General features: G+C 46.6%; 1 long non-coding RNA gene and 4 other non-coding genes across 6 annotated transcripts; 4 read left to right on the top strand and 1 right to left on the bottom strand.

Moving 5' to 3' along the window:
- The first annotated feature begins 7,631 nt into the window (after positions 1-7,631).
- On the top strand, positions 7,632-7,704 carry trnav-aac (transfer RNA valine (anticodon AAC)). The gene has a single exon. It is a non-coding gene; the product is annotated as a tRNA-Val (tRNA).
- Positions 7,705-12,558: 4,854 nt separating this feature from the next.
- trnae-cuc (transfer RNA glutamic acid (anticodon CUC)) lies at positions 12,559-12,640 on the top strand. The gene has a single exon. It is a non-coding gene; the product is annotated as a tRNA-Glu (tRNA).
- Positions 12,641-14,150: 1,510 nt separating this feature from the next.
- Positions 14,151-14,223, top strand: trnav-cac (transfer RNA valine (anticodon CAC)). The gene has a single exon. It is a non-coding gene; the product is annotated as a tRNA-Val (tRNA).
- Positions 14,224-29,271: 15,048 nt separating this feature from the next.
- On the top strand, positions 29,272-29,435 carry LOC132813650 (U1 spliceosomal RNA). Its single transcript, XR_009644119.1, has one exon. It is a non-coding gene; the product is annotated as a U1 spliceosomal RNA (small nuclear RNA).
- A 661-nt stretch (positions 29,436-30,096) lies between these two features.
- LOC132813649 (uncharacterized) lies at positions 30,097-106,997 on the bottom strand. Of its 2 annotated transcripts, none has more exons than XR_009644118.1 (4): positions 106,938-106,997; positions 54,156-54,264; positions 49,780-49,886; positions 30,097-30,665 (listed from the first exon to the last, which is right to left on the bottom strand). It is a non-coding gene; the product is annotated as an uncharacterized LOC132813649 (long non-coding RNA). The 2 variants fall into 2 exon arrangements; XR_009644117.1 differs by lacking the exon at positions 30,097-30,665 and adding an exon at positions 32,236-32,662 and having other exon boundaries at positions 106,938-106,995.
- Positions 106,998-131,377: the final 24,380 nt, after the last annotated feature.

Genomic DNA, 131,377 nt, shown 5'->3' with positions numbered 1-131,377 from the left:
GGCGTGAGGGTAATGGCTGACTGAGCTCGGTTCAAATACTCCCAGAGTCTATCACCCAAACCCCATCTACTCCCGCCCTAGTTCATCCTGTCAGCTCCCATCTTCCTCTACATGGAACACACACTCCCCCAGGTGTGGGATACACCAACAATCACCTCAGACTTTGGTACAGATCGTCAGGGAGGATATGATGGAGAAATGTTATGCAGTGTTGATAATGACTGAGGATGCAACACTCAAACGCCCAATTATTTCCAGTATCTGATTAATCGATTGATCATGTCAAATTTTGATTAAATGCTTTTTTGGCGTTTCCTGTCTGTGATTTTCTTCAAATATTCAAAGAAGTTTAATAAAGGCAGTGTCCAGTCCAGGCGGAGAAATCAGACAGACAAATAATTCCCTTTGTTTGATACTTTTGTGTATATATTTCCTTCTTGAAATTCTCAGAGGAAAGAAGCTTACAAGATCCATCACTATCCATCACAGAGAGAAAAAATAATCAAAATAAAGTAAGAAATTGTCTCTCAACATGAACATTATTTCTCTCTCCCTAAAGGTGTCAGTCCTATTGGGGTCCTCCTGCACCCTCTCTATAATTTCAGAAACTCACATTATCCCTCCTTCAGGTCGAGGGTGATCAGTATACTCACAACAGAGATCATCATACATTGTGAAGGTTGGGAGGGTCCAGAAAGGGGATAGCTCATTCATTTCCCAGAAAGTTTCAGGAGTGATTTATGATGCAATGGAGCAACTGGAGTTGAAGCGAGATGCGACGGAGCTTATTGGCTTATACTTGGTACAGATAAGGAAGAAGATGAAAACAAGATGTGTTCACATTAGCTGGGGGAAAAGGACGAAGAAATACAAAAATTAAGTTTGTGGATAGATTGACAGGGAGGATTTGATGAAGTGCTTATATGGAAGAGATACAATATCCACTGTATCTTAAGGGATTGCTTTTGGACTGAGCAGCCTGACGTTCTGTATTTAATTTCAGATTCTGTCAAGCCGTGGGCTTGAATTATCCCAGTACCAGAGTCAGAGTGATGTAGCTCAGGCAGTCACAATGAAGGGTCTAGGTAACTTCCAATTTGTGATGGTTCCTTTCTCTCTGGGTGTTTGCAGACCCCTCACGCTCTCGATGATGAAAGCATGGAAAATCGGTGACAGACTCTGAAAACAGTGAGAGCTCCTAGCTGTTCCAACGCCCTTCAGATCCCCGCTAACCTTCCTGCTTTAGGGAAATCGGCACGCCTGGTTGGTGACAGGCTGTGTGACTCAAATGGGCAGCAGGAGGCTGCAAGATAATGGTTGGTAGTTTGAGACCTTGGTTTTTCTAGATCAGACGATGGGAATACCACCCTACCTCCATTTAAACCGGAAAATCCATGGCAAGGTTGAATTGCAGCCCAAACCATTGATGATTCTGTGTTCCGTGACCCCACATGGAGTAAAACAGGGACAAACATTGTTCTCTCCCAGACCCCCGCTGTCAACAGAAAGTGGCCACTGCAGCTCCCTGCACAGCCCTGGGACACAGCTTACAGAAACCCCGCCCCCCTCACCCCCTCATGAATGGTGCTTCTCATGTGAAAGTCTTTACATTTAATACGGTAACGCCTGCAATCCAACCTCTGTCCCCAAGATTAGAAGCTGCAGGATTTTGTGATGAGAACAGTGTTATGAAGTTGAAGACCTGTCCTCCAACCTCTAAATGAGAGTGAATGCTGTTCGGAACTGAGAGCTGACAAATACCTGTGAATGACCAGCTCGCAGTCTCAGCGTGGACTGGAAAATTGGAAAGATGTAACGGTTGGCTGTGAAACAAGCCAGTTTTGTTTGTTAATTAAGAAACAATTCCAATTTTACCAATCAATTTAAATTATGCTTTTGAATACTAAAATCCAACCGCGCTTTGACTTAGTGTTTAGAAACACTGCAGAACCGAGGACTTCCATAATGTTGCCCCCACTGACTATTCCCCATGAAACAGGCCCAGGTTCTCAGCTGAGGATTCCTGCTGGGAACCTTTGCTCCTTGGCTTTGATCCGGGCCGCCTGCCCAAGGAAAGCAAATGTGGTACTGGTTTAAGTGGAAGGATCAGAGCACGGTAACCCCACTCTGAAACAGAATGGCTATCAGTGCTGTCCACATCTGTGCATATTCAGAACCAGGTTGGGAAAACCGTAACAATGTTTCACACAGTAATGAAACTGGATTGTATTCCTTTTCACCACTCCAGCGTGTATGAGCGAGCAAATTCAAAGCCAGGTTTGTTGATATGAACAGATTTTATAAAACTCTGCTCGTGTCAGTCTGAAAGGCTGCCATCGGGATTAAGGGCTGTTCTTGACGGATTTTGAAGCGGGGAGTTTTCGTGTATGAGGAGACTCCAATCCACAATACAATACAGGAAGCATCCCCGCGAGCAGCTGGTGTTCAGAGTCGGCCAGCACTAAAATTTACAGAGTTCAAACTTCACCTTTCCGTTTCCAGGAGCTGGTTATTCTCCAGCGTAATTGGCATCATTGAAAAATTAAGAAAATCATGTGAAATTGTTCACAAAAATTAGATAAAGATGCTGTCAGGGGGGCACAGTTTGGAATATAGGGCAAGTCTGAACGTGGGCATGACCTTAAGGAAGTTTCATAAAATGAGTACTTAAGTTTTTGTTTTCGGCCATGTGGGGTGAGTTGAAAGCTGGAGAGCATAGCATTGGTGTAAGGTGAGATGGGTAAAATATAAAAGGGATTGAGGCACCTTTCCCACACAGAAAAGTTGTGCGCGGATGGAAATCAGCGACCAGAGGAAGTGGAGGAGGCTCGTACACTCAGAAGATTTCAAAGGCAACCGGATGAGTTTCTGGATAGGAAGGGTTTAGTGAGATAGGGGCCAGATGCTGGAAATGGGAGTTTGTTTAAAATGCATTTCCAGACATTTCGAAGCATAAATGCTGTTGGGTGCAGTCCGGGGCAATAAGCCATAAACGGTTCCCAGATCCTTCAGCAGAACAATTCCAAACTGCGCTCCCAAACATATGTTGAACAGGAAAATTCGACGTTTCGGGCATAAGCCCTTCATCAGGAATCTAGTTCATGCCCGAAACGTCGAATTTCCTGTTCCTTGGATGCTGCCTGACCTGCTGCGCTTTAACCAGCAACACATTTTCAGCTCTGATCTCCAGCATCTACAGAACTCACTTTTTACTCCCAACATATCGTGGAAACTTAGTGTACCTCCACCTCCCGAAAAACTCTGAAATGAGGGAAAACAAAGAACCGAACATGAACGAGCCATGAAAATTGAAGATTCCCAAACACAGTTTCGATTACATTAGTTTGCTCGTCCGATCAACAATGCGGCAATGCTTGCAGCTCACGTTTCCAGGACAGAAGTGAAGGAAATTAGAGAATTTAAGACCATATGACATTGCAATTAACTGGAATTATTTTTCCATTCACTAGAACACCAAATAATGATAACTAAAGTCACTGCAGGATTTTGTTTCACACCAGCGATGAAATCCCAATCTCCGTTCGGCTTCAGTGGAAATAGTGAACAACACAACTTGGCCGGAACATGATGCAGCAGTGGAACCGCTTGAGGTTCGGGCTTTTCGTGTGTGGGAGGCGAATGTGATCACTCCAGCATGGACACTGGCACATTGGAGAGGGTGCATTCTCTCAAATCGAAGATACATTTGCTATAAGCAAAGTAAGATGGTCGGGTTGGAATTTAAACACTGAACATTAACACTGCAGTAAAACCAGCAAAGCACACAAATGGTGAAATTCGAACACAACCCTCATTAGAATTTAAACACAACACAGTGCCTCCGACAACTCGGCCACAAGACAAGCCTCTGCAGTTGGGTTTTTTTTACACTTTCAATGGCGCGTCTACAAAACAACAGCATCAAAGTCCCGGGGAAAGAGTTCCAGATCCCTGCCCTGTTCGCACTGCTGCTGGGATCTGCCCAGCTACAATATCAATTTTGCAGCAGATAATGATACCGCTTCAATCCACACAAAAATCAATGGGAAGCTGATCTACCTTCTGAGACTCGTTTGAGCCACAAATCTAAGGTCTGTGCGAGAGAATGGAAATTCGATTCTGATTCAACGTGACATGACTGGGATTGCGATACTTGCCTTGGTAAATGATTGCACCTGTTGCTCGGTACAGAACAGTTTTCACGTTTACACGGAACATGAAACACACGGACTACAGGAAAATGCACAAAGCCGAACAGATCGTGTTCCACATCAGACCGTGCAGCATACTTACGGCTTCGACGTCTGTTTTGAAGATTAAACGTCCAAAGAATGTTCTCGACGTGAAAAGTGGAAGGTAGCATTACTATCCAAGAAGGACAGATCACATTGTGAGGATGCACACACCTCGGTGCCAGTACGAGTTGGCGTTTTCCTTGTCTTTGACCTGAACCATGCGGCTTGCTGCAGAGATGTCTACACCTGTGCATGAACCAAACGGCGGCCAGCTGAGGTGGACACCAGTGTGGGAATGGATGGGAAGCGACTCAGAAAGTTTATGAAATTCTCTCCTCCTTATTAGAGATGCAGTTTCTGTTTACTTCAATCTAAAAGGCAGTTTCAGAGTGTATTAACAGATGTCAAAAGGTGATTCCGCCCCCCCCTACAAACCAGAAGACGTCAAAGAGGTGCTAACTGTATCTGAGTGCTCTTTGTTCTCGATGCTAAACGTGAGACAGTCCGAGGGCATGAGTTATCAAGTAATCTCACAACCAATAGCAGGGCAATTCCAACCTACTCTTTCAAACATGCTGCAGCCTTAGAGCACCAGCACAGACATTTTGAGAAGCTCGGCACTTTCCCACACCACAGTTAATTTTCCGGGAACCAAACACATTTTCCATTTGCGTTGAACATCAACATAACGGGGATCAAACCAGCATTTCAACAAGCTGTTGGAGGTGACCAGCAGAAACGGCAGCAGCGGGACACAAAACCACGCCACTGTCGAAACGGTAACCTGGATGTAGCGCGATAGACTGCTCGATCACACTTTTCCGGCGTCAGCAATTGTCTGCTGCATAACAAAAGGTGCAAAGTCACATGGGGTGAGTTGGAAACTCGAGATCATAAGTTTAAGGTGAGTGATCTGAAATTGACAAAGGACCGAGGCACATTTCTCACAGACAAGGTTGTGGGTGTATGGAATGAGCTACCAGAGGAAGTGGAGGAGGCTATGGCACTCAGAAAACTGCAATGGTAATCGGATGAGTTTCTGGATAGGATGGGTTCAGAGGGACTGAGGCCAAATGCTGGGGAACGGGACTTGCTTAATTTTGGCTATGTGGTGAGCATGGATGAGATACACAGAAATATCACTTTTCCACGCGGTGTACCCCAATTGCGTTGTGTTGCTTACACCGGTTTTAAAGGATTAAGTTTTAGCAGAGTTTGCCGTCGCAGTCTGTAGCACAATCATTTAGTCTGTTCGACTGCTCACGGGAAAGGTAGTATTGTGAAACACTGCAGAAACGAACGACTTCCTTACTTTTGCTCCGACTGACCATACTTGGTGAAATTTTCCCAGATCCTCAGCTGAGGATATTTGCTGCTGGAAGTGACACAGTGATTGAAACGATGCTGCACGGTATAATGTGGAATACGGCCTGCTCAGCTTTGTGCATTTTCCCTGTAGTCCGGTGTGTTTCATGTTCCGTGTAAACGTGAAAGTTGCCCTGTTTCCAGCAATGGGTGAAATCATTCAGCAAAGCAAGAAGCGAAATTGCAGTCATGTCAAGCAGCTCATGGTGATTTGACCAAATCATTACCGAACATATATTCTCACGCAGTCAAAGATACATTTCTGGTTTAAAAGAGTCTGAGAAGATAGACTCAGCTTACCATTGATTTTTGTCTGGATTGATGGGCTTTCATGATCTGCTGCGAAATTGTCATTGTAGCTGGGCACATCCCAGCAGCTGTGCGAGTCGGAGTGGGACCATGGAACCCTTTTCATGTGACTTAGCATGTGTGGTTATGCAGGAGCACAATTCAAAATGCAAGAAAATGCGCGGCAGCGCTGTCTAGTAGTGTGGCCGAGCGGTCTAAGGCGCAGGATCCAGGTTCCTGTCCTGTAAGTGGCGAGTTCGAATCCCACCACTGCCATTTCAGCCGGTCAGCCGCAGCGCCGTTAAAATGCTGCTTTGATCCCCGCTGCGCTGATGTTCCAGGGAAATTTAGTGATGTCTCTCTGCTGTCATGATGGTGCTCGCCCCCCCTGCAAAAAATCGCAAACAGCTCAGCGCTTGGTTTACGTTCCAGGCAAGTTGAGTTTTTACTGGAACCGAATGGAGACTGTTATTTCATCGCTGTTGTGAAACAAAGTCCTGCGCTGAGTCGATTCATCGTTATTTGGCTTTCTGGCGAATGGGAAATTCTTTCCACTGAATATGTTATTGAATTTCTCCCATTTCCTTCATTTCCGTCTTGGAGACACCGGAAGGGAAAGGTAATCTAATCGAGACTGTGATTGGTGAAATTCACTTTTTTATGGCCCATACTTATTATATTCTTTCTTTCTCTCTTTTCAGCATTGTCTGGGAAGTGGTGGTGCACTAAGGCTGCGGTATGTTTGAAAGAGTAGTTTGGAATTGCCCAGTTGTTAGTTGTGAGGTTACTTTATGCCTCATGCCCTCGGACTGTCTCACATTTAGCATTCATGCTTCGCTGTGTCTGAACATGCATTAGGTATGCCAGTTTTGTTTGTGTTCCGTGTTAAATGCTTTCTGTTTGCTATTCGCTCAATACATTACGAGTTAACAGGGGTTCTGAGGTAACTTGCAGCAGCAAAAATCCTCAACTGAGGATCTGGGAAAACTTCACGAAGTATGGTCAGTCACAGCAAAAGTAAGGAAGTCGTTCGTTTCTGCAGTGTTTCACAATACTACCTTTCCCGTGAGCAGTCGAACAGTCTAAATGATTGTGCTACAGACTGCGATGGCAAGCTCCGCTAAAAAGTAATCCTTTCAAACACAACGTTATTGGGGTACACCGCGTGGAAACAGATACTTTGGTGTATCTCATCCATGCTCACCACATATCCAAAGTTAAACAAGTCCCGTTCCCCAGCATTTGGCCTCAATCCCTCTGAACCCATTCTATCCAGAAACTCATCCGATTACCATTGCAGTTTTCTGAGTGCCATAGCCTCCTCCACTTCCTCTGGTAGCTCATTCCATACACGCACAACCTGTGTGTGGGAAATGTGCCTCAGTTCCTTTGTCAATTTCAGAGCACTCACCTTAAACCTATGCTCCCGAGTTTCCAACTCACCCTAGCATGGGTAAAACAAGTAAATACTCAGTTCAAAACCCTTCCATAAAATCATGTCGCAGCCGTTATGCTGCCGGGAAAGTTGTCCCAGCCTATTCCACCTCACTCTACAGTCCGAACATTGACCACATCCTTGTCTATATTTTGTCACCAATTTCACGTTTGTTTTTTTAAAAAATTTTCAAGATGTCAATTACCCTGGACAACAACGCGCTATTGGAAAAAGAAAGGTGAAACGTAGAATGGCTTCAACTTTCAGTGCTGGATGCCACAGAGCCGCAGCGCGGCTGGTATAGGCTTGTTTCTGTAGTGTAGTGGTCATCACATTCGCCTAACACGCGAACGGTCCCCAGTCCGAAACTGGGCAGAAACTGCTTTGTTCTTCAATTGCAGCCTTTTACACGGACAAGAACGCAGCTTTCTTGCTTGCTTTCCCATCTGCAAACCTGCCTTCGAAATCGCTCGAACAAATCTGCTCTCTTTGTGAAATGTAATGCAATTCCATTAAATTCGTTTGCAAAGCATTGTAAAGGTTTTCTCCAAGCTGGGTCTGATCATATGCCATTCTGTTTCAGAGTGTAGTTACCGCGTTCTGAATCTTCCACAAAAAAGCAGTACCGCATTTGCATTCCTTGCGCAGGCGGGCCGGTTCAAAGACAGGGAAGAAGCTGATGAGCTGATGTCACAGTGCACCACGGATTCCTCAACTGGTCTGTCTGACAAATGTACCCCAAAGTCGTCTCTGCAAGGCCTCATTTGGAAGCTGCCTGTCGTTATTCAACGTGCGAGAATTGGCAGCAGAGGTGCTGAATCATGGTTTGGATCAGTTCGCACGTTATAGTGACTCATTCAATCAGCAACAGCAATGAAAGAAATTACACTCTCAGAGGAACCTCTGGACTTGTGATTTCATAGCGTCGCTAGTATTAAGGTGAGCCCCGAGATCGAAGCCAAGTTGGAACTGAAACGGAGGAATTGACAGAGAGGCTACAGAATGACATCACAACCTTTTGGTTTTCTTTAAATCACTGACGAGCAGGAAAATGTAAACGGGAGGGCGAGTGGAAAGTGAGGCAGTTGCAGCTCTGGTGAAACTCCTTCTTTGTGAGTCACTCAGCAACAAGAGTCGTGAAGGTGACTCATGCGGGAGAGCTCTTCACATCGAGAACAAAAAGCACTCAAGGGCAGTTAGCAGCTCTTCCGCAGTGGGGGTGGGGTGAGTAGGACCTTCTGTTACTATGTTCAGAAACTGCCTTTTAAATTGACGTGAACAGAAACTGCATTTCTAATAAGCACCATGGAATTTAGCAAATTTATTGAGTCGCTTCTCTTCGATTCGCACACAGGTTTCCAACTCAGTTGGTATCCATGTGGCTCATGTCCAGGTATGAACATCCCTGCAGCCAATTGCACGGTTAAGGTAAAAGGCAAGGAAAGTGGCATCTCGAACTGGCCCCGAGGTCACAGCATCCTCCCAATGTGATCTGTCGTTCTCGGATTGTAATGCTACCTCCGGTTTTAGGATGGGAACATTCTTTGGGACTCTTATTCTGCAAAACAGACACAGTGACTGAAACGATGCTGCACGGTATAATGTGGAACACGGCCTGCTCAGCTTTGTGCATTTTCCCTGTAGTCCGGTGTGTTTCGTGTTCCGTGTAAACGTGAAAGTTGTCCTGTTTCGAGCAATCGGTGAAATCATTCAGCAAAGCAAGAATCGAAATTGAAGTAATGTCAAGCAGCTCATGGTGATTTGACCAAATCATAACCGAACATATATTCTCACGCAGTCAAAGATACATTTCTGGTTGAAAAGAGTCTGAGAAGATAGACTCAGCTTACCATTGATTTTTGTCTGGATTGATGGGCTTTCATGATCTGCTGCGAAATTGTCATTGTAGCTGGGCACATCCCAGCAGCTGTGCGAGTCGGAGAGGGATCATGGAACCCTTTTCATTTGACTTAGCATGTGTGGTTATGCAGGAGCACAATTCGAAATGCAAGTAAATGCGCTGCAGCGCTGCCTGGTAGAGTGGCCGAGCGGTCTAAGGCGCTGGATCCAGGTTCCCGTCCTGAAAGGGGCGTGGGTTTGAATCCCACCACTGCCATTTCAGCTGGTCAACTCCACCGCTGCAGCATTGTTAAAATCCCCGCTGCGTTGATGTTCCAGGGGAATTAACTGTGGTGAATATTGTGAAGTCTCTCTGCTGTCATGATGGTGCTCGCCTCCCCTGCCGAAAAATCGCAAACAGCTCAACGCTTGGTTTACGTTCCAGGCAAGTTGAATTTTTACTGGAACCGAATGGAGACTGTTATTTCATCGCTGTTGTGAAACAAAGTCCTGCGCTGAGTCGATTCATCGTTATTTGGCTTTCTGGCGAATGGGAAATTCTTTTCACTGAATGTGTTATTGAATTTCTCCCATTTCCTTCATTTCCGTCTTGGAGACACCGGAAGGGAAAGGTAATCTAATCGAGACTGTGATTGGTGAAATTCAATTTTTTTATGGCCCATACTTATTATATTATTTCTTTCTCTCTTTTCAGCATTGTCGGGAAGTGGTGGTGCACTAAGGCTGCAGTATGTTTGAAAGAGTAGTTTGGAATTGCCCAGTTGTTAGTTGTGAGGTTACTTTATGCCTCATGCCCTCGGACTGTCTCACATTTAGCATTCATGCTTCGCTGTGTCTGAACATGCATTAGGTATGCCAGTTTTGTTTGTGTTCCGTGTTAAATGCTTTCTGTTTGCGATTCGCTCAATACATTACGAGTTAACAGGGTTCTGAGGTAACTTCCAGCAGCAAAAATCCTCAACTGAGGATCTGGAAAAATTTCACGAAGTATGGTCAGTCACAGCAAAAGTAAGGAGTCGTTCGTTTCTGCAGTGTTTCACAATACTACCTTTCCCGTGAGCAGTCAAACAGTCTAAATGATTGTGCTACAGACTGCGACGGCAAGCTCCGCTAAAAAGTAATCCTTTCAAACACAACGTTATTGGGGTACACCGCGTGAAACAGATACTTCGGTGTATCTCATCCATGCTCACCACATATCCAAAATTAAACAAGTCCCGTTCCACAGCATTTCTCCTCAATCCCTCTAAACCCATCCTATCCAGAAACTCATCCGATTACCATTGCAATTTTCTGAGTGCAATAGCCTCCTCCACTTCCTCTGGTAGCTCATTCCATACACGCACAACCTTGTGTGTGGGAAATGTGCCTCAGGTCCTTTGTCAATTTCAGAGCACTCACCTTAAACCTATGCTCCCGAGTTTCCAACTCACCCCAGCTTGGGTAAAACACGTAAATACTCAGTTCAAAACCCTTCCATAAAATCATGTCGCAGCCGTTATGCTGCCGGGAAAGTTGTCCCAGCCTATTCCACCTCACTCTACAGTCCGAACATTGACCACATCCTTGTCTATATTTTGTCACCAATTTCACGTCTGTTTCTTTTTTAACTTTTTCAAGATGTCAATTACCCTGGACAACAACGCGCTATTGGAAAAAGAAAGGTGAAACGTAGAATGGCTTCAACTTTCAGTGCTGGATGCCACAGAGCCGCGGCGCGGCCGGAACAGGCTTGTTTCTGTAGTGTAGTGGTCATCACATTCGCCTAACAACGCGAAAAGTCCCCATTTCGAAACTGGGCAGAAACTGCTTTGTTCTTCAATTGCAGCCTTTTACACGGACAAGAACGGAGCTTTCTTGCTTGCTTTCCCATCTGCAAACCTGCCTTCGAAATCGCTCGAACAAATCTGCTCTCTTTGTGAAATGTAATGCAATTCCATTAAATTCGTTTGCAAAGCATTGTTAAGGTTTTCTCCAAGCTGGGTCTGATCATATGCCATTCTGTTTCAGAGTGTAGTTACCGCGTTCTGAATCTTCCACAAAAAGCAGTACCGCATTTGCATTCCTTGCGCAGGCGGGCCGGTTCAAAGACAGGGAAGAAGCTGATGAGCTGGTGTCACAGTACGCCACGGATTCCTCAACTGGTCTGTCTGACAAATGTACCCCAAAGTCGTCTCTGCAAGGCCTCATTTGGAAGCTGCCTGTCGTTATTCAACGTGCGAGAATTGGCAGCAGAGGTGCTGAATCATGGTTTGGATCAGTTCGCACGTTATAGTGACTCATTCAATCAGCAACAGCAATGAAAGAAATTACACTCTCTACAAAGTGTACAGGCTACAGAATGACATCGCAACCTTTTGGTTTTCTTTAAATCACTGACGAGCAGGAAAATGTAAACGGGAGGGCGAGTGGGAAAGTGAGGCAGTTGCAGCTCTGGTGAAACTCCTTCTTTGTGAGTCACTCAGCAACAAGAGACGTGAAGGTGACTCATGCGGAGAGCTCTTCACATTGAGAACAAAAAGCACTCAAGGGCAGTTAGCACCTCTTCCGCAGTGGGGGTGGGGTGGGTTTCTATGTTCTGTTACTATGTTCAGAAACTGCCTTTTAAATTGACGTGAACAGAAACTGCATTTCTAATAAGCAACATGGAATTTAGCAAAATTTATTGAGTCGCTTCTCGTCGATTCGCACACAGGTTTCCAACTCAGTTGGTATCCATGTGGCTCATGCCCAGGTATGAACATTCCTGCAGCCAATTGCACGGTTAAGGTAAAAGGCAAGGAAAGTGGCATCTCGAACTGGCCCCGAGGTCAGAGCATCCTCACAACCTGATCTGTCGTTCTCGGGTTGTAATGCTACCTCCGGTTTTAGGGTGGAGAACATTCTTTGGGACTCTTATTCTGCAAAACAGACACAGTGACTGAAACGATGCTGCACGGTATAATGTGGAACACGGCCTGCTCAGCTTTGTGCATTTTCCCTGTAGTCCGGTGTGTTTCATGTTCCGTGTAAACGTGAAAGTTGTCCTCTTTCGAGCAATCGGTGAAATCATTCAGCAAAGCAAGAATCGAAATTGAAGTAATGTCAAGCAGCTCATGGTGATTTGACCAAATCATAACCGAACATATATTCTCACGCAGTCAAAGATACATTTCTGGTTGAAAAGAGTCTGAGAAGATAGACTCAGCTTACCATTGATTTTTGCCTGGATTGATGGGCTTTCATGATCTGCTGCGAAATTGTCATTGTAGCTGGGCACATCCAGCAGCTGTGCGAGTCGGAGTGGGACCATGGAACCCTTTTCATGTGACTTAGCATGTGTGGTTATGCAGGAGCACAATCCGAAATGCAAGAAAATGCGCGGCAGCGCGGTCGGGTAGTGTGGCCGAGCGGTCTAAGGCGCTGGATCCTCGTTCCAGACGTGCAAGGGGCGTGGGTTCGAATCCCACCACTGCCATTTCAGCTGGTCAGCTCCAACGCCGCAGCATCGTTAAAATTCTGCTTCGATCCCCGCTGCGTTTATGTTCCAGGGGAATTAACTGTGGAAAGGTGCCGAGTATTGCCAGGTCTCTCAGCTGCCATGATGTTATTCACCTCCCCTGCAGAAAATCGCAAGCAGCTCAGCGATTGGTTTATGTTCCAGGCAAGTTGAGGTTTTACTGGAACCGAATGGAGACTGTTATTTCATCGCTGTTGTGAAACAAAGTCCGGCGGTGAGTCGATTCATCGTTATTTGGCTTTCTGGCGAATGGGAAAATCTTTCCAATGCATATGTTATTGAATTTCTCCCATTTCCTGCATTTCCGTCCTGGAGACACCGGAAGGGAAAGGTAATCTAATCGAGACTGTGATTGGTGAAATTCACTTTTTTATGGCCCATACTTATTATATTCTTTCTTTCTCTCTTTTCAGCATTGTCTGGGAAGTGGTGGTGCACTAAGGCTGCAGTATGTTTGAAAGAGTAGTTTGGAATTGCCCTGTTGTTAGTTGTGAGATTACTTTATGCCTCATGCCCTCGGACTGTCTCACATTTAGCATTCATGCTTCGCTGTGTCTGAACATGCATTAGGTATGCCAGTTTTGTTTGTGTTCCGTGTTAAATGCTTTCTGTTTGCGATTCGCTCAATACATTACGAGTTAACAGGGGTTCTGAGGTAACTTGCAGCAGCAAAAATCCTCAACTGAGGATCTGGGAAAGTTTCACGAAGCATGGTCAGTCGGAGCAAAAGTAAGGAAGTCGTTCGTTTCTGCAGTGTTTCACAATACTACCTTTCCCGTGAGCAGTCGAACAGATTAAATGATTGTGCTACAGACTGCGACGGCAAGCTCCGCTGAAAAGTAATCCTTTAAAACCGGTGTAAGCAACGCAAGGTTATTGGGGTACACCGCGTGGAAACAGAGACTTCGGTGTATCTCATCCATGCTCACCACATCACCAAAATTAAACAAGTCCCGTTCCACAGCATTTCTCCTCAATCCCTCTAAACCCATCCTATCCAGAAACTCATCCGATTACCATTGCAATTTTCTGAGTGCAATAGCCTCCTCCACTCCCTCTGGTAGCTCATTCCATACACCCACAACCTTGTGAGTGGAAAATGTGCGTCGGGGTCCTTTGTCAATTTCAGACCACTCACCTTAAACCTATGCTCTCGAGTTTCCAACTCACCCTAGCTTGTGTAAAACACGTAAATACTCAGTTTACAACCCTTCCATAAATCCATGTCGCAGCCGTTATGCTGCCGGGAAAGTTGTCCCAGCTTATTCCACTTCACACTCCAGTCCAAACATTGACGACATCCTTGTCTATATTTTGTCACTAATTTCAGTCTATATTTTTTGACTTTTTCAAGATGTCAATTTCCCTGGATAACAACGAGCTATTGGAAAAAGAAAGGTGAAACGTAGAATGGCTTCAACTTTCAGTGCTGGATGCCACAGAGCCGCAACGCGCTCGGCTGAAGCTCGTTTCTGTAGTGTAGTGGTCATCACGTTCGCCTCACACGCGAAAGGTCCCCAGTTCGAAGCTGGGCAGAAACTGCTTTGTTCTTCAATTGCAGCCTTTTACACGGACAAGAACGGAGCTTTCTTGCTTGCTCTCCCATCTGCAAATCTGCCTTCGAAAATGCTCGAACAAATCTGCTCTCTTTGTGAAATGTGATGCACTTCCATTTAATTAGTGAGCAAAGCATTGTAAAGGCTTGTTCTGATCAGAACCATTGTAAAACCTGGTTCTGATCATAAGTCATTCTGTTTGAGAGTGTAGTTACCGCGTTCTGATCCCTTCCACGAAAAACTGTCCCGCATTTGCATTCCTTGCGCAGGCGGACCGGTTCAAAGACAGGGAAGAAGCTGATGCGCTGGTGCTACTGATCAGCGCACCACTGATTCCTGAACTAGTCTGTCTGTCAAATGTAAACCAAAGTCGTCTCTGCAAGGCCTCATTTGGAAACTCTCTGTCGTTATTCAACGTGCGAGAATTGGCAGCAGAGGTGCTGAATCATGGTTTGGATCAGTTCGCACGTTAGTGACTCATTCAATCAGCAACAGCAATGAAAGAAATTGCACTCCCAGAGGAACCTCTGGACTTGTGGTTTCATAGCGTCGCTAGTATTAAGGTGAGCCCGAGATCTAAGCCATGTTGGAACTGAAACGGAGGAATTGACAGAGAGGCTGCAGAATAACATCGCAACCTTTTGGTTTTCTTTAAATCACTGACGAGCAGGAAACTGTAAACGGGCAGGGCGAGTGGGAAAGTGAGGCAGTTGCAGCTCTGGTGAAACTCCTTCTTTGTAAGTCACTCAGCACCAAGAGACGTGAAGGTGACTCATGCCTGAGAACTCTTCACATCGAGAACAAAAAGCAATCAAGTGCAGTTAGCACCTCTCCCGGAATTGGGGTGGGGTGAGATAATTACCTTTTGACTTCAGTTACTATGTTCAGAAACTGCCTTTTAAATTGAGGTGAACAGAAACTGCATTTCTAATGAGCACCATGGAATTTAGCAAGATTTATTGAGTCGCTTCTCGTCGCTTCCCACACAGGTTTCCAAGTCAGTCGGTATCGATGTGGCTCATGTCCAGGTGTGAATATCCCTGCAGCCAATTGCACGGTTAAGGTAAAAGGCAAGGAAAGTGGCATCTCGAACTGGCCCCGAGGTCATATCATCCTCACAATGTGATCTGTCGTTCTCGGATTGTAATGCTACCTCCGGTTTTAGGGTGGAGAACATTCTATGGGACCCTTATGCTGCAAAACAGACACAGTGACTGAAACTATGCTGCACGGTATAATGTGGAACACGGCCTGCTCAGCTTTGTGCATTTTCCCTGTTGTCCGGTGTGTTTCATGTTCCATGTAAACGTGAAAGTTGTCCTGTTTCGAGCAATCATTGAGCAAAGCAAGAATCGAAATTGAAGTAATGTCAAAAGCTCATGGTGATTTGACCAAATCGTAACCGAACATATACTCTCACGCACTCACAGAAACATTTGTAGCTGAAAAGAGTCTGAGTAGGTAGACTCAGCTTACCATTGATTTTTGTCTGGATTGAGGGGCTCCTTCTTTGTGTTTCACACAGCAACCAGAGACATGAAGGTGACTCTGGCAGAGAGCTCTTCACATCGAGAACAAAGAGCACTCAAGGGCAGTTAGCACCTCTTTGACATCTTCTGGGGTGGGGTGGGGCAATCACCTTTTGACTTCTGTTAAGATCCTCAAAAACTGAAAGTTGTCCTGTTTCGAGCAGAGGACGAAATCATTTACCAAAGCAACAATCCAAATACCAGCAATATCATGCAGCTCATGGTTACTTTGCCCAATCATATCCGAATATACAGTCTCTCATACAGACATTACATTTGTGGCTTTAGCAAATCTCAGAAGCTTGATTCCAGCTATCAAATGATTTTTGGCTGGATTGAATGTTTGTTGCGAGATTGATATTGTAGTTGGGCATATCCCTGCAGCTGTGCCAGCAGGAGAGGGATCACAGAACTGTTTCCCTGTGACTTTGCTTCTAATGTTTCACAGGAGCACCATGGAAGGTGTAAGACAATACACTGCAGCTGTGGCTGGTTTCGTGGCCAAGTGACCGAAGGAACTGCTTTCTCACTACAAACTCTCAGGTGACTCGAGTTCAGATCCAACCGCTGCCCTTTGTGGGTGTGCTGTTTGTTTTACTGCAGCCTGTTAAATGCTGCTGTGTTTAAATTCCAACACAACCATGTGGTTTTGCTTTTGGAAATGTACCTCTGATTTGGGAGAGTGCACACTCTCTATCCTGTCAGTGTTTATGCTGTTATGATCACGTTTGCGTCCCACATGAAATGTCCCCGTTCTCAAGCGGTTCTACTGCTGCATCATGTTCCGGCCAAGTTGTGTTATTCACTGTTTTCACTGAAACAGAACGGAGATTGGTATTGCATCGCTGTTGTGAAACAAAATCCTGCAGTGACTTTACTTCCCATTATTTGGTGTTCTGGCGAATGGGAAAATAATTCCACTACATTGTGATGTCATATGGTCTTAAATTTCTTTTATTTCCTTCCCTTCTGCCCTGGAGATGGAGGAAGCAGGCACTGCCGCATTGTTGATCGGATGGGCAAATTAATCTAAACGAGACTGTGTTTGGCAATCTCTTAACTTTTCATGGTCCGTTCATGTTCAGTTCTTTCTTTTCCCTCATTTCGGAGCTTTTCGGGAGGTGGCGGTGCACCAAGTTTCCAATACATTTTGGGAGTGCAGTTTGGAATTGCTCTGAAGGATCTGGGAGATGTTTATGGCTGATTGCCCTCGCACTGTCCCCAGAACAGCATTCATGCTTCAATGTCTCTTAAAATGTATTTTAAACAAACTCCCATTTCCCAGCATCTGGCCCCTATCCCACTAAACCTTTCCGATCCAGAAGCTCAGCCGGTTGCCTTTGAAATCTTCTGAGTGTACGAGCCTCCTCCACTTCCTCTGGTCGCTGATTCCATACACGCACAACCTTCTCTGTGGGATAGGTGCCTCATTCCGTTTTATATTTTACCCGTCTCACCTTAAACCTATGCTCTCCAGTTTTTAACTCGCCCCATATTGCAGAGATCAATAACTCAAATTTTTCTGTTGACAAACCTTCCTTAAGGTCATGCCTGACGATGAAGGGTAAGACGTCCCAGTATGTTCAGGCTCGCCCGACATTCCAAACTGTGCATCCTTGACACCATCTTTGTTTATATTTTGTGAGCAATTTCACGTGATTTTCTTATTTTTTAAATGATGCCAATTACGCTGGAGAATAACCAGCTCCTGGAAACAGAAAGATGAAGCGTTGAGCCGCTGTAAATTTTAGTGCTGGCCGACTCTGAACACCAGCTGCTCGCGGGGATATTTCCTGTAGTGTAGTGGCTGTTAGAGTCACCTCATACACGAAAACTCCCCGCTTCAAAATCGGGCAAGAATAGCCTTATTCCCGATGGCAGCCTTTCAGACTGACATGAGCAGAGATTTGTAACTTGCTGTTCACGTCAGCAAACCTGGCTTTGAATTTGCTCGCTCATACATGTTTGCGTGATGAAACGGAATACAATCCCATTTCATTTCTGTGTGAAACATTTTCACAGTGTTCGCCAAACTGGTTTTGAATATGCACAGATGTGTACAGCACTGATGGCCATTCTGTGTCACAGTGGAGTTCCTGGACTCTGATCCTTCCACTAAAAACAGTACCACATTTGCTTTCCTTGGGCAGGCGGCCTGGTTCAAAGCCAAGGGGCAAAGGTTCCCAGCAAAAATCCTCAACTGAGAACCTGGGCATGTTTCATGGGGAATGGTCAGTGGGAGTAACATCGTGGAAGCACCCGGTTCTGCAGTGTTTCTAAACACTAAATTCAAGAGCGATTGGATTTTAGTATTCTGAAGCATAATTTAAATTGATTGGTAAAATTGGAATTGTTTCTTAATTACCAAACAAAACTGACTTGTTCCACAGCCAACCGTTACATCTTTCCAATTTTCCAGTACAGGCTGAGACTGCGAGCTGGTCATCACAGGTATTTGTCAGCGCTCAGTTCCGAACAGCATTCACTCTCATTTGAAGGTGGAGGGCACGTCTTCAACTTCATAACACTGTTCTCATCACAAAATCCTGCAGCTTCTCATCATGGGGACAGGGGTTGGATTGCAACCGTTCCCGTATTAAATGTAAAGATTTTCACACGGGAAGCGCCATTCATGAGGTGGGAGTGGGGATGGGGGAGTTTCTGTAAGCTGTGTCCCAGGGCTGTGCAGGGAGCTGCAGTGGCCACTGTCTGTTGACAGCAGGGGTCTGGAGAGAGCAGTGTTTGTCCCTATCTTACTCCATGTGGAGCCAGGGAACACAGAATCATCAATGGTTTGGGCTGCAATTCCACCTTGCCATGGATTTTCCGGTTTAAATGGAGCTAGGGTAGTATTCCCATAGTCTGATCTGGAACAACCAAAGCTCCATACCTGGATGGTGTCAAACTACCAACCTTTATCTTTCAGCCCACTGCTGACCATTGGAGTCATACAGCCTGTCACCAACCAGGCGTGCCGATTTCCCTAAAGCAGGAAGGTTAGCGGGGATCTGAAGGGCGGTGGAACAACTGGAGCTCTCACTGTTTTCAGAGTCTGTCACCAATTTTCCTGCTTTCATTACCAAAAGTGTCAGAGAGCTTGAGGGGTCTGCAAACACCCAGAGGGAAAGGAACTGGGAATTAGAAGATACCCAGATCGTTCAAAATGACTGCCTGAGCTACATCACTATGACTCTGGTACTGGGATAATTCAAGCACATGGCTTGACAGAATCTGAAAATTAAATACAGAACTTCAGGCTGTTCAGTCCAAATGAGATCCATTAAGATACAGTGGACATTGAATCTCTTCCATATAGCGACTTCATCAAATCCTCCCTGTCAATCTATCCACAATCTTAATTTTTGTATTGCTTCGTCCATTTCCCCCAGCTAATGTGAACATCTTGTTTTCATCTTCCTTATCTATACCAATTATAAGCCAATAAGCTCTATTGCATCTCGCTTCAACTCCAGTTGCTCCATTGCATCCTAAATCACTCCTTAATCTTACTGGTAAATGAATGAGTCTATCCCCTCTCTGGACCCTCCCATCCTTCACAATGTATGATGATCTCTGTTGTGATTATACTGATCACCCTCGACCTGGAGGAGGGATCATGCGAGTTTCTGAAATTATCGAGAGGGTGCAGGAGGAACCCAATAGGACTGGCACCTTTTGGGAGAGAGAAATAATGTTAATGTTTAGAGACAATTTCTTACTTTATTTTGATTATTCTTTTCTCTCTGCCCTAATAGTGATGGATCTTTGAAGCTTCTTTCTCCAAGGATTTCAAGGAAGGATATATACACAAAAGTATCAAACAAAGGGAATTATTTGTCTCTGATTTCTCACCTGGACAGACACTGCCTTTATTAAACTTCTTTGAATATTTGAAGAAGATTCATAGACAGGAAACGCCAAAGAAACATTTACTCTAGATCTGACTTGATCAATCGATTCATCACAAACTGGAAATAATTGGCATTTGAGTGTTGCATCCTCAGTCATTACCAATCACTGCATACAATTTCTCCATCATATCCTCCCTGACGATCTGTACCAAAGTCTTAGGTGATTGTTGGTGTATCCCATACCTGGGGGAGGTGTGTTCCAGTTGGAGGTAGTTGGGAGCTGACAGGATGAACTAGGTTGGGGAGTAGATGGGGCTTGGGTAATAGATTCTGGGAGTATTTGAACATTGCTCAGTCAGCCATTATCCTCAAGCCATGCGGGCTGACAGGGGGAGTATTGACCTGTTACTGTCTCTGTCTGTCTGTGAGGAGAAAGTGAGGACTGCAGATGCTGGAGATCAGAGCTGAAAATGTGTTGTTGGAAAAGCGCAGCAGGTCAGGCAGCATCCAAGAAACAGGAGATTCGACATTTCAGGCATAAAGCCCTTCTTCAGGAATGAGGAAAGTGTGTCCAGCAGGCTAAGATAAAAGGTAGGGAGGAGGAACTTGTGGGAGGGGCATTGGTGATGCGATAGATGGAAGGAGGTCAAGGTGAGGGTAATAGGCCAGAGTGGGGTGAGGGCAGAGAGGTCACGAAGAAGATTGCAGAGGGAGTCCCTCCCTCGCTCACTGCACACCCCAGGTCATCTCCTCTGCACAGAAGCTCTTCAGCCACATTCTCAAACAGACTTGCTACCACAGCCACATCTCCTTCCTCAGCACCTGTCGACGGAACCGACCTCGAACTCAGCACTGCCTTCCTAACCTGTAATCTTCTTCCTGACCTCTCCACCCCCACCCCACTCCGGCCCATCACACTCACCTTGACCTCCTTCTACCTAGCGCATCTACAACGCCCCTTCTCCAAGTCCTTCCTCCCTACCTTTTATCTTAGCCTGCTGGACACACTTTCCTCATTCCTGAAGAAGGGCCTTATGCCTGAAATGTCGAATCTACTGTTCCTTGGATGTTGCCTGACCTGCTGCGATTTTCCAGCAACACATTTTCAGCTCTGTCTGAGTGTGACAGAGTGTGGGCTGGGGGTCACTTGTTCCCTTTTTGCCTTTTCTATCTCTCTCACTGTCGCTCTCTCTTTCGCTTCTCTCTCCTCTCTCGTTTTCTCTTTCACACTCTCATTCTTCTGCTCTCTTCTCCACCTCTTCTTCACCCCTCTTCTCCTCCTACCCTCTTCTCCCTCTCTCTCCTCCACTCTCTCTTCTCTCTCCCATCTCTTTTCGCTCTCCCCTCTCTCTTGCCTCACTCTTCTCTCCCCCTCTCAACTCTCTCTTCCCCCACTCTCACTTCATCTCTCTCTCTCTCTCTCTCATTACGGTCGCACGGTGGCTCAGTGGTTACCACTGCTGCCTCACACTGCCAGGGACCCAGTTCAAATCCTGCCCAAGGCAACCGTCTGTGTAGAGTGTGTACATTCTCCCCAGTGTCTGCATGGGTTTCCTCACTCGGTCCAATGGTGTGCAGGTCTGGGTGGACTGGCCATAGTGGAGTTGCCCAAAGGGTAAGGTGAACTGTTCAGACAGAGCAAGGTCTATGTGGGTTACTCTCCTAACCATCTTTCCACCCCTCTCTTTCCCCCAGTATCCTACTCCCCTCTCCTCTGCCACCCTGCCCTCACCTGTCTTCACGATTCCCTCCTCGTTTTCCGCCCCCACTTTCACTGTCCTACCCATCTGCACTTCTGTCTTTCACCCAATCTCCTCCTCCCCACCTTCAACCACTCTGTCCTCCCGAATTCTTCTCGCCACCTCCTTCTGTTCCCACGCCTCCTGCTGTCTATTCCCTCTTTCCATGCCACCACCTACTCCCCCTCACCTCTTCTCTCCCCGCTAACATCCCTCCGCTCTCCTCCTCCTCGCCCCCACACCTCACCCACTCTCTCCTCCCCCCCTCTGAAACCCTCCTTTGCCCCTGCTGCTGTCTGCCTCATTCTCCCTGCCCCTCTTTCCTCCACCTCTCTCTCCTCTCCCTCTCTCTCTTTCACCCCTATTTTCTGCGCCCTCTCTCCTCCCCTCTCTCTCCTCCCACTCTCTGTCCTTCCCCTCTCTCCTCCCACTCTCTCCCCTCCCCCTCTCTTCCCCCTCTCATTCCCCTCTCTCTCCTACATCTCTCTCTCCTCCCCCTCTTCGTACACCCCCTAACCTCCCCCCTCTCTCCTTCCCCGCTCCATCCACCTCTCCTCCCATTCTCTCTCCTCTCCCTCTCTCTCCTCTCCCTCTCTCCTCTCTCTCCTCCCCATCTTCCTCATCCCCCCTCTCCTCCCCATGCTCTCCCTCTCCCATCTCCCCCCTCCCACTCCCCTCTCTTATCCCACTCTCCTCCTCCTCCTTCTCTTCTTTCTCCTCTTCCCTCTCTCCTCTCCCCTCTCCTCTCATTCCTCACTACTCTCTCCTCTCACTCCTCATCACTGTCTCCTCTCCCCTTTCTTCTTCCCCTTTCCCCTCTCTCCTCACCGCTGTCTCATCTCCCCCTCCCGTCTCTCCTCTCTCCTGTCCCCCTCTCTTCTCTCTCCTCCCCTTCACCTCCCCTTCTCCTCTTTCTCCCCTCTCCCCCTCACCTCTCCACTCTCCCCTCTCTCCTCATTCCCTCTCCTCACCCCTTCTCTTCTTCCACCTCTCCTTTCTTCACCTCCCCTCCTCTCCCGCTTCCCTGCCCTCTCGTTCCCCTCTTCTCCACACTCACTTCTTCCCCTCTCCCATCCCTCTCTTCTTCACCCCTTCTCCTGAACTCCTTCCCTACCCCCTTGTATCCTCTCCTCCCACCTGTCCTCCCTTCTACTCTCCCATCTCTCCTGCCCCCTCCTCCCTGGCTCTCCTCCCTGTCTCTGCTCCATTTCCCTGTTCACCTTCCCCCTCCTTCCCCCACTTCCGCCTCTCCTCCCCTTCACCTCCCACTGTCCTCCCCTCCTCCTCATCTTCACCTCTTTCCTCCCCAATCCTCATGTCCCTCTCTCGTCTACCTCCCACCACCTATCTCCTACTCCACCCCAAACTCCCCCTCGCCTCACACCCCAAACGCCCCCTACGTCCTCACTTCCTCCTCTCTCCTAACCCCTCTCCTTCCCTTCTTCCCCATCACTCGTCCCCCCACTTCATTGGCTGTCTCCTCCCGTCCTCCACCTTCCACGTTCTCCCCACCTCTACTCCTCTCCTTCATTCCTCTCCTTCTCTCCTACAACCCCCTTCCCATACACCCTCCACCACTCTACTCCCCCTTACGCCATCCACTCCTTGCTCCTCACCCCCTGTCCTCCTGTTCCCTCTCCTCCCATCTCTCCTCCTACTCTCGCCCACCGTTCCCAGCTCTCTCCTACCCCCTCTCTCCTACAGCCCTCTCTCCACCCCTTCTTTCCTCTGCCATGCCTCTTTTCCCAATCCAATTATCCCCGCACCTCCCCTTCCTCCACCCTCTCTTCTCCCCCTCCCTCCTCACCTCTCCCTCCCGTCCCCTCCCCACTCTCCCTCCCCATCTCTCACATTGAAAGATGAGGCACACAAAGTGGTCAAAAACAGCATGAAACTGGAAGATTGGGAAAGCGTTAAAGATCAGAAGAAAGTCACAAAAAGAGTGAGAAAGAACCGTAGGAAAGAACAGGAGAGAAAAGATGTACCACATAATTTAAAGACAGATAGCAGAAGTTTCTATGAAAACTTTAAATGAAAAAGAGTGGCTAAGGTAAATGTTGGTCCTTCAGGGGATGAGGAGGGACATTTAGTTATGGGGTGTGATGAAATGGCGGAGGCACTGAACAGGTATTTTGTATCGGTCTTCACAGTGGAGGGCGCTAATAACATGCCAGAGATTGACAAAGAGATGGAGTTGGTGAGGACCTGGAAACAAATATTATTACGGAAAGCTAGTGTTGGGCAAGCCCATGGAGCTAATGATAGACAAGTCTTCTGTCCTGGTGGAATGCATCCCAGCGTGCTAAAAGAGACAGCGGGGGATAGAACAGTTGCACCGTCAGTAATTTTCCCAATTTGCTGGACTCTGGGGCAGTTCCAGCAGATTGGAAAACATTGGCGCCGCTGTTTAAAAAGGAAGGTAGACAAAAGATGGGGTAGTATAGATCAGTTAGTGCAACATCTGCCGTGGGGAAAATGCTTGAGTCTCTTATCAAGGAAGAAAGAGCAAGGCACTGCTGGATCCCCAAGTGAATACCTTCCCACACATGGAACAGCTGAACGACTTCTCCCCCATGTGAATAGGGTGATGTTAAATAAAGACCATTGAATTTAAGACATTTACAGATCTTAAAGTTTTTTTCCCCCACAGTCAGGGGAAAGCTCTCTTGTCAGTGTAAAGCCACTGGTGTGACATGAAGCTGGATGACAAAATAAATCTCTTCGCACAGAATGTCTGTGTCAATGAGTCTCCAGTAGGTCTGTGAATTTTCAATCCTTCTGACAATCCAGATATTTCCATGGTGCTGATCTCCTCGCATATCTCCAAGTTGGATGATCTGGTGAATCCTTTCCCATAAACACAACATATTTATGGCTTCTCTGTCTGTGAGTGTTTTTAGATTGTGAACTGGATAATGTTAAATAATTTCTGCAGTCAGTTCACTGGAACACTCATACACTTATGTGTGTGTGTGTATGTGTGTGTGTGTGTGTGTGTGTGTATGTGTCTGTGTGTGTGTATGTGTGTGTGTGTATGTGTGTGTGTGTGTATGTGTGTGTCTGTGTGTGTGTCTGTGTGTGTGTATGTGTGTGTGTGTATGTGTGTGTGTGTGTATGTGTGTGTCTGTGTGTGTGTCTGTGTGTGTGTGTATGTGTGTGTGTGTATGTGTGTGTGTGTGTATGTGTGTGTGTATGTGTGTGTGTGTGTATGTGTGTGTGTGTGTGTGTGTGTGTGTATGTGTGTGTGTGTGTGTGTATGTGTGTGTGTGTGTATGTGTGTGTGTGTGTGTATGTGTCTGTGTTGGTGCTTGACCACACACAATGTTGTTTGAAACCTTTGCTCACTGACATACAAGATAATCATGTTCCCTTTATGGCCAAATGTATTTAGTGACTCTGTTGGATCTTTATATCATGTCTGATTTCTCTCACTTCTGGCGAGAGGTGCAAGTGGAGTTCAATGCACCTAAATGTGAGGTGATGCACTTTGGGAAGAATAACAGGAAGGCAGAATACTGGGTCAATGGAAAGATTTTGGTAGTGTGGATGTGCAGAGGGATCTTGGAGTCCGTGTCCATAGATCCTTGAAAGTTGCCACCCAGGTGGATAGTGCTGTTAAGGGGGCATACGGTGTGTTAGGTTTCATTGGGAGAGGGATTGAGTTCTGGAACCACAATATCATACTGCAACGCTACAAAATGATGGTGCAGCCACAGTTGAAATATTGTTTACAGCTGTGGTCGCCCCGTTACAAATACGATGTGGAAGCATTGGAAAAGGTGCAGAGGAGATTTATCAGGATGGTGCCTGGTCTGGAGGGAAGGTCTTATGAGAAAAGCTGAGAAACCTGGGTCTTTTCTCATTGGAAAGAAGGCGGCTAAGGGAGGATTTAATAGAGACATACAAGATAGTCAGAGGATTAGATAGGGTAGACAGGGAAAGCCTTTTTCCTAGGATGAGGACGACAGCTTGTACGAGAGAGAACAACTATAAATTGAGGGGTGATAGATTTAAGACAGATGTCAGAGGCAAATTCTTTACAGAGAGAGTGGTAAGTGTGTGGAATGCCCTACCAGCTCAGGTGGTCAACTCAGCTCCATTAGGGAGTTTTAATTAGTCCTTAGATAAGCTCACAGATGATTTTGGGATAGTGTAGGGGGACGAGTTGAGAAAATTCCACAGGTCGATGCAACTTTGAGGGCTGAAGGGCCTGTTCTGCGCTTTATTGTTCTATGTTCTATAATCTGAATCTTTTTCCACGGTAGAAATGACAAATTCTAGAGGACATAGATTTCAGGGGATGGGGAAATTTAAAGAAAATAAAAACCGAAAGAACGGAAGATGCGGTTGATCAGAAACAAAAACAAAAGTTTCTGGAAATGTTCGACAAGTCTGGAAGCACCTGTGAAGAGAAATCAGAGTTCACGTTTCTGATGAAGGACCCGAAACATTAATGGATTTTTATTTTCTCAGATGCTGCAAGACCTGCTGAGCATTTCCAACAGCATGTGAAAGTTTCAAGAGAGTTATGTCAGGCAAGTTTTAATACAAAAGGTGATAGTTGAGTAGAATGTACTCTCCTGGGAGGTGATAAAAGCAGAAACAATCACAATGCTTAAGAGGCATTTGGGCAGGCACATAAGCAGGCAAGGGGTAGGCAGGGATATGGATCATGTGCAGGCAGGTGGAATTAGTTTGGAACGGCATCATGGTCTGCACAGACATGATGGGCCAATTATTCCGGTGCTGTAATGTTCTGTTTTCCAAGGGGCACAATGTGTGGAGCGAGAGTTAATGTTTTTTTTAGAACATACAGTGAGTTGATACATTTTGAGAGAAGCAATGTAGAAAAGAAATATATATTTGCATGGCACAGACACAAAGAGTAGAGACTGAGGGAAGGGGGGCAAGGTGTACAATTCTTTAAAGGAGAGAGGACATAATCAAAGTGTTTTGATCAAAACATATGGGATCCTGGGTTTCATTAAACAATTTCATTGACTAGTTAGGTCACAGTCAATCATTGTGTCCAATTCAGGTCAACAGATTCCTGATCTTCAGGGTGTGGAGTACAGACATATTGGTGTGGTGCACTGATGAAGAAAATGCAGTCACTGGATTGATTTGGAAAAAATGCTATTTTCTTTGAAGAAATCAAGTTGAAAAAATCATGATAGAATAAAATGGATATGATTATAACACATCTAGATAGAGCAGACAATAAAATAAATTGCACTTGATAGGTGATGGCTCAAAATTTAAGATTAGGTATAACGTTTTGAGAAAGTGGGAGATGAGCAAGTGTTCCACTGGCTGGAAATATGCAGAACATGCTGCCTATTATGGTGGTGCAAGTAGAGGTGATCCATGATTAATGAATACAATTATATCAGATATGAGAGAAATAAACTTTCAGGGTTTTGGGAACAGCTGGAGAATGAGAATAATGGATTCTGCTACAGAGAGCCAGCTTGGATTTGATGGGCCCCTTTCTGTGCCATAACATGTTTTTTTTGTACTTGCTTAACTTGTTCCGGTTGTTTGTCTTCAGGGGTTAGATTATCATCAAGGTAAATCTACTCTGTGTTCATGCTCAGACCAACACAGGTTGTCCTTCCACAGCAGGAGATAATGTTTACTGTTTTATACTGGGTTCTGGAGGAGTCCCTAGGTAGTGTACACAGAACTGAAAATCTGCTCTAGGGTGTTTTAACCAGGACTGTGAATATCTTGGAACATCTAATGCCACACCAATGCCTGGAATGCTTTCTAACTGACTGACTAAATGAAATATGTTCCTTCCACAGCATGTTGCTGGCTGGAGTTCTGTGGTCAGTGTTATTACACAAGGATCAGAATTGGATAATCTATTGTCTGTAACATATACCAATGATTAGCATGGAAATGTAAATGATTTAATTAGCAAGTTTCTAGATGGTACAAATTGATGAAGTTGTGAATCGTGAAAAATGGTGTCAATGGATACAGCAAGAAAGAGATCCGTTGGTAAACCCATACGGAGATAGATTTTAATCCAGACAAGTGTGAGGTGATGTATTTTGGGAGGCTCATTGCAAGAGGAATGTATTCACTAAACCGAAGGCCTCTCAGCAGCATTGATGTACACAGGGATCTTCAGGGGCAAGTTCACAGCTCCCTGAAAGTGGTGAAGGAGGTGGATGGCAGGCTTGCCTTCTTCTGTCAGGGGAGTGATTATAAAACTGTCATTAGGCCACCTTTGGGGTATTGTGTGCTGTTTTGATCACCATATAAAAAGGAGGATGTGGAGGCTTAGTGCAGTGAGAGAAAAGGTTTACCAGGATGTTGCCTGGATTGGGAGAGGTTGGAAAGACTTGGATTTTTGTCTTGTGAAAGTCAGTGGCTGCGGGTGATCTGAAAGGCGCAGACAGAGTGAATAATCTGAATCCTTTTCCACGGTGAAAATGGCAAATTCTAGAGGCCATAGATTTAAGGGGAGTAGGGGCAAGTTTAAAGGAAATGAAAACTGAAACAACTGAAACAACTGCAGATGATGTAAACCAGAAACAAAAACATTTTCGGGAAATGTTCAGCAGGTCGAGCAGCTTCTATGAAGATAAATTAAAGTTAACGTTTCTGAGGAAGGGTGACCAGACCCGAAACATGAACTGATTTTTCTTCACAGATGCTGCATGATCTGCTGAGCATTTCCAATAACATGTGCAAGTTTAAAGGCAGTTGTGTTGGCAATTTTCTTGTGCAGAAGGTGGGTCAGTGACGGGAATGTATTTGCCTGAGAGTTGGGAAAAGCAGAAACAATCACAACATTTAAGAGGCATTTGGGCAGACACATAAGCAGACATGGGTTGGCAGAGATATGGATCATGTACAGGCAGATGGAATTAGTTTGGAATAGCATCATGATCCACACAGACATGGTGGGCCGATTATTCCGGTGCTACACTCTTCTGTTTTCCAGGCGGTAGAATGTGTGGAGGAGAGTTAATAATTTGAGTGGAATATGTCTCTTCATGAGAACACACAATAAGTTCATTCATTTTGAGAGAAGCAATGTAGAAAGTCAATATATATTTGAATGGCACAGACACAACGTGCAGGACAGCAGGAATGGGGGACAATGTGCACCACTTATTAAAGGAGAGAAAACATGAAGTGTTTTGGGTAAAACAAATGGGATGCTGGGCTTCATTAATGGGGGAATGATAACAAACTCATGGAAAAGATGCTGACCATTGACAAAGCTCTAGTTAGGTCACAGTCAATCATTGCATCCAATTCTGGTCAACAGATTCCTGGTCAGAACGAGGAAGTTAAATACCACAGAGGGGCCTGTTCCATACCTTTTGCTTCTCCTTCAGGACACTGTGGGGTCTCAAGGGTTAAACATTCCCTTGCCAAAGGCCATATTTCATCAACTGAATGCCTGTACTCTTTCAATACAGACAGAACACCTCAGAAGGGGGGAGGCTGACAGTATCTCAAAATAGAACCTCTTGCAGCCACACATGTGGATTCCCCCGTAACCCCAGACAGAGGAATTTGCCCTTTCCAGACAAGACTGAGAGCCCTGGGCACAACCCTGTTAAACTGCCTCCCGCTCCCATTGTCTTACCTCCCCTCCATATTAGCATAGGTAAGTGAATCCCCCATTTACAGAAGGAAGAACCCTCCAGCCTTAATCTCTTCCCATCAACACATAATCATGAACAATACGATAATCAGTTTCTGTAATCCATTCATACGTTAACGCAGGACATCGCCATTCATCAAACTTTGTAAGGTCATAATTACCAGCTTTAAACTATGTAATGACAATCGCCCATGTGACTGATATGTCTTTGTCTAATTCCTATTAAATATACTGTCTCTGTGGGTAAGGCAGAGATTCATGAAGAAGAGTCTCTACAAGTCTCTATACTAACCTGGCAGGGGAGATACCATGATCATTGCGGTGGCGCTCCCAGGACGAGGCTATCCCATTGCACTTCGGGTGTGCTGACGCCTGCGATGTCACCAAATGCGGGATACTCAACAGCAAAATTTGTGGTAGTGGGGGTCTGCGTTCGCGCTCTCCCCTTGTGGGCGGCATGGTGGCACAGTGGTTAGCACTGCTGCCTCACAGCGCCTGAGACCCAGGTTCAATCCCGAATCAGGCGACTGACTGCGTGGAGTTTGCATGTTCTCCCCGTGTCTGTGTGGGTTTGCTCCGGTCTCCTCCCACAGTCCAAAGATGTGCGGGTCAGGTGAATTGGCTGTGCTAAATTGCCCGTAGTGCTAGGTAAGGGGTAAATGTAGGGGTATGGGTGGGTTGCACTTTGGCGGGTCAGTGTGGACGTGTTGGGCCGGAGGGCCTGTTTCCACACTGTAAGTAATCTAATCTAAAGTCGACACTGGGGCACCTTAGAAACGCTTTGAAACTCTCGCCTGCTGCCCAATAATAAAGCTACTTGTGTCTTTAGGATTTGTGGAACAAAATAGGCATCAACAATGAAGGATATGAGTGATCTTCAGAGTGTGGAGTACAGACTGACTGGAATGGTTCACTGATGAAGAAAATGCAGTCACTGAATTGATTTGAAGAAATTGCTATTTTCTTTGAAGTAAACAAGCTAAATATATTGGTTGGTTTTTTTTCTCTTTTTCACACCAAGTAATGAACAACGGTTTTGGCAGTTCATAAAGTTTTGCATATCGAGAACTTAGCTTTGGAAATGTTCACAACATCATTGAACATGCAGATTCACACTGGGTAGAGACTTTTATTTTCCTTTATTCATTCACAAGATGAGGGTGTCGCTGGCCCGGCAGCATTTCCTGCCCATCCCTAATTGCCCAGGGGGCAGGTAAGAGTCGACCACATTGTTGTGGGTCTGAAGTCACAATGTAGGCCAGACCAGGTAAGGATGGCAGCTTCCTTCCTGAAAGGGCATTAGTGATCCAGATGGGTTTTTCGGAAAATCGATTAATGGTCATCATGAGACTCTTAAATTCCCGAGTTTTTAAAAATTTAATTCAAATTCACCCATCTGCAGCAGTAGGCTTTGAACTCAGGTCTCCAGAAGTTTATCTGGGGCTTTGGACTAACTGTCCAGCGACAATATCACTCGGCCAATACTTCCCCACATCACTGCCCATCTGCACAGAGTAAACAGCGATTTTCTGGTACATCAGGACTGATTAATCACACATACATTTGCTGAATAATTGCAGGAGTTGGATGTTGATGGGCTATTGACATCCATCTATGAACCATGTGTATTCTGAGGTTTGTTTCTGATCATGATTGGAAACAGCATCGGTCTTGTTATCTTTTGGGGATAAAAACAGTTTCAATTAGCTTTCTGTTAAATACCTAGCAATAAAGTCGATCCCTAACTCTCAGGCAGATTAGTTTCCTTTGAAGAGCTCCTCATCTCCCCAACCTCCTCCATCCTCACACCCAACAGTACAATAATCTCACAGAGTTTCTTTGTGACTATGAATGAGACAATCTGATCAGCTGCTTCTTTCCCTACTCCTATGTCAAGTTGGATCTTAAACTCCCCTTGCTGCAGTTGTGATCCTGCATCATTGTACAGTGTTGCTCGTATTTCATGTCTTGGACTGTCAGTGTTCATGATACTGCATGTAGCTTCTTGTACATCGGGTTTACAGTGCAAGAGTTTAGCTCTTGCCTTCCAACAACAGTAGAGTCGTACTCCAACAAAGCTTACAGAATCACGGCCCAGCATATTCCCCAACTTCCCTCCTTCCATCAAACCAGAGGATCAGCCCTCATTCAACTGAGAGAATTCAGGAGGGCATGGCAGTAACAGCAGCATGAATACCTAAAAATGGGGTGTTCACCTGATGAAGTTACCAAACAGCATAAGCAGCAAGTGATAGACAGAGCGAAGCAATCCAGTAAACAACGGAACAGATCTAAGATCTGTAGTCCAGCCACAACCAGTTGTGATTGAAGACAAAGGACAGCTGGAGTCCTGAAGACAGTTCTCTCCAAGATATTAATCAACAAGAATGTCAGACTGGATTAATCATCATAAAACTGAAGTCCATTTGATATTAATATGTTTACAATCAGTGTTCAATTCACCACGTGTAGCTGAAGGTAAAGATAATCTTCAAGTGATTGTAACAGTGAAGATACCTGAATACTTATTCAGCAAATTAAAGCCTGTTGTGTTAGTAATAATTTTAAAGAGATATTAAAAGTAAGGTGATTTGAGTATAATGGAAGAAATTTATTGGTGGGTATCTGATAATTCTGTTTTAATGTGAAGTTAATTTAGGATTAGTTAACAAATACACACACGGTAGGGAATCCCAGTCCCATGGAGTGCACATCCAGTTCCATGTGGGAAAACCAGGACACTTCTTGTATCAGCAACAACCACAAGAACACAGAAGTGACACTGGAACATTAGTTTGACCAAGGCGAAAGTACTGCACTCACTCATTGTCCCCACATTCCAGGATTGATGTGATCACACCAGAGAGGGGACAGAGAAGATTGATCAGAATGTTTCTCTGATTGGAGAATTTCTGCTCTGAGGAAAGATTGGATAGGTTGGGGGGTGGGGGGTTTCCAAGGAAGATGAACTGAGATTAAAATAATGTGATAAAATGCTGAGGAATCCAGGTAGAATGGATAGGAAGCAGCTATTCATTAACAGAGCCATCAGGAACTAGAAGTTTTAGATTGAAGATAATTCTCAGAAAAAAAGGGGAAAGGAGAATGTATTTCCCACAGAAATGGTGGAGAGCAGGATCTCACTGATGGGGTGACAGAGGCAGTTACCAGCATTACATTTGAATAAAAGTACGTGGATGGAACTGAAATGTTGGAACGTGCAGGGCGATGGACTAAGTTCTGCAGAATGGGATAAATGCGATTTATTTGACATTTCTCCAGAATATTAAACTCCAGTCCAATTTGAGAAGTTAAACATCACGAAACATACTTTAGCAGGACTTATACAGTTAATAGTAAGTTCCTAGGGAGTGCTGCTAAACAAAGAGTCCTTGGAGTGCAGGTTCATAGTTCCTTGAAAGTAGAGTAGCAAGTAGATAGAATAGTGAAGGGCGGCAGTTTGTCTGCTTGCCTTTATTGGTCACAGCATTGAGAGGTCATACTGAGGCTGTACAGGACATTGATTCGGCAACTTTTGTAATATTCCATGCAATTCTGGTCTCCTTCCGATCAGATGGATGTTCTCAAACTTGAAAGGGGTCAGAAAATAATTATAGGATGTTGCCAGGTTTGGATAGGCTGCTTTCCTTGGAGCATCAGAGGCTGAACGGTGACCTGAAAGAGATTTTTAAAATCAGGCCGGGCATGGATAGGATAAATAGAGAAGATATTTTCCCTGCAGTGGGGGAGTACGAAACTAGGGGACTGGGAGGGGGTGGGCGGAGGGACAGAGAGGGTGGGTGGATCGAGAGTGGTGGGACAGAAATGGGTGAGGACAGAAAGTGGGCTGAGAGGGGAGGGGAACAGATGGGGGGAACAGAGGGGGTGACTGACGGTTGGGGGGGCGACCAACAGAGAGGGGGAACAGACCAAGCGGGGTGCAACCGACGGAGGGAGGGGAGGGAAAAGATGGGTGTGCAACCGACGGGGGAGCGACTGACAGAGAGGGGGAAAAGACTGAGGGCGCGACAGACTGACAGATAGGGGGACAGATGATCGGGGGTGGGGAGAGAGGGGCGACAGGGATGGCGGTGACCAAGACAGGGCTGACCAATAGAGAGGGGGGAACAGACAGAGTGGGAGGAGACGGAGGAACACAGAGGGGGAAGATGGAGAGTTATTTTTTAGATCTACAACTCAACCCTTTTCCTGTTTTCTCCTCCTCAGCTTAATTCCATCTGAAGGTCACAGAACAACTGCATAGTTTCTGTAGAGTTTCAGGGAGATCAGGTGCTGAACATGGCATTTGTAACATGCTGATCAATAAATGGACTCTGGTTCGACTCCACTGTCTGTGTGGTGTTTGCACATTCTCCCTGTGTGTCTGCGTGGGCTTCCTCTGGGTGCTCTTAATTTCCTCCCACAAATCCAAAGACGTGCAGGTTAGCTGGATTAGCTTTGGGTAATGGTAGGTTACAGAGTTAGGGTGGAATGCTGTTCCGATGGTTGGTATGGGCCGAAAGGCCTGCTACCACACTGTAGGGATTCTGTCACTGAGTATAGGGGTTAGGAGGTCACGTTGTGGCTGAGTAGGGCACTGGTCAGGCCACTGTTAGAATACTGCATTCAATTGCAGTCTCCCTGATTTCAGAAAGATGTTACCAGAATAGGACTCAACCTCTTAATGACAAGTTCTTGGGAAGTGTTAACAAACAAACAGACCGTGCAGTGTAGGTTGATAGTTTCTTGAAAGGTGTGGTTGAAGGTAGACAGGTCGGTGAAGGTGGTGTGCGGTATGCTAGCTGTTATTGGGCAGTGCATTGAGTATAGGAGTTGGGAGATTATGTTTCGGTTGCACAGTTTATTGGCTCGGCCACTTTTGGAATGTCCACTGCTTTGAATTCCAGTCTCCCTGCTATAGGAAAGATGTTGGGAAATTGGCAAGAGTTCAGTAAGGTTTTACCAGGGTGTTGCCAGTATTGGAATATTTGAACCATAGGGAGAGGCTGAATAGGCTGAGGCTATTTCCCTGAATCACTGGACACTTTAGGTGGCTTTATCGAACTTTATAAAATTATGAGGAGCAGTGATCGGGTGACTAGTCATGGTTTATTTTTTCCCAGGGCAGGGGAGTCCAAACGAATAATGTGAAGTTTTTTCCCCAAGGTGGGAATGACAAATTCTAGAGGAGAGGGACAAAGTTTAAAGGATATGAAAACCAAAACAACTGCAGATGCTGTAAACCAGGAAGAGAATCAGAAGTTTCTAGAAAAGCTCAGCAGGTCTAGCAGCATCTGTGAAAAGAAATTAGAGTTAACATTTCTGAGGAAGGGTGCCCAGACCGGAAACTTTAACTGATTTTTCTTCACAGATGCTGTATGACCTGCTAAGCGTTTCCAACAACATCTGAGCAAGTTTAAAGGGAGTTGTGTCTGACAAGTGTCTTGTGCAGATGTCGATAAATGACTATAATGTATTCTCCTGGGAGATGGGAAAAGCAGAAACAATCACAGTTTAAGAGGCATTTGGACAGACACATAAGCAGGCATAGGTTATCAGGGATATGGATCATGTTACAGGCAGATGGAATTAGTTTGGAATGGCATCATGATCTACGCAGACACGGTGGGCTGATTACTCTGGTGCTGTAACTGTTATGTTTTCCAGGGGATAGAATGGTTTTTGAAGAAGTAACAAAAATGATTGATGAGAGCAGCCTGGTCGACATGATCAACGTGGACTTTAGTAAGGCGTTCAGCAAGCTTTCTCATGGGAGACTGGTTAGCAAGGTTAGATCTCATGGAATAAAGCGGAAACCAGCTATTTGAGTACAGACCAGGCTCAAAAGTAGAAGATAGAGAGTGGTGGCGGAGGGATGCTTTTCCGACTGGAGGCCTGTGGAGTGTCTCAAGGATTGGTTCTGTATCCACTATTTTTCATCATTTATATCAATGATTTGGATGTAAACATAGGAGGTATTAGTAATTCTGCAGATGACGCCAAAACTGGAGGTTTAGTGGACAGTGAAAAAGATGACCAAGGCTGCAATGTTTCCTGCAGGTGTCACCATTTCAGATGCTGCCCGTCCTGCTGGGGATCTCCAGCACTTCTTGGTTTTGTTGCAGATTTCCAGCATTTTGCTGAAGCACATGGAGACAGAGAGCTGTACAGCTCCAGATTTTGTTGACTCTGCAGGACTGATGGATGACGAGGGACTCAATCCTCGTTTAATCCTCCTTTCCTTTGGTTTTCGGAGTCGCTGACTACATCACTAATATTCTACGTCCCACTCCCTGACCTGAATCTGACCCATCTAACCCGACACTTCAGATCCCATCCCCCTGCCAGACTAGTTAATACCTCACCAATGGAACTGGCAATAGCGCTCCCCCCATCCCCACCCTCCAGGAGATTTGACCCAGCTCTGCACAGGGGTAACCAGTCAGGCTGGTACAGGTCCCAATTCCTTAAGAATCTAAGCCCTTCCATGGTACACCATTTCTCCAGCCACATATCCGGCTGATCTACCCTCTTATTCCTGCTCTCACTAGCATATGGCACTGGGAGCAAGTCTGACATCATTACATTTCAGGAGCTGCATTATAATGTGTCCCTGCTCTCCCAATATCCAGCTTTCAAACACTCATCCCTTTGTTTCATGCTGTCGTTGGTATTGATGTGTTCTCCAACCACGGGCTGTTTACCCTCCAGCTCCAGAATATCCTGTAGCTGCACCATGATATCGCGGATCCTATCACCAGGGAGATAACATACCATCCTGGATTCATGGCTGTGGCCATAGAAGTGCCTGTCTGTAACCCTGACTGTTGAATCCCCTGTCACTCTCTTTCTTCCCGTTCTGGGCAGCAGAGCTATCGACAGTGTCATGAACCTGGTTGTTGCTGATTTCCCCTGAGACCGACACACACACACACACACACACACACACACACACACACACACACACACACACACACACACACACACACGAATCCCAAGCGGGATACAGTATCTGTTTGGGAAGGGAATAACCACTGGGAACTCCTGCACTTCCTTCCTGAGCCTTTTACTTGATCTGATGGTCCCCCATTCCCTTTCTGCCTGTGTAACCCTCACCTGCAGTGTGACTAACTCACTGAACATGCTGTCCATAACATTCTCAGTATTGCAGATGCTCCACAGCGAGTCCACGCACAGCTCCAGGTCTGAAAAGCAGTTTCCCAGTAGCTGCTGATGGGCACATTTCCTGCACACACAGCCGTCAGGGACACTGGAAACATCCCTAATTTTCCCACATTGTACAAGAGGAGCACACCATGGGTCTGAGGTCTCCTGTCACACAGGCTCTCTAGATTCAGCTAGTTACTCCCATTTAGAGAATTTATATGACCAAGCAATCTTCCTCCCCTTCAAACATTGTAATAAAAATCCTGTATTCTTTACTTAAGCTGATATGTTATACCTTAAAAATGGTTACAAAATCTCCACAGGTATCGCTTACAAACTGGCTGTTCCCTTTGGGACCATGTGAATTTCTGAATGGGCTGAAACAAAACGGAGTTTCAGCTTCACCTTCTCCCTGTCCCACCTCGCTCTGTTTACACCCAACTCCAAAACACTCTCATTGAGCCAAGCAGCCCTCACAGTGCAGCCCTGTCATTGTCATTGTCTGCTCACCCCTACACTGCCCTCAGCCTCCTGTACTGTTCCAATACATCTCAATGGGAGCTCAGGGACAGCACCTCATCTTTCAATTCAATCCTTTGTAACCCCAGAGTCAACATGGACTTCAGCAGTTTCTGGGTGAACAGACAGTTTGAATCTGGAACATTCCACCTAAAAAGGTACTGGAATTTGACTTCATAAAGAGTTGCAGGGAATTGAAAATAAGGAGTTTACAGGTGAGCATCATGAAGTGGGTGATTGGGACTAAATCTGACAGTCCCTACAAAGAGACAAAGTGCAATCTGGACAAATCTGTGCTCCCTCTCAGACCAAAGCAGACCCTGAGCTTCCAGTTGCCTGCCACTTTAACACACGAGCCTGTTCCCTGGCCAACATCTGTCTCATTCTTAATGCAGTGTTCCAGGGAAGCTTGATGCCGAACACTCCAGAACACACCAAATGGCCCTGTATTTCAAGGACGGCAATTTCCCCTCCCATGTGGTCAACAATACCCTTCAGTGTATCTCCACCACTTCCTGCACCTCTGCCCTTGAACCCCACCTCTTCAACCGCAGCAAGGATAGAACCCCCAAGTCCTCAATTTTCAATCAGATACAACACATCATCCTCTGCCATTTCCACCACCGACAATCAGATCCCACCAACAGATATCTTTCCCTCCACACCCCTTTCAGCATTCCTCGAGATCATTCCCGTGACTTTCACATTAGATCCATGCTCCCCACCAACCCACCCTCCACTTCCAACACCTTTGCCTGCCATTGCAAGAGGTGTAAAACCTGTGCCCACACCTTCCCCTCACCTCCATCCAAGACACCAGAGGTCCCTTCCACATCCAGCAGAGATTGTCCTGTACATTGAATAACCTCATCTATTGTTTTCATTGCTTTCTACAACGGGGAGACAGGACGCTAACTTGCAGAATGTTTCAGGGAACTTTTCTGGGAGACATACACCAACCAACCCCACTGTTCTGTGGCTAACCATTTCAACTCCCCCTCCCACTCTGCCAAGAACATGCATGTCCTGGGCCACCTCCACCACTAAATCCTAGCTACATGACTCCTGGAGGAAGAAAACCTCATCTTCTATCTTGGGACCCTTTAACCACTGAATCAATGTTTCGTCATTTCCTCTCCCCCACCTTATCCCAGATCCAGCCCTCCAACTCAGCACCACCCTCTTGAACAGTCCCACCTGTCCATCTTCTTTCGCAATTACCCACTCCACCCTCTCAACATTACCCTCCACCAGCATCTTCCTATCGCCTTCCCAGCTACCTTCCCGCCAGCCCCACACACACATCCTATTATCTGTCAACCCTCTTCCCCACTCTCACATCCCTGCTGAAGGGCTTAGGCCCAATATGTCAATTCTCCTGCTCCTTGGATACTGTCTGACCTGCTGTGCTTCTCCTGCGCCAAACTTTAACATAAGCTGGAAGAACAACACCTCATTTTGTACTTGGGGACCCTTCAGGCCTCTGACCTTAAAATGGAACTCATTAATTTTAGGTCCTAAGTCTCCCATGTCCTCGCACCATAGTCCCCCACCCCACACACCAGGCCTTGTTATTACATCGCCTGCCATTACACATTACCTATGGTTAGTCACTAACAATCTCCATTAACATCTATTCACCCTCCCCCAGCCAGATCATTATCCATTCCTTTGTCCAATTGCTCCTGTATCTCATTTTGGACTATATCACCACCTATCACATTTACTCCTTAACCCCTACCTTCTGCATATAAACTGACATTTTTTCTCAGTCACATCAGTTCTGAGGAAGGGTCAGCGGATCCAAAATGTTAACTCTGATTTCTCTTCACAGATGCTGCCAGACCTGCTGAGCTATTCCAGTACCTTCTGGTTGTTGTTTCTGATTTAAGCATCCACAGTTCTTTTGGTTTTCATTTACTGGGAGTTTCTAATTCAGGTCTAGCAGCCTACATCATGAGTTTATAAACCCTCCCAGTCCACACTAACTCCATTTCTCTCCCACTCCCTTCACACTCACTGGGTCTCTTCCCAACCCCTGCCCAGTGACACTGCACCTGCACAGCTCATGGTCACATGCTGGCCTGTTGGCGACACCCCTCATTCACTCCCATTGGCTGGAGGATTACACCTAGTCTCCTAATGGTCTGAAGCTGCCGTCAATCAGCCAGGCCCCATTGTGACATGAGTGGTGGGATCCTCCCAGGAGTGTGGGAGGCTGAGGGGTAACCTCATAGAGAGGTTTATAAAATCATGGGAGGCATTGATGGGATAAATAGATAGATTAGATTAGACTTACAGTGTGGAAACAGGCCCTTCGGCCCAACAAGTCCACACCGACCCGCCGAAGCGAAACCCACCCATACCCCTACATTACCCCTTACCTAACACTATGGGCAATTTAGCATGGCCAATTCACCTGACCCGCACATCTTTGGACTGTGGGAGGAAACCGGAGCACCCGGAGGAAACCCACGCAGACACGGGGAGAACGTGCAAACTCCACACAGTCAGTCGCCTGAGTCGGGAATTGAACCCGGGTCTTCAGGCGCTGTGAGGCAGCAGTGCTAACCACTGTGCCACCGTGCCGCCCACCATGAGGATAGGATATCTGGTCGGCACAGAGGAGTTTGACTGAAGGGTCTGTTTCCGTGCTGTGTATGTCTGTGGCTCTGCCCTGGGATGAGCTTCATCACTCACAGTGAATGGGGCTGAATCAATGTCCTGTAGAGCTGCAAAACAATGTCCCAACTCCAATACTCAATGCACTGACCAAGTACACCAAACGCCTCCTTCACTATCCTGCCTATCCAAGATTCCACTTTCAAAGAACTATGAACCTGTACCTCAAGTCTCTTTGTTCAACAACACTCCCCAGGACCTTCCCATTAAATGTATAAGTCCTGCCCTGATTTGTTTTTCCAAAATGCAGCACCTCACATTTATCTGAATTCACTCCATCTGCCACTCCCCAGCCCATTTGATTGAAGTCCCATTTTACTCTGAGGTAACCTTCTTCCCGATCCAATTTGGTGCCTGTGTAAAGTCACTGACCATAGCTCCTATTTTCACATAGTCATCATTGATATAAATGATGAAAAGCAGTGAACCCTGCACCGATCCTTACACCATATTGCTCATCACAGGCTTCCAGTCCGAAGGCAACCCTTCACCACTATCCTCTGTCTCCAACCTTACAGCCAATTTTATATCCAAATAGCTAGTCCTTCCACCTTGAATGTCTTTCTGAAGTCCAAGTTAGTGATTTCCATGCACAAAGCCATGCTGACTGTCCCTAATCATTTCTTACCTTTCCAATTACATCTAAATCCTATCCCGGAGAAGCCCTTCCAACAACTTGCCTGACTCCAGGCTCACCAGTGTATTGTTCCCTGGCCTTTCCTCATCACCTTTCTCAAATAATGGCACCTGTCTTCCAGCACCTCGGTGATACAAATATCTCAGCGAGGGACCCAACTATCACTTCCCTAGCTTCCCACAAAGTTCGGGGATTCACCTGATCATGTATCAGGGATTTATCAATCTTGATGCATTATACAAGTTCCAGAGACTCTGAACGAATATGGACACTTGTCAAGTTATCCCTATTTATTTCTCCAAGCTCTCTCACTTCCATATCCTCCTTCAGTAAAAGCGGACATGAAATACGCAGATAGTATCTCTCCTGCCTCCTGCAGATCCATAGACCGCCTTGTTGATTTTTCAGGGTCCCTATTCTCTGCCTGGTTACTCTTTTGTCCTTAGTGTATTTCTAGAATCTCTTTGGATTTTCCCCAAACTCATTTCACAAAGTTCTCGTTCCCTTTTTTGCCCTCTTAGTTTCCCTCGAGTATACTCCTACTGCCCCTATACTCCTCCAGGTATTCACCCAAACCCAGCTGTATGTACCTGCCATATCCCTCCTTCATTTTCTTGACCAGAGCCACAATTCCTCTTGACAGGCAGCATTCCTTACACCTCCCAGTCTTGGCCTTAACAGGAACATACAGTCTATATACTCATTGTCTCAGGCCTATGGGGGCAACAGCAGATGAAGACAGAGAAACAATCAATCATTCTCGGTAAAGAGGCAGTGCTGGGAAAGATACCAGCCGAAAGGTAGATGGGTCTCCTGGCCGTGATGGAATGCATCCCCGGGGACTGTAAGGAATGGCAGTGGGTAAATAGCAAATACACTCGTGATAATTCACTAAAATTTGCTGACTCTGGGACGGTTCTAACAGATTGGAAAGCTGCAAATGTGATGCCAATATTTTAAAATGGACGTGTCAGCATAACTTCTGTAGTGGGGGAAATGTCTGATCTCTCACGAAAGAAATAGTGAGCTATGTGGATAGAAATTGTCTCATCGAGCAGACACAGCATGGATTCATGAAAAGTGGACGACACTAAGATGAGTGGTAGAGCAATGTGTGCAGAGGCCACTGTCAGTCTGCACAGGGATACAGATAGGTTAATTGAGTGGTTAAGGGTCTGGCAGATGGAGGACAATGTTGGGATATGTGAGGTCATCCATTTTGGTCGGACTAACAACAAACTGGATGATGAAATGGTGAAAACATGCAGCAGGCTGCTGTGCAGAGGGAGCTGGGTGTCCTTGTGCATGAATCACAGGAAGTTGGTTTGCAGGTACAACAGGTAATTAAGGCAGTGAAGGGAATATTGTCCTTCATTGCTAGAGGGATGGTTATGCTGCAGTTATACAGGGGGCTAGTGAGGCCACACCTGGAGTACTGTGTACAGGTTTTCGTCCCCTACTTCAGGAAGGATGTAATGGCGCTGGAGGGGGTGCAGAGCAGGGTCACTAGTTTGAGTCTGGAGTTGAAAGGGTTGCCTTCTGAGCAGAGATTGACAAAACTGGCATGATCCTCATTGGAATTTAGAATAATGGGAGATTGTATAGGAAAAATATAAAATTATGAAGGGAGTAGATAAGATAGAAGCAGGGAGGTCATTTCCACTGTGGACTGGACAAACTATGGTGCATAGCGACAAAATAAGGGGGTATCAGATTTAGGACTGAGTTCAGGAGAAACTTCTTCAGCTAAAGGGTTGTGAATCTGTGGAATTCCCAGCTGATTGAAACAGTTGAGACTTTCATCTTGAATGTCTTTAGGTCAAAATGTAGATTTACGAACAGGAAAGGAATTAAAGGTTATGGGAGAGAGCAGTAAAGTGGAGCTGAGATCAGCCCTGATCTTATTGAATAGCAGAGCAGGCTGGAGGGGCCAGATGGCCTCCTCCTGCTCATATTCCTTATGTTACGTTCCCACTTTTCAGCCGTCCCTTTACCTGGGAATAGCAAAGAAGTATTGAAAGATTTTATCTTGTTCAATCACAATGCACCTTTATCCAATTTAGAACAGCAACTTTTAGATCTGGTCTATTCTTTTTTGGAACTATTTTAAAACTATTATAATTATCAGAGAATCCAGACAGTGGGGAAGCAGGTCATTCAGCCCATCACATCCGCACTGACCCTCAGAGACTCCCACCCTACCCATGTAATGTTGCCTTTCCCATGGATAATCCACCCAACCTGCACATCCCTGAACACTGTGGGTAATTCAGCCTGGATAATCCACCTAACCTGCACATCCCTGAACACTGTGGGTAATTCAGCCTGGATAATCCACCTAACCTGCACATCCCTGAACACTGTGGGTAATTCAGCCTGGATAATCCACCCAACCTGCACATCCCTGAACACTGTGGGTAATTCAGCCTGGATAATCCACCTAACCTGCACATCTTTACATAGTGGGAGGAAACCAGAGCAATCAGATGAAACACACGCAGATATTAACAATAAGGTGATCAATCCTTTCTTATTTCCCAGTTCCATCCAAATAATTTCACTGAACTTACTCCCATGAATATCGTCCCCAAGCACAACTCTAATGCTATCCCTAACCAAAAACACCACTCGTCCTCCTCTCTTGTCCCCCTTTCTATCCTTCCTATAGCATCTATACCCTGGAACATACAGCTGCCAGTCACATCCATCCCTGAGTCATATTTCTATAATACCGATGATATCCCAGTCCCATGTTCAAACCATAACCTGATCGCATCTGCCTTCCCTGTCAGGCCTCTTGCATTGAAGTAAATGCAGTGTAACTGCTCGGTTCTACCGCGTTCTGCCTTGACTGTTTGATTTCTGAACTGTACCCAGCCTCAGACTTACCTCCTTTCTCACTATCTCTTTAGGTTTACCCCCACTCCCTCACTGGTTTAATGCCTCCCGAGTAGCACTAGCAAATCTCCCTGCCTGGATATTAGTCACCTTCCAATTCAGGGACAACCCATCCTTCTTATTCAAGTCACTTCTACTCCAGAGGAGAATTCAATGACCAAAAGATGTGAATCCTTCTGCCCTACACCAGATCTTTAGCCAATCATTCATCTCCTCCATCCTGCTATTCCTACTCTCACTAGCATGTAGCATTGGGAGTAATTCAGATATTACGACCGAGTATCTACTTTTTTATATTCCAGGCTAATTTGCTATATTCTCTCATCAGGACCTATCTTTTTCTCTTCCTGTGTCATTGGTACCAATGTCCAATGACCTCCCACTGGTTATTATACCCTTTAAAGAATATTCTGCCACCAATCTTTTCTGAACCTTTCAAGTTCCACAACATCCTTCTGATAGGTGGAGAACAGAATTGCACTCAATATTGTAAGAGTGGCCAAACCAATGTCCTGTACAGCCACAACATGACTGCCCAACTCCTGTACTCACTGCTCTGACCAATAATGTAAATCATACCAATCACCTTCACTATCCTATCCACCTGCGACTCTACTTTCAAGGAATTATGAACCTGCACTGTAAGGAAACTTTGCTCAGTAACACTCCCTCGGACCTGACCATTAAGTCTATCAGTCCTGCTAGGCTTTGCTTTTCCAAAAAGCAGCACCTCACATTTATCTAAATTAAACTCCATCTGCCACTCCTCAGCCCATTTCCCCATCTGATCAAGATCCCATTGAAACCTGAGGTACCCTTCTTCACTGCCCACGACACCTCCAATTTTGGTGTCACCTGGAAACTTACTAACAATCCCTCCTATGTTCACATCCAAATCATTTATGTAAATGATGAGAAGTAGTGAACCCAGCACCGATCCTTGTGGCACTCCAGTGGTCACAGTCCTCCAGTCCGAAAAACAACCTTCTACCACCACCCTCTGTCTTCTACCTTTGAGGCAGTTCTATATTCCAAATGGCTAGTTCTCCTGGTATGGTGAGATCTCATCTTGCTAACTAGTCTTCCATGGCGAACCTTGTCGAACGCCTTACTGAAGTCCATATAGATCCCATCTACCGCTCTGCCCTCAAAAATCCACTTTCTTACTTCTTCATAAAACAGCTCAGTCAAGTAAGTGACATGATTTCCCACACACAAAGCCATGCTGACTATCCCTAATCAGTCCTTGCTTTTCCAAATACATGCAAATTCAGTCCCTCAGGGTTCCCTCCAACTTGTCTGGCACCAACATCAGGCTCACAGGTCTGTAGTTCCCGGGCTTGTCCAAACCGCCTTCATTAAACAGTATCATCATATTAACCAACCCCCAGTCTTCTGGCACCTCAGCTGTGACTATCGCTGATACAAAAATCTCAGCAAGGGGCCCAGCAATCACTTCCCTAGCTTCCTACAGAATTTTAGGACACACCTGATGAAATCCTGGGCATTTATCCACCTTTCTGCGTTCCAAGACATCCAGTACCACCTTCGCTGTAATATGGACATTTTTCAAGGTGTCACCATCGATTTCCAACATTCTATATCTTCCATATCCTTCTCCACAGTAAATGCTGATGCAAAATACTTGTTTAGTATCCCCTCCCCACCCCATCGCCTGCAGATCCACACACAGGCTGCCTTGCTGATCCTTGAGGAGCCCTATTCTGTCTCTAGTAACCCATTTGCTCTTAATGTATTTATAAAAACCCTTTGGATTGTCCTTACCCTATTCGCCAAAACTGTGTCCTGTCCTCTTTTTGCCTTACTGATTTTCCTCTTAAGTATACTTCTATTGCCTTTATACTAGAAGGATGTTCTGGATTGGAATAAATGCCAAATATTTCATCTTGATAAAAGGGCAGGACTTACACTGATTAAAAGTCGGGCCTTGCATAGTGATATAGAACAAAGAGACCTCGGGGTTCAGATCTTTGCAGTTTATGTCACATGTAGACAGGGTTGTTCAGAAAATGTATAGCACACTTGCCTTCATTGCTCACACCTTTGAGTATAGGAGTTGGGACATTACATTGAGGTTGTACAGGATGTTGGTGAGGCCTCTTCTGGAATACTGTGCTCAGTTCAGGTTGTGCTGTTATAGGACAGATGTTATTAAGTCGGAGCGGGTTCAGAAGAGATTTACCAGGATGTTGATGGGAACGGATGCTTTCGGTTATAAGGAGAGGCTAGGTAGGCTGGGACCTCTTTCACTGGGGTGTAGGAGGCTGAGGGGTGACCTTATTGGAGGTTTATAAAATCCTGAAGAGTATAGGTAATGTGAACAGCAGGTGCCCTTTCCAGGAGGGGGCGCGATTCAAGAGTGGGTGAGAAAAGGAAGACCCTAAAAAGACGTTCCGGATTTTACTTTTTGTTTTTGTACAGAGAGTGATTCACATGTGGAATAAACTAGCAGAGGACGTGGTAGCTGTGAATACAATTACAATTTAAGGGTGGCACAGTGGCTCAATGGTTAGCACTGCTGCCAGGGACACAGGTTCAATTCCTGCATTGGGTGGCTGTCCATGTGGAGTTTGGATATGCTTCCCCGTGTCAGCGTGAGTTCCTCCAGGTGCTCCCGTTTCTTCCCACAAACCACAGATGTACAGGGTAGGTGAACTGGCAGTCCTCAATTGCCCATAGTGTTCAGGGATGATTGGGTTTAGTGAATTAGTAAGGGGTAAATGTAGAGTAAAACGGTAGGGGAATGGGATTCTAAGAGGAAAAAGCATTTGGACTTGTATATCGATAGGGAATGCTTGGATGGATTTGGACTAAGTGGAGGTAGATGCGATTAGTTCAGTTCGAATTTATGGTTGACACGGACTGGTTGGAACACAGGGTGTGTGTCAGTGCTGTATAACGTTCTGACTCTATCGCTCGTTATCTCTGTAAATTCCTCTATGCTCGGAACTCTCCGTCAATGCCACCTCATCCAGTCTTACAACTCTTCCTTATCTCGATAATTCCTCTCCAGCCTCAAAACTCAAAAAAGTCTATCAGAAATATCTCTATCTCTGTAACATCCTCAATCCTCAGAATCCTCTCCAACTTTCATCTCCTCCAGCTTCATTACTCTCCCTATCTCTAATCCCCTCCAGTCTCTCAAAGCTCTGCTATATGTGCCTTTTTTATTTCCAGCCTTCAGGATTCCCAATGTTTATTTCTCACTTGATGACGGCCCTTTCCGATTCTGTGCTGAGCTTCTGAATTCTTCCTTAAACCTCTCAATCTCCTTTTCCTCCCAAAACATCGGCCAATAATATGTCATCTACTCTAGTGTCACCTTTTCTGACCTGATGTCCAATGGAGCCTGTCATATTCCTATAATAAACATCTTAGCGGTCTACAGAACAGTAAAAGGCTCTGGTAGTACATCGGGTCTGTGACAAAGAAAACTACCACCTAACTGTCCTCATCTATTTTCCGATAATTGTGGAAAAGTCTCATCTATCATGGCATTGCAAGTGCACACTAAATACATCTCAAATGCTACCGGGATTTCTGTGTCTCCCACCATCACAGACAGTGAGGTTCAATGCAACTGTTGCTCGATGATGACATCACCCACAGGAACACAGAGCAGCTGGGTCTGTGCAAACCAGAGATCACCCACACATTGGAAAGGATGGCAGGGTCCCTGAGGGGGGGGGGCACAGGAGATTTACCAGGATGGTTCAAGGAATAGGGGATTTTAGTTGCAGAGACATGGGAGCTGTTAATAAATATCAAGAATATCCATCTACAATAGATGGACTCTTGTTCTCAACCTCTCCCCTTGCCTGGGCTGTGGTAACCTTCAGGTTAAACCCACCACCAGACATTTCTCCCTAATGAGAGAGCAGCCCTATGGTCTGGGAGGACAATGCTGCCTTTCCCTTTTACACAGTGATGCCACTGTACCCTGGGGATGGGGAGAGGGAACGCTGAAGGTGGTGGATGGGACACCACTCAGGCACAGTGCTTTGTCCTGGAGGATGTTCACTTTCTTTAACATTGTTGGGGGCTGCACTGATGCAGGCAAGTGGAGAATGTTCCAACACAATCCTGATGTGTGCCTTATAGGGAGCAAACAGACATTGGGGAATCAGGGGTTTGGGGAAACAGATTGTTCTCCTTGTAGCAGAGGAAATTGAGGGTGCCCTGTGACAGAGGGGGTTACAGATTTAGAATAATCCACCTTACACTCATGAGTTCATCAGAAAAGGATTACAGGACACATATTGAAGACTTGGGGGAGATCTACTGAGAGTGTGGGGTGATTCAAAAGAGGACATTTATGCAGCAAATGGGAATGAGCTGGAATACAATACTCACACACAATGTGAATATCCAGCTCCTGATGAATTGAGTAATTTTGTCACAGTTTGACGTTACAATTACTGAGATTACCATCTGAATGGCCACCTGTAATACACGTTTATAAAACTGTCACTGTCAGTTCATTTAAGAAACTCTCACCACCCCCTCCTCCTGGCCCAGGATGACTGGACACATTACCCCTTGTGGGGGTCAGCAGTTAGTTCAGGGGGAAATCTATGTGGGTTTCTGTGAGTTTCCACACTGGGTCTTCATGTGACTGAACAGGGCAGATCTTTGACACATGGGACACAATGTTTCAAGAGTCAGTGCGATGTGGAGAGCAGGATGTGCTTCCTTTTCTTTCCTTCCGTGCTGCTGCTGTGCCTCATCAATTAGACGGGGGGGGGGGGGGTGAAAGGCTCATGCAGCTCGATGGGCAAGTTGTCTCCATTCTGACCCATGAGCAGCAAGCTCCTCCCAGTCATTCCAAAGAGTCTCTCTGAAAAGGTAACAACTGCTTCCCACTGCCCAGTGCTCCCAGGAAATGTTTAGAAGAATGAGCAGGGAAATCTCTGAGAAAAGGCAGAACGGTAAAGTTCCAAAAGGATTATAAACAGTTTACAGAGAGGGATTCATTGGAGAAGTGGGCAACAAGTTAGCAAATGGAGCATAATTTGGGAAATTGTGAAGTTGCTCATTTTGGAGGAGATAATAAAAGAACAGAGTGCTATGTAAATGGTGGAAACTGTCGAAAGCTGCACCACAAAGGGGCCAGGGGTAATTGCGTAGGAAACACAGTTATAACAGGGAATCAGGATGGGGAATGGAACGTTGTTTCTTATTACAAGGAGTTTTCAGTGTAAGTGTTTGGAGTATATACCTGACAGTAACTTTACAAAGTGCGAGTGAGACCACATCTGGAGTAATGACAGAAGTTTTGGTCCCTTTATTTAAGGGAATACATAATTTCATCTGAGGCATTTCAGAAAAGATTAACTGGGATGATCCCTGGCTTGTAGGGATTATCTTTTAAGAAAAGGCTGAAAATGTTGGGACTCTACTCACTGGATTTGGGAAGAATGAGAGGTGATCTCATTGTAACATGCAGGATTCTTAAGGAGTTTGACAGGGTAAATACTGAGAGGATGTTTCCCATCATGAGGGATCTGGAATCAGATACTCGGATAGTAACGGAATCAAGGGTTCTGTTTTAGATTCGTCAAGTTTAAGGCAACATCAACACGGGTCAGGGGTTTCAGTAGCAATGGAGCTGGGGTGAAGGGGGGGGGGGCGGGAAGCAACGTTTTAGAGATTGGAATTCCTGGTGTTTGTGATTGTGTAGATACCTGATCAGAAGGTCACCTTGGGGTTACAGATATGAGAGCAATATTGTGAAGAGTGTAGTTCTGCCTCAGACAGTTCCCAGGGAGAGGGAGGGGCTCAGCAGTAAGGGAAAGGAATTTGTAATAGCAACTGAAGGCAATGGGTTTAACCATTTCAATGTTCCGTTGCAGGAAATTGCAGCCAATCGCGTAGTGGGAGTGTGATGAGCAGTTTGATAACTGAGTAATGGAGAGGGATGATGGGGAGGGAGAGCTAGGCATTGTCAGTGTACATGTGAACCCTCAGACGGTGCTTTTGGACGATGTCACCTCCTGACAGTATGTAGGTGAGAAACAGGAGGGACCAAGAATCGATCCTTGAGGGACACCACATACAAGGAATTTAGAAAGGAATGGGAGAGTGGGGATGGAGTAGGTTTTTCCAACAACGGTGAGGTCAAAATATTACTTCGTAGCAGAATGGGAGAGAAGGACATAACCAGAAAAGACAGACAGACAGAACAAGGAACAATACCTGTGATTTGGTGAGGGGAGGGAGGTGGGGGTGATGTGGAGGAAGAGCCCAACTCCAAAAACACACTTTCTTCATTGGTGACATCACCCAACTCCACCCTAGTCTCAGCTCATTTACTGAATGCAGGGATGGACGAGTATTTATCTCCAGACTTAATTATCCAAACACTCTTGGCCAGCCTCCCACATTCAACTTACATGTAATCTCAAGAGTATCTTAAACCCTCCTGCCCAAGTGCTCACTTGTACCAAAACTAGTTGATCCATCGAAAGGCTCCTATTTACAGGCAACAATTTAAAATTCTCACCCTGTGAACATCCCTGTCTCCCTGCACCACACACCCTGCAAGACCTTGACAACTCATTTGTGTTTATTCATTGCTTCACCTGTCTGGCTGTTTCTACTGTTGCCAAGGCAACACTGTCTGGAATTCCCACCTGAACCCTCTCAGACCTGCTTTCCTCTTTTAAGGTGTTCTCGAAAACCTGCTCATTTGGCAATGCTTTTGATCACTTGACCTAGTATCTCAATCTGTGGCCTTATGCCAGAATTTTTCAATAGTATTTCTGTGAAATTATAAACATGATTAAAAAAAAAACAAACTGTTGCTGATTTGCACATACATTGTCAACTCTTCAATATTGCTGAGTGTATAATCTATAACAGCACTTACCCAACCACATTGTGGGAGCACCTTCACCACATGAACTGCAGCTGGACAGGGAAATCAAACATCACCCTCTCCACAGGCAATGGGGCTTTGGCACTGATCACTGGGATCTGTGGAGGGAGAAACACAGTTGCTATTTCAGGGAGTGCAAAATGCATTATAAGGAGGGAAAATGGGGCAGAATTTGGGATTTTCAAATTTGTGATTCACAATGTGCACTAAGTTCTGTAAAACCTCTCATCCCATACCATGAAAATGTCCTTCTCTTTCTGGTCTATGTCTTTCCTTTCCCCTGCCCTGCACCTTCACACATTCCCAATGCCTTGGCCACAACAACACTGTGCTGCCAGTGAAGTTTATCAGGTGGTTGAGTATTGTCCCGCCCCTCATTCACTCCGATTGGTTGAAGGACCAACTGGCACATCCTGGTCCTCCAGCCCCGTTCCCCCCACTCTTATTGGTCCTGCGCTGACATCAATAATCCGAGGCCCATTGTGGGCTGGAGCATGCTCAGTGCTTCCTGCTTTTGCTGCTGTTCACCAGGTATGAGAGAGAGAGAGAGAGAGAGGGCTCATCCCTGTTTCTCCTGATGTCAGACAATAACAACAACTACTTGCATTGTATGGAGCCTTTCACATTGACAAATCTCCTAAAATGTTTCCCGGATGATGGAAACGTTGATTAAAGAGAACGATTTTTAGATACATCTTTAAGGCGGACAGAGGGGGTGAGGGAGGATATTCCAAAGGTGTGTGTCCTCAGCAGCTCCAATCGTGCAGTGATATAGGTGGGCAACAGCTTACAATGGAGACAGTTAGTGGCTAACCACAGGTTAACAACCTCATGTCGTAGCCACCTCATGTCACAGCCTGTCATTACACACTACCTATGGTTAGCCACTAACAGTCTCCATTAACAGCTAGTCACCCTCCCCCAGTCAGATCGTTATCCACTCCTTTATCCAACCGCTCTTCTCACTCTATCCCCACCTTTACTCCTTTTATCTTGCCCCCATCCCCCCACACTATCTTCTGCACATAAACGGACTTTTTTTTTCTCAGTGACATCTGTTCTGTGGAAGGGACACCGGATCTGAAACGTTAACTCTGATTTCTCGTCACAGATGCTGCCAGACCTGCTGAGCTTCTCCAGAACCTCCTGGTTGTTGTTTCTGATTTACAGCATCTGCAGTTCGTTTGGTTTTAATTTACCGGGAGTTTGTAATTCAGGTCCAGCAGCCTCTGTCCCAGTCTCTGCTGTCTCTCCCACCCCACCCCCACCCCACCCAGTGACACTGCACCTGCACAGCTCATGGACAGGTGTCGTCTTGCTGGCCACACCCCTCATTCACTCCCATTGGCTGCAGGACCGCACAGGCTCACCTCCCATTGGTCTGGAGCTGCCGTTAATCAAGCCGGCGCCGATTGAGAGGTGAGCTCCTCCCTCTCTCTGCCCTGGGATGAGCTTCATCATTCACAGTGAATGGGGCAGTATCACAGAGCACTGGGGCTGGGGGCTATTCAGCCCATTGGAGCTGTCCTCTCTCCCTCTGTAGATGGTGCAAATCTGTCCCAACTACCCCCAAATCTTTCCTTAAAAAGTAAAATTCCAAGTCTGTTTCAAAATACCTGCTGAATCTGTGTCGTTCAGACTGTTCCAGATGCTCAGAACTTACAGAGTAAAATAGTGTTCACATTTTCACCTTGTATTATTTGCCAATTACTTGAACGTAGTTACTAAAAATTGTGACAGGGTTAACAATTCCTCTCTCTCTTTGCAAATTCAAGACCTTGGAACCAAATCTGCACCAGATCAAAATCACTGCTTCACCTTCTCAGCTCCAAGGATAATTATCTGTGCTTCAGCTAGCTCGAAACAAAAGAGAGGAATGCATCTTAATTTATTAAGATCAAAGAAACAGACCTCCGGTCCAATTCGTCTGTGCCAACAAGGAATCCTAAACTAACGAATTCCCATTTACCATCTATTGGCCTGTATCCATCAAACCCCTTCCTATTCATGTACCCAATTGGAAGCCTTTTAAATGTTGTGATTTTTCAGCCTCCACTACTTCATCTGGTAGCCCCTCCCATACACACACCACACTCAGCTTGAAAATGTTGCCAGTTCGATCCCTTTTAAATCTTTGCCCTCTCAACTTAAACCCATGTGCTCTAGTTTTGTACCCACCTAACCTGAGGAAAAAGGATGCCAGCTGCTTACCTTATCCACGCCCCTTGTGATTTTATAAATCTCAATGAAGTCACCTCTCAGTCTTTGACTCTCCAGAGAAAATAGCCCCAGCCTATTCAGCCCCTCCCTGTAGCCCAAATCCTCCAATCCTGGAAACGTTTTTGTAAATCTTGTCCAAACCTTTTCAAATTTCACAACATCCTTCCCAGAACAGGGAAATTCAAACTGAAAACAGAATTCCAGAAGTGGCTTAATCAACGTCCTGTCTAGCCACAATATGACGTCCCAGCTTCTGTATTCAATGCATTGACCATTAACGGAGAGCGTTAATGGAGTCCCATTTGCCAGCGGTTCACCCTTATCCCTCTAAAACCTCCCTCTTCAAGTACCCAGTCAGACACCTTATAAATGCTGCAATTGTACTAGCCTCCACCCCTTCCTCTGGCAGCTCATTTCATACTTGCAATGCCCTCAACATGAACACGATGCCCCTTAAATCCCCTTTAAATCTTTTCCCTCTCACCTTAAGCCTGTACCCTCTCGTTCTGGAGCCACCGAACTTGGGAAAAAGTCCCTGACTGCTCACCTCATCCATGCCCTTCAGGACCTTTATAAGATCACCTCTCAGCCTCCAAATCTCCAGGGAAAATAGTCCCAGCCTATTCAGCCTTTCCCAATAGCTCAAATCATCCAACCCCAGGAAAGTCCTTGCAAATGTTTTCTGAACCCTTTCAAGTTTCTCAACATTAATCCAAGAACAGGGAGATTGGAACTGAAAACAGAATTCCAGAAGGGCCTTCATCAGTGCCCTGTCCAGCCACAATATGACATCACAACAGCTGCATTCAATGCATTGACCAATAACGGGGAGCGTACCAAATGCTGCATTCACTCCCCTGCCTACCTGTGACTCTACTTTCAGGGAACTATGAACCTGCACTCCAAGGTCCCATTGTTCAGCAATGTTCCCCAGGACTTTACCATTAAGTGCATAAGTCCTGCCCTGATTTGCCTTTCCAAAATATAACAGCTCACATTTATCTAATTTGAACTCAGTCTGCAATTCCTTGCTCCAGTGGCCCATCTGATCAAGATCCTGTTGTATTCTGAACTAACCTTCTTCACTGTCCACTACACCTCCAATTTTGGTGTCTTCTGTAAACCTACTGACCGTACCTCATATATTCACATCCAAGTCATTTATTTAAGGGCCCAATATCCATCCCTGCAGCACACTGCTGCTCACAGACCTCCGGTCCGCAAAGCAACCCTCCATAATCCTCTGTCTCCTACTTTCAAGGTAGTTTTGTAATGGCTTGCTCTCTCGGCATTCCATATTATCTAACCCTGCTAACCAGTCTGCTTTGTGGAACCTTGTTGAATGTCCATATCAACAGCATTCACCGCCTTCCTTATTCAATTTTTTCGTCACTTCAAAATACTCACTCAAGTTAGTGAGACCCAATTGTGCATGTACAAAGCCACATTGACTGTACCTGATCATTTCTGTCCCGCTGCGCCTTCCTTGTTCGGTCCACACCCTTCCACCAACCCACGCTCCACACCCTTGACCCTCCCTTACCACCACGGGAGATGTAAAACATGCGGCCACACCTCCCTCTGACCTCTGTCCAAGACCCCAAAATGATCTTTTCACATCAGGCAGAGATTTGCCTACACATCCCAAAACCTCATCTTCTGAATATGGGAAATTTAACATGGTTCATCCAACTAACCTACACATCTTTGGACTGTGGGAGCAAACTGGAACACCCGAAGGAAATCCTCACAGAAACTGGGGAGAATGTGTCAACTCCAACACAGACAGTTGCCCGAGGCTGGAATCAAACCCAGGTCCCCGGTGCTGAGGAAGCAGCAGAAACCACTGAGCCACAATACTGTGGGATCTTTGATGCTGATGCGCTGCCCCACTAATACCTCAGTCACTCACCCTGCCTCATTTCCTAAGAGGCAGCGATGATGGAGTGAAATTAGACAGTTAATTCAGAGACCCAGATAACGTTCTGGGGACCTGGGTTTGAATCCCATCACGGCAGATTTTGGAACGTGAATTCAATAAATATCTGGAAAAAATAATCTAGTGATGACAGGAATCCATTGTCAATTGTTGGAAAAACCAATGTGGCTCACTCATGACCTTTAGGGAAGGAAAATGCCATCCTTACCTGGTCTGGTCTGCATGGGACTCCAGACATATAGCAACGCAGTTGACTCTTAACTGCCCTCTGGGTAAACGCAGCAATAAATGCTGGCCGAGCCAGTGACAGCCTCATCCTGTGAATGAATAAAGAAAACAGGCCATGTTTTGTTCCTTCTCTAGTAGGTACATCCTACAAACTCAATCAGAAACGTTCTCGTCCACACTGAACAAATACCTTTCCATCCAAGCCCTTAACACTACAGCACTCTGAGGCTATGTTGGTAAAGTTAAAACCCCTTATCATTGCATCCATATTATTCTTACAGATATCTGAGGTCTCCTGGTAAAATTGTGTCTCAATTCCCTGCTGACTATTGGGAGAGGGTCTATAACACAATCCCAGTAAGATGGTCATCCCTTTCTTATTTCTCAGTACCAACCAAATAACTAGCCTGGATGTACTCCCAGGAATATCCTCCCGAAGCCCAGCCATAATGTTATACTTAATCAAAAACACCTCTCCCACTGCGCTGTTGGTCCCTTTCTATCCTTACTATAGCATCTATACCCTGGAACATCAAGCTGCTAGTCCTATCCATGCCTCTGTAATTGCTGTAATATCCCAGTCACATGTTCAAAACCATACCCTGAGCCCACCTGCCTGACCTGTCAGGTCCCTTGCACTGAAATAAATGCAGTGCAACTGCTCCGTCGCACCTCATTGTGACTTGCTCTTGCCTGCCTTGACAGTCTGACCGGTGAACAGTACCAGCCTCAGACTCACCTCCTTTCTCACTGTCTCTTTAGGATTACCCCGACTCCCTCACTGGTTTAATGCCTCCCGAGTGGCGCTAGCAAATCTCCCTGCTCGTCAGGACCCCATGCTTTCCCCTTCCTATGCCATTGGTACCAATGTACAATGTCCTCCCACTGGTTATTTTCCCTTTTGAGAATATTCTGCTCCCTCTGAGAGATATCCTTGACACTGGCACCAGGGCAGCACCACCCCATTCTGATCTCTCACTGTCACCTGCAGAAACAGCAGACTGTGTCCCTGACTAGAGAGTCCCCTATCACCATCGATCGTGTGGAACTGAAAATACCTCACATTATGTTAGAAGCCAGTCTCAGTACCAGTAACTTGACTGTCAGTGCTACATTCCCCTGAAAGTCTATTACCACCTACATTTTCCAAAACAGTATACTTGTCTGAGATGGGGATAGCCACAGGAGACTCCTGCAGTCCCTACCTACCCCTCCTAGCTTTCCTGAAGGTAACCCATCTACCTGGCTGTATCTGCAGTATCCTGCAATCCCGAGCCAAGGTCTTTGACAATGTAACACAAAACACCCAGGAAACTTCGCCTCACCTCGTAATCTGATAAAAGACTTCTGATAAATCTGGTTGAACTTAGAACACAGCTGGAAAGCTGGAAGATTAAATCCAATCCAAGATCGAGTGCTTAAACAAAGGAGACTACAATAGGATGAGGCAGGAGTTGGCTAATGTAAACTGGAAGCAAAGACTTTACCGTGGGAAAGTTGACGGACAACGGGGGAATTTTTCGAAGTGTTCAGCAAAAGTATATATCAGGGAAAAGGAAGGACTGTAGGAAAAGGAGTAATCTGCCATGGGTGGCTCAGGAAATAAGGGAGTCTATCAAATTGTAATAGAAGGCATACAAATTGGCAAAGACCACGGAGAAACTAGGAGATTAGAAAAAAACTTTAAAGATCAACAGAAAGCTAGATGGGATTGGGGGAGAAACGTGATGAGTAGCTATCCCCAGGGCCGGAATAGCAGCTTACACTGCTCGAGAGGAACCTATTGTGTGGGGAACATATGGCCTCTGTAATTGTTGAAGCACTTCACTGTTACCATAGAGATAAACCTGATCAAGTTACAAATCACAGCACACTCCAAAAGCTTGTACTTCCAAATAAACCTGTTGGACTATAACCTAGTGTTGTGTGATTTATAAGTTTGTCCACCCCACCCCAACACTGGCTCCTCCATATCAGAATCCTGATAGACAGCCCCACTGAAACTGAAGTGCCTGTCAGATACTTGAGGGAGCCACAGGGGTGTATGTCTTAACCACAAAGTGCGAAACTGAACTAGACTTTCTAACTGACCGTTGCCATGGAGATAATACTGAGAGAGAGTCTCTATTCAAAGTCCCAAACCACATAGGTATAAGAATGGGAGCTGCACATCGGACAGGCAGGGAGTTACCTGATGCTGCCTGGAGGTGTTCTGCATGTACACTATCCAGGTAACTGCCATGTCTCATCAATAAAGACTCTAAGAAGACCTCTCAGAGTTCTGTGCCTAGTTATTCCTATCCAGCAGGGTTCAGGAATATGAGTACACAGCAGTCAGTCTTCACAGTCGAGGATACAAAGAACATGCCAGTAATTGATAAGGAGACTGAGGAAGGTGAGGAACTAGAAACAATCATTATCACGAAAGAGTTAGAGCTGGACAAGCTAATGGAGCTAAAGGTAGATAAGTCTCATTGCCCTGATGGAATACATCCCAGGGTATCAACAGAGTTAGTGGGAGAAATAGCAGATGCAGTTAGAGACAGAGCATCCTACAGCAGAGACAGGCCCTTTGGCCCAAACTGGCCCATGCCGACCAGAATGTCCATCCACACTAACCCCATTTCCCTGCACTTGGCCCACCTGCTTCTGACCCTTTCCTATCCATGTATTTGTCCAAATGTCTTTTACCTGTTGTTAAGGTACCCACCTCAACCACTTCCACTGGCAGCTCATTCCATATACATACCACCCTCTGTGTAAAACAGTTGCCCCTCAGCTTCCCTTTAATTCTTTCCCCTCTAACCTTCAACTGATGCCCTCCAGTCCTTGATTCCCTGGGAATAAGGCTGAATGCATTCACCTTACCCATGCCCCTCATGGTCTTATACACTTCTAGTAGAGTACCCACTCAGTTTCCTCTGCTCTAAACAAAACAATTCTCGCTTGTCCAACCTCTCCCTATAACTCAGACCCCTGAGCCCTGACAACATCCTTTTAAATTGTTCTGCACTTTTTACAGTTTCATAACTGAAACCTACACTGCATTCATCATATTTCCAGTGTTTCCCCACGGCGCTGGAACCGACGTGACAACGCCAATGGATTACAGTCCATGATCGAGAATGAACTCCTTTACAACAATCCTGTTTTCATAGTATTTCCCAAGGTGCAGGTATCATTGTGTCTTTCTGGTTGGATGGTTAATTAAAGACTTGTCCTTCTACAAAGCAAAGCTGTGGCTTAATTGTTCCTGGGAAACATGCCATGATTTTTCAGACTTTCAAAAACAAACGAACTCTCTCTCCACAATCCCCACCCTAACATGGACTTGGCTGTACCTCAGTATTTTTTCCAGTCACACTGAGATTTGGAATATTCGCCCACGGACAGAATACACACCTTTCCTTCCACAGGAAAAGGCCAATGAATATTCAAATCGGCACGGATCAAGTAACTATCAAAACTGAAAATGAAGTTCAATTTGAATTTCTTATCCACAAACCCACCCTTTCGGTACCCTACACCTGAGAACACAACTCACCATATTAATATAGGATGGATCTTTATATGATAATTATAGTATTAAATTGTAGTTTCATGTTTCCCAAAGTTTTAACTCTCAATCTAACAGTTTCTTTCTTCTGTGAACTGAAATCCAAACCAAACCAATCCCCTCACTCCTTCCCTCCACACCCAGTTCTCACACTCTCTCTCCTCTCTTTGAATTCAGTTTCCTAGCTCTTGTCTGCGGACTAAGAACCAAATCAATGAGTCTGACTCTGAGTCCAGCAGGGTGTTGGGGGAGGGGGGGGGGGTGGGGGGGGGGGGGGGGTCGTTGTTGGTGAATCCTCTGATGACAACCATCCTGCATACACTGCTTCCTGCACACTCTGGCCGAAACCCGTCTTACTAAAATGAACCAAATTAGAGCTCTAATTGCAGGCCCATCCTTGTCCCTTTCCATAAAAGCCCTGAATCTTCACAAAAGAGTTCTGATAACTTTCTGCAAAACGCTGTACCACTGATAGTCTGATCACATGGCAGGGTACCAGGAAAGGGGCCATTCCCCTGGGTCCTGCTCCCAGAGGGAGGAAGATGCCAATGACAGATTAATCCCTCACAACCACAGCCTCCTTCCCAGACACTGTGCATACTCCCACAATAGGCCAGCACTGTGCCCATACACTGGTCTCCTCTCCTACAGCACGTGCTCCCGATCATACAGGAGTCCGGGAGATTGACAGCAGCTGCTGCCCAATATATCAGAATCCCTACAGTATGGAAACTGGCCCTTTGGCCAAACAAGTCCATACCGGCCCTCCAAACAGTAACTTATACAGACCCATTCCCCTCCCCTATATTTATCCCTGACTAATGTAACTAATACTATGGACAATTTAGAATGGCCAATTCACCTGTCCTGCCCATCTTTGGATTGGGGGAGGAAACCCGCTCAGACACTGGGAGAACGTACAAACTCCACACAGACAGTTGCCAGAGGCTGGAATCGAAACCGGATAACTGGTGCTGTGAGGCAGCAGTGCTAACCTTCCCGTCTTCTTCTCTATAGACGGGAAGGAGTGGGGCTGGAGAACTGGGGTAATGGGATTGTAAACAATGAATGAATGTGGAGGACACGGGGGCTAGACAGGTCAGTGAGGGACAGGAGCAGTGCAGCAGCAGGAGGGGATCCTGGACAAACTGAGCAATGGGAGAGTCTGACAGGAGAGAAACTACAGGAAGGTTCTGTTTAGAGGCTGAGGCAGGGAGAGCTGGGAGACAGTGTGGCCTGGTGGCTTGGGCGGGTTTTCTAATCATCCTCTTCAAAGGTGCTGTTCCTCAACTCTGAGCCCGATCCTCCTGTTCCAAAGGTAAGGACACTGCCATCATTTCCTGGTTGGCAAGGGATACGGGGACTACCTTTCAAAAGGAACTCAACTGTGTTGGTGACATTAACAAGACTCAATACACAGTCACAGACAAAATGCTGGTGTACTTGAACTTCATCCCGAATATTAACACCTATAACTGGGCAACGCAGACCCCGGAATACAGAGTTAAATCCTTGATATTAATAACAGCTTTGTGCATGGGAAATCATGTCTCATGAATCTGACTCAGTTTTTTTTGAAGAAGTAACAAAGAGGATTGCTGAGGTCAGAGCATGGACATGATATACATGGACTTCAGTAAGGAGTTCGACAAGGTTCCTCACGGGAGACTGGTCAGCAAGGTTAGATCGTATGGAATACAGAACTGGCCCGAAGGTAGAAGGCAGAGGGTGCTTTTCAGGCTGGAGGCCTGTGACCAGAGGAGTGTCACAAGGATCGGTGCTGGATCCACTACTTTTCATCATTTACATTCATGATTTGGATGTGAACATAAGAGGTATTGTAAATAAGTTTGCGAATGACATCAAAATGGGAGGTGTGGTAGACAGGGAAAAAGATTACCTCAGAGTACAAGAGGATCTGGATCAGATGGGTGATGGGCTGAGGAGTTCAGTTTAGAAAAATGCGAGCTGCTGCATTTTGGAAAAGCAAACTTTAGCAGGATGTATACAGTTAATAGTAAGTTCCAGGGGAGTGCTGCTAAACAAAGAGACCTTGGAGTGCAGGTTCATAGTTCCTTGAAAGTAGAGCAGCAAGTAGGTAGGATAGTGAAGACGGCAGTTGGTCTGCTTGCCTTTATTATTCAGAGCATTGAGTATAGGGTTGGGAGGTCATATTGCGGCTGTACAGGACATTGATTCGACAACTTTTGTAATATTCCATGCAATTCTGGTCTCCTTCCGTCAGATGGATGTTCTCAAACTTGAAAGGGGTCCGAAAAGAAGTCCAGGATGTTGCCAGGGTTGGATAGGCTGCTTTCCCTGGACCGTCAGAGGCTGAATGGTGACCTGAAAGAGACTTTTAAAATCAGGCCGGGCATGGATTGGCTAAATGGACAAGATATTTTCCATCGGGGGGGGGGGGGAGTACAGAACTAGGGGACTGGGAGGGGAGGGTTAGCAGAGAGGGGGTGGGCGGGGGGTCAGAGAGGGTGGGTGGATCAAGAGGGTTGGGACAGAAATGGATGGGGCCAGAAAACGGGATAAGAGAGGAGAGGAAAAGGCGGGGGGTGGGACAGAGGGGGCAACCGAAGAAGAGGGGGAACGGACTGGGGGGGCAACCGACAGAGGGGGGAAAGAGACGGGTGTGTGACCGACAGGGGGGCGACTGACAGAGGGGGGACAGACCTTCAGATTGTGGAACAGACCCGGGGGGGTTGCACGACTGACGATGAGGGGGGGGGGGCGACAAAGGACTGACCGAAAAAGGAGGGGGGGTAAAACAGAGAGTGGGGGGAGACGGGGGGGGGAACAGAGAGGGGGAAGATGGAGAGTTATTTTATAGATCTACAACTCAACCCTGTTCCTGTTTTCTCCTCCTCGCATTAATTCCCTCTGAAGGGCTCAGGACAACTGCATAGTTCCTGGAAAGTGGGGTTTCAGGGAGATCAGGTGCCGAATGTGGCATTTGGGACACTGACCTTTAATGGGATGCTCTGGTCAATAAATGGACGCTGGTTCGACTCCACTGTCTGTGTGGTATTTGCACATTCTCCCTGTGTGTCTGCGTGGGCTTCCTCTGGGTGCTCTTAATTCCCTCCCACAAATCCAAAGACATGCAGGTTAGCTGGATTAGCTTTGGGTAATGGTAGGTTACAGAGTTAGGGTGGAATGCTGTTCCGATGGTTGGTATGGTCTCATGGGCCGAAAGGCCTGCTTCCACACTGTGGGGATTCTGTCACTGAGTACAGGGATTAGGAGGTCACATTGTGGCTGAGAAGGGCATTGGTCAGGCCAGTGTTAGAATACTGCATTCAATTGTAGTCTCCCTGATTTCAGAAAGATTTTACCAGAATAGGATTCAACCTCTTCATGGCAAGTTCTTGGGAAGTGGGATCATCCGGGATTCTCTCGCACATTCTGGGATCATCTGGGATTCTCTCGCAAACTGGGATTCTCCCTCACACTCTGGGATCATATGGGATTCTCTAACACACTGGGATTCTCTCTCACACTCTGGGATCATATGGGATTCTCTAACACACTGGGATTCTCTCTCACACTCTGGGACAATCTTGGATTCTCTCTCACACTATGATTCTTTCTCACACTCTGGGATCATCTTGGATTCTCTCACACACTGGGATTCTCTATCTCACTCTGGGATCATCTGGGATTTAATCACACAATGGGATTCTCTCTCACGCTCTGGGACCATCTGGGATTCACTCTCTCACTGGGATTCTCTCAAACACTCTGGGATCATCTGGGATTCTCTAACACACTGGGATTCTCTCTCACACTCTGGGATCATCTGGGCTTCTCTCGCACACTGGGATTCTCTCTCCCACTCTGGGATCATCTGGGTTTCTCTCTCACACACTGGGATTCTCTGTCACACTCTGGGAACATCTTTGATTCTCTCACACAATGGGATTCTCTCTCACACTCTGGGATCATCATCGATTCTCTCTCAATCTGGGATTCTCTAAAACACTGGGGTTCTCTCACAAACTCTGGGATCATCTTGGATTCTCTCACACAGTGGGATTACGTCTCACACTCTGGGTTCATCTGGGATTCTCTCACACTCTGGGATCATCTGGGATTCTGTCACACACTGGGATTCTCTCTCACACTCTGGGACAATCTTGGATTCTCTCACACACAATGATTCATTCTCACAATCTGGGATCATCTGGGATTCTCTCTCACACTGGGAGTCTCTCTCACACTCTTTGACCATCTGGGATTCTCTCTCTCACTGGGTCTCTCTCACACTCTGGGATCATCTGGGATTCTCTCACACACTGGGATTCTCTCTCACACTCTAGGACCCTCTGGGATCCTCTCACACACTGGGATTCTCTCTCGCACTCTGGGATCATCTGGGATTCTCTCACACACTGGGATTCTCTCACATACTCTGGGACCATCTTGGATTCTCTCTCTCACTGGGATTCTCTCACACACTCTCGGACCATCTGGGATTCTCTTAAACACTGTGATTCTCTCTCATACTCTGGGATCATCTGGGATTCTCTCTCACACTGGGATTCTCTCTCACACTCTGGGACCAGCTTGGATTCTCTCACAAAGTGGAAATATGTCTCACACTCTGTGACCATCTTAAATTCTCTCACACACTGGGATTCTTTCTAACACTCTGGGATCATCGGGGATTCTGTGACACACTGGGATTCTCTCTCACACTCTGGAACCATCTGGGAATCTCTCTCACACTGGGATTCTCTCTCACACTCTGGGATCATCTGGGATTCTCTCTCACACTGGGATTCTCTATCACACTCTGGGATCATCTGGGATTCTCTCTCACACTGGGATTCTCTCACACACTCTGGGACCATCTGGGAATCTCTCTCACACTGGGATTCTCTCACACACTCTGGGATCATCTGGGATTCTCTCTCACACTGGAATTTTCTCTCTCACTCTGGTATCATCGGGGATTCTCCCATACACTGGAATTCTCTCTCACACTCTGGGATCATCTGGGAATATCTCTCACACTGGGATTCTCTCTAAACACTCTGGGATCATCTCTGAATCACTCTCAAACTGGGAATCTCTCTCACACTCTGGGGCCATCTGGGATTCTCTCTCACACTCTGGGATCATCTGGGATTCTCTCGCATACTGGGTTTGTCTCACACACTCTGGGACCATCTGGGATTTTTTTTCACACACTGAGATTCTCTCTCACACTCTGGGATCCTCTCTCACACTGGGATTCAATCTCACACTCTGGGACCATCTGTGATTCTCTCACACAGTGGGATTATGTCTCACACTTTGGTACCATCAGTGATTCTCTCACACACTGGGATTCCCTCACACACTCTGGGATCATCTGGGATTCTCTCACACACTGGGATTCATTCTCACACTCTGGGACAATCTTGGATTCTCTCACACACTAGGATTCTCTCTCACACTCTGGGATCATCTGGGATTCTCTCTCACACTGGGATTCTCTCTCACACTCTGGGATCATCAGGGTTTCTCTCACACACTGGGATTCTCTCTCACACTCTGGGACCCTCTGGGATCCTCTCACACACTGGGATTCTCTCTCGCACTCTGGGATCATCTGGGATTCTCTCACACTCTGGGATCATCTGGGATTCTGTCACACACTGGGATTCTCTCTCACACTCTGGGATCATCTTGAATTCTCTCTCACACTGGGATTCTCTCTCACACTCTGGGACAATCTTGGATTCTCTCACACACTATGATTCATTCTCACAATCTGGGAGCATCTGGGATTCTCTCTCACACTGGGAGTCTCTCTCACACTCTGGGATCATCTGGGATTCTCTCACACACTGGGAATCTTTCTCTCACTCTGGGATCATCTGGGATTCTCTCTCACACTGGGATTCTCTCTCACACTCTGGGACCAGCTTGGATTCTCTCACAAAGTGGAAATATGTCTCACACTCTGTGACCATCTTAAATTCTCTCACACACTGGGATTCTTTCTAACACTCTGGGATCATCGGGGATTCTGTGACACACTGGGATTCTCTATCACACTCTGGGACCATCTGGGAATCTCTCTCACACTGGGATTCTCTCTCACACTCTGGGATCATCTGGGATTTTCTCGCACACTGGGATTCTCTCACACCCTCGGGGATCATCTGGGAATATCTCTCAGACTGGGATTCTCTCTAAACACTCTGGGATCATCTCTGAATCACTCTCAAACTGGGAATCTCTCTCACACTCTGGGGTCATTTGGGATTCTCTCTCACACTCTGGGATCATCTGGGATTCTCTCACACACTGGTATTCTCTCTCACACTCTGGGATCATCTGGGATTCTCTCGCATACTGGGTTTGTCTCACACACTCTGGGACCAACTGGGAATCTCTCTCACACTGAGATTCTCTTTCACACTCTGGGATCATCTGGGATTCTCTCACAAACTCTGGGATCATCTGGGATTCTCTGACACACTGGGGTTCTCTCTCAAACAGTGAGATCATCTGGGATTCTCTCTCAGCCTCTGGGACCATCTGTGATTCTCTCACACAGTGGGATTCTCTCTCACACTCTGGGATCATCTTCGATTCTCTCTCAATCTGGGATTCTCTCACACACTGGGGTTCTCTCACAAACTCTGGGATCATCTTGGATTCTCTCACACACTGGGATTCTCTCTCACACTCTGGGACCATCTGGGATTTTTTCACACTCTGGGATCATCTGGGATTCTGTCACACACTGGGATTCAATCTCACACTCTGGGACCATCTGTGATTCTCTCACACAGTGGGATTATGTCTCACACTCTGGGATCATCTGGGATTCTCTCACACACTGGGATTCTCTCTCACACACTTGGACAATCTTGGATTCTCTCACACACTATGATTCATTCTCACACTCTGGGATCATCTTGGATTCTCTTTCACACTGGGATTCTCTCTCACACTCTGGGACCATCTGGGATTCTCCCTCTCAGTGGGAATCTATCTCTCACTCTGGGATCATCTGGGATTCTCTCACACACTGGGATTCTCTCTCACACTCTGGGACCATCTGGGATTTTTTCACACACTGAGATTCTCTCTCACACTCTGGGATCATCTGGGATTCTCTCACACTCTGGGATCATCTGGGATTCTGTCACACACTGGGATTCAATCTCACACTCTGGGACCATCTGTGATTCTCTCACACAGTGGGATTATGTCTCACACTCTGGGATCATCTGGGATTCTCTCACACACTGGGATTCTCTCTCACACACTTGGACAATCTTGGATTCTCTCACACACTAGGATTCTCACTCACACTCTGGGATCATCTGGGATTCTCTTTCACACTGGGATTCTCTCTCACACTCTGGGATCATCTGGGATTCTCTCTCACACTGGGATTCTCTCTCACACTCTGGGACCATCTTGGATTCTCTCACAAAGTGGAAATATGTCTCACACTCTGGGACCATCTGAAATTCTCTCACACACTGGGATTCTTTCTTACACTCTGGGATCATCGGGGATTCTGTGACACACTGGGATTCTCTCTCACACTCTGGGACCAGTTGGGATTCTCTCTCACACTGGGATTCTCTCACACACTCTGGGACCATCTGGGAATCTCTCTCACACTGGGATTCTCTCTCACACTGGGATTCTCTCTCACACTCTGGGATCATCTGGGATTCGCTCACACTCTGGGATTCTCTCTCACACTCTGGGATCATCTTCAATCTTCGATTCTCTCACACACTGGAATTCTCTCTCTCACTCTGGTATCATCTGGGATTCTCCCACACACTGGGATTCTCTCTCACACTCTGGGATCATCTGGGATTTTCTCTCACACTGGGATTCTCTCACACCCTCGGGGATCATCTGGGAATATCTCTCATATTGGAATTCTCTCTAAACACTCTGGGATCATCTCTGAATCACTCTCAAACTGGGATTCTCTCTCACACTCTGGGGCCATCTGGGATTCTCTCGCATACTGGGTTTGTCTCACAAACTCTGGGACCATCTGGGAATCTCTCTCACACTGGGATTCTCTTTCAAACTCTGGGACCATCTGGGATTCTCTCTCACACTGGGATTCTCTCTCACACTCTGGGACCATCTGGGATTCTCTCTCTCACTGGGATTTTCTCTCACACTCTGGGACCACCTGGGATTCTCTCACAAACTGGGATTCTCTCTCACACTCTGGGATCATCTTGGATTCTCTCGTACACTGGGATTCTCTCTCACACTCTGGGATCATCTGGGATTCTCTCACAAACTCTGGGACCATCTGGGATGCTCTCACACACTAGGATTCTCTATCACACTCTGGGATCATCTGGGATACTCTCACACTGGGATTCTATCTCACACTCGTGGACAATCTGGGATTCTGTCACACACTGGGATTCTCTGCCACACTCTGGGATCATCTTGTATTCTCTCTCAATCTGCGATTCTCTCAACACACTGGGATTGTCTCTCACACCCTGGGACCATCTGGGATTCTCTCTCACACTGGGATTCTCTCTCTCACTCTGGGACGAACTGTGATTCTCTCACGCACTGGGATTCTCTCTCACTCTCTGGGATCATCTGGGATTCTCTCACACACCGGGATTCTCACTCACACTCTGGGATCATCTGGGATTCTCTCACACACCGGGATTCTCACTCACACTCTGGGATCATCAGGCATTCTATCTCACACTGGGATTCTCTCTCACACTCTGGGGCCTCTTGGGATTCTCTCACACACTGGGATTCTCTCTCACACTCTGGCATCATCTTGAATTCTCTCTCACACTGGGATTCTCTCTCACACTCTGGGACCAACCGGGGTTCTATCACACACTGGGATTCTCTCACACACTCTGGGAACACCTGGGATTCTCTCTCACACTGGGATTCTCTCTCACACTCTGGGACAATCTTGAATTCTCTCACAGACTAGGATTCTCTCTCACACTCTGGGATCATCTTGAATTCTCTCTCACACTGGGATTCTCTATCTCACTCCGGGACCATCTGGGATTCTCTCTCACACGGGGATTCCTCCCACACTCTGGGATCATCTTCGATTCTCTCTCAATCTGGGATTCTCTAACACACTGGGTTTCTCTCACAAACTCTGGGATCATCTTGGATTCTCTCACACACTGGGATTCTCTCTCACACTCTGGAATCATCTGGGATTCTCTCACACACCGGGATTCTCACTCACACTCTGGGATCATCTGGGATTCTCTCACACACCGGGATTCTCACTCAATCTCACACTGGGATTCTCTCTCACACTCTGGGGCCTCTTGGGATTCTCTCTCACACTGGGATTCTTTCTCACACTCTGGGATCATCTTGGATTCTCTCACACACTGGGATTCTCTCTCACACTCTGGCATCATCTTGAATTCTCTCTCACACTGGGATTCTCTCTCACACTCTGGGACCAACCGGGGTTCTATCACACACTGGGATTCTCTCACACACTCCGGGAACACCTGGGATTCTCTCTCACACTGGGATTCTCTCTCACACTCTGGGACAATCTTGAATTCTCTCACAGACTAGGATTCTCTCTCACACTCTGGGATCATCTTGAATTCTCTCTCACACTGGGATTCTCTATCTCACTCCGGGACCATCTGGGATTTTCTCACACACTGTGATTCTCTCTCACACTCTGGGATCATCTGGGATTCTCTCACACACTGGGATTCACTCACACTCTGGGATCATCTGGGATTCTCTCTCACACTGGGATTCTCTCTCTCACTCTGGGACGAACTGTGATTCTCTCACGCACTGGGATTCTCTCTCACTCTCTGGGATCATCTGGGATTCTCTCTCACACTGGGATTCTCTCTCACACTCTGGGACCATCTTTGATTCTCTCACACAGTGGGATTTTCTCTCACACTCTGGGATCATCTGTGATTCTCTCACACACTGGAATTCTCTCACACACTCGGGGATCATCTGGGAATATCTCTCACACTGGCATTTTCTCTAAACACTCTGGGATCATCTGGGAATAACTCTCACACTCTGGGATCAGCTGGGATTTTCTCTCACACACTCGGGGATCATCTGGGAATCTCTCTCACACTGGGATTCTCTCTCACACTCTGGGATCATCTTCAATCTTCGATTCTCTCACACACTGGAATTTTCTCTCTCACTCTGGTATCATCGGGGATTCTCCCATACACTGGAATTCTCTCTCACACTCTGGGATCATCTGGGAATATCTCTCACACTGGGATTCTCTCTAAACACTCTGGGATCATCTCTGAATCACTCTCAAACTGGGAATCTCTCTCACACTCTGGGGCCATCTGGGATTCTCTCTCACACTCTGGGATCATCTGGGATTCTCTCGCATACTGGGTTTGTCTCACACACTCTGGGACCATCTGGGATTTTTTTCACACACTGAGATACTCTCTCACACTCTGGGATCATCTGGGATTCTCTCTCACACTGGGATTCAATCTCACACTCTGGGACCATCTGTGATTCTCTCACACAGTGGGATTATGTCTCACACTTTGGTACCATCAGTGATTCTCTCACACACTGGGATTCCCTCACACACTCTGGGATCATCTGGGATTCTCTCACACACTGGGATTCTCTCTCACACTCTGGGACAATCTTGGATTCTCTCACACACTATGATTCATTCTCACACTCTGGGATCATCTTGGATTCTCTCACACACTAGGATTCTCTCTCACACTCTGGGATCATCTGGGATTCTCTCTCACACTGGGATTCTCTCTCACACTCTGGGACCCTCTGGGATCCTCTCACACACTGGGATTCTCTCTCGCACTCTGGGATCATCTGGGATTCTCTCACACTCTGGGATCATCTGGGATTCTGTCACACACTGGGATTCTCTCTCACACTCTGGGATCATCTTGAATTCTCTCACACACTATGATCCATTCTCACAATCTGGGAGCATCTGGGATTCTCTTTCACACTGGGATTCTCTCTCACACTCTGGGACCATCTGGGATTCTCCCTCTCAGTGGGAATCTTTCTCTCACTCTGGGATCATCGGGGATTCTGTGACACACTGGGATTCTCTATCACACTCTGGGACCATCTGGGAATCTCTCTCACACTGGGATTCTCTCTCACACTCTGGGATCATCTGGGATTCTCTCTCACACTGGGATTCTCTCACACACTCTGGGACTCTCTCTCACACTGGGATCATCTGGGATTTTCTCGCACACTGGGATTCTCTCACACACTCGGGGATCATCTGGGAATATCTCTCAGACTGGGATTCTCTCTAAACACTCTGGGATCATCTCTGAATCACTCTCAAACTGGGAATCTCTCTCACACTGAGATTCTCTTTCACACTCTGGGATCATCTGGGATTCTCTCACAAACTCTGGGATCATCTGGGATTCTCTGACACACTGGGGTTCTCTCTCAAACTGTGAGATCATCTGGATTCTCTCTCAGCCTCTGGGACCATCTGTGATTCTCTCACACAGTGGGATTATGTCTCAAACTCTGGGACCATCTGGGATTCTCTCACACACTGGGATTCTCTCTCACACTCTGGGACCATCTGGGATTTTTTCACACTCTGGGATCATCTGGGATTCTGTCACACACTGGGATTCAATCTCACACTCTGGGACCATCTGTGATTCTCTCACACAGTGGGATTATGTCTCACACTCTGGGATCATCTGGGATTCTCTCACACACTGGGATTCTCTCTCACACACTTGGACAATCTTGGATTCTCTCACACACTATGATTCATTCTCACACTCTGGGATCATCTTGGATTCTCTTTCACACTGGGATTCTCTCTCACACTCTGGGACCATCTGGGATTCTCCCTCTCAGTGGGAATCTATCTCTCACTCTGGGATCATCTGGGATTCTCTCACACACTGGGATTCTCTCTCACACTCTGGGACCATCTGGGATTTTTTCACACACTGAGATTCTCTCTCACACTCTGGGATCATCTGGGATTCTCTCACACTCTGGGATCATCTGGGATTCTGTCACACACTGGGATTCAATCTCACACTCTGGGACCATCTGTGATTCTCTCACACAGTGGGATTATGTCTCACACTCTGGGATCATCTGGGATTCTCTCACACACTGGGATTCTCTCTCACACACTTGGACAATCTTGGATTCTCTCACACACTAGGATTCTCACTCACACTCTGGGATCATCTGGGATTCTCTTTCACACTGGGATTCTCTCTCACACTCTGGGATCATCTGGGATTCTCTCTCACACTGGGATTCTCTCTCACACTCTGGGACCATCTTGGATTCTCTCACAAAGTGGAAATATGTCTCACACTCTGGGACCATCTGAAATTCTCTCACACACTGGGATTCTTTCTTACACTCTGGGATCATCGGGGATTCTGTGACACACTGGGATTCTCTCTCACACTCTGGGACCAGTTGGGATTCTCTCTCACACTGGGATTCTCTCACACACTCTGGGACCATCTGGGATTCTCTCTCACACTGGGATTCTCTCTCACACTGGGATTCTCTCTCACACTCTGGGATCATCTGGGATTCGCTCACACTCTGGGATTCTCTCTCACACTCTGGGATCATCTTCAATCTTCGATTCTCTCACACACTGGAATTCTCTCTCTCACTCTGGTATCATCTGGGATTCTCCCACACACTGGGATTCTCTCTCACACTCTGGGATCATCTGGGATTTTCTCTCACACTGGGATTCTCTCACACCCTCGGGGATCATCTGGGAATATCTCTCATATTGGAATTCTCTCTAAACACTCTGGGATCATCTCTGAATCACTCTCAAACTGGGATTCTCTCTCACACTCTGGGGCCATCTGGGATTCTCTCGCATACTGGGTTTGTCTCACAAACTCTGGGACCATCTGGGAATCTCTCTCACACTGGGATTCTCTTTCAAACTCTGGGACCATCTGGGATTCTCTCTCACACTGGGATTCTCTCTCACACTCTGGGACCATCTGGGATTCTCTCTCTCACTGGGATTTTCTCTCACACTCTGGGACCACCTGGGATTCTCTCACAAACTGGGATTCTCTCTCACACTCTGGGATCATCTTGGATTCTCTCGTACACTGGGATTCTCTCTCACACTCTGGGATCATCTGGGATTCTCTCACAAACTCTGGGACCATCTGGGATGCTCTCACACACTAGGATTCTCTATCACACTCTGGGATCATCTGGGATACTCTCACACTGGGATTCTATCTCACACTCGTGGACAATCTGGGATTCTGTCACACACTGGGATTCTCTGCCACACTCTGGGATCATCTTGTATTCTCTCTCAATCTGCGATTCTCTCAACACACTGGGATTGTCCCTCACACCCTGGGACCATCTGGGATTCTCTCTCACACTGGGATTCTCTCTCTCACTCTGGGACGAACTGTGATTCTCTCACGCACTGGGATTCTCTCTCACTCTCTGGGATCATCTGGGATTCTCTCACACACCGGGATTCTCACTCACACTCTGGGATCATCTGGGATTCTCTCACACACCGGGATTCTCACTCACACTCTGGGATCATCAGGCATTCTATCTCACACTGGGATTCTCTCTCACACTCTGGGGCCTCTTGGGATTCTCTCACACACTGGGATTCTCTCTCACACTCTGGCATCATCTTGAATTCTCTCTCACACTGGGATTCTCTCTCACACTCTGGGACCAACCGGGGTTCTATCACACACTGGGATTCTCTCACACACTCTGGGAACACCTGGGATTCTCTCTCACACTGGGATTCTCTCTCACACTCTGGGACAATCTTGAATTCTCTCACAGACTAGGATTCTCTCTCACACTCTGGGATCATCTTGAATTCTCTCTCACACTGGGATTCTCTATCTCACTCCGGGACCATCTGGGATTCTCTCTCACACGGGGATTCCTCCCACACTCTGGGATCATCTTCGATTCTCTCTCAATCTGGGATTCTCTAACACACTGGGTTTCTCTCACAAACTCTGGGATCATCTTGGATTCTCTCACACACTGGGATTCTCTCTCACACTCTGGAATCATCTGGGATTCTCTCACACACCGGGATTCTCACTCACACTCTGGGATCATCTGGGATTCTCTCACACACCGGGATTCTCACTCAATCTCACACTGGGATTCTCTCTCACACTCTGGGGCCTCTTGGGATTCTCTCTCACACTGGGATTCTTTCTCACACTCTGGGATCATCTTGGATTCTCTCACACACTGGGATTCTCTCTCACACTCTGGCATCATCTTGAATTCTCTCTCACACTGGGATTCTCTCTCACACTTTGGGACCAACCGGGGTTCTATCACACACTGGGATTCTCTCACACACTCCGGGAACACCTGGGATTCTCTCTCACACTGGGATTCTCTCTCACACTCTGGGACAATCTTGAATTCTCTCACAGACTAGGATTCTCTCTCACACTCTGGGATCATCTTGAATTCTCTCTCACACTGGGATTCTCTATCTCACTCCGGGACCATCTGGGATTTTCTCACACACTGTGATTCTCTCTCACACTCTGGGATCATCTGGGATTCTCTCACACACTGGGATTCACTCACACTCTGGGATCATCTGGGATTCTCTCTCACACTGGGATTCTCTCTCTCACTCTGGGACGAACTGTGATTCTCTCACGCACTGGGATTCTCTCTCACTCTCTGGGATCATCTGGGATTCTCTCTCACACTGGGATTCTCTCTCACACTCTGGGACCATCTTTGATTCTCTCACACAGTGGGATTTTCTCTCACACTCTGGGATCATCTGTGATTCTCTCACACACTGGAATTCTCTCACACACTCGGGGATCATCTGGGAATATCTCTCACACTGGCATTTTCTCTAAACACTCTGGGATCATCTGGGAATAACTCTCACACTCTGGGATCAGCTGGGATTTTCTCTCACACACTCGGGGATCATCTGGGAATCTCTCTCACACTGGGATTCTCTCTCACACTCTGGGATCATCTTCAATCTTCGATTCTCTCACACACTGGAATTTTCTCTCTCACTCTGGTATCATCGGGGATTCTCCCATACACTGGAATTCTCTCTCACACTCTGGGATCATCTGGGAATATCTCTCACACTGGGATTCTCTCTAAACACTCTGGGATCATCTCTGAATCACTCTCAAACTGGGAATCTCTCTCACACTCTGGGGCCATCTGGGATTCTCTCTCACACTCTGGGATCATCTGGGATTCTCTCGCATACTGGGTTTGTCTCACACACTCTGGGACCATCTGGGATTTTTTTCACACACTGAGATACTCTCTCACACTCTGGGATCATCTGGGATTCTCTCTCACACTGGGATTCAATCTCACACTCTGGGACCATCTGTGATTCTCTCACACAGTGGGATTATGTCTCACACTTTGGTACCATCAGTGATTCTCTCACACACTGGGATTCCCTCACACACTGGGATTCTCTCTCACACTCTGGGACAATCTTGGATTCTCTCACACACTATGATTCATTCTCACACTCTGGGATCATCTTGGATTCTCTCACACACTAGGATTCTCTCTCACACTCTGGGATCATCTGGGATTCTCTCTCACACTGGGATTCTCTCTCACACTCTGGGACCCTCTGGGATCCTCTCACACACTGGGATTCTCTCTCGCACTCTGGGATCATCTGGGATTCTCTCACACTCTGGGATCATCTGGGATTCTGTCACACACTGGGATTCTCTCTCACACTCTGGGATCATCTTGAATTCTCTCACACACTATGATCCATTCTCACAATCTGGGAGCATCTGGGATTTTCTCTCACACTGGGAGTCTCTCTCACACTCTTTGACCATCTGGGATTCTCTCTCTCACTGGGTCTCTCTCACACTCTGGGATCATCTGGGATTCTCTCACACACTGGGAATCTTTCTCTCACTCTGGGATCATCGGGGATTCTGTGACACACTGGGATTCTCTATCACACTCTGGGACCATCTGGGAATCTCTCTCACACTGGGATTCTCTCTCACACTCTGGGATCATCTGGGATTCTCTCTCACACTGGGATTCTCTCACACACTCTGGGACTCTCTCTCACACTGGGATCATCTGGGATTTTCTCGCACACTGGGATTCTCTCACACACTCGGGGATCATCTGGGAATATCTCTCAGACTGGGATTCTCTCTAAACACTCTGGGATCATCTCTGAATCACTCTCAAACTGGGAATCTCTCTCACACTGAGATTCTCTTTCACACTCTGGGATCATCTGGGATTCTCTCACAAACTCTGGGATCATCTGGGATTCTCTGACACACTGGGGTTCTCTCTCAAACTGTGAGATCATCTGGATTCTCTCTCAGCCTCTGGGACCATCTGTGATTCTCTCACACAGTGGGATTATGTCTCAAACTCTGGGACCATCTGGGATTCTCTCACACACTGGGATTCTCTCTCACACTCTGGGATCATCTTCGATTCTCTCTCAATCTGGGATTCTCTCACACACTGGGGTTCTCTCACACACTCTGGGATCATCTTGGATTCTCTCACACACTGGGATTCTCTCTCACACTCTGGGACCATCTGGGATTTTTTCACACACTGAGATTCTCTTTCACACTCTGGGATCATCTGGGATTCTCTCACACTCTGGGATCATCTGGGATTCTGTCACACACTGGGATTCAATCTCACACTGTGGGACCATCTGTGATTCTCTCACACAGTGGGATTATGTCTCACACTCTGGGATCATCTGGGATTCTCTCACACACTGGGATTCTCTCTCACACACTTGGACAATCTTGGATTCTCTCACACACTAGGATTCTCACTCACACTCTGGGATCATCTGGGATTCTCTTTCACACTGGGATTCTCTCTCACACTCTGGGATCATCTGGGATTCTCTCTCACACTGGGATTCTCTCTCACACTCTGGGATACTCTGGGATTCTCTCTCACACTGGGATTCTCTCTCACACTCTGGGACCATCTTTGATTCTCTCACACAGTGGGATTTTGTCTCACACTCTGGGATCATCTGGGATTCTCTCACACACTGGAATTCTCTCACACACTCTGGGGCCATCTGGGATTCTCTCTCACACTGGGATTCTCTCTCACACTCTGGGATCAGCTGGGATTTTCTCTCACACTGGGATTCTCTCACACACTCGGGGATCATCTGGGAATATCTCTCACACTGGCATTTTCTCTAAACACTCTGGGATCATCTGGGAATAACTCTCACACTCTGGGATCAGCTGGGATTTCCTCTCACACTGGGATTCTCTCACACACTCGGGGATCATCTGGGAATATCTCTCACACTGGGATTTTCTCTAAACACTCTGGGATCATCTGGGAATCACTCTCACACTCTGGAATCATCTGGGATTCTCTCACAAACTCTGGGGTCATCTGGGATTCTCAGACACACTGGGATTCTCTCTCAAACTGTGAGATCATCTGGGAATCTCTGACACACTGGGATTCTCTATCACACTCTGTGACCATCAAGGATTCTGTCACACACTGGGATTCTGTGTCACACTCTGGGATCATCTGGGATTCTCTCTCACACTGGGATTCTCTCTCACACTCTGGGATACTCTGGGATTCTCTCTCACACTGGGATTCTCTCTCACACTCTGGGACCATCTTTGATTCTCTCACACAGTGGGATTTTGTCTCACACTCTGGGATCATCTGTGATTCTCTCACACACTGGAATTCTCTCACACACTCTGGGGCCATCTGGAATTCTCTTTCTCACTTGGAGTCACTCAAACACTCTGGGATCATCTGGGATTCTCTCACACACTGGGATTCTCTCACACTCTGGGATCATCTGGGATTCTCTCTCACACTGGGATTCTCTCTCTCTCACTCTGGGACGAACTGTGATTCTCTCACGCACAGGGATTCTCTCTCACTCTCTGTGATCATCTGGGATTTTCTCACACACTGTGGTTCTCTCTCACAATCTGGGACCATCTGGGAATCTCACACACACTGGGATTCTCTCTCACAATCTGGGACCATTTGGGATTCTCTCGCACACTGGGATTCACTCTCATACTCTGGGATCATCTGGGATTCTCTCACACACCGGCATTCTCTCACACTCTGGGATCATCTGGTATCCTCTCTCACACTGCGATTATCTCTCACACACTTGGACCATCTGTGATTCTCTCACAGAGTGGGATTATGTCTCACACTCTGGGATCATCTGGTATTCTCTCTCACACTGCGATTATCTCTCACACACTTGGACCATCTGTGATTCTCTCACAGAGTGGGATTATGTCTCACACTCTGGGATCATCTGGGATTCTCTCTCACAAACTCTGGGGCCATCTGGGATTCTCTCTCACACGGGAATTTATTCTCAAACTCTGGGATCATCGGGGATTCTCTCTCACACTCTGAGACCATCTGGGATTCTCCGACACAATGGGATTCTCTCTCACACTCTGGAATCATTTGGGCTTCTCTCACACACTGGGATTCTCTCTCACACTCTGGGACCATCTGGGAATCTCTCACACAATGGGATTCTCTCTCACACTCTAGGACCATCTGGGATTCTCTCACACTCTGGGATCATCTTCGATTCTCTCTCAATCTGGGATTCTCTCACACACTGGGATTCTCTCTCACACTCTGGGATCATCTGGGATTCTCTCACACACTGGGATTCTCTCTCACACTCTGGGATCATCTTGGATTGTCTCACACACTAGGATTCTCACTCACACTCTGGGATCATCTGGGATTCTCTTTCACACTGGGATTCTCTCTCACACTCTGGGACCATCTGGGATTCTCTCACACACTGGGAATCTATCTCTCACTCTGGGATCATCTGTGATTCTCTCACACACTGGGATTCTCTCTCACACACTAGGACCCTCTGGGATCCTCTCACACACTGGGATTCTCTCTCACACTCTGGGATCATCTTGGATTCTCTCTCTCACTGGGATTCTCTCACACACACTGGGACTATCTGGGATTCTCTCTCTCACTGGGATTCTCTCTCACACTGGGATTCTCTCTCACACTCTGCGACCATCTGGGATTCTCTCTCAGACTGGGATTCTCTCTCACACTCTGGGATCATCTGGGATTCGCTCACACTCTGGGATTCTATCTCTCACTCTGGGATCATCTTCAATCTTCGATTCTCTCACACACATGGAATTCTCTCTCACACTCTGGGATCATCTGGGATTCTCCCACACACTGGGATTCTCTCACACACTCGGGGATCATCTGGGAATATCTCTCATACTAGAATTCTCTCTAAACACTCTGGGATCATCTCTGAATCACTCTCAAACTGGGATTCTCTCACACACTCTGGGGCCATCTGGGATTCTCTCTCACACTGGGATTCTCTCTCACACTCTGGGACCATCTGGGATTCTCTCTCACAATGGGATTCTCTCTCACATTCTTGGACCAGCTGGGATTCTCTCACAAACTGGGATTCTCTCTCACACTCTGGGATCATCTGGGATTCTCTCGCATACTGGGTTTGTCTCACACACTCTGGTACCATCTGGGATTCTCTCTCACACTGGGATACTCTCTCACACTCTGGAATCATCTGGGATTCTCTCACACTGGCATTCTATCTCACACTCGTGGACAATCTGGGATTCTGTCACACACTGGAATTTTCTGCCACACTCTGGGATAATCTTGTATTCTCTCTCAATCTGCGATTCTCTCAACACACTGGGATTGTCTCTCACACTGGGATTAACTGGGATTCTCTCGCACACTGGGATTCTCTCTCACACTCTGGAACCATCTGGGATTCTATCACACACTGGGATTCTCTATCTCACTCTGGTATCATCTGGGATTCACTGTCTCACTGGGATTGCCTCAAACACTCTGGGATCATCTGGGATTCTCTCTCACACTGGGATTCTCTCTCACACTGGGATTAACTGGGATTCTCTCGCACACTGGGATTCTCTCTCACACTCTGGGATCAGCTGGGATTCTATCTCACACTGGGATTCTTTCTCACACTCTGGGACCACTTGGGATTCTCTATCACACTGGGATTCTCTCTCACACTCTGGGATCATCTTGAATTCACTCTCACACTGGGATTCTCTATCTCACTCCGGGATCATCTGAGATTTTCTCACACACTGTGATTCTCTCTCACACTCTGGGACAATCTTGAATTCTCTCACACTCTGGGATCATCTTGAATTCTCTCTCACACTGGGATTCTCTATCTCACTCCGGGACCATCTGGGATTCTCTCTCACACGGGGATTCCTCCCACACTCTGGGATCATCTTCGATTCTCTCTCAATCTGGGATTCTCTAACACACTGGGTTTCTCTCACAAACTCTGGGATCATCTTGGATTCTCTCACACACTGGGATTCTCTCTCACACTCTGGAATCATCTGGGATTCTCTCACACACCGGGATTCTCACTCACACTCTGGGATCATCTGGGATTCTCTCACACACCGGGATTCTCACTCACACTCTGGGATCATCAGGCATTCTCTCACACACCGGGATTCTCACTCACACTCTGGGATCATCAGGCATTCTATCTCACACTGGGATTCTCTCTCACACTCTGGGGCCTCTTGGGATTCTCTCTCACACTGGGATTCTTTCTCACACTCTGGGATCATCTTGGATTCTCTCACACACTGGGATTCTCTCTCACACTCTGGCATCATCTTGAATTCTCTCTCACACTGGGATTCTCTCTCACACTCTGGGACCAACCGGGGTTCTATCACACACTGGGATTCTCTCACACACTCTGGGAACACCTGGGATTCTCTCTCACACTGGGATTCTCTCTCACACTCTGGGACAATCTTGAATTCTCTCACAGACTAGGATTCTCTCTCACACTCTGGGATCATCTTGAATTCTCTCTCACACTGGGATTCTCTATCTCACTCCGGGACCATCTGGGATTTTCTCACACACTGTGATTCTCTCTCACACTCTGGGACCATCTGGAATTCTCTTTCTCACTTGGAGTCACTCAAACACTCTGGGATCATCTGGGATTCTCTCACACACTGGGATTCACTCACACTCTGGGATCATCTGGGATTCTCTCTCACACTGGGATTCTCTCTCTCACTCTGGGACGAACTGTGATTCTCTCACGCACTGGGATTCTCTCTCACTCTCTGGGACCATCTGGAATTCTCTTTCTCACTTGGAGTCACTCAAACACTCTGGGATCATCTGGGATTCTCTCACACACTGGGATTCTCTCACACTCTGGGATCATCTGGGATTCTCTCTCACACTGGGATTCTCTCTCTCTCACTCTGGGACGAACTGTGATTCTCTCACGCACAGGGATTCTCTCTCACTCTCTGGGATCATCTGGGATTCTCTCTCACACTGGGATTCTCTCTCACACTCTGGGACCATCTTTGATTCTCTCACACAGTGGGATTTTCTCTCACACTCTGGGATCATCTGTGATTCTCTCACACACTGGAATTCTCTCTCACTCTGGGATCAGCTGGGATTTTCTCTCACACTGGGATTCTCTCACACACTCGGGGATCATCTGGGAATATCTCTCACACTGGCATTTTCTCTAAACACTCTGGGATCATCTGGGAATAACTCTCACACTCTGGGATCAGCTGGGATTTTCTCTCACACTGGGATTCTCTCACACACTCGGGGATCATCTGGGAATCTCTCTCACACTGGGATTCTCTCTCACACTCTGGGATCATCTTCAATCTTCGATTCTCTCACACACTGGAATTTTCTCTCTCACTCTGGTATCATCGGGGATTCTCCCATACACTGGAATTCTCTCTCACACTCTGGGATCATCTGGGAATATCTCTCACACTGGGATTCTCTCTAAACACTCTGGGATCATCTCTGAATCACTCTCAAACTGGGAATCTCTCTCACACTCTGGGGCCATCTGGGATTCTCTCTCACACTCTGGGATCATCTGGGATTCTCTCGCATACTGGGTTTGTCTCACACACTCTGGGACCATCTGGGATTTTTTTCACACACTGAGATACTCTCTCACACTCTGGGATCATCTGGGATTCTCTCTCACACTGGGATTCAATCTCACACTCTGGGACCATCTGTGATTCTCTCACACAGTGGGATTATGTCTCACACTTTGGTACCATCAGTGATTCTCTCACACACTGGGATTCCCTCACACACTCTGGGATCATCTGGGATTCCGTCTCACACTGGGATTCTCTCTCACTCTCTGGCACCATCTGGGATTCTCTCTCACACTGGGATTCTCTCCAACACTCTGGGACCATCTGGTATTCTCTCGCACACTGGCATTCTCTCTCACACACTGGCATCATTTGGGATTCTCACACACACTGGGATTCTCTCTCACACTCTGGGATCATCTGGGATTCTCTCTCACACTGGGATTCTCTCTCACACTCTGGAAACATCTGGGATTCTCTCACATACTGGGATTCTCTCACACACTCTAGGACCATCTGGGATTCTCTCTCAAACTGGGATTCTTTCTCACACTCTGGGATTCCCTCTCACACTGGGATTCTCTCTCACTCTCTGGGACAATCTGGGATTCTCTCACACACAGTGATTCCCTCTCACACTCGGGGATCATCTGGTTTCTCTCACACACTGGGATTCTCTCTCACTCTCTGGGATTCTCCCACACTCTGGGATCATCTGAGATTCTCTCTCACAATGGGATTCTCTCTCACACTTTGGGATCTGCTGGCATTCTCTCAGACACTGGGATTCTCTCTCACACTCTGGGACCATCTGGGATTCTGTCACACACTGGGATTCTCTCACACACTGGGATTCTCTCACACACTGGGACAATCTGCGATTCTCTCAGACACTGGGTTTCTCGTACACACTCTGGGATCATCTGGGATTCTCTCTCACACTGGGATTCTCTCTCACACTCTGGGACCATCTGGGATTCTCTCTCACACTGGGATTCTCTCTCACACTCAGGCATAATCTGGGATTCTCTCACAAACTGGGATTCTCTCACACACTCTGGGATCATCTGGGATTCTCTCACACACTGGTAGGCTCTCTCACACTCTGGAATGGACTGGGATTCTCTCTCACACTGGTATTCTCTCTTACACTCAGGTATAATCTGGGATTCTCTCACCCACTGGGATTCTCTCTCACACTCTGGGATCATCTGGGATTCTCTCTCACACGGGGATTCTCTCACACACTCTGGGATCATCTGGGATTCTCTCTCACACTGGGATTCTCGCTCATTCTCTGTGACCATCTGGGATTCTCTCACAGACTGGGATTCTCTCTCACACTCTGGGATGATCTGGGATTCTCTCACAATCTCTGGAATCATCTGGGATTCTCTCACACACTGGGAATCTCTCTCACACACTGGGATCATCTGGGACTCTCTCACACACTGGGAGTCTCTCTCACACTCTGGGATCATCTGGAAATCTCTCACACAGTCGGGTTCTCTCTCACACTGGAATTGTCTCACACATTGGGACCATCTGCGATTCTCTCAGACACTGGGTTTCTCGTACACACTCTGGCATCATCTGGGATTCTCTCACACACTGGTAGTCTCTCTCCCACTCTGGGATCGTCTGGGATTCTCGCTCACACCGGGATTCTCTCTCACACTCAGGTATAATGTGAGATTCTCTCTCACACTGGGATTCTCTCTCACATTCTGGGACAATCTGGGATTCTCTCACACACTGGTAGTCTCTCTCACACTCTGGTACCATCTGGGATTCTTTCACAGACTGGGATTCTCTCTCACACTCTGGGATCATCTGGGATTCTCTCACACACTGGGATTCTCTCTCACACTCTGGGATCATCTGGGATTCTCTCACACACTGGGATTCTCTCTCACACTCTGGGCTAATCTGGGATTCTCTCAAACACTGGGATTCAGTCTCACACTCTGCGATCATCTTAGATTCTCTCTCACACTGGGATTCTCTCTCCCACTTTGGGATCACATGGGATTCTCTCTCCCACTCTGGGATCATCTGGGATTCTCGCACTCACTGGGATTCTCTCTCACACTCTGGGATTCTCTCACACACTGGGATTCTCTCTCACACTCTGGGATCATCTGGGATTCTCTCTCACACTGGGATTCTCTCTCATACTCTGGTACCATCTGGGATTCTTTCACAGACTGGGATTCTCTCTCACATTCTGGGATCATCTGGGATTCTCTCACACACTGGGATTCTCTCTCACACTCTGGGACCATCTGGGATTCTCTCACACACTGGGATTCTCTCTCATACGCTGGGATCATCTGGGATTCTCTCACACAATGGGATTCTCTCTCAGACTCTGGGACCATCTTGGATTCTCTCTCACACTGGGATTCTCTCTCACACTCGGGGATCATCTGGTATTCTCTCACACACTGGGATTCTCTCTCACACTCTGGGATCATCTGGGATTCTCTCACACACTGGGATTCTCGATCACACTCTGGGATCATCTGGGAATCTCTCTCACTCTGGGATTCTCTCTCACACTCTGGGACCATCTGGGATTCTCTCACACACTGGGATTCTCTCTCCCACTTTGGGATCATATGGGATTCTCTCTCCCACTCTGGGATCATCTGGGACTCTCCCACACACTGGGAGTCTCTCACACACTCTGGGATCATCTGGAATTCTCTCACACAGTCGGGTTCTCTCTCACACTGGAATTGTCTCACACATTGGGACCATCTGCGATTCTCTCAGACACTGGGTTTCTCTCTCACACTCTGGCATCATCTGGGATTCTCTCACACACTGGGATTCTCTCTCATACTCTGGTACCATCTGGGATTCTTTCACAGACTGGGATTCTCTCTCACACTCTGGGATCATCTGTGATTCTCTCACAATCTCTGGGACCATCTGGGATTCTCTCACACACTGGGATTCTCTCTCACATTCTGGGATAATCTGGGATTTTCTCACACACTGGTAGTCTCTCTCACACTCTGGGATCATCTGGGATTCTTTCACAGACTGGGATTCTCTCTCACACTCTGGGATCATCTGTGATTCTCTCACAATCTCTGGGATCATCTGGGATTCTCTCACACACTGGGATTCTCTCTCACACTCTGGGACCATCTGGGATTCTCTCACACACTGGGATTCTCTCTCATACTCTGGGATCATCTGGGATTCTCTCACACAATGGGATTCTCTCTCAGACTCTGGGACCATCTTGGATTCTCTCTCACACTGGGATTCTCTCTCACACTCGGGGATCATCTGGTAGTCTCTCACACACTGGGATTCTCTCTCACTCTCTGGGATCATCGGGGATTCTCTCACACACTGGGATTCTCTCTCACACTCTGGGCTCATCTGGGATTCTCTCAAACACTGGGATTCTCTCTCACACTCTGGGATCATCTGGGATTCTCTCACACACTGGGATTCTGTCTCACACTCTGCGATCATCTTAGATTCTCTCTCACACTGGGATTCTCTCTCCCACTTTGGGATCATCTGGGATTCTCTCTCCCACTCTGGGATCATCTGGGATTCTCTCACTCACTGGGATTCTCTCTCACACTCTGGGACCATCTGGGATTCTCTCTCACACTGGGATTCTCTCTCACACTCTGGGATCATCTCAGATTCTCTCACACACTGGGATTCTCTCACACTCTGGGATCATCCTGGATTCTCTCTCACACTCTGGGATCATCTGGGATTCCCTCTAACACTGGGAATCTCTCACATACACTGGGATCATCTAGAATTCTCTCTCACACTGGGATTTTCTCGCAAACTCTGGTATCATCTGGGATTCTCACACACACTGGGATTCTCTCACACACTCTGGGATGAGCTGGGATTCTCTCTCACTCTGGGATTCCCTCTCAAACTCTGGGTTCATCTGGGATTCCCTCACACTGGGATTCTCTCTCACTCTCTGGGATCATTTGGGATTCTCTCTCACAATGTGATTCTCTCACACACTCTGGGACCATCTGGGATTCTCTCTCACACTGGGATTCCCTCTCACACTCTGGGATCATCTGGGATTCTCTCTCACACGGGGATTCTCTCACACACTCTGGGATCATCTGGGATTCTCTCTCACACTGGGATTCTCGCTCATTCTCTGTGACCATCTGGGATTCTCTCACAGACTGGGATTCTCTCTCACACTCTGGGATGATCTGGGATTCTGTCACACACTGGGAGTCTCTCACACACTCTGGGATCATCTGGAAATCTGTCACACAGTCGGGTTCGCTCTCACACTGGAATTGTCTCACACATTGGGACCATCTGCGATTCTCTCAGACACTGGGTTTCTCGTACACACTCTGGCATCATCTGGGATTCTCTCACACACTGGTAGTCTCTCTCCCACTCTGGGATCGTCTGGGATTCTCGCTCACACCGGGATTCTCTCTCACACTCAGGTATAATGCGAGATTCTCTCACACACTGGGATTCTCTCTCACATTCTGGGATTCTCTCACACACTGGTAGTCTCTCTCACACTCTGGGATCATCTGGGATTCTCTCTCACACTGGGATTCTCTCTCATACTCTGGTACCATCTGGGATTCTTTCACAGACTGGGATTCTCTCTCACACTCTGGGATCATCTGTGATTCTCTCACAATCTCTGGGATCATCTGGGATTCTCTCACACACTGGGATCATCTGGGATTCTCTCACACAATGGGATTCTCTCTCAGACTCTGGGACCATCTTGGATTCTCTCTCACACTGGGATTCTCTCTCACACTCGGGGATCATCTGGTATTCTCTCACACACTGGGATTCTCTCTCACTCTCTGGGATCATCGGGGATTCTCTCACACACTGGGATTCTCTCTCACACTCTGGGCTCATCTGGGATTCTCTCAAACACTGGGATTCTCTCTCACACTCTGGGATCATCTGGGATTCTCTCACACACTGGGATTCTCGCTCACACTCTGGGATCATCTGGGAATCTCTCTCACTCTGGGATTCTCTCTCACACTCTGGGACCATCTGGGATTCTCTATCACACTGGGATTCTATCACACACTCTGGGATCATCTGGGATTCTCTCACACATTGGGATTCTGTCTCACACTCTGCGATCATCTTAGATTCTCTCTCACACTGGGATTCTCTCTCCCACTTTGGGATCATATGGGATTCTCTCTCCCACTCTGGGATCATCTGGGATTCTCGCACTCACTGGGATTCTCTCACACTCTGGGACCATCTGGGATTCTCTCTCACACTGGGATTCTCACTCACACTCTGGGATCATCTGGGACTCTCCCACACACTGGGAGTCTCTCACACACTCTGGGATCATCTGTGATTCTCTCACAATCTCTGGGACCATCTGGGATTCTCTCTCACACTGGGATTCTCTCTCACATTCTGGGATAATCTGGGATTCTCTCACACACTGGTAGTCTCTCTCACACTCTGGGATCATCTGGGATTCTCTCTCACACTGGGATTCTCTCTCATACTCTGGTACCATCTGGGATTCTTTCACAGACTGGGATTCTCTCTCACACTCTGGGACCATCTGGGATTCTCTCTCACACTGGGATTCTCTCTCCCACTTTGGGATCATCTGGGATTCTCTCTCCCACTCTGGGATCATCTGGGATTCTCTCACTCACTGGGATTCTCCCTCACACTCTGGGACCATCTGGGATTCTCTCTCACACTGGGATTCTCTCTCACACTCTGGGATCATCTCAGATTCTCTCACACACTGGGATTCTCTCACACTCTGGGATCATCCTGGATTCTCTCTCACACTCTGGGATCATCTGGGATTCCCTCTAACACTGGGAATCTCTCACATACACTGGGATCATCTAGAATTCTCTCTCACACTGGGATTTTCTCGCAAACTCTGGTATCATCTGGGATTCTCACACACAATCTGGGATGATCTGGGATTCTCTCTCACACTGGGATTCTCTCTCACTCTCTGGGATCATTTGGGATTCTCTCTCACAATGTGATTCTCTCACACACTCTGGGACCATCTGGGATTCTCTCTCACACTGGGATTCCCTCTCACACTCGAGGATCATCTGGTATTCTCAGACACACTGGGATTCTCTCACACACTCTGGGACCATTTGGGATTCTCTCTCAAACTGGGATTCTCTCTCACACTCTTGGACCATCTGGGATTCTCACACACACTGGGATTCTCTCTCACTCTCTGGGATCATTTGGGATTCTCTCTCACAATGTGATTCTCTCACAAACTCTGGGACCATCTGGGATTCTCTCTCACACTGGGATTCCCTCTCACACTCTGGGATCATCTGGGATTCTCTCACACACTGGGATTCTCTCTCACACTCTGGGATCATCTGGGACTCTCTCACACACTGGGATTCTCTCTCACACTCTGGGATTATCTGGGATTCTCTCTCATACTGGGATTCTCTCTCACACTCTGGGTTCATCTGGGATTCTCTCACACTCTCCGGGATCATCCTGGATTCTCACTCACACTCTGGGATCATCTGAGATTCTCTCTCACAATGGGATTCTCTCTCACACTCTGGGACCATCTGGGATTCTGTCACACACTGGGATTCTCTCACACACTGGGATTCTCTCACACACTGGGATTCTCTCACACACTGGGACAATCTACGATTCTCTCAGACACTGGGTTTCTCGTACACACTCTGGGATCATCTGGGATTCTCTCTCACACTCTGGGACCATCTGGGATTCTCTCTCACACTGGGATTCTCTCTTACACTCAGGTATAATCTGGGATTCTCTCACCCACTGGGATTCTCTCTCACACTCTGGGATCATCTGGGATTCTCTCTCACACGGGGATTCTCTCACACACTCTGGGATCATCTGGGATTCTCTCTCACACTGGGATTCTCGCTCATTCTCTGTGACCATCTGGGATTCTCTCACAGACTGGGATTCTCTCTCACACTCTGGGATGATCTGGGATTCTCTCTCACTCTCTGGGATCATCTGGGATTCCCTCTCACACTGGGATTCTCTATCACACTGGGATTCTATCACACACTCTGGGATCATCTGGGATTCTATCACACACTGGGATTCTCGCTCACACTCTGGGATCATCATAGATTCTGTCTCACACTGGAATTCTTTCACACATTGGGACCATTCTCTCAGACACTGCATTTCTCGTACACACTCTGGGATCATCTGGGATTCTCTCTCTCGCTGGGATTGTCTCACACTCTGGGATCATCTGGGATTCTATCACACACTGGATTTCTCTCTCACACTCTGGGATCATGTGGGATTCTCTCTCACATTGGGATTCTCTCTTACACTCTGGGACCATCTGGGATTCTCTCACACACTGGTAATTTCTCTCTCACTCTGGGACCATTCGGGATTCTCTCAAACACTGGGATTCTCTCAAACACTGGGATTCTCTCAAACACTCTGGGACCATCTGGGATTCTCTCACACACTGGTATTTTCTCTCTCACTCTGGGACCATCTGGGATTCTCTCTCACACTGGGATTCTCTCACACTTTGCGACCATTTGGGATTCACTCTCACGATGGGATTCTCTCTCACACTGGGATTCTCTCTCACATTCTTTGATCATCTGGGATTATCTCCCTCACTGGGATTCTCTCTCACACTCTGGGATCATCTGGGATTCTCTGACAAACTGGGATTCTCTCTCATACTCTTGAACCATCTGGGATTCTCTGACACACTGGGATTGTCTCTCACTGTCTGGAATCATCTGGGATTCTCTCACATACTGGGATTCTCTCTCAGACTCTGTGATCATCTGGGATACTCTCACACACTGGGATTCTCTCTCACATGCTGGGACCATCTGGGATGCTCTCTCACACTGGGATGATCTCACACACTCTGGGATCATCTGGGATTCTCTCTCACACTGGGATTCTCCCTCACACTCTGGGATCATCTGGGATTCTCTCTCACACTGGGATTCTCGCGCATACTCTGGGACCCTCTGGGATTCTCTCACAGACTGGGATTCTCTCTCACACTCTGGGATCATCTGGGATTCTCTCTCACAGTGGGATTCACTCTCAGACTCGGGGACCATCTGGGATTCTCTCTCACACTGGGATTCTCTATCACACTCGGGGATCATCTGGGATTCACTCACACTCTGCGATTCTCTCTCACTCTCTGGGATCATCTGGGATTCCTTCTCACACTGGGATTCTCTCTCACATTCTGGGACCATCAGGAATTCTCTATCACACTGGGATTCTATCACACACTCTGGGATCATCTGGGATTCTATCACACACTGGGATTCTCGCTCACACTCTGGGATCCTCGCTCACACTCTGGGATCACCATAGATTCTCTCTCACACTGGAATTCTCTCACACATTGGGACCATTCTCTCAGACACTGCATTTCTCGTACACACTCTGGGATCATCTGGGATTCTCTCACACACTGGGATTATTTCTCACACTCTGGGACCATCTGGGATTCTCTCACATACTGGTATTTTCTCTCTCACTCTGGGACCATCTGGGATTCTCTCTCACACTGGGATTTTCTCAAACACTGGGATTCTCTCACACTCTGCGACCATTTGGGATTCTCTCTCACACTCTGGGCCCAACTTGGATTCTCTCACACACTGGGATTCTCTCTCACACTCTGGGATCTTCTGGTATTCTCTCTCACACTGGGATTCCCTCTCACATTCTGGGATCTTCTGTGATTCTCTCTCATACTCTGGGATCATCTGTGATTCTCTCACACACGGGTAGTCTCTCTCACACTCTGGGATCATCTGGGATTATCTCTCTCACTGGGACTCTCTCTCACACTCTGGGATCATCTGGGATTCTCTCTCACTCTGGGATTCTCTCAAACACTGGGATTCTCTCACACTCTGCGACCATTTGGGATTCACTCTCACGATGGGATTCTCTCTCACACAATTTGGCCCAACTTGGATTCTCTCAGACACTGGGATTCTCTCACACACTGGGACTCTCGCTCATACTTTGAGACCCTCTCTCACACAGGGATTCTCTCTCTCTCTCTCTGGGATCATCTGGGATGCTCTCTCACACTGGGATTCTCGCTCATACTCTGGGACCTTCTGGGATTCTCTCTCACAGTCTGCGATCATCTGGGATTCTCTCACAATCTCTGGGATCATCTGGGATTCTCTCACACACTGGGATTCTCTCTCAGACTCAGGGACCATCTGGGATTGTCTCTCACACTGGGATTCTCTCTCACACTCTGGAATCATCTGGGATTCTCTCTCACACTGGGATTCTCTCTCACACTCTGGAATCATCTGGGATTCTCTCACACACTGGGATTCTCTCTCACACTCTGGGATCGTCTGGGATTCTCTCTCACACTGGGATTCTCTCTCACACTCAGGTATATTCTGGGATTCTCTCACACACTGGGATTCTCTCTCACATTCTGGGATCATCTGCAATTCTCTCTCACACGGGGATTCTCTCTCACACTCTGGGAACATCTGGGATACTCTCTCACTCAGCTGATTCTCGCTCATACTCTGGGACCCTCTGGGATTCTCTCACTGACTGGGATTCTCTCTCACACTCTGGGATCATCTGGGATTCTCTCACAATCTCTGTGATCATCTGGGATTCTCTCACACACTGGTATTTTCTCTCTCACTCTGGGACCATCTGGGATTCACTCTCACGATGGGATTCTCTCACACTCTGGTATCATCTGGGATTATCTCCCTCACTGGGATTCTCTCTCACACTCTGGGATCATCTGGGATTCTCTGACAAACTGGGATTCTCTCTCATACTCTTGAACCATCTGGGATTCTCTGACACACTGGGATTGTCTCTCACTGTCTGAAATCATCTGGGATTCTCTCACATACTGGGATTCTCTCTCAGACTCTGCGATCATCTGGGATACTCTCACACACTGGGATTCTCTCTCACATGCTGGGACCTTCTGGGATGCTCTCTCACACTGGGATGATCTCACACACTCTGGGATCATCTGGGATTCTCACTCAAACTCTGGGACCATCTGGGATTCTCTCTCACACTGGTATTCTCTCTCACACTCTAGGACCATCTGGGATTCTCTCTCACACTCGGGGATCATCTGGTATTCTCTCACACTCTGGGATTCTCTCTCACTCTTTGGGATCATCTGGGATTCCCTCACACACTGGGATTCTCTCTCACACTCTGGCATCATCTGGGATTCTCTCTCACACGGGGATTCTCCCTCACACTCTGGGAACATCTGGGATTCTCTCTCACACTGGGATTCTCGCTCATACTCTGGGACCATCTGGGATTCTCTCACACACTGGGATTCTCTCACACACTCTGGGATCATCCGGGATTCTCTCACACACTGATAGTATCTCTCACAATCTGAGATCACCTGGGATTCTCTCTCACACTGGGATTCTCTCTCACATTCTGGGATCATCTGGGATTCTCCCTCACACGGGGATTCTCCCTCACACTCTGGGATCTTCTGGGATACTCTCTCACACTGGGAGTCTCGCTCATACTCTGGAACCATCTGGGATTCTCTCACCGACTGGGATTCTCTCTCACACTCTGGGATCATCTGGAATTCTCTCACAATCTCTGGGATCATTAGGGATTCTCTGACACACTGGGATTCTCTCTCACACTCCGGGATCACCTGGGATTCTCTCACACACTGGGATTCTCTCTCACACTCTGGCATCATCTGGGATTCTCTCTCACACGGGGATTCTCCCTCACACTCTGGCATCATCTGGGATTCTCTCTCACGATGGGATTCTCGCTCATACTCTGGGACCCTCTGGGATTCTCTCACAGACTGGGATTCTCTCTCACACTCTGGGATCATCTGGGATTCTCTCTCACAATGGGATTCACTCTCAGACTCGGGGACCATCTGGGATTCTCTCTCATACTGGGATTCTCTATCACACTCGGGGATCATCTGGGATTCACTCACACTCTGCGATTCTCTCTCACTCTCTGGGATCATCTGGGATTCCTTCTCACACTGGGATTCTCTCTCACACTCTGGGACCATCAGGAATTCTCTATCACACTGGGATTCTATCACACACTCTGGGATCATCTGGGATTCTATCACACACTGGGATTCTCGCTCACACTCTGGGATCATCATAGATTCTCTCTCACACTGGAATTCTCTCACACATTGGGACCATTCTCTCAGACACTGCATTTCTCGTACACACTCTGGGATTCTCTCTCTCACTGGGATTGTCTCACACTCTGGGATCATCTGGGATTCTCTCACACACTGAGATTATTTCTCACACTCTGGGATCATCTGGGATTTTCTCACACACACTGGATTTCTCTCTCACACTCTGGGATCATGTGGGATTCTCTCTCACATTGGGATTCTCTCTTACACTCTGGGACCATCTGGGATTCTCTCACATACTGGTATTTTCTCTCTCACTCTGGGACCATCTGGGATTCTCTCTCACACTGGGATTTTCTCAAACACTGGGATTCTCTCACACTCTGCGACCATTTGGGATTCTCTCTCACACTCTGGGCCCAACTTGGATTCTCTCACACACTGGGATTCTCTCTCACACTCTGGGATCTTCTGGTATTCTCTCTCACACTGGGATTCCCTCTCACATTCTGGGATTCTCTCAGACACTGGGATTCTCTCTCATACTCTGGGATCATGTGGGATTCTCTCACACACGGGTAGTCTCTCTCACACTCTGGGATCATCTGGGATTATCTCTCTCACTGGGATTCTCTCTCACACTCTGGGACCATCTGGGATTCTCTCTCACACTGGGAATCTCTCTCACACTCTGCGACCATTTGGGATTCACTCTCACGATGGGATTCTCTCTCACACAATTTGGCCCAACTTGGGTTCTCTCAGACACTGGGATTCTCTCACACACTGGGACTCTCGCTCATACTTTGGGACCCTCTCTCACACAGGGATTCTCTCTCTCTCTCTGGGATCATCTGGGATGCTCTCTCACACTGGGATTCTTGCTCATACTCTGGGACCTTCTGGGATTCTCTCTCACAGTCTGCGATCATCTGGGATTCTCTCACAATCTCTGGGATCATCTGGGATTCTCTCTCACACACTGGGACCATCTGGGATTCTCTCACACACTGGGATTCTCTCTCGCACTCTGGGGTCATTTGGGATTCTCTCTCACAATGGGATTCTCTCTCAGACTCTGGGACCATCTGGGATTCTCTCTCACACTGGGATTCTCTCTCACACTCTGGGATCATCTGGGATTCTCTCACACACTGGGATTCTCTCTCACACTCTGGGATCATCTGGGATTCTCTCACACACTGGTAGTCTCTCTCACACTCTGGGATCGTCTGGGATTCTCTCTTACACTGGGATTCTCTCTCACACTCTGGGATCATCTGGGATTCTCTCACACACTGGTAGTCTCTCTCACACTCTGGGATCGTCTGGGATTCTCTCTTACACTGGGATTCTCTCTCACACTCAGGTATATTCTGGGATTCTCTCACACACTGGGATTCTCTCTCACATTCTGGGATCATCTGCAATTCTCTCTCACACGGGGATTCTCTCTCACACTCTGGGAACATCTGGGATACTCTCTCACTCAGCTGATTCTCGCTCATACTCTGGGACCCTCTGGGATTCTCTCACTGACTGGGATTCTCTCTCACTCTCTGGGATCATCTGGGATTCTCTCACAATCTCTGTGACCATCTGGTATTCTCTCTCATACTGGGATTCTCTATCACACTCGGGGATCATCTGGGATTCGCTCACACTCTGGGATTCTCTCTCACTCTCTGGGATCATCTGGGATTCCCTCTCACACTGGGATTCTCTATCACACTGGGATTCTATCACACACTCTGGGATCATCTGGGATTCTATCACACACTGGGATTCTCGCTCACACTCTGGGATCATCATAGATTCTGTCTCACACTGGAATTCTTTCACACATTGGGACCATTCTCTCAGACACTGCATTTCTCGTACACACTCTGGGATCATCTGGGATTCTCTCTCTCGCTGGGATTGTCTCACACTCTGGGATCATCTGGGATTTTCTCACACACTGGGATTATTTCTCACACTCTGGGATCATCTGGGATTCTATCACACACTGGATTTCTCTCTCACACTCTGGGATCATGTGGGATTCTCTCTCACATTGGGATTCTCTCTTACACTCTGGGACCATCTGGGATTCTCTCACACACTGGTAATTTCTCTCTCACTCTGGGACCATTCGGGATTCTCTCAAACACTGGGATTCTCTCAAACACTGGGATTCTCTCAAACACTCTGGGACCATCTGGGATTCTCTCACACACTGGTATTTTCTCTCTCACTCTGGGACCATCTGGGATTCTCTCTCACACTGGGATTCTCTCAAACACTGGGATTCTCTCACACTTTGCGACCATTTGGGATTCACTCTCACGATGGGATTCTCTCTCACACTGGGATTCTCTCTCACATTCTTTGATCATCTGGGATTATCTCCCTCACTGGGATTCTCTCTCACACTCTGGGATCATCTGGGATTCTCTGACAAACTGGGATTCTCTCTCATACTCTTGAACCATCTGGGATTCTCTGACACACTGGGATTGTCTCTCACTGTCTGGAATCATCTGGGATTCTCTCACATACTGGGATTCTCTCTCAGACTCTGTGATCATCTGGGATACTCTCACACACTGGGATTCTCTCTCACATGCTGGGACCTTCTGGGATGCTCTCTCACACTGGGATGATCTCACACACTCTGGGATCATCTGGGATTCTCTCTCACACGGGGATTCTCCCTCACACTCTGGGATCATCTGGGATTCTCTCTCACACTGGGATTCTCGCTCATACTCTGGGACCATCTGGGATTCTCTCACAGATTGGGATTCTCTCTCACACTCTGGGATCATCTGGGATTCTCTCACAATCTCTGGTATCTTCTGGGATTCTCTCACACACTGGGATTCTCTCACGCACTCTGGGATCATCCGGGATTCTCTCACACACTGATAGTATCTCTCACAATCTGAGATCATCTGGTATTCTCTCTCACACTGGGATTCTCTCTCACATTCTGGGATCATCTGGGATTCTCTCTCACATGGGGATTCTCCCTCACACTCTGGGATCATCTGGGATACTCTCTCACACTGGGATTCTCGTTCATACTCTGGGACCATCTGGGATTCTCTCACACTCTGGGATCCTCTTTCACACTCTGGCATCAAATGGGATTCTCTCACACACTGGGATTCTATCTCACACTCCGGGATCATCTGGGAATCTCTCACATACTGGGATTATCTCTCACACTCTGGGATCCTCTCACACACTGGGATTCTCTCTCACATTCTGGGATCATCTGGGATTCTCTCACACACTGGGATTCTCTCAAACACTGGGATTCTCTCTCACATTGGGATTCTCTCTCACACTCTGGCATCATCGGGGATTCTCTCACACACTGGTATTTTCTCTCTCACTCTGGGACCATCTGGGATTCTCTCTCACACTGGGATTCTCTCAAACACTGGGATTCTCTCACACTCTGCGACCATTTGGGATTCACTCTCATGATGGGATTCTCTCTCACACTGGGATTCTCTCTCACACTCTGGGATCATCTGGGATTCTCTGACAAACTGGGATTCTCTCTCATACTCTTGAACCATCTGGGATTCTCTGACACACTGGGATTGTCTCTCACTCTCTGGAATCATCTGGGATGCTCTCTCACACTGGGATTATCTCACACACTCTGGGATCATCTGGGATTCTCACTCACACTCAGGGACCATCTGGGATTCTCTCTCACACTGGTATTCTCTCTCACACTCTGGGATCATCTGTGATTCTCTCTCACACTGGTATTCTCTCTCACACTCTGGGATCATCTGTGATTCTCTCTCACACGGGGATTCTCCCTCACACTCTGGGATCATCTGGGATTCTCTCTCACACTGGGATTCTCGCTCATACTCTGGGACCATCTGGGATTCTCTCACAGACTGGGATTCTCTCTCACACTCTGGGATCATCTGGGATTCTCTCACAATCTCTGGGATCATCTGGGATTCTCTGACACACGGGTTCTCTCTCACACTCTGGGACCATCTGGGATTTTCTCTCTCACACTGGAGTTCTCTGTCACACTCTGGTATCTTCTGGGATTCTCTCACACACTGGGATTCTCTCACACACTCTGGGATCATCCGGGATTCTCTCACACACTGGGATTCTCTCACACACTCTGGGACCATCTGGGATTCTCTCACAGACTGGGATTCTCTCTCACACTCTGGGATCATCTGGGATTCTCTCACAATCTCTGGGATCATCTGGGATTCTCTGACACACTGGGATTCTCTCTCACACTCTGGCATCAAATGGGATTCTATCTCACACTCCGGGATCATCTTAGATTCTCTCACACACTGGGGTTCTCTCTCACACTCTGGTATCATCTGGGAATCTCTCACACACTGGGATTCTCTCACACACTCTGGGATCATCTGGGAATCTCTCACATACTGGTATTTTCTCTCTCACTCTGGGACCATCTGGGATTCTCTCTCACACTGGGATTCTCTCAAACACTGGGATTCTCTCACACTCTGCGACCATTTGGGATTCACTCTCACGATGGGATTCTCTCTCACACTCTGGTATCATCTGGGATTCTCTCTCACACTGGGATTCTCTCTCACATTCTTTGATCATCTGGGATTATCTCCCTCACTGGGATTCTCTCTCTCACTCTGGGATCATCTGGGATTCTCTGACAAACTGGGATCCTCTCTCATACTCTTGAACCATCTGGGATTCTCTGACACACTGGGATTGTCTCTCACTCTCTGGAATCATCTGGGATGCTCTCTCACACTGGGATTATCTCACACACTCTGGGATCATCTGGGATTCTCACTCACTCTCTGGGACCATCTGGGATTCTCACTCACTCTCTGGGACCATCTGGGATTCTCTCTCACACTGGTATTCTCTCTCACACTCTGGGATCATCTGTGATTCTCTCTCACACTGGTATTCTCTCACACACTCTGGGATCATCTGGGATTCTCTCACACACTGGGTTTCTCTCACACACTCTGGGACCATCTGGGATTCTCTCTCACACGGGGATTCTCGCTCATACTCTGGGACCATCTGGGATTCTCTCACAGACTGGGATTCTCTCTCACACTCTGGGATCATCTGGGATTCTCTCACAATCTCTGGGATCATCTGGGATTCTCTGACACACGGGTTCTCTCTCACACTCTGGGACCATCTGGGATTCTCTCTCACACTGGAGTTCTCTGTCACACTCTGGTACCTTCTGGGATTCTCTCACACACTCTGGGATCATCTGGGATTCTCTCACACACTGATAGTATGTCTCACAATCTGAGATCATCTGGTATTCTCTCTCACACTGGGATTCTCTCTCACACTCTGGATCATCTGGGATTCTCTCTCACACGGGGATTCTCTCTCACACTCTGGGATCATCTGGGATACTCTCACACACTGGGATTCTCTCTCACACTCTGGGATCATCTGGGATTCTCTCTCACACTGGGATTCTCTCTCACACTCTGGGATCATCTGGGATTCTCTCACAATCTCTGGGATCATCTGGGATTCTCTGACACACTGGGATTCTCTCTCACACTCTGGGATCCTCTTACACACTGGGATTCTCTCTCACACTCTGGCATCAAATGGGATTCTCTCACACACTGGGATTCTATCTCACACTCTGGGATCATCTTAGATTCTCTCACACACTGGGGTTCTCTCTCACACTCTGGGATCATCTGGGATTCTCTCACTCACTGGGATTCTCTCTCACACTCTGGGATCATCTGGGATTCTCTCACTCACTGGGATTCTCTCTCACACTCTGGGACCATCTGGGATTCTCTAACACACTGGGATTCTATCACACACTCTGGGACCATCTGGGATTCTCTCTCACACTGGGATTCTCTCTCACACTCTGCGGTCATCTGGGATTCTCTCTCACACTGTGATTCCCTCACACTCTCTGGGACACTGTGATTCTCTCACGCACTCTGGGACACGCCCACACACTCTGGGACATTCTGGGATTCTCTCTCACACTCTGGGATTCCCTTACATACACTGGGATACTGCGACCCTCTCTCACACACTCTGGGACACTCTCACACACACTGGGACACTGATTCTCTCACACACTCTGGGATTCTCTCACACACTCTGGGACACAGGAACCCTCTCCCACACACTCTCAGAATCTCTCACACATTCTGGGATTCTCCCTCACACACTCTGGGACAATCTGGAATTCCCTCACACTCCCTGGGATTCTCTCACACACTCTAGGATACTCTCACACATACTGAGACACTGGGACCCTCTCTCACACACATTGAGATTCCCATACACAGACTCTGGGTGCACACTCAGCTGACACTCTGGGATTCCCTCTCACACAGTGAGAATCTCGCATACCCTCTGGGATTCCCTTACACACACTGGGACGCTGCGACGCTCTCTCACACACTCTGGGACACTCTCACACACGCTGGGACACTGATTCTCTCCCACACTCTGGGACACTCTGGAATTCCCTCACACACCCTGGGATTCTTTCACACACTCTATGATACTCCCAATTACACTGGGACACTGGGAACCTCTCCCACACACATTGTGATTCCCATACACACACTCTGGGGACATGCTCAGCTGACACCTCTGGAATTCTCTCACACAGTCGGCACACTCCCGCACTTTCTGTGATTTTCTCTTACACTCGGGGATTCCCTTACACACCATGGGACTCTTGGACTCTCTCAGACACTCTGGGATTCTCTCATACAATCTGGGACTCTCTCACACACACTCTGGGACACTCTGATTCACGTACACACTCTAGGATCCTCTCCCACACACTCTGGGTACACACTCTGGAATTATCTCGCACACTCTGGGATTCCCTTAGTCACCCTGGGACTCCCTTACACACTCTGGGACACTGGGACCCTCTCCCGCATACTCTGGGTACACATTCTAGGATTGTCTCTTAAGCTTGGAGATTCTCTCTTACACTTGGGGATTCTCTTACACACTCAGGGAATCCCTTACCCTCCATGAGACTCTGGGACTCTCTCACACACTCTGGGACACTCAGGGATTCACTCACACTCTTGGACAAACTGGGATTCTCTCACACACTTTGGGACCCACTCCCACACACTCTGGGACCCTCTCCCACACACTCTGGGATTCTCTGGGATTCCCTTATGTAATCTGGGACACTGGGATTTTGCCCACACACTCTCGGATTCCCTTACACACTGGGACACCGGGATCCTCTCTTACAGACTCTGGGACTCTCTCACACACCCTGGGATTCTCTGGGAGGCTCTCACACTCCCTGGGACACTCTGGGACTCTCTCACACTCTGTGATTCCGTTACACACCGTGGGACACTGTGATGCTCTCTCATGTGCTCTTGGTTTCCCTTACACACTCTTGGAAACTATAGGATTCTCTCACACACTCTGGGATTCTCTCTCAAACTCTGAGATTCTGTTACACTCTCTGGGACACTGATTCTCTCACGCACTCTAGGATACTCTTATTCTCTCTCACACTCTGGGATTCTCCCACACACTCGGATTCCCTTACACACTCTGGGAAATGATTGTATTCTCTCACACATTGAGACACTCCGGGATTCTGTCACACACTCTGGGACTCTCTCACACACCCTGGGGCACTCTGGCACATTCTCGCACACTCTGGTACATTCTGTGATTCTCTCTTACACTCGGGGATTTCCTTACACACCATGGGACCCCGGGACTCTCCCACACAATATGGGACTCTCTCTCACTCACTGTGGGATTCAGTTACACACTCTGGGACACTGTGATTCTCTCTCACACTCTGGGATTATCGCACACACTCTAGGAAACAATGGGATTCTCTCACACACTGGGACACTCTGGGATTCACTCGCACACACTCTGGGATTCCGTTACACTTTCTGGGACATTGATTCTCATAACGCACTCTGGGATACTTTGGGATTCCCTCACACACTCTGGGATTCTTGCGTACTCTGATTCCCTTACCAACTCTGGGAAACAATGGGTTTCTCTGACACACTGAGACACTCTGGGATTCTTTCACACACTCTAGGATTCCCTTCCACACTGTGGGACACTGGGATCCTCTCACTCTAGGACAGTCTCTCACATTTTGTTTCTCTTACACACTCCAGGACACGCTGAAATTCTCTCACACACCCCAAGACTCTCAGGGATTCCCTTACACACCAGGAGACACTGGGATTCTCTCATACACATTCTGCGATTCTCCCACACACACACCACGGGATTCTCTCACACACACACACCACAGGACATTCCCTTACACACTCTGGGACATTCTCGCACACTCTGGGACATTGTGATTCTCTCTTACACTCAGGGATTCCCTTACACACTGTGGGACTCTGGGATTCTCTCACACACAGCCTGGGATTCTCTCACACACACCCCGGAACTCTCTGGCATTCCCTTACACTCTCTGGGATTCTGTTACACACTCTGGCATTCACTCACACACTCCGGGACTCTCTGAGACTCTCTCACACACTCTAGGACTCCCTTAAAAACGCTGGGACAATCTGGGATACTCTGAGACACTCTCGCACACTCTGGAATTCTTCCACAGACTCTGGGAATCCCTAACGCACTCTGGGACTGTCTGGGATTACCTTACGCAATCTGGGACTCTGGGATTGGGGGGGCTACGGTGTTGCACATGGTGGGAGGGGCACGGTGTTACATCAGGTTGGGAGGGGAACAGTGTTGAACGGGGTTGGGGCAGAACGCTGTTGGACGGGGTTGGGACGGAACGCTGTTGGACGGGGTTGGGGGGATAACGGTGTTGCACGGGGGTGGGGGGAAATTGCCTTGCATGGGGTTTGGGGGACGGGGTTGGGGGCAATGGCGGTGCTTGGGGAAACGGTGTTGCGCGGGGTCAGGGGGTTAAATGGCATTGGAGATGGGTGAGGGTACATCCCCCCAACCCCCTCGAAGCCCCCTGTCAACACTGACACATTAATCCGTTCCTGAAAGTTTGTGTAAACATCACCACAACCGCGACAAAACAGCTTCTCTCAAGCTCCCCCTCACAATTAAAGCTATAGCCCCCTCTACAATTGGGTGAAATGAACAATCCAAATTATACCCTTCCATTCCCTACATCAAAGCAGTGACTCCTCTTCAAACTGACAATCTGAGTCTCCAATCTCTCTGTTCTAGGAACTCACTGAGTAAATATTAAAGAAATATCAATTATGATCCTGACTGACCACTTTTCAGGGATTCCCCCGAGGGAAAATATGGGTATCTCCTGAATTGTCCCATCTGCTGGAAGTGTTTCGCCATCGAGATCCTCTGATTCTGAGTCCAGAAGCCGGGGTGTGTGGAAGGACAGGACTGTGTGAGCTACTGTACACCACATCTGACTGCGTCAGTCACAAAAATAAATCTCTGGGTTTCAGTCCTTTCATGGTCAGTGAGGATCAGTAATGGACGTCCGATTCCCTGTCTTGGAGAAAACCTTGTTATTTTGCAAGATCAACATTTTAAATTGAATATTCCCATGTACCAGAACTGCCTACAGAGTCAGCGATGAACAACGGACCCTAATTTACACCCAGACATCAATGAGACCCAGAAAGAGTCCTTGCTGTTTCAATAGCGCAATCACAATGTCACAGTCCAGCAATTGAGGGGATTGTTTCTCCCCCAAAAAAACTTTAGCAACACAAACAGAACTATACCATTTAGCACCAGGAGTCTGACTGCAGCTTAATAACATTCCTTGTTCTGATTAAAGGGTTGTGGGTGGCACGGTGGTTAGCACTGCTGTATCACAGCGCCAGAGACCTGGGTTCATTTCCTGCTTCAGGCGACTGACTGTGTGGAGTTTGCACATTCTCCCCGTGTCTGCGTGGGTTTCCTCCGGGTGCTCAGGTTTCCTCCCACAGTCCAAAGATGTGCAGGTCAGATGAATTGGCCGTAGTGTTAGATGTAGGAGAATGGGTCTGGGTGGGTTGCGCTTTGACAGGTTGGTGTGGACTTGTTGGCCCGAAGGGCCTGTTTCCACACTGTAAGTAATCTAATCTAATCAAATGCAAAACATGAACTCTGCTTCTCTCTCTCTCTACATCAGCTGCCAGTCTGTTTCAAATTTCCAGCAGCCACAGCATTTGTGTTCATTTTAGTAACATCATCATGAACTTTTCAGAACTCACCCAGTTTCTGCAACATCTTTTGATCCATTTAGTATCACAAACATTGCAAACTATTCTCTGGAATGGAGTCAGTGAGTCCGTCCTTGAGGTGGAAATGATCACAGATTCCCAGGTGTTTGAGTGAAGTCATTTCTCCTTATCTCAGTCACTCAGGCTGCTCTCCAGTCCTGAGACTGGGACCCATTGTTGGAGATTCCTATCAGAAGGACAGCTGCCAACAGCAACCCTGCCAATCTCTTTGGTCATAATATCCAGTTCAATGAAAACACTTCTTATTCACATGCAGTACTCACCCACTTAGTCCCACTTTGTAAACAACCTCCAGGCCCAGGAATGAGTCAGTGCCCTTTTGTTACAAACACACTGATGGCAGCATGTGCTTCCTTCAGTGAGGAAAACAAAGTTGCCCCCATCTGGGTCTGTCTGTCTGCCTGAGGTTCCAATAAGTGCATTGATGGAAACCACATTGGAAAACCAAACCCCTTTCCAGGTGTTTAAATCACTTCATGCAGAATGTACAGACAAAGGAAATCTGCGTTATCGGGAGCATAATCTTATTACTGACAGTCTGTTGCACACAGCAACATGATCCTCTCACAAACACCAGCCATTGTTTTATGTTGAAATTGAAATATGAAGCCAAAAAGGTCATGTAAACAACCTGCTGCTTGTCACTTTAATAAATGAACTTGCTGATAAGGTAATGTTCGAAGTGTTATAAAGTTGAAGGTGTGTGCTAAATCTTTAAGAAGGAGAGAACACTCTTCTGCACTGAGAGCTTACAAGCAGCTGTGTACTGTCTGTGACTGGCCAGAAATCCCAGAGTGTACTGGGAAAACAAACAAATGTAACATTTGGCTGTGAAATATAGACCGGAGTTGGTTGCTGTTTGACAATAATTCAAATTTAACCGATCAGTTTAAATTATATCCCAAGATTCCAAACCCCATCGAGTTTGAATTTATTGTTTTGCCACCATCAAGCCAATGAGATGATCTGATGGGGGCGTATAAAATGTGGACATTTTAATAATTGGTCAGAGAGTAACTGCTGTCTGGGAGAGTTAATATCTTGCTCGCCAAGAAATTAGGAAAGTCTCTCAATCAAAGGGTACCTTTTCATATGAAACATACTCAGAGTAAAAGAGGAGAACGACGATCCAGGGAGATCCTCCGCCAGTAGCAGAAAGACACAATTAACGAGTCATTGTGTGGGTTTGAAATTAAATTGATGTAATTTTAATAAGTGTCTGATTGAAATAACATATAGTTATGGAGCTGGAGGCAGTTAATAAGCAGTGAAGAGAAAGGGGGGAGCTTAGATTTATGAATAGTTGTTTAATATTCACTTTTCAAGTTAAAAATAAATTAATGCTATTCTCTTTAAATAGTGGAATTTGAGAGTTCTCGGTCACTCAGACTTTAACAGATTACATGGTGAGGTGAACTTTTCTGGGTGTTTGGTTTAATTAACAGAGGGGTTCACCGTCATGTTGTAACAAAAGAAACACAACAAAGAACAGTACAGCACAGGAACAGGCCCTTCAGCCCATAATGTTGTGCTGAATGTGACATCAAATTAAACTCATCCTTTCTGCCTATCTTTGTTCCATGTCCTTGCATATTCACATGCTTACCCAAAAACCCCTGAAACACCCCTCTCACATCGGCCTCCTCCACCATCCCTGGCAGCATGTTCCAGATTCCGACCACACTCTGTGGAAAACATATTACCCCTCACATCTCCTTTGAGCTCTCCCCCTCTCACCTTAAACGCACATTCTCTAGTAAAGATATTTCAACTCTGGGTAAAACATTTTGACCGTCAACCCTGTGCATCCCATGACGCTGTGCTGACTGTCCCTAATTAGGTCACTCTTTACCAAAGGCGCATCAATCCTATCCGTAAGAATTCTGTCCAAAGCTTCCCAACCTCTGAGGTGAGACTCACCGGGGTATAGTTTCCTGGATTGTCTCTATTTCCCTTCTTGAAGAGAGGAAAACCATAAGCTACTCACCAGTCCTCTGTGACCTTTCCAGTGGCTAGCAAGGATTCAAAAATCTTGGCCAAGACCCCAGCAATCTCCTGTCTTGCCTTTCTCAATAACCTGGGGTAGCTACCATCGGGCCCTCGGGATTAATCCACTTTAATGCTCTTCACGAAATCCAATGCTTTTTTCTCGACGTCAAAAATGCCTGAGTACATTAGCATGCTCCACACAAATCTCACTATCCTCTATATCCTTTCCCTGGGTGAATGCCGATGCAAAGTAATTAAGTAGGATCTCGTCCACTTCCACTGACTTCAACACAAGTTCCTTCCTTTAGTCTTGCCTGGCCCGACCTTCTTCCTCGTGATGTGGAAGCTGTGGAAAGGGTTCAGAGGAGATTTACTGGGATATGGCCTGGTATAAAAGGAAGGTCTTCCAAGGAAAGGCTGAGGGAATGGAAGCTGGTTTAGTTGGAGAGAAGGAGGTTGAGAGGTGACATAATTGCCTGCACCAGTAGTAGAATCGCCAACGCAAAGGCCATTTAAATGGTCATTGGACATACATATGGGTAATATTGGAAGGGTGTAGGTTAGATAGGCATCAGATTTTTTTCACAGGTCGGTGCAACATTGAGGGACAAAAGGCCTGCACTGCGCAGTAACGATCCATGTTCATATCCTCTTGTGGGTAATTATCTCCAGAACGATTGGGATTCACTTGAACCTTACTTGCGTAGGGCATAGCCCCTCCTTGCTCTGCTCATTCCCTGTTCAAGTTCCTTCCAGCTTTTGTTTTTTTTTCTACATTCCTCACATGCCATGTCCAAATCTAGCTTCCCAAACTTTGCATAGGCTTGTTTTTTTCCCCTTTTGACTAAATTCCCAGCCTCCTTCGTTATCCAACGGACCCTTACATTGCTAGTCTTATCCCTCCTCCCTCCTGGAACATGCTGGTCGTGAACTCTAATCAGCAGGCCTTTAACTAACTCCCACGTGCTCAATGTGGCATTGTCTAATGACAGCTCCTCCCTATTAACACTCCCTAGCTCTTGCCTAATACTGACATAATTTGCAATCCCACAATTTAGAAACGTCCCATTTATTCGTAGCTGCCTTAAAAAACTTAATTTGTGATCACTGTTTCCAAAATGGTCTTCCACTGAAAGGTCAGTCACCTGGCCAGGCTCATTCAGCAATATAAGGTCCACTATGGTCCCTCCTCCTCCTTTACATTACTATTTCAAGAAACCCTCTTGGATACACTTAACAAACTCTGCACCGTCTCAGCCTCTTGCTCTAAAGTAGTGCCAGCAAATGGTGGGGAATTTAAAGTCACTTTGAGAACTCTGTTGTTATTGCCTCTTCCCATAATCTGCCGAGATATTTGTACCTCGAGGTATCGTTGGCAGATTGAGAGTCCTTTAGTATAATCCCAGTAACTGCATCCTTCTTATCCACGTTGCCTCAGTGGGCGAGCTCCTCCAGTATGTCCTGAGTGCAGGCGTAACATTCCCCCGATTGGTGATGCAACTTCTCCACCTCTTTTACCCTCCTCTCCATCTCGTCTGAAACAATGAAACCCTGGAATATTGAGCAGCCAGTCCTGTCCTTCTCCAAACCAAATCTCTGGAATGGCCACAATATCGGATCTGAGCTTAACTACCTTAGCTATGTTGCGCCTTGTGTTGAAATTAGCACAATCAGCCCTTTCGTACTATGGTGTTTATTTCTCTGTATTTCCTTTCTGATTGACTCGTTTACATCTTTCGACCTTCCTCTCCCCCCCCCCCCCCACACACACACACACACACACACATGCTGCCCTACTGCAGTGGTTCCCAGGACCTTGTCATTCTAGGTTAATCCCTTCCCTTGTAGCAGGAGCGAGCCTCCCTGTGAAGATATCAGTTCCCCTTGAGTTCAGGTCACCCCTGCTCCAGAAGATGTTCCAATGATTCAAGATCCTGTAACCTTGCCCCTGTACCAGCTCTTCAGCCATACATTCATCTCTGCTATCTTTCAATTCCTTGTCTCACAAGCACATGGGACTGGTGGTAACGCAGTGATTATGACCCTCAAGGTCCTGCTTTTCAGTCATTCACTACTTCCATTGCTTACTCGTCAGGAGCTCATCCCTCTTTCTACCCGTGTCGTTGGTAGCAATGTGCACCATGACCTCTGGCCTCCCATTCTCCCAATTCAGAATTTCAAGCAAATGCTCAGAGATGTCCTTGACGCAGGCACCAGGGAAACAACCCCCCCATCCTGGAGTCTCGGACGCAGCCACAGTAACACCTGTCTCTGCCCCCAACTAGTGGCTCTCCTCCCATTTTCGCTCCCTTGGACTTTGCCCGACCTTGTTCTACAGCAGAGTCAGTTATAGAGACAGAGTCCTCCAGCACTGAGACAGGCCCTAGGGGCCAGACTGATCCCTGGCAACCATAATGTCCATCCATGGCAACCTCATTTCCCACCCCACGCCCATATCCTTCTAATCCTTTCCTATCCATGTATTTGTTCTAATGCTTTTTAAATGTTGTTAATGTTCCTGCCTCAGCCACTTCCACTGACAGCTCATTCCGTATGCGTATCAGCATCTGTGTCAAAAAGTTGCTGCTAACGTTCCCTTTTATTCTTTCCCCTCTAACCTGAAACTGATGCCCTCTAGTCCTCGATTCTTCAACCCTGGGAAAAAGACTGAATACATTCACCCTATCCATGCCTCTCATGATCATATATGTTTCTAGAAGATCTCCCTTATGTCTCCTATGCTCTGAAGAAAAATGTCCCAGCTTATCCAACCTCTCCCAATAACTCAGGCCATTGAGTTGTGGTGTTATAGACCTGGCTATCGCTGTGCTACTCCCCTGAGAAGCTATCCCCAACAATACACCAACTCTCCCTCCTTAAACATCCCGTATCCAACCCCATCTTGTCCTCTGCACGATCCTCAGTGGGTCCTGCTGATGCTCCAACCCAACCACGTGGACACCCACCTACCTAATGGAACCTGGCCGTTTGGACAGGACAAGATCATGGGTGTATTTAAACGCAATGAATTCAAATCTGAAATTACATTTGGACTGAATGTAATGTAGAGAGCGTGAAATAGAGGTGGATGACCTACGTGACTTGCTGTAAGGATACTGACAGTAGAATCTGAGGTGATCATGAGGATATGGAGGTAGAATGTAGGAGACAAGCTGGGACTGTATTGGAGTAGTTACGGTGAGAGGGGACAAATGCTGGATGGAGGGTTTCAGCAGCTGATGGACTGATGCTGAAGTGAGCCATCGGAAACTGAGCAAGTGGCCACCATCTAATAGGACAGAGAAACTGATCCATCAGCCTGAAACTGACTGACCACGTGGCTGTCAGTGACTCCAACACAAGTGAATGGAAACATTGCTCAGAGCCTGTTTCTGGAACATGCAACACAACCAGGAAATGGAAAGTGAATAATTAGCTGAAATCAAGGCCATTACTCTGTTAAAGTCAAAAGTCATTCAATGTTCAGTCACTGAATATTCTAATCTGCAGAAAGGAATCTCCCAGATTCACAGCAGAAGGAGAAAACAAGCTTGGCAGAGACAGAATGAAGCCACCGCCTGCATCAAAACAGCTCAGAACAAAGAGGCTGAATTCGCAACGAACTGACAAGCAATCCAGATACTTTTAGAGTTACAGATCGAGTTCAGAATTATTCAGGAAACAGACTTACCATAAACACTGGTCAGTGGTGTGTGCAGGAAATCCATGAACTAGCTTTGTGATGTGCCGTTTCTTCGTTGAGAAATGATTCTTTGTTTTTGCTAAGAAGAGCGGGTGTGTAGTTCACTGATCACTAGATTTACAAAGGAAACCTGATCAAGGCCTCCCAGGTCAATTACACTGTTAGTGACAGCCCATCGCACACACCAACAACAGCCTGTTACACAGAGAACAGAACAGGTTCGAGTTTAACAGAGACATTCTCACAATGAGCATCTGCTGCTTTAATAAAAATGTTACCTGTTTGAAGAAAAGGAACATATCGCCAATATAGTGAGACTTTTAAACTGCCCAATGTAACTGCGGAGTTTTTTTTAACCAATTCGGTGATCACTGTTTCTATGTATTTTGAAGCTACTTTGAGCAGGGTATGTATCGTGGCTCGGTGTGGACTTGCTGGACCAAGGGTCTGTTTCCACACTGGAGGGATTCTATTCAATACAATTGTCAACTTGTCCCACAGCAGGATGGGTAAGGCCCGAGGGGACTCATAACCGGGCAGGGGTTGTGTCCCACAGCAGGATGGGTAAGGCCCGAGGGGACTCATAACCGGGCAGGGGTTGTGTCCCACAGCAGGATGGGTAAGGCCCGAAGGACGTCTGTACCGGGGATGGTCTGCTTCCACAGCAGGATGGGTAAGACCTGAGGGGAGCCTGTACTGCGGAGGCATTTTGGCCCATGGCAGGATGGGTAAGGCCTGGGGGGTGTCTGTATTGGGGATGGGTTGTGTCCAACAGCAGGATGGATGAGGCATGACAGGAGTCTGTATCCAGGAGGGGTCGTGTCCCACGGCAGAATGTGTAAGACCGGAGAGCAGACTGTACCAGGGAAGGGATGTGTCCCAGAGCAGGATGGGTAAGGCCCGCCGAGAGTCTGTACCCAAGTGGGGTTTTGTGTCTCAGCAGGATGGGTGAGGCCTGAGGGTAGTCTGTAACAGGGAGGGGATGTGTCCCACAGCAGGATGGGTAAGGCCTGAGGGTAGTCTGTAACAGGGAGGGGACGTGTCCCACAGCAGGATGGGTGAGGCCTGAGGGTAGTCTGTAACGGGGAGGGGATGTGTCCCACAGCAGGATGGGTGAGGCCTGAGGGTAGTCTGTAACGGGGAGGGGACGTGTCCCACAGCAGGATGGGTGAGGCCTGAGGGTAGTCTGTAACGGGAGGGGACGTGTCCCACAGCAGGATGGGTAAGGCTCAAGGGGAGACGGTACCAGGGAGGAGTTCAGTCCCACAGCAAGATGGGTAAGGCCCGAGGGGTTTCTGTACCAGGTGGGGGTTGTGTCCCACAGCAGGATGGGTAAGGCCCGAGGGGTTTCTGTACCGTGGAGCTGATGTGTCCCACAGCAGGATGGGTAAGGCCTGAGGTGAGTCTGTACCAGAGAGGGGACGTGTCCCACAGCAGAATGGGTAAGGCTCAAGGGGAGACGGTACCAGGGAGGAGTTCGGTCCCACAGCAAGATGGGTAAGGCCCTCGGGGAGTCTGTACAGGCGTGGGGCTGTGTCCCACAGCAGAATGAGTAAGGTCGGAGGTGAGTCTGCAACGGGGAGGGGTTGTGTCACACAGCAGGATGGGGAAGGCTCGAGGGGACTCTGTACCCGTGTGGTTGTGTCCCTCAGCAGGATGGGTAAGACCCAAAGGTCTTCTGTACCGGGAAGGGGTTGTGTCCCACAGCAGGGTGGATAAGGCCCGAAAGAGTCAGTACTGGAGCGGGATTATCTCCTACAGCAGGATGGGTCAGGCCCGAGGGGTGTCTGCACCACGGAGGGGTTGTGTCCAATAGCAGGATGGGTAAGGCATGACGTGGGTCTGTATCCGGGAGGGGTTGTGTCCCATGTCAGAACGTGTAAGGCTGGAGAGAAGACTGCATCAGGGAGGGGATGTGTCCCACAGATAGATGGGTAAGGCCCGAGGGGACTCTGTACCAGGGAGGGGTTGTGTCCTACAGCAGAATGGGTACTGCCCGAGAGGAGTCTATACCAGGAACGGATTGTGTCCCACAGCAGGATGGGTAAGGCCCAAGGTGAGTCTGTACCCAAATGGGGTATTGTCACTCAGCAGGACGTGTGAGGCCTGAGGGTAGTCTGTACTGGGTAGGGGTTGTGTCCCACAGCAGGAGGGGTAAGACCCCAGGGGAGTCTGTATAGGAGTGGGGTTGTGTCCCAGAGCAGAATGGATAAGGCCCAAGGGGAGTCTGTACAGGAGTGGCGATGTGTCCCACAACAGAATGAGTAAGGCCCAAGGGGACTCTGTACCCGATTGGTTGTGTCCCTCAGCAGGATGGGTAAGTCCCAAAGGTCTTCTGTACCGGGAAGGGTCTGCTTCACAGAGCAGGGTGGGTAAGGCCTAAGGGGAGCCTGTACCAGGAAGGGGTGGTGTCCCACAGCAGGGTGGGTAAGGGCTGGGGGGTATCTGTACCGGGGAGGGGTTGTGTCCCACAGCAGGATGGGTCAGACCCATCGAGAGTCTGCGCAGGAGTGGGATTGTGTCCCACGGCAGGATGGGTGAGGCCTGAGGGTCGTCTGTATCGGGTAGGGGTTGTGTTCCACAGCAGGATGGGTAAGGCTGAAGGGTAGAATGTATCGGAGAGGAGTTCAGTCACACCGGAGGATGGGTAAGGCCCGAGGTGATTCTGTACCGGGTAGGGGTTGTGTCCCACAGCAGGATGGGTAAGGCTCAAGGGGAGACGGTACCAGGAATAAGTTCAGTTCCACAGCAAGATGGGTAAGGCCCGTGGGGATTCTGTACCGGCTAGGGGTTGTGTCCCAAAACAGGAGGGGTAAGACCACAGGGGAGTCTGTACCGGGGAAGGATTGTGTCCCACAGCAGGATGGATAAGGCCCAAGGTGAGTCTGTACCGGGGAAGGGATGTTTCCCATAGCAGGATGTGTAAGGCCCGAGGGGAGTCTGTACTGGGGAGGGGATGTGTCCCACAGTAGGATGGATAAGGCCCGAGGTGAGGCTGTACCGGGGAGGGGATGTGTCCCACAGTAGGATGGGTAAGGCCTTAGGGGAGTCTGTACAAGAGAGGGGCTGTGTCCCACAGCAGGATGGGTCAGGCCCGAGGGGAGTCTGTACCAGGGACGGGATGTGTCAACAGCAAGATGGGTAAGACCCGAGGGGCATTTGTAACGGTAAGGGATTGTGGACCTACTGCAGAATGGTTAAGGCCTAACGGCAGTCTGTACCGGGGAGGGGTTGTGTCCCACTTCAGGATGATTAAAGCCCGAATGAGTCAGTACTGGAGCGAGATTATTTCCCACAGCAGGATGGGTCAGGCCCGAGGGTAGTCTGCACCAGGGAGGGGTTGCGTCCCACAGCAGGATGGATAAGGCCTGAAGAGTGATCCAGAGCAAGGACCTAAAGAGAGATCTGAGGGGTATCATTTTCCACAGAGGACGGTTCATATACGGAACGGACTGCCAGGGGCACATTGGATTAAAGAACAATTACAACATGGAAAAGTCATTTGGGCAGGAACATGGAGAGGAGAAGGTTTGAAGGGCCATGGGCCAAACGCAGGGAAATGCAGCTCATTCAGTACAGGAAACCTGGTCAGCGTTGATGAGTTCGGCCAGAGAGTCATGCAGCACAGAAACAGACCCTAAGTCTTGGGCTATTGGGGGAGTGGACTATCGTGACAAGGCATGTTGTCGAGACTGAAGTAAGTTAGGAGAGCTATGGATGGTATTCTGGACTGGAGCAGGGTTCAAACATGTTAAGAATTTGGTGAGAGGGGAGGAAAGTAAAGAGATAGGAACTGTTTTTAGCGTTAGAATGATTGAAGACACTGATCCACAAAACAAGTCATAGATACAGTTTGGGAGAGGGAACACAGAACAGAACATTCTTAGATGGCATTCCCACCCTCTCGTGGGAGGTCTGCTTTCCCCTCTGTTGTACTGATGCTCACTAAGACAGCACAGGCTGCTTAATAACTGTGACACTCCCGATGTTGCCTTTGTACAACAAACCTACAGCAAAGGCAGTGACTGAACCTGGGGTGTGTCTGTACTGAACTCCCCCTCCAGCACTATAGCTATGTCATGTCCTGTTAGCTGATGTTTGGAGCCCTCTCATTGCTCTCTGCTCTGTGCACTGTGAGTGATCTTACCCACTGCAGGATATATTGAAGGCTCCGATCTCCCTGCCCTTTGTCTCTCTGGCTGACAAACCATCTTCAATGAGGTGATGAATGAGACACCCAGCAGCTGGGAATTCTATTAGGTCAGGACCTTCCTGAGTACCTACAGACAGATAGACAGAATGGGAAATTAGACTGATGCACTGAGGGCTACATATGTCAAATGGCACTGAGTCCCACAGAAATTTGGAACATCCCAGTCTCCATCGTCTCTCTGGAGTGGAGAATTCTGTTTGCTCAGGATCTGGAGTAGCTGCAAGAGCGAGGGACACTGTCAGAGGCAACAATTAGACCCACACAGTGAGGGATACCACATGGAGTTACTGAGTGATATCACCAGAGTGCAAGATCAAACAATTGTGCAGGAAGAAAGGGTTTTGATTCATATTGCATTGGGATGCACAACCTATGAGCAGGTGAATGATAGCCTAGTGGCATTATGTGAGACAATTTATCCAGAAACTCAGCAAATGTGCTCTGAACACAGGTTCAAATCCCATCATTGCAAATGATTGAATGTGAATTAAATGCTTCAAAAAATATGTAATTAAAAACCTATAAGTGAGTGTTAAACAATTGCTGATGTTAAGAAAAATCTACCTGGATCATTCATGTCTTTAGTGAAGTAATCTAAGGTAGGTCCTTCCTCCGATTGTCCGAGACCCCGATAGCCCCGCCCTCCTGCACATTGACCTTCTCAAGATGGCGGCTCCGAGGCCCGCGTTCCCTCTTCCCTCAAATAAATGGCGGCCCTGACCCTGGGCCGCTTTCCCGACAGAGACCACCATCTCCTTATCCGGGCCTGGAGGGAGCGTATTCGGATTGTTTTCACCTATGACCGCGTCTTGTGAATTCTCTCCGCTTCTTTCTCCCAATGAGGCTCCCCCAGTCCGCTCTCTGAAGCCGATCGTAGCCACACTCGGAGAAAGCTGCTCCATGTCTCGCCGTGTCCTGGTTATTGTGACACTGCGCATGCGCTTCATAGAAACCAAACTGCGCGTGCATCTGAGATCATCAGTGAGTTTATAGAGAATATTCATAACTGCACAGAGTCACGGGAGAAATATTAGACATTAACAATTACTCTGTCGAGTTACAGTAATAGATAGGTCTAGCATGTAAATAGATTGTTCGGTCCAATTAAACCATACCGGCCAGGTATGTAAATTACCAATCGTTCCGGGAGTTTGAAAATAAGTTTGTTTCTCGAGTTGTGTAAATCGATTGGAAATATGTACTTTGTCAGATTTACATTTTGACTATTTCTAAAAATCTCACATTGTTTTATGAGAGAAGTCCAATGCTCCACTATGTCGTGAGAATGATCAATCCTGCAAAACAGTTTGCTTTCTGACCAATCCTGAAGCATTCACTCCCGAGAATGCTTTGGCCCCGCTCCTCACTCACCCTAGTTGGAGGACCAGACGCTGCTCGGTCCTCCAGGTCCGCCCCTTCCTCCCAATTGCAGAGTTGATTCAGGCGCGACTCAGCAGCTAAGCACCAGAAATATTCAGGGACGAGGGGAGTTGGAGTTGATGCCTTATGATGCGGTGAAAATATCCCGACACTTGGACCGAGAGGCCTGGGTTCAATTCACAGCTTGTGCAGGTGTGTATAAAAACAACTTTGAACAAGTTCATGAGGAAAAACAAGGGAAGTCAGGAACAGAGTAAAACAATCGAAAATGCATACAATGTGGTGGGGCTCTCAATACTCAGATGATTTTAATCTATACCAAGTGTTTCAGGGTCCCAGTGCAGTCTGTGCCACTCCTCCTTGTGCACAGCCAGATATCACGATTGTGGGGCAAAGTGTTGTGGTGGGATAATCCCTCGGTTTTGAAGTTGAAAATAGGTGAGGAGGAGTAGGGTTTTGTATGGAGTTACTTGTTCCCCTCCTGTTGCAGCATCTTATTATTGCCCTTGTCCATGTCTTGTAGAGATCAGTATCATTTCGAAAGCCCATAATACAAGATCCGTCACTCTGTTTAAGACAGCAGAAATCTCTTGTAGCAGTGTAGTCATGACATGCATGGACCTGTTGCAATGCTTCAAACTCCATGAGACAGACATACTCTCTATGATTGACTGAGTTTGGAACTTCCTCTGTCGTTAAGACTTTATGCACTGCCTGCGCTCCTCCATTTCCCCTTTGCACATTCCCTTTCCAACCCAACCCACCTGCATCCTCCACAATTGGAGCTGTCAAGGGCAGAAGTCTGTGGAAGAGCGTCCCTAACCTTCTCTATCCTCCTTTTAAGATGTATTTTAAAATCATTCTCTTTAATCAATGTTTTGATCATTCATAAAGCACCTGAGAAGATTTGCCATTGTGAAAGTTCCATACAATGTAAGTAGTTGTTGTTATTGCCACACATTAGGAGAAACAGGAATGATATATTCGAAATTCTAACAAGAAAGTCACTGATAGGTGTAGTGTGTAGGCCACCAAATAATTACATCACATTGGGATGGGCAATAAACAAAGAAATAACTAATGCCTATAATAATCGTACGGCTATTATCATGGGTGATTTTAATCTACATGTAGATTGGTCAAACCAGCACAGTCAGAGCAGTCTTGAGGAGTTCATTACGCGTATTCATGATTGTATTTTTTAACCAGTATGAAATGGAACTGACAAGGGAGCAAGCTATCCAAGATCTGGCCCCTGTGCAAAGAGACTGGAATAATTAATGACCTCAGAGTTAGGAATCCTCTTGGAAGAAGTGATCACTGTATGGTTAAATTACAATACATATGGAGAGAGTGAAGATAAAATCTAATAACTGAGTCTTGTGCTTGAACACGGGGAACTATAACAGAATGAGAGAGAATCTGGCTGAAGTAGACTGGAAACAAAAACTTTATGGTGGGAAGTTGATGAGCATTGGAAGATTTTCAAAGACATTTTACAAAATGCTCAGCAAAGATATATTCCAGTGAGAAGGAAGGACTGTAAGAAAAGGCACACTCAGCGATGGGTATCTAAGGAAAGTGATCAAATTGAAAGATAAGGCATGCAAAGTGGCCAAAAAACAGCATGAAACTAGAACTTGGAAAACCTTTAAAAGATCAACTGAAAGCCACAAAAGAGCTATGAAGAAAAGTAAGATAGAACGTGAGAAAAGTAAACTAGCACAGACTGTAAAGACAGATAGCAAAAGTCTATATCTATATATATTATATGAGAAAAGAATGGCTAAAGTAAATGTTGGTCCTTTGGAAAATGAGAAGAAGCATTTAGATATGGAATATCACAGTGGAGGATACTAATATCTTTCCAGTAACTAGCAAAGAGACAATGCTAGGTGAGGAGTTGGAAACTCATTATTATGGAACAGCTAGTTTTAGACTGTTTGGAGGTAATTGAGCTAATGATAGAAAAGTCTCCTGACCTTGATGGAATTCATCCTAGGGTACTAAAAGAGATGTCAGGAGAAACAGCAAATGCTCTGGCAGTAATTTTCCTAAATTCATTGGACTCTGTGGCAGTCCCAGCAGATTGGAAAACAGCAAAAGTGATACCACTGTTTTAAAAAGGAGATGGACAAAAAGTGGGGAATTATATACCAGTTGGTTTATTCTCTGTAGTGGGAAAGATGCTTGGATCTATTATCAAGGAAGAAATAGCAGGGAATCTCGATAGAAATTGTCCCATTGGACAGAAAGAGCATGGGTTCATGAAGGGCAGGTTATGCTTGACAAATCTTTTGGAATTCTATGAAGACATTTCGAGAAAGGTGGACAACGGGGAACCAGTAGATGCAGCATACTTGGTTTTCCAAAAATCCATCAACAAGCTGCTGCGCAAGAGGCTGTTGCATAATATAAGGGTGCATGGCATTAGGGGAAAAGTATTAACATGGATAGAAGATTGCTTGACTAATAGGAAGCAAAGTGTGGGGATAAATGAGTATTATTGTGGCTGGCAATCATTGACAAGTAGTGTGCCTCAGGGATCGGTGTTGGGACTGCAATTATTTACAATTGATACAGATGATTTGGAGTTGGGGACCACATGTAGGGTGTCAAAGTTTGCATGTGACACTAAGATGGTTAGCGGAACAAAGTGTGCGGAGGACTGTGAAAATTTGCAGAGGAACATAGATACATTGAGTGAGTGGATAACGGTCTGTCAAATGAAATAGAATGTTTGTAAACATTACGTTATACTTTTTGGTTGGAGTAACATTAAACAAAACTTGAATGTTGAAAAGTTGCATCATTTGCTATACAGAGGCACCTGGGTATCCTTCTGCATGAAGGTTGGTCACCAGGTACAACAATCAATTCAGAAAGCAAATGAAATTTTGTCCTCCATTGCTAAAGGGGTTGTGTTAAAAGCAGAGGTTATGTTCCAGCTGTATTTGGATGCTGGTGAGGCCACACCTGGAGTACTCCATGTAGTTTTTGTCTCCTTGCTTGAGAAAGGATGTACTGGCACGAGAGGTGCAGAGGAGGTTAACTAGGTTGACTCCAGAGTTGAGGGGGTTGGCTTAAGAGAGACTGAGTAGATTGGGATTATATTAATTGGAATTCAGAAGAATTGAAACATATAAAATAATGAATGGAATGGATAAAATGGAAGTATCGAGTTGTTAGGACAAGAGGGCATCACCACAAGACTAGAGGCAGCAAAATTAAGACTGAATTGAGAAGCAACTTCTTGACCTCTATGGAATTCATTGCCCAGGGAAGTAGTTGATGCTAGTTCAGTAAACGCTTTTAAACTAAGTTAGATTTTAATAAAAGAAATAATTAATTAAGGGGCACGGTGAGAATGTGGGTAAACATTTCTGCATCCAAGAAATGATCATCCATCATGTTATTGATTGGTAGTGCAGGCTCGAAGGGCAGGATGGTCTTCTCCTGTACCTAGTTCTTATGTTATACATTTCCTCCCTCACTCGTGACTTGGAGGTGTTGGTGTTGGATTGGGATGGACAGAAGTAAAATTCACAGAACACCAGCATAATGGTCAACAGATTTATTTGGAAGCACTAGCTTTGTTGTTTCTTCATCAGGTGGTTTTGAGATGATGTCGTGTCATTTTTAGCTTTTGTCCCTCACTCTTGTAACTTAAGAACAGCAAAAGCCTCAAAGCAGTGCGCATGCTCCAGACAAAAATGGGCCCCGGGGATTGATGTCAGCGGCGGACCAATGGAAAGGCAGGGACAGAGCTGGAGGACCTGGCGGGGCAGTTGGTCCTCCGACCAATCGGAATGAACGAGGGGTGGAACTAGACTATACCACGTGATCACCCTCGCGGTCGGTGTGGGATGTGCGGGCGGAGGGCTGTCGGTAAGGAAAGAAATAAGCAGCAGAAAGCGGGAGGGAAATGGTGTTGGTCTGAGCTGAGAGGTTTTACAAACATTTGGTGCACATCAAAAAACACAAATTTGAAACTTAATCTCGTTTTTGTAGTAAACGGGAAAAGCCTCTTCGAGTGATCGGTCCGAGTCAGCGCCGCCATCTTTATTCGGGGCAACGATTCACTGGACACGTGCAGCCGCCATCTTTGTAGGGGTCAAAGTTCAGAGGGGTGTATGTGCAGCTCTCCCTGACAGAGAGTCATAGGGCAGGATTTACACAGAGCACATTCACACCCAGGGAAATGGATTTTTGTTTTTCTCTGGATTTGTTTTGTCATGCATTGTGGGCGGCACGTTGGCACAGTGCTTAGCACTGTGTGGAGTTTGCACATTCTCCCCGTGTCTGTGGGTTTCCTCCGGGTGCTCTGGTTTCCTCCCACAATCCAAAGATGTGCGGGTTAGGTGAATTGGCCATGCTAAATTGCCCGTAGTGTTAGGTAAGGGGTAAATGTAGGGGTATGGGTGGGTTGCGCTTCGGCGGGTCGGTGTGGACTTGTTGGGCCGAAGGGCCTGTTTCCACACTGTAAGTAATCTAATCATTTAAATGATTTGGATGTGAATAGAGGCAGTACATTTAGTAAGTTTGTAGGTGACACCAAAATTGTTGATATTGTGGACAGTGACAAAGGTTATCTCAGAATACAGTGGGATATTGATCAGATGGGCCAATGGGCTGGGGAGTGGCAGACAGGGTTTAATTTAGATAAATGTGAGGTGCTGCATTTCAGAGCAAGACTCACACACTGAATTGTAAGGTCTTGGAGAGTCTTGCGGAACAAAGAGACCTTGGAATGCAGGTTCACAGTTCCTTGAAAGTAGAGTCACAGGTAGATAGGATAGTGAAGAAGGCATTTGGTATGCTTCCCTTTATTGGTCAGAGCATTGAGTAAAGGAGCTGGACGGGGCATTGGTTAGGCCACTTTTGGAATATTGTGTGCAATTCTGGGGAAGGAGGCACATAAACTTGAAAGGTTTGAGAATTATTTTTCAAGGATGTTACCAGGGTTGGAGGATTTGAGTTGCAGGGAGAGGCATAATAGGCTCTGGCCATTTTCCTTGGATTGTCATAAGCAGCGGTGTGATGTTAAGGAGGTTTCTTAAATCATGAGGGACATGGATAGCGTATAAAGACAAGGTGTTTACCCTGCGGTGGTGGAGCCCAGAACTAGAGGATATAGGTTTAGGGTGTGAGGGGAAAATTCAACAGGAGCCTAAAGGGCAACAAAGATTGTAACATTTCAAAGGCATTTGAATAGGAAGGGTTCAGAGGGATGTCGGCCAAGTGCTGGCAAATGGGAATAGATAACGTTAGAATATCTGGTTGGCATAGACAGGTTGGACTGAAGAGTCTGTTTCGGTGCTAGACATCTCTGACTGTGGGATCAGAAAAGTGAACACAGCTCGGATTCATCTCTGAGCTCCTTGATGTCCACTTGTTCACTATCTAGCTTCCTCAGTGTCTCGTGTGTATTTTTGCTCTGTGTAGTATTTTACTATTACGTTCACAGAACTTTTTGTAAATGAATTGTCCACTGCTGCCCAGCTCCTGATCATATGCTTAGTTATCAGGTTTTTCTTTTCTACAATATCTTTGACAGTCAAGAGTTCTTTTTTACCAATAAGTGAGTGGACTTTCCTTCCATTTCTGACGATCAAATTCTGCACCATTTTCATTCCCTATAATTCATATTGCACTCCCGGAAACATGATGTGTATTTCTCCTTCCACAGATACTAGTGATCAAGGCCAAAGCCCTGTTGCCTGTTGAGAAGGTGATGTTTGACTTCCTTGTACTGCTGCAGTTGGTGTGGTGAAGGTGCTCCCACAACGTGGTTGGGTAGAAGACATTACAGGTTATTCACTCAGCGATAGTGAAGAGTAGAATATATCTGTACAAATCAACACGTTTTTAATTTCACAAAAATATTGGGAACCTTTGACATCAGGCCACAGCTGGAGAATATTTTGTCCGGTGACCAAAACCTTTGCGAAATAAGCAATTTTTCAGAAATGACTTAAAGGAAGAAAGCAGATCTTAGAGGGTAGGAATTCCAGACCGTATTGCCTTGGAATCTATAGAAACAGTCACCCAGCTGAACTCAAAAATAAACACATCATTGGGAGTCTAAACTAAAATGAATTATTGAGATGTGAAAGGATATCTGGTGCATGGAGATAGGAATGATTACAGCCAGGAATTAAATCAAGGGTGTGAAAGTAAATTGTTGTTGCTTATAATTGGGAGCCTTTTGATGGATCAGCAAGTTCTGGTACAAGTGAACACTTGGGCGGTAGAGTTTTCAATATTCTGGAGATTATAGGGAGGGTGAATGTGGGATGCTGGCCAGGAGTGGGTTTACATAATGAAATCTAGAGTTAACAAAATAAATGAATGAGAGTTTCAGTAAGTGAGCTGAGACTGCGGTGAGGTCAGGTGATATCACTGAAGTCAAAATCGTGGTCTTGGAGTGGGACTGGGCTACCGCCCTCGCCTCCCCTCTGGAATTCATCTGTTTGTCAGTTTGTGAATCAAGTCTGTAATAAGATCAGGAACTGAGTGGCCCTGGCAGAACCCAAACTGGGTGTCACAGAAGGTTATTGCTGAGCAGCTGCGTGACAGCACTGTTGATGACACCTTCCATCACTTCACTGCTGAGCGAGTGTCGACTGATGGAACGAAATTGGCTGACATAGCTCTGTCCTGTGTTTTTGTGTTGAACATCCCTGGGAAATGTTCCACAATGTCAGTAGGTGCCAGTGATGGAGCAGTACTTGTCTTAGTGAGCAACAAGTTCTGGAGCACAGCCATCAGTATTATTGCCACGATGTTGTCAGGGCCGATACACTACTTCTCCATTTCTTGATCTGATTTGAAATAAGTTTTCAACCAATTCGATTCACATCTGTGATGTCAGAGACCAATGCAGAAGGCTCATCCACTTGGCACTGCTGGCTGAAGATTGCTGCAAATGCTGTTGTCTTGTCTGTTGCTTGAATGTGTGAGACCCCTCCATCAGTAAGGGTGGGGATATCTGTGATGCTTCCTGCAGTGAGTTGTTTAATTGTCCATCACCATTCCTGACTAGGTATGGCAGAACTGCAGAGCTCAGATCTGATCCATTGGTTGTTGGATCACATAGTTCTATTTAGTGTTGCTTGTGCTGTTTGGCATGCAGGTTGGGTAGCTTCACCAGGTTGGCACCACATTTTTAGGTATGCCTGGTATTGCTCCTGGCATGCCCTCTGGAACTCTCCTTTGAATTTAGGGTTGATCCCCTGGTTTGATGTTAATGGTTGAGTGGGGGATATACCAGGCCATAAGATTTCAGATTGGGCTGGAGTTCAGTTCTGCTGCTGTTGTTGGTCCACAGTAAAGCAGAAGTTGCAGTGTCAAGAGGGCTGATTTTGTGGTTATACTTTCCAGCGCATTGGTTCAGATAATGTGGTCCATCCAGTTTCATTCCTTTGTTGAGACTGTGCAGTGATTAATACAATGAGTGATTGGGTGGGCCACTGTCAGGAATGCAACTTTTACAAACAGGTTTTGTGATTTACACATAAAAGAAGTGAAACTATCATGGTATTCGAACAGATAAAAGACTCAACAGACAATCAAGGTATTTTTCAATGTATAATTTCAGTTACACCACAGTGTAAATTTTTGCTCTAAATTCTGTGTCTTAGTATTGTGCCCTCCACAATCACCTGATGAAGGAGCAGTGCTCCGATAGCTAGTGTGCTTCCCATTAAACCTGATGGACTATAATCTGGTGTTGTGTGATTCTTAATTTAGTATATGACAGCACTACTAACAGGACTGCATCTAAACAGGTTCAGTCCAGTTAATCAATACATTCGGAAGGATTTCCTCCAAGTTTGATGATGCAATATTAGTCAAAACCGTCAACTCCAACCTGCAATGTTGCTCTTAACAAAAACTTCAGGCTGACAAAGCTCCCCACCCCACTGCAATGTGGTAACCAGGCCCAGCCCAGGAACTGGAACTGGGACACTTGTGGACTGTGATCTCAAAGGAAGCGAGCAAACACAATTCTGACAGATTAGTCCTCAAAGATGAGTAGCAAGTTTGAGACAAGGCAGGTGGTATGCCATCTTGCATTTAGCTTAATTGCATTTCTTATTTACAGTCGTGTTTTGCAAAGTATAAAGAACTATTTTTTTCCCATGGTTGGGGAGTTTTATCCCAGTTGATCACAGTTGCTGCCTCTCGCTTCCCAAGTCAAATCATAGAATCTACAATAAAACAATAAACTGCAGGTGCTGGAGATCTAAATCCCAGAAACAAAGTGCTGGAGAAACTCAGCTGTTCTGAGGGCATCGGGGAAGAGAAAAAATGTTACATTTCAAGTTCACTGACTCTTTGTCTGAATGGACAAAAGATCATGAGACTTTGAACTTACAATGTTTGATTCCCCTCAGAGATGCTGCTGGACCTGCGGTTCTCCAGCACTGAGCTTTCTATATTGAACTTTAGTATTTTTCCTATCTGTTTTGTAAATAATCTCCAAAGGTGAAAGGTTCATTGCGAACATGAGCATAGTGCCCACACTTGAGTTACACAAGCACGCCTCAGTTTAAAAACAAGATTTACTTCAAAGTAACATTCCATTTCAAAATTAGCCAAGTTACACCAGTAATAAAGCTCATCCACCCAATGGGGCACTTCAGCACAACATCCTGCAGTGTTGTACACAGCCAGCTTTACCAAAGAATGATTACATGTCACAAAATTGAAGGCCGAGAACATGTCTATTTAAAGGAGCTGAAATCAAATTCTCAATTTTTGGAAGGCTTTTTGATCAAACCTGATTGAACATTTAAATCTCAAAGCATAATCTTTGCTTTTTTAAACCAGGTTTGTGTGAAAGATCCCACATCTTGCTAAAAGTTCAGTTCGGTCTGATACATAGAGCCAAAGGTCAAACAAACATCACATGTTCCATTCACTTCTACAAAAGGCTGACATCACATTTCTTCAGGATTTAAAGAAGTCTATAAATTGTTTGTAAAATCATGTCACATTCAAGAACTGGACAATAAAAGTCACTGTATGCAATAAGAGTGAAGCCTGTGACAGCAGATTTAGCTTTGGTGGGCAGTGTGTGCGCTTTCTAAATTCTGGGAGCACTTTGGGAGACTGCTCCCAGATGGTGATAGTGAGCATATCTGGAATGCACTGTTTAGATTTGGGAATCCTTGGGAGACGATCTGTAGTTTCAATAGTATTCGGCTTGTGTTGTTGGTGTACAATAAGAAATTCATAAAGTTATTTATGTATTGTTGTTGACTAGTTGAATGGTATTCAAATCTGTCAGTTTGCCTTCAATAGTGTGAATGCATCTATTGTAAATATTTGGAATATTCCAGAACTGCCCAGTGCTTGGCACATTCAGGGGGGACAAAAATCACTGAGCAATTTCAAATTAAGAATCCAAGAGGACTTAACCACTGAAGTATTCAATTCAAATAGTTAAATGGATTGCTCACATTTAAAATACCTCTTATCCATAGGAATGGATGGACTGACAGAATTGGGACCAAATTCCTAGCTGGGGAGTGTGAAATGTGCTTTGATAAAGTCACCTGCATTTACCAACAATAATTTGGCAAGCTTGGAAATTTAAAAAACAATACGAGCTTCATTGCTGCTCCAGTCGGGTCCCAAGCTGTGTGAAAACAATAACAATGTTCAGGTTTATTGCATACACTCTGAAACACGTGTTCCTTCTCCAGATCCTGCAAGTTTCCCCAATGAGCATAGTCCATCCAAATGATGTTGCTAACTTTGGCCAACTCATTTCTTTCCTAGCCTCTATAGCCTGAAGAGTGACTAGAAGCAATTACTCCACATACGTGGGAACATTACCGACAAGGATGTTTTCCTTCAGAATTGACTTCCATATATTCAGTGTCCAAACAGATAAAAAGCTTGTTATCTTTTATAGAGCAATGATTCAGTGGGAGTAAAACACTAACCTTTTCTTGCTTAACAATCAAGCTGCCTAAATTTTTTTTAGATTAGACTTACAGTGTGGAAACAGGCCCTTCGGCCCAACAAGTCCACACCGACCCGCCGAAGCGAAACCCACCCATACCCTTACATTTACCCCTTACCTAACACTACGGGCAATTTAGCATGGCCAATTCGCCTGACCCGCACATCTTTGGACTGTGGGAGGAAACCGGAGCACCCGGAGGAAACCCACGCAGACACGGGGAGAATGTGCAAACTCCACACAGTCAGTCGCCTGAGTCGGGAATTGAACCCGGGTCTCAGGCGCTGTGAGGCAGAAGTGCTAACCACTGTGCCACCGTGCCGCCCAACATGAACACTTCTTAATAGTTCACCAGATCATAACAAAATATTTTGTGCAAAATAAATCACACGATACATAGTTATTCAGAGAACAAAACAAGTTTGTTCATTGAAGAACCCAGAGGAAAAGGTCATGAAATAATATGTTTCATATACCTCAATCATCATTTCAAGTGCATTCTCTGCATAAATTTTCCTTTTCCTCCTCGAAGTATTCAACTTGTTGAATAATTGAGAGAATGAAGTCACCGTTGTACAATACATAATCAGACCCTTCAGTCCAACTTGCCCATGCTGACCGGATATCCAAAATTAATCTAGTCCCATTTGCCAGCATTTGTCCCATATCCATTTTAAACCCTTTCTACTGATTATCAGTTTATTTTACTTTATCAGCACTTGAAATACTGACATTTTCTTTTCTCCCAACATTGGTTAAAGAAATCATAACTTCATTCATCCAAGTTAATTTTGTAATCTTTCACAAAGAAACAAGTGAGAACAACATACAGCTGAGTGCAAACCAAAATACTGCAACTGCGCGATATCTGGGAACACTCTAAAGGTGAGGCACTCCAAAGTAACCTGCAGTCTGGCCAAATTGCAGCAAAAAGCTGTTCAATTTTATCTGCAAACTATTGAATGCAAAATCCTCCTTGCCCAATAATGAGGCAGCATTTTGGGATGTCATTTTTAAAATATATTATTTTCAAAGTTACTCACAACTAAGAGTGATCACTTGGTGCTGTCTGCACAACACAGTACGAAAAGGAATTAACAGAAAACAAATTAAAAGCCAAATTCAGAGTCACGAATTCATTGATATTGCATGTGTCCAGCATTTATAAGTAATCAATTTTTAAAAATAAATACATTTACTAGCTACATTTGAATACAGTCAAGTTTCTTACTGAACAGTGACAGGATTGGACAGAGTCCGCATGGATTTAAGAGAGGGGAATCATACTTAGCAAATCTACTGAAAGAATCTACAGAGTCGAATATTAAAGTAAGAAATAGCAGGACATTTAAAAAAGCTTATCATTAAACATGGTAGTCTGGGTTTTGTGAAAGAGAAACTATATTTGACAAATTTGCGACAGTTCATTGAGGAGATAACAAGAAGAGTTGATAAAAGGCAATTCAATGATGTTCTGTATTTGGATTTTAAAAATGCAAATGATAAGGTGCTACGTAAAAGGTAATTGCACCATTTAGAAGCTCATGGTATCGGGGTAATGTATTAGCATGGATTGAGGATTGGTTAACCACACTGGCTGTTGCTGAGCCCTCACTTGCAGTTGGTCAAAGCACAGCAGGCCAGGCAGCATCTCAGGAATAGAGAATTCGACGTTTCGAGCATAAGCCCTTCATCAGGTGAAGGGCTTATGCTCGAAACGTCGAATTCTCTATTCCTGAGATGCTGCCTGGCCTGCTGTGCTTTGACCAGCAACACATTTGCAGCTGTGATCTCCAGCATCTGCAGACCTCATTTTTTACCCTCACTTGCAGTGCTGTATACAATGTTAGCTCCCATATTTAATAAAGGATAAACCAGCATCAGAGACCATTCAATTAGCTGCTTCGAGCATGAAAGGGTTGACCTATCAAGAATAGATAAGCAGGGGTGATCTTATGCAAACAAGATTCTGTGGAGCTTGACAGGGTGCATGTTGACTAGATCTTCTAGCACCAGTGAAGTCTCAAACAAGGGAACATTCATCTTAGAAAAAGTAAAGAATTTTTTTCTCTCAGTGAATGGCTAGAATTTTCTCACCCAAATTTTTGTGAAAGTTAAACGTGGGAGGGGAATGGTTGGGTTATTCTTCGGAAGGTCAGTGTGGCTTGTTGGGCTAAAGGGCCTGTTTCCACACAGTAGGGAATCTGTGATTTTATCTCAAATTATTTTAAGAGAGGGGAGATAGATTTTTGAAATATTGAGCAGTTGAGGGCTATGCGGATCAAGCATAAAAGAGGTGTTGAGGTCTGGGTTGGCCCAGCCATGATCTGATAGAATGGGGGAACAAGCTGAAAGGGATGAATGCCCTACTCCTGCTCCGATTCCTTGAGGCTCCATTTCATGTTTTTTGTCTCCAAAGAAGAGCGTAATACAATGTGCTAAAGATCTCAGATGTTGTGAAAATGGGGTGTTTATGTACTGATTCAGATGGCATTGATTCATCAATCACAGCTATACAGTCATGAGGAGGAAGGCAATTCCCTCCATGAATAAAGAAATTCACCTGACCCGCACATCTTTGGACTGTGGGAGGAAAACGGAGCACCCGGAGGAAACCCACGCAGACACGGGGAGAACGTGCAAACTCCACACAGTCACCAGAGGCTGGAGGACCGAGCGGGCGGTTGGTCCTCCAACCAATCAAAGTGAATCAGGGGCGGAACTAGACTAAACCACGTGATCACGCTGGCGCGCGGCGCAGAGTCGCTGTAATGAATGCTCGGGAAGTTATGGAGCAAAAGGATAGGTAAGGTAAGGAATAAAGAGGGAAACGGGAGAAAAACTGTATGAGCGGAGAGTTTGTGCAAACAAAATGTGCACGTCGGAAAACACAAATTTTAACGTCCCAGTCTCGTGCTTGCAGTCAGCGGGGAATTGTCTCAGCGCGGAGAGAGAGCGCCGCCATCTTTATTCGGGGAAACGATTCACTGGACACGTGCGGAGCCGCCAGCTTTGTAGGGGGCAAGGTGCAGCCAGGCGCATGTGCAGCCTTTCTCTGGTACAGAGTCATTGGGCAGGATTTACACAGAGCACATTCAAACTCAGAGAAATGGATGTTTATTTCTGGATTTGTTTCATCATTCAGTTAAGTTGTTTGGTATCGTAAATGAGTTTGCAGGTCATACAAAATTGGAGGGATTTTGGACAAACAAGAAGGTTACCTCAGATTACAATGAGATATTGATCAGATGGGGTATAATTTAGATAAATGTGAGGTGCTGCATTTTGGAAAAGCAAATCAGGGCAGGACTTATACACTGAATGGCAAGGCTCTGGAGAGTCTTGCAGACCAAAGAGACCTTGGATTGCAGGTTCATAGTTTCTTGCAAGTCAAGTTGCAGATAGGATGGTGAACAAGGTGTTCAGTATATTTTCCTTTATTGGTTCGAGCGTTGAGTATAGGATGTGGAAGGTCATGTTGTAGTACAGGTCATTCGTTAGGCCACTTTTGGAATATTGTGTGCAATTCTGGCTTGTCCTGTATCAGAAGGGTGCTGTAAAACTTGAAAGGTTTCACTAAAGATTTACAAGGATGTTGCTGCGGTTGGAGGATTTGAGCTGCAGGGTGAGGAATAAAAAGCTAGGGCCGTTTTCCCTAGAGTGCCATTTTGAGCAGAGGTGTTATGGAGGTTTATAAAGTCATGAGGGGCATGGACAGGATAAATGGACAAGGTGTTTCCCCTGGAGTAGTGGTGTCCAGAAGTAGAGGGCATTGCTTTAGGGTCAACAGGGAAAAATTTCAAAGGACAACTCTTTCATGCAGTGGATGGAATGAGCTGCCAGAGGAAGTGGCGGAGGCTGGTACAGTCAAAACATGTGAAAGGCATCTAAATAGATATATGATATGATTAGGAAACGTTTACAGGAATATGGGCCAAGTGCTGGCAAATGAGAATAGATTAGGTCAGGATATCTGGTTGTCATGGATGAGTTGGTCCGAAGGGTCTATGTCGGTGCTCTACATCTCTATAACTGTGGGATCATAACAGCTTTGGGGTGGCATGGTGGCTCAGTGATAAGCACTGCTGCCTCACAGCACTAGGGTCTCAGGTTTAATTCCAGCCCCTGGTGACTGTCTGTGTAAAGTTTGCACATTCTCCCTGTGTCTGCGTGGGTTTCCTCCGCGTGCTCTGTTTTCCTCCCACATCCAAAGATGTGCAGGTCACGTGAATTGGCCATGCTAAATTGCCCATAGTGTTAGGTGCATTAGTCAGAGCAAAGTGGGTCTGGGTGTATTACTCGTTGGAGGGTCGGTGTGGACTTGTTGGGCCGAAGGGCCTGTTTCCACACTGTAGGGAATCTAATCTAATCTAATACTGCTCTGATTCACCTCTGGGCTCCCTCATGACTACTTCGTCAATATCTAACTTCCTCAGTTCTGAGCAATGGGTGTATTTTTGATCTGTTTAGTACTTTACTATTACTTTTATAGACCCTTTGCAAATGAGCTTTTCCCTGCGGCCCAGCCCCTGACCATGTGCTGCTCTATTATCAGATTTTGTTTTCTAGAATATCTTTGATAGTCAAGAATTATTTATTCCAATAAGTGAGTGTATTTTCCAGCACCACTCTAATTGAGACTTTGATCTCCAGCATCTGCAATTCTCACTTTTGCCACATACAATCAGCATGAGATTTCCTAGCTGCTAGTGCTCAGGGCCCAGTGCACTCACCCCTGAACCTGTCGGTGAGTTATTTACACAGTTATACATTCTCCAGCAACACTGAGTCCTAGCTGAAATAAACTGGTAAATTGACTGTCTGCACTCAAATTCCCTGGTGATACAATCCTCTGAGTGATAGTCTGCAGAGAACAATGGAATCCATGAATCCCCATTGCATGGGTCAGGGTCAATGATAAAAGTTTCATTCTTTCAAAAATGGCAACTCCTCAATTCCTGCATCTCATAAAACTGCTTAAAATAAAGAACACTCGAAACGAAGGCTTTGATGAGGTGAGCTGTGGTCAGTCTCTAGATCTGGATGTTACCAGATGCAAGAAGAGTGCTTTCTACCAGAGCATCACTAGGTCAGTGTCAGGTACACAGAGAGAATGGGCAAATAGATGCATATCTGAATTCACACCTCCCAGCCTGGGAACCTGAAGCTGTGCTCATCCATTCCGGTAAAGATCTCTAGAAACAGGACATCAGAGCCAGAAGACCGGAGGTTTCCTATCGTGTTGCTACTATTTAAGGAAGGCAGTAAGGAAAAGGCAGGGAACTATAGACCAGTGAACCTGACATCGGTGGGCAAGTTGTTGGAGGGAATCCCGAGGGACAGAATGTACGTGTATTTGGAAAGGCAAGGACTGATTAGGGATAGTCAACATTGCTTTGTGAGTGGGAAATCATGTCTCACAAACTTGATTGAGTCTTTTGAAGAAGTAACATGGAGGATTGATGAGGTGTGCGGTATATGTGATCTATGTGGACTTCAGTAAGGTGTTCAACAAGATTCGCCATGGGAGACTGGATAGCAAGGTTAGATCTCACGGAATACAGGGAGAACAAGCCAATTGGTACAGAACTGGCTCAATGATAGAAGACAAAGAGTGGTGGTGGAGGGTTGGTTTTCAAACTGGAGGCCTGTGACCAGTGTTGGGTCCAATATTTTGCATTGTTTACAAATTTGATTTGGATGTGAGCATAAGAGGTATAGTTAGTAAGTTTGCAGATGACACCAAATTGGAGGTTAGTGGTCAGCGAAAAAAGTTACTTCCAATTACAATGGAATCTTGATCAGATGGGCCAATGGGCTGTGAAGTGGCAGATGGAGATTAATTCAGATGTATGCAATGTGCTGCATTTTGCGAAAGCAAATCTTTGCTGGACTTATACACTTAATGGTAAGGTCTGACAGAGTGTTGCTGAACATAGAGATATTGGAGTGCAGGTTCATTGCTCCTTGAAAGCAGAGTCGTAGGTAGGTAGGATAGTGAAGGAGGCATTTGGTATGCTTTCCTTTATTAGTCAGAATACTGAGTACGAGAGTTGGGAGGTCATGTGGCTGTACAGGACATTGGTTAGGTCACATTTGGAATATTGTGTACAGTTCTGGTCACCTTCCTATCTGAAGGATGTTGTGAAACTTGAAAGGGTTCAGAAAAGATTTACAAGGATATTGCCAGGATTGGAGGGTTTGAGCTATAGGGAGAGATTGAATAGGCTGGGGCTGTTTTCCCTGGAGCATCGAAAGCTGAGGGGTGACCTTATAGAGGTTTATAAAATCATGAGGGGCATGGAGAGACTAAAGAGACAAAGTCTTTACCCTCAGGTGTGGTAGTCCAGAACTGGAGGGCATAGGTTTATGGTTAGAGGGGAAGATATAAGTGAATGAAGGGGCATTTTGTTTTCATGCAGAGGGTGGTACATGTATGAAATGAACTGCCAGAGGAAGTGGTGAAAGCTGATCCAAAGACATCTGGATGGGTATATGAATAGGAAGGGTTTGCAAGAATATGGGCCAGCTGCTGGTAGGTGGGACTAGATTGGGTTGGGATATCTGGTCAGCATGGACGGGTTGGACTGAAGGGTCTGTTTCCATGTTGTACATCTCTTTGACTCGAAGATCGGCTGAATGGTTCAATCAAAAATGATCTGTGGTTCAAATCATAACATCCTTCATGTCCCACAACCCATTCTTGGTCCCATCCTACAGGCTCTATGAATACCAGCCCCTCTAACCTCCTGCAGGATCCACATCCCTTCCTACATTAGTACCATCCTCCAGGTTCTGCAGCCCTTCCTACCTCTGTAACATGGCCCAATCTCTACAACTCTTCCTTCCTCTGCAAAGTTCCCCATAAGGGCACTGAAGGCCAGTGGCATTTACAGAGTTAAGGAGGGATATCGGAACTGGAGGATTTGCAGGCATTAGGAATATAGGGACTTGAGGTTTCACCGTTTGAGTGTTGGAGGGACCGTAGGAAGTTACAAAGATAGAGATAGTTTGAGATTGGAGGATTATGCAGTAAAACTTTACAAGGTTCAAGGCAGGATTCTTAGCAGTGTGCACAAACAGAGGGATCCTATGTCCCTGAAGTTACCACCCAGTTTGAGAGGGTGTTAAGAAGGCGTATAGTGTGTTGGCTTTCATTAGCAGATATGGCTAAGACCCTAAACAAATTTTTCACTCCAGAACTTACTGTGGACAAAGACTGGGGAACTCAGGGAACAAGAGTAATACGTTCGACCACAATTGGAGTTCTCTGCAATTCCAGTCTCCCTGCTACAGGAAGGAGGTTGTGAAATTTGAAAGGGCTCAGAAAAGATTTACAAGATGTTGCCAGGGTTGTTACTGAATAAGCTGGGGCTATTTTCCCTGGAGCATCAGAGACTGAGGGGTGACCTGACAGAGGTTTATGTAAACATGAGGGGCATGGATTGGGTAAACATTCAAAGTCTTTTCCCAGGGTTTGGGGAGTCCAAAACTAGAGGGCATAGCTTTAAGGTTAGAGGGGAAAGGTTGAAAAAGGGACAGCCTTTTCATGCACATGGCGATGTGTGCATGGAATGAGCTGAGAGAGAAAGGGTAACAGAGACTGATACTATGACAACATTTAAAAGGTATCTGGATGGGTAAATGGATAGTAAGGGTTTAGAGGTACATGGGCCAAATGCTGGTAAATGTGATGGATTTATTTAGATCTTCTAGTCAGCATGGATGAGTTGGACCGATGTTTCCATGTTGTACATCTCTATGACTTGAAAAGAGTGCATGTTATAGAAGAGGTGGTGCTGGTGGTTTTAAAACACAAAGGTATGGAAAGCCCAGGACCTGATTAAGTGTATCACAGGGCATTGTGGGATGCGAGAGAAGAAATTGTGGAGCTACTAGCAAGGGTATTTGTACCATTGACAGCCATGTGTGATGGGCTGGAAGGCTGGAGGGTGACATAGTGGACAGCGAAGGAAGATGCTACGATTACAAAGGGATCTTGATGATTTGGGTGAATGGGCTGAAAACCTGTAGATGGAATTCAATCTGAATAAATTCAAGGTCATGCACTTGGTAAAATAAACAAGGGTAGAGCTTATACAATTAATGTTCGGGCCTCGGTTAGTGTTCTAGAGCAGAGGGACCTCTGGGTTCAGATACATAATTCTTGAAGTTTTCATCACAGGATGGATAAGACAGTGCTTGGCATGCCTGACTATTGCACAGTCCATCGAGTGTAGGATTTGGGACGTCAGGTTGACATTGTAAGGACATTGGTGAGGACTATTCTGCAATATTCTGTCCAGTTCTGGTCGCCCAGTTATAGGGAGGATATTATTAAGCTGGAGCGGGTTCGGATGAGATTCACTGGGATGTGGCTGGTTATGGAAGTTTTCAGTTAAAAAAGAAAGGCTGGATAGGTTGGTATTTTTTCATTGAAACCTGAATGTTGACAGATGACCTCGTAGAAGTTTATAAAATAATGAGGGGGATAGATAGAGTTAATGGGAGTTGGCTTTTCCACTGGACAGGGGAGTTTCAAGACTAGAAGCTACATTTTTAAAGTGTAAGAGGAGAGTCATTTAAAAAAAACACATGGGGGCACATTGTCACAGAGGGTGGGTTGTGTGTGGAATGAACTTCCCAAGGAAGGGGTGAATATGGGGACAATTACAATGTTTAAAATACATTAGGATTAGGACAGGAATAGGAAAGGTTTGAAGGGATATGATCAAGTAACAGACAGGTGGGATGAGATCAGTTTTAGAGAATTGTTAGTGTTAACCAAACAGTGCGGTATGACTCTCTGACTATGATTATAATGTTGTGTCATTAATTAAGAATGGCTGCAAGAGGAAG

This window comes from Hemiscyllium ocellatum, unplaced genomic scaffold, assembly GCF_020745735.1.
Source record: "Hemiscyllium ocellatum isolate sHemOce1 unplaced genomic scaffold, sHemOce1.pat.X.cur. scaffold_421_pat_ctg1, whole genome shotgun sequence".
Taxonomy (NCBI): domain Eukaryota; kingdom Metazoa; phylum Chordata; class Chondrichthyes; order Orectolobiformes; family Hemiscylliidae; genus Hemiscyllium; species Hemiscyllium ocellatum.
The sequence above is the reverse complement of the archived record's forward strand: the minus strand, read 5'-3'. Positions and strand labels throughout refer to the sequence as shown.